The sequence below is a fragment of the Zosterops lateralis genome, assembly GCF_965231275.1.
Source record: "Zosterops lateralis genome assembly, chromosome: 13".
Classification (NCBI taxonomy): Eukaryota; Metazoa; Chordata; class Aves; order Passeriformes; family Zosteropidae; genus Zosterops; species Zosterops lateralis.
Window position 1 is genome coordinate 4671510 of NC_139773.1, and position 144179 is coordinate 4815688.

Below are 144179 nucleotides of genomic sequence, written 5' to 3' on the forward strand. Positions count from 1 at the left end.
GAAACTGAACGCCTAAGAGAGGAAGAAAGTTGATGAACGCCGCCTCTATGGGCACTCCGGCCCTCACACGGCTCCAGCCCCTCAGTGCCAGGCCTCCCCCACATCTGTACACCCGGAGCGGGAGGAGCCACCCGGCACACCCACCCTCTGCCCAAGGCCCCACCTCTGAAACACCCGGGGAGGGGCGGGACGTGCCGCCCGAGGCATCCACCTCCTGCCCAGGCTCCGCCTCGGCCCCGCCCGTGAAGGTGGAGCACATTTCCCGCACAATCCGGCCCCGCGCGTTCATCCGCCCCGCCCGCCACAAAATGGCGGCCGCACTCTGAGGCTCTGCTCGAGCCCGTGTCCCCATTGGCTGACTCAGAACACCTGACCCTTACGCCGGGCGCTGATTGGCCAGTTCCCTGAGGCGGGCTCGCGCGGCGGTGAGAAGGGGAAGCGCGAAGCTCCTGCCCCGAGGGCTGTGCCGAGATGGCGGCCCCGCTGACATGGTGAGCGCGTCTCCCTCTCCCTGAGCGCCCTGCCCTGAGCCGCGGGCGGGGACACGGCTCCGCGCTGCCCCGCCGGGAGCACAGCGCGCCGCGGCCCGGGGAGAGCGGGGCGGGCTCTGTTCCTACCCCGCCGGGCGCCGCCCCGGGGCGTGTGCGCCGTTCCCTGTGGCGGCGGGGCCGGGAGCGCCGGGCTGAGGGCCGGCCGGGAGCGAACCCCGGAGATAGACGGCGAGTGTGCTGGGCACGGACCTGCCTCCTGTTGCTGATACAAAAAGCCCTGCAAATACGTCATTCGGCTCTTTAATTCCAGCCCACCTCGCATCTCTGGGGTTAATCTGTGGTGTAAAGCGTAAATCTATGCTCGTACCTTTCACAATAGTTAGGAACGTTGGAATTGTATAAACCCCGTTCACTTGAACGGCTGTAAAAGAAAAAGGTAATAAAGAAGGTCAGGAGTTGAGGAGTTAAAATCGGTGTATTTTTCTCAAAAATCCCAGCGATTTCAACCCAAAAGTTTGTTTGTGATTCATGCACGTGTGAAAGTGTGAAACTGTCATCAGAATTTGTCTCACCATACCTAGAATTTATATCTTGTATTAATGAAATTCTTTTGTACTGGGAAGGATATATATTTTACTACCGAAGAACATAAGGCATTAGTACATACATAATTGCCATAAAGAGGAAATCTAGAGCCACTGTATAGGTAGCCTCTTTTTTCATATAAATTAAATTCTTGTTTATGTTTCTCAGGGGCAGTTATGGCCTTAAATTTTTGCAATATATTTATTATATTGCAATATATTTATATTTAATAAATATATTAATATATTTTTATTTTGTAATATATTTATTTTCAAAATTTCTTTTATTAGGGATATTGCACCAAAAAATGGCCAAGAAGTATTTTTCTCCCGTGAACTTTATGAAAAATATTCCTTGTCTCCGAGCCTCTCTGAACTCTGGCATTTATCAAACAGGTACATTGTTTTACCATTTTGTGCTCTTTGTTATCATCCTGTGGATACATCCCCAGCCTGTTTTGGGGAAAGCTGCCTGTCTGGCACACAGGGGTTTGTTACTGACTCCTGGGGCCAGCTGTTGGCTGTGCTTTATCTGTTGTGAAACCTCAGAGAGCAGGAGGAGTCCCAGTTGAGTCCTTTGGTCTGGGAAGTGATGCTGTGTGAACACAGGTGGTACAGGTAGTGTGGTTTTTGCAGTTTTGGTGTCATTTTTGTATTTTCTTAGGTTTAGGAAGTAGAATAACATGTATTTCACACAGAGAAAAGTGTGGCTTGTGCTGCTGGATCTCAGCATTTGGAGGACTGTATTTAGACTCTGGTTTAAGACATTACTAAGCTGATAAGGGAGGTGAACATGATGCCTGGTGGATGGGAACCCATGTAAAGGGGAAATGGTTCAGAAGGGGAATTACTGTGTTTTTATGAACTGACAATGAGATTGTGCATTTGAGGGGTGCCTGTTACATCACCTCATCCCACACCTTTAGCTGGGGAAGGCTCTTCTGGTTGATATCTATTGGAGCAACTTCCCTGGAATTGGCAAGATCCCAGCACAGCCTCACAGCTTGTTACTGCTACATCTGAGGCTACTGTGGGATTCTTCCTTAAAAGACTTTCTGCTGTGGGCTCTCCAGAGGGGGATTGTGGCCAGCTGTGTGTGGTTTGGGTTTACAGCCAGAAGAAGCCAGAGAGATTGCACCTGGTAAAAATCAGAAATTGGGGGAGCTGGGTTGTGTGGCCAGAATCAAGAGAAAAAGAAATTAAACCTGTTGTAGCAAGCATGAAAGTAAAAGCTGGAGGAAATTTGCTAATTTTGTGGGAGTTTCTCACAGATATTTACAAAAGTGTATTTTCTCTTGGTGTAGAGGCACTGAAAGCAGGTTGCTGATAAAGTGAAGGGGGAAAATTTAAGCCGTCAGCTCTAATAAAGTATAATGCTGTAAATATGGACAGAAAAGCTCTGTCAGATTATTTTGGTTTGCACCCCAATGAAGACTGTGACAGCAGTGCATACTGAAATGATCTTGATGTGCTGCCATTCCATTCAGTGCTGAATATAGCCAATTTAAGCTGCTAGAATTTCTTGATGTTCTTACACTGGCATATCTGAGTCAGCATCTTGTTGCTGCTACAGCTTAATTAAATTTGCCAGTTTGTGCCACAAGGATGGACACATTCTCATATTTAGAGAGACAGCTGTGAAGTGTTATTAAGAACTGAGGATGTGATACTGCTGGGTTTGAATGACACTTGAGATGTTTTCTGCTGCTGAAATAGTATCTTAAAAATATGCTTTTTCCAAGATCACCAGTTAATGTTCATTTTGTTAGCCTTAAATATTTTCTCTCTTAAGTACAAATATTTTAACTAGACCCGGGCTAGGCTGGTTGGCCTTTGTTTACTGGAGTTGTTTTAAGAAGGAGCTTTATGTTACTTCTTTATTGTTGTTAGAACAGCCATGCCCCTTGCCCTAGCCTACTCTTATTTTTGGTGACTGATTTCAGCATTGTTTAGAGTAGAAAATTAAATGCTTGATTTGTGTACTCTGTGAGAATTTCTTCATTGAAATCTGGAATTTCTATTGTTACAAGGAAATAATTTTAATTTCTTTCTTCTGCAGTGAAAGAAAGGCTATTTCTAATTAAATCTTTCTCCTTTCTATCAGAACTGAGTGACAAGTCTGGCCTTTCCGAGTGGATACAGTTTCTGAACAGTGGCCATCACTGACTGATGAAATTTGGAGATTCTCTATCTTTTCATTAATAATGTCTGTTTCCAGAACAAAGAATGTGTATCATATTTAGCTTGTTGACACCAGTTTGTGGGGGTTTTTTAAAGGAAACCCTTTGTTTGTTTGATTTTATATCATTTGCAGACCTCTGCTGGCACTGAGGCTTAATCTGATTGTACGGGTGGAGTTTGAGAATAGGAACAGTCCACAGATAGGAATTGGAATAGCAGTGTCTGTCAGAGCATTTCAGGCTTGCACAGCCGCCTTTGTTGTTTCTGACCAATATTATTATTTGTGTGAAGACTGAAAATTCTTTCATTTGTTACTTTTCTTTCAGAGAAGCAAAGAAAAAAGCAGAGGCATTGGCAAATTCTTCAGAAAACAGACAGACCTGCAGCCTGCAGGCTACAGAGTCACTTGAGGTGGAGGCTGAAAGCCCAGCTGATGACCATCCTTTTCCAGAACCCAGACTCCCCTATCCATTTACCTCTTGTTTGACTGAGAAGGAGCAGAAAACATACTTGTACCTGATGACTAAGTTCTCAAAAAAAAGAAACCGTTTCCAAGTTGATGCAGAAAGTCAAAGGGAATTTTTCACATACATGGTAAGATATGAACATATGACGCTCACAAAGGGAGTCATACAATTTTTTTTCTTACTAAGAATAAAAGAAAAGGGAAAAATTGATTTTCAGTTCAATTTGTCATAATTAATTTGTCACAGAATTCATGGTGTTATGAAAGGTAATAAAGGTTTGAAGTATTCAGGATAAGCTTTTTAATAAAAATTGAAAGTGTATTTGGTTATTTCATTGAAATTGGGGTTTTGTGGCTTTTTGTTTTGTTGGGGTTTTTTTTTTAAGTGACCTGAACAACTGAGGGTAAGTGTAGATCTTTGACAACTGACCAAACAGCCACCCAACCTCCCCAAAAAAGCCCTTTTTTTTTTTTTTTTTTTTCCTGAGGAAGAGGAAGTTAAAAGTTGTCCTTACTGTAATTTTAGTATTTCCTAGTGGCATTTGAAGGTGTTAAGCCATGGATACATGTTGATGTGATCTGTGGCAGCTGTAGCAGCTTTGTTCATTAGCAGGGAGGGCCCTGCTGTGCTCACAGGGGAGGGAGGCTGAGTCCACCCCTGCAGCAGCAGGCTCAGCAATGTGTTTGAATGGGCCACCTTCATCTTGGGTGGGAGGAGCGTTATAGTTGAGTCCTGTAAAATGTATTTAATCAGCAAATTGTTTTGAGCCATTGCATTTGGTTTCCCATGCTTCCTTATTAATGCTAATTTCTTTATTTTATGCTGTAACAAAGGAAATATCGTTTCCAGGCACATCAGTAACTACTGTGTTCTTGTTACTTGTAATTTCTCATGAAATCAGAACTCAGATATCTTTGTGACTTTGTAGTGTAAACTTCATCAACCGTATTTTGTAACCTCTCTATTTGTAAGTCATGGTATCAAAAGACTTGCTGTTTATTGGGGATGGTGTGTTGTTGGTTTGGAATTTTTTTTTAAGGAAATGGGCCTTGCAAAATTTCTTTTTACTCAAGTGAAACTGAATACTTGCCAAAGTGAGTAGCAAGTGGAATGTATTCTTTCCCTCATATCACTACCTGTACTGTCTCTCTGGAAATTTTGTTGGTTGCATATCTAGCATAGAGAATTCTGTTTTGTATTAAAAATAGATTTTTCCTTCTCCCAGCAAATGAAAGAAGTAGTAAACAATGAAGTTGCAGAATTCATGAAATTTGCCCAAAACGCTGCAAAGAGCTGTGCTCAAGATTATGATGCCATCTCTGAAGATGCTCTGTGTTATACTGAGGTAATTACCAATGCCATGCTTAATTCCAGCCCTTCTTAAAAATTGTCTTGGGATCCTGGTTAGGATATAGAGCTGCTCCTGGGATGTGATGTTCCCTGACCTGCTGATTTCCTGTTGGGATGAGCTGGGGAAGTGCCATTTCCCTCATGCTGCACAGTGTGGCTTGGCCCGTGGTTCTTTGGAGCCAAAAAGGTATAATAGAAGGGAAATGACTTTTTTACAATACTGCAAAAATATTTATTCATCAAATAAATAAATATATATTTGGGCAAGGAGGAGCTGCACTTTAAGTGTGCATTTCTGTTAAGAAGTGGCTCCTAGATATACGCTGCTGGACAGAATGTTCAGCTTTCCTCCACAGGAAAACTTAGTAGCATGTTATAGTCACTTTAATTAGAAGTTACTCAGGCTTTAATCATAAAGTTCAGTCTGCAAGTTCATGCTGTGTTAAATATCCACTTTGATGATTCTGAGATCAAACATGAATGCAACTGCATGTATCATTCCTGGGTTTATAGCACATTTTTGAAAAAAAATAAAGAATGTAGGTTCATTAAACTTTCCCATTAGAGGGTTAACACAGTTTGGGCACATGTGAAGACAAACATCCTGCTTTCTTTTTTTTTTGCCCCCTAAATATTGATATTGGCTTTGCAATTTTGTGTCTTCTCATCTGGTCACAAAATGTGTCTCCAGAATTCAAGTCCTATTTATTGTTGATACCCTGACTTAAAAATTAAATAGAAGCCCATATTTTGTTTTAAGCAATACTTGCAGAAATAATTCATTCTAGTTACTAAATAAAATCTAAATATACTAAATACTCAATTCAAGTATTGTAAAAAATTATTTAGAGCTGACGTGCTAGCAAGTTTCAACACAAATGGAATCATCCTATGCCTTTACCTTTGTGACCTTTGCCTAGGCTTAGTGTAAGCTGGGTTGTTACACAAAAAAATTACTTCCTTTAAAAGGCAAGATAAATAAACTAAAGGAACTAAACTAAAGGAAAATCGCCTGGTCTAACACATTTCAGACTGTACTAAACTGCATGTTTTTAATGATTGGCCTGGGCTGTGTGCATACGTTGTCAGCCTCCCTTATGAAGGGCTGAGGAGAATCTGGAATATATTGCAGTTCCCATAGCAGTGACTGTAAGAGTATTAAAGATCTGTATTGGTTCCTGGAAGTGTTTAAATGCAACTTGAAATTGCAGAAAAAGCTTTTCAAATATTAAATTGTTAGGAAAGGTACAAATGCATAAATTGTTTTTCTTTTGTGTTAGGAATTGCTACGTGCATGTATTGGACATGTGCAGAAGTATCCAGAGTGTTACACCCTGCAGGAGATCATGAGTATCATGGGAGGAAAGTTTCATACAGAGCTGACCTTGAAGCTGGAAAAAAATCTTCTTGCAATGGTAATACCTTATGTACACATATTGGGTTTGTAGGTTTTTTTAAGTAAGTAGAATTACATCAGAATTATGTTATGCAAAGATTAGGGATTTTTTGCAACTATTATTAAGTTCTTGAGCTAGCAGTTATAATTTGTAATTTAAAATATTTCATTAAAACTTTAACAAAATTGTTTTTATACTAAGTCTATTAACCCTTTTCACCAGACATTTGCCATAAAAAGATTATGTTAATATTATGTTTTCTCGTATCACATAACTTTATAATGCACCTGTGTAAATTCCTGATATTTTTCTTCATAAGAAGTGCAGTGTTGGGTGAGCATGATTGCTGTGAAAGCTGTTTTTTGACTCTGCTTCATTTCCCCCAGGGTACAGCAAGACATGGTATAATATATTTCCCTCCCATGGCTGTTCAGCTGCCCACAGATTATAGCACTGTTACATCTATCATAACCCCAGAAAAAAAGGCTCGTGTTATGCATAATGTAAGTAACCTTTTTATTGTCATTTGTAAGGCATGTTTTGTACAGAAGTGCAATCTGATCCTTTTTATGTGCTGAACAGTTTTTAGACTGCATTGGACCATTAAATAGCTGGTATTTCTGTTTGTGTTCTTCTGCAAAAATCAGGGCATTTTCATTCTGTACAGCTGAGGTTTTTTTACTGTTTATTCCACATAATTTTTTATCAGCTAATTTAAGGAGTTTTCACATAGCAAAAACCAAACTTGGAACAGAAGCACTGTAATTTCAGAGACACTTGCTGAAGAAAGGAGCAGAGGTGATGCAGGGGAATGGTATAAGCCCCAGAAATGTTAGAGCTGTAAACAGAGCCCTTCTGATGATCTCAGATGGCAGAAAAAAGAACATACCTGGTTTTTCTTACTTTTCTCTTGGCTCTCAGTGCTCCTGTGCTCCCATTATCTTCTTAGTCCTTGATGAGGTTCTTCAACCTCATGAGCATTCCCAGCCTCCTTCCTTCATGGCAGTGTGTACTTGTAAAGTCTAACAATTTTATCATTTCAATTCTGAATTTGTGTTCTTGGTGGTTTTATATTTAAGATTCTTTATATCTAATCACTATTGAAACAACTGTGCAGTTTTCACCAGACTTAAATATTAGATGTTTTTATTGTCCTGTTGCTTACCTGTAAGAAGATCTGTAGTGTATATTTGTCAGTTAATCTGGTTTGGGTTTATTTTTTTTTGTTCAGCACACTCCCATATTTCATGATATTCTAAATTCCTATTCAAGCTGGTAGTTCAAATGTATAGAAATTAACTGAAAATACAAGTTAAAAAGATGTCTTTTCTTATGCTGCAATGTGAATGCATAAGATTCAGCTGAAAACCTTCAGGGAAGTTTTTTTCTTTCATTTCATTTTGAAGCCTGGCACTGTGGTAGTCTTTGGACTTTATTTGGGGTAGGGGTTGTATATATCCATTTTTGGTTGAGTTTGGAGTTTGTCTTGTAAATTTAAATTTACGTGTATTTCTTAAGAAGGTCTTTGAAAGAAATCACTTTTTTTTCTCTTTAGGATATTAGTTCAGATTCTAATGCAGAAAAACTTGCTTTGAAATACTGTCCTCAAGTTGTTTTAAGTGATCAGTCATTATTTACTTTACTGAATAACCATGGACTAAACTACAAGGAACAGTGGGAAATTCCAGTTCGTGTTAAAATGATCACTGTTGCAGGTATGGGATGTTTTTATTTTAAACCTATGGGGGAATTGTGCAAAAAGACTGGAAAGCTGATCCTGGGTCACTGGATATCATTTCCTATACCTTTTTCCACCTTGTTATTCTACAGTTACCGCCATAAACTTTGAATTTGGACATTCAACTATTTTCCACCTGGGGAAGAAAAAAGCCAAAACAAAACAAAAAAGTTAAAACCAGTTTTGCTTTTCAAAACTGTCAGTTGTGCTCCTTGGAAAGAAAACAATTGCATGAAGCTGTTAAAATTATCAAGTGAACTTATTTCAGTAAACTAAAAAAACAGAGAAATTCTGAAATTTTATGTAAGAGCAAATATTTGCTGGAATTAAAAGGATCTATTTACATCATAAAATAGTAAATAAGGAACAAATGTCCATGAAGATAGCATTTTCAATTGCAACAGAAAATGTGTTAATAAGCTGATAAACTCATCTGACTGCTTTACTTTAGTTGTCAAGCACTTTTTCAGTAATCTGAATAGAAATTTCCTCCCTAATACTTTTTTTAAACATAGTACAGTTTATTCAAGTATTTATAATGTTTGTGGTGTTGTCCTTCTGTGCTTTTTACTCAAGTTTCTAAAGGAGACTTACAGGTAGTAAATAAGCTATCAAATACCTGCAGCGTTTACAGATTTTCACTTTCCTATGTGAAATTAAATTACTTTATCAGTGAAGATAATGCCTGATTCCTTTTATAGCAGCATTATGGTTTTTAAACTTAATTTTTGGATCCAAAATTAACAGCTAAAGGGCATTCAGATTGTGCTAGAAGTACACAGAGGTTCTTAAATGGTTTCCCTGTGCCTCCCCTTTCCACTTTTCCCTGTAACCAACTCCTTGCTTTAATTTACTTTTTTTTTTTGTAAAACAGGGAGACTGTGTTCTCCATGTGCCTTGGCTTTCTCTGTTGTGATGGGCAGGGTATTGCTTTATTTTTGGGTGATTCATATGTAAGTGTGTTAAGGTGCAAACAGAGGAGTGGGGCATCAGAGCCTGGGCAGAGTTAACTGATCAGAAGAGAAATAAACTGCAGCTATCACCTGGGCAATGAGACTTTAAAAAAAAAAATAATTGACTTTCAAACAAGAAAGGAAAAAAAAATCTTTTTGGAAAACAGGATACATTTGATGATATGATGCTGTATAGGAAATGATGAATTCTCAGTTCTTACTTTACAAATTCTCTACTTAGAGCTACATTTGAAATATGTTCAGCTATTAATGGGGTGTGTATTGCTGCTGCAGGATCGTAATAATTCGCACCATATCTGGACATGCTTTTATTTTCTGTTGTTAATGAATGAAAGGATCATTTTTCATTTCTTCTGGTGTGCATGTGCATGGATATGACTGTAATTGGAAGTTGAAAGATTTATTATTTAGATTATCCAACAGTCTTTTTTCCTTCATTTAATATGTTCTCAATCTCCTTTCATTCTTGGAAAGGTAGCAAACCAGCTAAAATAGTTTACGTTGATCCACCTCTGCTGAGAAAAGAAATGACAGTAAGAGAGAGGAATCAAATCTTCCATGAAATTCCAATGGATTTCCTGGCAACTAAAACATCCTCTGTTCAGGTTTCTTGTGTGTCAATGGACGAACCAGCTGAGGACAACCTGTTACAGTGGGATGATGTAGGTTCATCTATTCTTAAAAACAAGCAAAACCAAAAACTTGTGTTAAAATTCCTAAGTTTTCTTAGGATAAAGGGAAATTTAAGTTTTCTGTTGGTGGTTTTTCTATTGCTGAGTTACAGACCCTGTGAGAAAATGTCTATCTAGTTCCTTCAGATGCTTCTACATGAGCACTTCAGCTTTAATGTTTACTTCATTAAAATGTCTTTTGATCAGTCCACTTCAGTAGAAAGAGTTCTGTGAACTTTTACTCTTTAGAAAGACCTTTCAACTTGTAGGACCCAAGATATTCCAAGTTAAACAAGAAAAATTGTTTTTCAATTACTGCTCCTCTTTCCTAACAGTCAGATATGAATGGTAGAACATTTTTTATATTTTCAGTTTGGCGATGTCTTGTTTCTTGATTTGTTTTATAGTTTTTGATTTATTTTTTTTTAATTTTAAAGAGTTTATTAATTATATTACTTTCTCATCCCTGTGTTAAGGTGTGTTCTGATACCTACCAGTGCAGGACAGTTCCTCTTACACGTGACACAGGGATGGACTTCGATGATGATGTTACAGAGCTTGAAACTTTTGGAGCAACTACCAAGCTCTCAAGAACTTGTAAAACAGAAGGTACTTTTCCTGCAGCTGGTAACACTGCTAAAAGTTTATCTCATGGCCTCAAAATGGGGAAGAAGAGTTCATCCACCATAAACAATGGAGATGAAGAGGAGAAAAACACCCTTTCTGAGCAAGAAGGTTCAGCGTGTGCCAGCGTGCAGCTTCCATCGTTAGATGGCATTCCATGCCCTCAAGAACATTCTCCTCCTAAAAGCTTTCAGTCAGTGGAGGTAGGACTGAACAGAGCACAGGATGTCGTGACCAAGGAAGGATTGGACAGTGAAACAAATCCTCTGTCTGCTACAGTGAGCTCTGAGAAAGAGCCTGATGCTGCACTGGATAGCATGACCAAGGAAGGATTGGACAATGAAACAAATCCTCTGTCTGCTACAGTGAGCTCTGAGAAAGAGCCTGGTGCAGCACAGGATACCACAACCAAGGAAGTATTGGACAATGAAACAAATCCTCCCTCTGTTGCAGTGAGCTCTGATAAAGAGCCTGATGTTGCACTGGATAGCATGACGAAGGAAGGATTGGACAATGAAACAAATCCTCTGTCTGCTGCAGTGAGCTCTGAGAAAGAGCCTGATGTTGCACTGGATAGCATGACGAAGGAAGGATTGGACAGTGAAACAAATCCTCTGTCTGCTGCAGTGAGCTCTGAGAAGGAGCCTGGTACAGCACAGGATACCAAGACCAAGGAAGTGTTGGATACTGAAACAAATGCTCCCTCTGTTGCAGTGAGTGCTGAGGAAGAGACTGGTGCACCACAGGATACCAAGACCAAGGAAGGATTGGATACTGAAACAAATCCTCCCTCTGTTGCAGTGAGTGCTGAGGAAGAGACTGGTGCAGCACAGGATACCAAGACCAAGGAAGGATTGGACAGTGAAACAAATCCTCTCTCTGTTGCAGTGAGTGCTGAGGAAGAGCCTGATGCTGCACAGGAAAAACAGACTTACATTTCTTTCTGCAGCAGTGACACGGATGACGAGCGTTTGGTGATTGATACAGAATGTGAAACCACTCCTTCTGGCAAACCAGCTGTACCAGCCACTGTTTCCTCTACCTCAGCAGAGACTGCCAGATCTCCTTCCCCTACCCAGAGTCCTTTAGCAAGCATCACTGACAGCTCAGATACCATGGATCAGAGGAAAAAGGCCTCCAAGAAACCTCCAAGAAAGTTATCCAAAGAATTGGATCCTGTCGGGCAAATTTTGAAAATGCAAACTGAACTTCTCAAGGCCCCTTCCCAAAAAGCTCCTGAGCCAGTGGTGAGCTGTGATAATCCTAATGCTGTGCCAGCCCAGCTGCCTCAGTCTCCAAAAGCACTGGGGCCCTCCAGCACAGAACCTGTGCCAGCCCCAGCCTCCAATCCCACCGGCTCCTCCAGAAACACCTGGACGTGGCATTTTGAGGGAGCACCCAAGAGTAAGTGTGGTCATTGCGCGAGGAGGAAAATTGAACAGAAAACACTTTACCTCCTTTATCTGAAGAATGTGTCAATAGTGCATCTGTTACATCTGTTTAGAGATGTGACTCAAGTTCACAGTACCTTCTCTGTGTGGGAATTACTGTCTTGCACACAGAAGGGAGCACTGGGAGCTGTTTGTTCCACAGAGGTTAATGTGAAATACTGTTTTACTGTAGAGAAACCAGTTGTTGTGTACAAGGTTTTTAAGCAAGGAAAAGAGGTCATTTGGTAGTGGAACAAGTTATTTTTGCATGGAAATTCAAATATTTGAGTATAAAATAGTATACAAAAGTAGTTTCTTGTCAATCAAAAGTAGAATTATTTTAAATTTTTGTAGAATAAAAATTAATCAAATTATACAATTAAAAATGGAAAGAAAAATTTAATTTATGTGCCTTAAGTTTTGAGCCTTCTGGTTCAGTTGCTGGTGCTTAACTCTCAGCACTCTGTCCCAGAAGGTAAATGAGGATTCACTTCAAGCCACCTCTCCAAGTTTTCAGGGAATTAGCTAGGTGTTGAATCTATGCTGCACTTGGACCTTAGCCCAGAATTACAACTTGTGAAGATTCTGGGGACCATGGCTCTGGAGGTCTTCCTCACATGCCCCAGTTGCTTCTGAGCTCTGTACAGCTGAAGTTAGAAACACTTTATTGTGTTAGATAAATATGCAGGAAACCAGACAGGTGGTGCCAGGACAGATACTTTTCTCAAAAATTTAATTCCAACAATCTATGCTTTTTGGTGGGAAAACGTATTTGGTATTTTCTGAGGAGGTGTGCGTTTGGTCATGTAGGAGTTATTACTTAATCTATAGGTTAACATAATTAGTTCCATTTTAGTTGAAATTATATTATCACTTCCTACATTTCATTGATTTAAATGAATAATCACTAAAGCCATGTTTCCTCCCTCAGTTTGAAAGGCTGAGAGGCATGATGCTTTATTTCTGTCTGTTAAAAAGATATACAATTCAGATGTTTTATAATAAAAATTTTTTAAATAGAGATTGTGAAACCAATATTGCCAACATGCTGAAAAGTGACTGTGTAGGAATAGAAAGCATAATTCTACAATTTGAGAGTTCTATAGCAAGCTGAGAAACATCTTAGCATGTCTATTTTGCAGAAAGCCAGATTGGAGTTATATATTTTACTAACAGAAAATTACTTCCAGTTCCTTGGATAATATCTCCCACAGAATGCATGTACATAAACTCTAAATTTAATGTTGAAAATGTATTTGTCCATAGCACTACAGCAATCCCTATTTGTAGGTGCAGTTTTGACACCTATTTCCACATATCTGCAGGACAAAAAAAGAAAGAATCGGATACATTTTCAGTACACCAATTTAGAATCTACTGTGTTTATTTGAAAAGTTTTGTTAAATTGTTTCTGAGGGTTGAAGGGATGTTTGTCAACGTACTCAGAGCTGCCCTGGGAGATCCAGTAGCACCTCTTGAATTTGCTGGTGTCCAGATTGGAGTTGAACTCTGTGTTCTGTGGAAACCTGTGCTGCCATCCAGTCCTGAGAGTCAGCATCTGATGGATGGATGGCAGCTCTCTGAAGGCATTCATTGTAAATAAATATTTCTCTCCTTTGTGCTGAGTGTCTGTGGCTTAAAAAACAGCTTTTGAACTACATTACAAGAATGGAGTCTCACATTTGGAGGTCTCTCGATTTGTGTGAGAAATCTAATGATGTGGGATTATTTAAAAATATACTCTTTAAGAGTGAATGTTTCCCAAATGTCATTACTTTTAATTTTTTTTAGTATGTAAGAGACTTTTTTGTGCCTAACAAAGTCATTTTCACCCCAAAATCTTAGGAAACAAAACAGATCCTAGAGTAAAAAAATCCCAAAACTGAACAAAAAAACTCTCCTGCAAGGAAACAAAGCTAATCAGCTTCATGGTAAAGAATGTCCAAGCTTGTAATTTTCTGGTTTATTCATTTTCTCTAGGAAAGCTGCCAAGTGAACTTCAGCTGCTTAAAGAAGACCCTTCAGAGTACCAAGCCCCCGAGGAAGGCAATGTTGTGTACAAGCTCTTCAGTCTCAATGAGCTGTTGTTACTCGTGCGTTGCAGTGTGCACAAAGTCAGGTCACTGCCACTGGCCCCGCAAAAGAGAAAAGCCCAAAAGGTAAAGATTTTGTTTTCAGCTTTTTTTGTTTTTTAAACACTTGTGCTCAACTGGCATTCTTGGGGTTCCCAGTCCTTGATAGTATTTGTGCTTTACTGAGACAGTTGTGACTCTGCAGTATGTCTCCTGTAAGTAAATATTTGCTATAGTGAGGCAGGGAAGAATAACTTGTGATTTCTTTAAAGCTATTTGATTAGAAGGTAAAGGAAGTGTGATTCTCCATTTTTTACTATAGTAATATGCCTGGGTAATGATACTCGTGTAAAAAAAATGTAATTTTGAACTATTCTTAAAAGTTAATGGAGTAATTAAGGGTTTAGCCCAAGGCGTTGAGAATGTTCATGATCATAAATACTTTCAAGCAGGATTCAGCTTTGCTATCATGCCTAGTTAAGCAGAGAAATAGGAGATAAAATGAACAACAGAGAACACAAAAAGAGATTCTATTTGTTCTGCTTGGAAATACAGTGGCATTTCTTAGCAAATCGTTTATCTCATGGAATTAAGTGGTTTGAATGCAACTGTAATGCAAATACTCCTTGCAATATGAGGAGAAGGAAACTTTATTCTGTAATTCTCAATAATTTGTAATTTTTTAAGGGTCCTCTGAATCATTCAGCAAATTTGTTGTGGTATGTCCCTCCTGAGAACTCCAGATTTACAGCAGGCAGATGTTTTGAGGTGTTTATGCTTCTTTGAAATGGAAATAACCATTATAACACTGATTACTGGCCAAGAGTCTCTGCTTAGAATCTTGTTTTGAAGAAATCCCATCTTTTGGCTATTGATCCACTGCTCATAAATGCTTGAGAATAACTGCTTCTTTATTCAGAAACCAATCACTTGTTTGGGTTTTTTAATTTCTGCTGAGATTTAAGCTGTGAATTTTCAGTGAGAACTGACAGTGCTCATTAGAGTTAACTCAGTCGTTAGGGTGGCCTCTGATTGCAAATGAGAGTCCAAGCATTAGGTTCTAATTTCAAGGGAGATTCTGACAGGAGTGATAAATGGCAGAATTCTGATAATAATAAGCTAATTAGAAATGTGTATTTTTTCTTAAATTGCTGCAGAGGGCAGTAGAGCACAGAAGTGTAAACTTGAAATTAATTTAGTCACATGGAAACATTACTAAGTGGCAGAATTTTATTATTTGTAATAAATGTCTTTTCAATTTTCTTTTTTTCATTTTTCTTTTTTCCCCCCCGTCCATTTCACTTTTCTCTATGTAAAGTCTCTGTACTCTACCAAAGTTTGTATTGTGGATTTCATAGAATGTGAACCTTCAAACAAAATCTTTGAACTATCTTTGTTGCTTCAGCTATGATTATTATAAACTACAAAATGTAGTTAAATTGTGGATGTTTTTGGACAATGAGTGCTAATTTTTCTTTTATGTTCTCTTTTTCAGGTGGTTCCCGTGTTCCTGTTGCCAAAACTAGAGTACCAAGTCTACTACGGTGTCGAAGCTCTTACAGAGAGTGAGGTGTGCCAGCTGTGGACACAGAGCATGCTGCATTCTGAATGCTCATTTTATGTTGGTAAGTTCATGTGTTGAGCTTCTGCTTAAGACACATGTATGTATATTCCATATATCCTTTCTTATTTTAACTTTCTAATTTTTTTTTTCATGTCTATCTTCAGTAAGTTCTTTGTCTAAAATTTCTGTTGGGTGCTGGATGAGGGTATTCCAACTTTAATTTTAGATAAATAGTATCCATGTCCTGTAGAAAATGCTGTATTCATGTTTGTACAGTGACATTTTTAAAAGTCAGGAAAGTTTTTATGTCTGTTAAGATATATGTTGTGTAGAGAAATTAAAAATGATACATATAAAGAACGTGACCAGATTATTTTTACAACCATTTTAATATATGGAGGGCTTTCTGATACCAATTATCTTGTAATTAATATGATTTTAAAATGGAAAATTTGCAACAAAGTGGTCAGTTGATACTTAGAAGATGCTTGGCACATGCTACTAGTTGAGGGCAATCCTCTTTGTACAGTGAGTGAATGTTCTGCAGTGGGGACTGCCTCACTTTTTGTAGAAACAAATCTGGGTTGTTATGGCAGCAGTTGTGGCCTTTGGTTGCCTAATCTTTCCACTTGTGTACTGAATTACACTTTTGCTGTTGTTGGCTCACACCAGAATGTTATTTTAGAAATGCTAACTTCTCTGTTTTCCAGTTTTTACTTACAAACTATGCAGGCTACCTCAGAATTATTAGAATTATGTGAAATCCAATGTATTTGCTGTATCTTAGTCTGCTCTCTTTATTCAATGGAAATAATGTTCTAATTTTAAACTTTGAGGTGGTATTTGAAGTGGTTTTTCTATTCCATTAAAAATAAATCCTTATGAAGAGCTAATTATGTACAGAGTTCTCTATTTGTATCTTAATGTCCAATACAGAGGCATTGCTTCTCTCTAACAAGCAGAGCCCTGTACTCAGTGCATTCTGAGTATTTATACTGGGGATATATCCAGCATATTGAGCTGCACTGCAGTTGGACTTCCTGTAGGAAACGTTAGTAACATTTTTATTAACATTTCCAGAGTGGCAGGCGGTGTGAGGAGACAGTGAGCTGTGGGGAGAGGGCTGATGTTTGCTGAGTACACAGAGTGGAGGAGTGAGTGTCTATCTAATCTCAGTTACAGGATGCTGAGGGTATGGCTTGCACAGGAATTTGCAGACAGCTCATCCAGCCACCACCCCATTTTTATGGAGGCTCTTGGGAATGTAGGAGGAAGCAGGCTGGGTGTGCAGGTGCTGGTGCAGATGGAAGCCACAGAGCCCTCCCCTTCCAGCCCAGCTTTCCTCTGGGTGTCTCCTGTAGGTACCTGCTGGCTGTGGCACGGGCAGTGCCCTGGGCTGGCAGGCTGCACTGGCCTGGCCTCCAGCACGTCTGTTTCTGTGCTTGGGATAAAGTGTCACGTTTGTTTGGCAGCTCCTGGGTACACTCTTTCCAGAAGCAAGCCCTGGGGTGCATAGGAATTCTCCTTATGAGGGCTCTGATGAGGCACACGATTCTGTGGGTTGTCCCTGTCCTGCACAGTAAATGGGTACTCCCAGCCTGTGGGGAAGATTCTTGGTACTGCCATGGAGTTTATTATAGAGGTAGGTAAAAGAAATATGTGGAAGTAAATGTCCATTCTGTGAAAGAGCATCTACCACAGCTTTAATTAGGAAACTGTTATCATATTCTGCTTGGGGAGTCTTCTGCTCTTGGTATATTGCAAGGTAGCTGTGAAATTCTGCCTTTCAGTTGATATTCCTAAAGGAGCTGTGAAAAATGCTGTGTTGCAAGTGTCCAGATTTACTCAGAGGGCTCTTTGGAGCAGAGAGCTTTGTCCTAAAACTCCAGGGACACTTCTCTGAGGGTGATGATATCCTTATGTTAAGGGCAACTTAAAATGGGGTGAATCTTTCATTCTCTGTCACTAATTTGATGTCTGATAGTAAGACTACTTGAGTGATCTGTTCATTGTAAGGAGAAAGGCAGAGAGCTTCTGAAATCATGCTGTAATTTGAATTATTTCAAGTGAAATGCTGTGCTCTATAATGAAATAATTCTCAAATCAAACATTTTGTAAAGTCATAAACTTATTGTTCTTTTTAAATGTACCTCACAGTATGAGTGTGAAAGTATGGAACAACGTGGTTTGAAAAATATGATCTTACTAACATAGTAGTTACAACTTGCATTCTTGATCAGACAGTTAAGCCTTTAACTTCTAAAACTTAAAAGCAGCAGACTTGAGTGGTAAACTGCATAGATGTTTTTGGCTCTTGAAAAAGCTTAATTCACTGTCTCAACCATGCCTTGTATTTCCAAGTAAGTGTGGATGAGAAGTTCTTTGGACCTTGGTCTGTGCCTCATAATTGTGCAGCATTGCTGTGTGTGATGGAGGGAGGATCTCAGCTCTGCTGTGACTCAGCGGCCAGCTCAGGGGGTCAGACAGAAATGTAACCATGTAACCATGGCCTCCTGCAGGAACTGCAGGCAGGGAGGTGAAGTTCAATTGTTTTTGTAGGATGTTCTAGAAAAGCAGAGATACTATCATCAAACAAAGAGCTCCTTCTTGCTCTGCCGGCAAAGCACCAGGCTTGGTTGTTAAGTGCCCTTCCTACTCAGAGAGGAAATCCTGCATCTGCAAAGGCAGTAATCTCTGTGACAGGCTTCTCAAATAAGGCACTTGTACTTGAACTAAGCAGTAAATAAAGTTGTGATAAGCTTTGCTGATTAATGGGAACATTTTACCCTGACCATTATTCACTTATTTGCATTAAATGCCTAAGCAAAACTTTCTGCAAGAACAGTTTACCTTCATGTGAATGGAATATAATTGGCCTTTAAATTAAGATTATTTGAAGAATGGGTTGGAAAAAAGTACTTAGTGTATGGGTAATTTACTACATGGCAAGTATTTTCAATCAGTCACTTCTCAAATACAAGATACAGTTATACAAACTAGATGGAAGTAGTTCATAGACATTTTGTAATTATTTTTTCCCGTTTACATTGTCAGTGTGTTTAGCAGTAGAGAAGTCTGATTTGAGGAGAGCGTAGTGAGGGATGCAGAACTCTCTGTTATGGTGCAACATTGATAAATACTTTTCACTGTTCTATGCCAAAAGAGCAAAGTTTTTTATCCTTTTAAAAAGGCATTAGGTCTGCAAATTATGCTCTTATATTTGTCTGGTTTTATTTTTAGTGTATTCATTGAATTTCTTTTTTCAGGCCATATTGATGCTTTTACATCAAAGCTTATTATGCTAGAAATGATTCCTCGAGCAGCTTTAAGAGAAAAACTTGGATTGATTAAGTGAGTATTTTTAGTAAGTTTTTTAGCAATGAATTTCATACCCTAACAAGCCTTGCAGTTTACTACTTTTGCTATTTCTTTTCTTTCACAGACCTGCAAATTCATTAAATATACTTCATCATGTTTTGAAGAAGGTGTCTGAGTAAGTTCTCAATTTTTGTTCATTGTATTTGTTTGCCACATTGCCCAGCTCATCCTGTTTCTCCTGTAGAATACTTGTCTACTCTGATTTTTATTTCTTCATATACATGGAGAAATTCATATTCTGCTGGTTCTCTTAGGGCTATCATAGCATAATGCAGTACTGTGTAAAATGTGCTCGGTGTTACAAGGTTTGCATAAATGATGCAAAAGAATAAGAACTTGAGGTTTTCAAATCAGTTTTTCAAGAGAGGAAACTGGACTCTTCGGAATTGAGTAAACAGAGTAAACAGTTCACAGGAGTGAGGTGTAATATTATGTATACAGGCTCACACACAGTTTGGGTGTTTGGGTTTTGTTAGTCTTACTGTTTGATTTGTAGAAATAACACTGTTCACTTCCGCTTACCTTGACTTACAGCAACCTGTCTTTCTCTGTACAACATTGCAGCCTTTCTCCTGCCTCTTCATGTAGCTACTTCAAGGCTTTCTGGCTGCAAGTGTCTTTTTTTCTTTTTTTTGTAAAGCAGACTTCTTGCACTGAGTGTGAAGCCTTTTAATTCAAATTACAGAGGGGTTTTTGTGCTCTTTATAATTTCCTTAGGTTCCTGATTTTTGACTAGGATTTCTGATATGGGCAGTTGGTTGTCCTTCATCTTCCTGAAAACCTGTTTAATCCTGTGTGTGTTGAAAGCTTGTCTGTTCTTTGTGTCTGTGTCCACATGGGCATTGTTCTTTGTAAGATGCTGGTTAAGGAATTACAGTTTGCCCAGCATGGATGGTTTTCAGTGTGTGCTTACATGTTTAGTAGAATATGGTGACAGTCTGTACATTGTTGATAAATTAGTACATTATGAATACATTATAAACACATTAATTAGTAGTTATTTATCAATATAATTTAATTAGTCCTTTCTTGTGCAGTCTTTTTATAAGACATCTAAATGGACTAAACTTCTAAAGATGTTCTGCTTTTGCATTAAGGACACATTAACTATCCTGATCAAATAAAAAACTCCAAAAAACCAATTTAAATAATATATTTCATTTTGAACTTTTCTCATTTTAGTTTAGAGGAAGGCTCTTATTTACTGACTCATGCTGCCGGAGATTCATCAGTTGCAATTTACAAGAGTTGTCTTGACAAGAGCACGAGATCATCCTATAACTTGCACAAAGCTCACAGTGATCTGCCTGCTGTACCTGCCACTCTCTCAGTCCCATGGGTTCCACTTAATCCCAGCCTGCCTTTGCCCTACCACATAAATCATGGAAGAGTTCCATGCACCTTTCCACCTGCACCCTGGGGAGGGTGGAAACAGAAGGTCAGTATCTCTTGATCAAGGTCACTTGAAGGAAAAGCAGATTAGCAGTTTAGAAATTACCTATTTCAGTCCTGTGGGGTACAGCTGATATAGTTTCTGTCATCTTTGAGGGTCAGAAATATTTTGGGAATCCATCCTGCTTTGTAATATGTTGATGAATAAGTGACACCTCTCATGCTTTGGAAATTTCCCAGAGATCCTGCTCTCATCTCTATTATTTATGAGGTAATATGGCCCTTTAAAAGTAAGAAAATTTTCAAGTATTATTTTTCTTGAGCAGAGACTTACTCATTTGTGTAAAAGCCATGTACTAACTGTGCCCAGCTTTGTGCACTGTGAGATGGTTTGGAGGTTGAGTTACATGTCTTAGCCACAGCCTGACTTCTTATGAGGGCAGAATTGTCGTGCATCCGTTCCTAATTACCCTGTGCACTTTGGTTCCTGCCAGAAGGAAATCTGGGCATGGAGGCAGGGAAGAGGCAGGATTGGTCATTTCTCACTGGTGACTGAAGATCAGATGTGCCCTGTGTGTGTTTGAAACCACATGTATTAGAAGGCAGTTGTCTGAATCTAGCTGTATAAGTTTGTGCTCAATACAGATTGAAGGTTATTAATTCTGGTAATTCTAGTTCAGTTTTCTGAGTTGTTTTTTTGCTTGTTTTTTGTCTTTTTTTTTTTAATTCTCTCCCCATATGTATGTAGATGGCTGGGGCAAAAGGACAGTCGGACACACCCCATGAGGGAAAGCCAGTAGCTATGGAAACAACAGGCAAGCCAGCTGAGCCTGTTAGAAATGAAGGTGTGGCTCCAAAGAAGCTGAGGAAGAATTTCTTCAACCAAAAGAAAGTGAAGAAAAAGTGGAAAACTAAATTCAACAAAATGCAAGTGAAGTAGGAACAAGCCTGGAGGAAGAACAAGAGGACACAAAAAATCTGAGGTTTCTTGCAGCTTCAGAGGAGCCAGAACAAGCTGGCAGGGGAAATGGCTCCAATAGCTGGAACATTTTCTAAACCTTTAACCCTTTGGTACCTCAGGGACATGTTTCAATTGAAAATCTCAAAATCAGCCAGAGAAAAAAAGGATGTGGCTGCAGCCACTTGGCTGGTTATGGGGAACAGAACATCTTCTGTTGGTCCGGTGATTTTTATAGAACAAACTACATCCTGAAGAGTGAAGCAGTGGCTGACAACAATCTCTAAAACCATGTAACGAGAAAAACAGCTTTTCAGCTTTCCCAGTTCTTCCAGATTCACTACAGATTTTTGTTCTCACATATTTTAAAGATACATTTTGCATTGGGTATAGGGGGAACAACTTGGATTTAATTATTTACCTTTTTTGACACATAGTGTCTACTGGCTTTTAAATAACTTACAAAAATACATTTTTCTTTTTAGAATGGTGTAACAAAGGACAAAAGCTGTGTTTGGTTGAATAATAAGAGCCATAAATTTGCATTGGGAAACTTACAAGTACAGCTAAACAAGTAAAATAATAACAGGAGAGCTGCATTTTTGCATGTTTAAACTGTTGTCACAAAACCCAGAGGCCTTAAAGGTGTTCTTCCAAGTATTTTGTTTGGACTGAGGAAGTTACCAAGTACACACATGTGATCAAGCATTCTTCTGCTCACTGGGGCTCGATAAGACATGTTTTAATGTCATGAGGGTAAAAATATTTTAAAAGTTGTTTACTGGAGTATACCTGCTAAAAAGTCCTGAAGGTAGGGATTTTTTTGAAATCAGGCTTCAGTAATAAATGTATATTAAAAACTTCTTTGTGAAATACAAAGCATTTTCTAATGTGGCTTTTTTCCAACTGTTAGATATATTTATTTACTTATTCAGTTTATTCTTTTTTTGGACCACTGCTTGTTTTATCTGCAGTATTAAGCTATTGACAAGCTGAACTTGTGTTTGCAATTTACAAATAGTTCTGATTCAAAATCCTAAATGCCCTTAGCAACTTCTCATAAGAGAAATACTTTAGCTGTGAGTAATTTTTCCCAGATAACTGACTCTGTCTGGGGGATTCAAGGCAGTTTTCAGTTTGTGTATATGAAACTTTTTTGCCAGACTTGTATGGAATTTGGTTTCCCAATGCAGTTTCATGAAGTAGAAATGTATGGTCTGTTTATGGTCTCTGTGCCTGTTAGATTACACCAGTATATCACTAATTATAGTGCACTAATTGTAGAACTGCAGTGGAGCAGCCTGAGCTGCTGCTGCCTGGCGTTGTTGCATAGTGGGTGCAGGACTTCATCTCTGCTGAGGCTCCTGCAATTCCTGTTGGCCTGGTCATGCAGGCTGCCCAAGTCTCTCTCTGAATAGTGATTCATCTGTCCCCTCTACCTCCCTCTTCTGCTTGTTTGGTGTCATCTGCAAACTCAGGGAAAATTGATGTGGTCACATTATCAGCTGACATGAAAATGCCGAGTAGTGCCAGACCCCAAGAAGCTCTGCCCATGACCAGCTCACCTGGTTCAGCTCTGAGCTACAAACCACCAGAAATGGAGGGAAGCCCTTGAGGAGAGGTGTCCCATGCTGTGTGAGATCACTGATGGAGGTCTGGTTCTCCCCATGCACTGGGGTTTGTTTAGCAGGTGAAATTGATGGCTTTGTATTGTGTTCAGACAGTGTGAAGTTTTGGGGGACTGGAGGAGATGGTCTGACCTAGTATTTGAGGTGACTGGTTGGCCTGTGTGCAAAACCATGCAACTTTACCAGTTCTCTATGTTAATGTGAATGAGTTATTGATTGTGAAACTTGACTTTTCTTTATTTCTGTAGTAATGAGAGGTTTTAAACATCATTTGCACTATGCACTGATAAACTGCTTCCATTTGCACATGTGACTGGCTAAATCTCTTCACCTTTTCTGTCTGACTGCAAGCACTTCTAGGAATACAACAGAAGCTGTCTGTGTTGTATATATTGGGAAAGATTTGCTGCATTTTTTCTCTTCTTCTAATGTAGCCTAGCAGCTGGAAGCACAGAAAACTGGGACCAAGTGACCAGTCATCCATCCTGGTGCTGGAAGGTGGGAGATGCCAACAGCCAGGGACTCTGCCCACCTCCATGCTGTGAAGTTCAGTGGCAGTTATTGAGCCATTTGAAGAGGTATTTCTTTTGTTTCTGAATTGTTTGCCCTGTGTTTTAAATAGCAGCCTGTTTCCAAAAGAAAATAAAAGTCAGGTCAGGTGAAGTCTTTCAGAATTCTTAGTGCTGACTTGCATTTAAGCTTGCTTCTAGTTCTACTGGTAGAAGCTGCACCATTTTCAGTCTCTCTTCCTGCACGTGTAACTTTCTCAGATGCTTCTCTGAGAAGTTCTATAACTAAGCTCTTTCTTAATAAAATATGTCCTTTCCTATAGTGTGGGTACAGTCCTTCCCAGAAACACTCATTGCTTGGTATGTTAGATTTCTCTTGATAAAAATAAATTAACTTTTTTTTTTAGTTGCTCTTAAAGTGTATATTTCTACAGAGGTTCTTAAACTTTGTTTGCAAGTTCAAATTCTGTTCCTATATGTCCAAATCATTGCACTAAAATGTTTTCAAAGATATATTGCTGTATTATATATTTCAAATTAAATTTCCTTCTCAATGCCAGAAAATACCTTTGATGACCAGGTGACAAGTCTGTTTAAGCATGAAGCATTTGAATTATGCCCTGCTTAGTGTAGATGGAAGATTGTCAGTGGCAAAAAGCTGTTTCAAGCCATTCTGAGCCTTAGGAAGGTCTGTAGATAATCTGAGGCTGCTCTTACTCATGGCTGTGTCTGTAAGGTGAACTAGTCCCCTCTTGCTGTAGGACTGAGGAGACATTGTAGTACACCTTGCTGAGGGATTTTTTTTTTGTTGTTTTTATGGAACTAAAATATACTGCCACTTCTTAAACTGTAGAATAATTGAGTGTAATGATTATTAAATAGTAGCAGTCCTAGTGCAGCCTCCAGGGCATTTCTCAGTATTGATACTTCTCACTTCTGCTTAATAGTGAGTGAAAAAAAAAAGGCCTGAAAGCCCCATTCTTCCCCAGGACTGCATGGCAGCTTTGTCTGACATGTAACAGTAGAGGTAGTAGAGAAAACAGTCTTATTATTGTTTGTGATTAAAATATTTCAATAAATATTAGAAGAACTGTGTCACTTTAAACTCAGTATTAAAAAAACATAAGGTAGCAGTAACTATGTGGGGAAGGGAGGGGCTGCTACAGACCTCAGTGACATCTTCTCTGATTCTTGAAATGAAATACAGCAGCTGCATTCTTCTGAGTATTCACAGCATATTTTTACAAGTGTGCATTTCCTATTTTTGATAGCCTTAATAGAGGAAAAGTATTTCTTTGTTTTTATTTTTCTGTATTTTCAAATATGTCCTTGTTGAGAGGAGCCAGAAGGCAAAGGATAACTGGTATTGGTGACCAAAGCTAAAATCTAACCAACCTCTTTGTTCCTTCAGCCTGACAGGGTAGCTCTCGCTGCAGTGCACAGAGCCAGCTGTTCCAAAACATGCATGAATACATTTTAGTTTCACTGAAACTTACTCAGACAGTTTTTCACCTGTGCATGAGGTTCCTCCATTGTATGGCAGCATTGAGTGGCCAGGAATGTCACCTTACCTGCCTGTGCCTTGAGAACCACCACATACCACAAGCCTCTCATTTCTCACTGCCAAGTGAATACAGTTTGGGAAGAAAGAAAAGAGCAGGTTCTGCTGTGGCAGGTATCATCAGGATCCTTTGAGCAAAGGTAATCTAGAGTTTTAAAAGAGTTGTAGGTTTTAAACAACCTTGAAATACTTTTGAGTGTTTCAAGCCTTTTGGTACTCAAGGATGTGTAACTGAAATCATATTTTTGAAATTTTACTTTGAAGTGACACAAGTAGATTGTCTGTCCATTCCCCACTGCTGCATTGTCCACACAGTCCTGAATTCTTGCATAATTTCAGGCTTTTAGGAACTAATGCCTCCAGAGGAACAGCAAACATGAGACTCTGATACTCTAATGGTGCTGATAACCTTATCTAAATGCAGTCAGCCCTTTGCTAGCAGTGCACTGTGTGAGTACTGTGAGAACAGTTAGATTTGAATGTTAGGGTAGAAAAGGAGCTCATGAATTCCTCCACAAAACAGCATCAGAGATGATAAAGTAGTGCCAAATGATTCTTGCCCATCTATTCCACATGTACTGAAGGCGTTCTGGGCAGGTCACGGTTTAAATACCCATCCTCTGTACAAACACAGTCAGAAAGTGTGGGCATTTCCTTGCAAAGGAAATCTCAAAATAGACTTCCAGATTTTATATGTAGGTTCATGGGCAAGTACCTTCTGGTGACCAGCTGTGAAAAAAAGGTATTGACCTTAGTGCTAAAACTGAAGGGAAAGTGTCAAATTCTGTGCACCTGGGCACAGAATCGGTTGCTGGCAGCACATATTCTTGGTTGGAATTTATGTTTCTAGACTAATTCCCTGATGTGTAATTCCCTGGTGTGAGGGTGCATCTGTGTACCTGAGAGTTCACCTGTTTTCCCAGACAGATGTGACAGAAAGTCCTGCTGTGACTGTTACTCTCCCATCCCTAAAGTTTGCAGCTGCCACAGCTGCTGCTGCAGTGCATTCTGCTATGGTTTGAAAGGGATGATGCAGCATTGCCTTCCTTACTGAAGTTCTCCTGCTTCTTCCTGTGTCAGTTCTGATATACTTTAGCTTAGAGAGAAAAATATAAGGATTTCCTGAAAATAAATTCAGAAATACCCATGTTAAGAATCAGTGTAGTCAAATTCACGCTGAGATCAATGCTTCTGGTGCATTTTTCAGAAACTATTTTAAAGCATTATAAATAAAATGAGAATACTTGTTTAGAGTTTAATTTCATCACAGAAAACAGATTTTGGAATAATGATGCAACTTTGAAAAGATTGAAAACTCATGTTTGTTCATGGTTTTTATCTTTAACATTTGTTTATCCCATATTTGAGTGAACAGCATGAGTGCCACCCTGTGCCAAGTCTGCTGCAATTGATTCAAAAGCTCCACCTACCAAATCTTGGCACAAACAATTCAAAATATAAAAAACCCCACCAACCAGGAGTAATGCAAAAAAAATTCCTGCTGAAATAAGTCAGCCATCACTCTGTCTGTCGTGTGGGCTATGCTGCCAAGCAGACAGAGCACTTCAACAAATATTTTAATGATTGGATTAAATTTGAGCTTAAAAAAAGAGGGAAGGAAAAAGCTGTCAGAAGCCCATGGCTGAGCAGGTCTTGTAGTTAAAAGCTACCTCAGCAGTCAAAACCTATTTATTTCAGAACCTTGCAGTTAACTGTAGTTCTGTTCCCTTGACTGACAGGAGGACAGTAACCTTGTGCAGCTCTCTGGATATTCTTTGTTTATGGCAGAAGTAATGAAATAAAAAGGAGATATAGTTACTGTAAAGCTGCACGTGCTACTTTCAACAGCTTTTGTGGCCATGTGTAAATTAACAAGTGCTCACATCACAGCTGAAATTCTTTGGCTTGTTTGCAAGTAACCTAAGCAGAATGCACAGTGAGATTGATTAGAGTGACTTGTTTTAGTGCAAAAGCAGCACATGGAGGTTGAGAAACCTGGAATTTTGTACTGACACTTGTTATCTCTGGAGAAAAAGCATCTTGTGGGTCAGTAGACCTGTCACCAGCCTCTTTGGTTGTTTAAATGACAAGCAGAAAATTTGCATGTGGGTACATGAATAAATAAGTTTGTTTCCTGACCTCTTCAGGGAACATAGTTCACACGACATCCTAGTTATCAAAAAGATACATTGTCTTCTATTTATAGATTTTCTACCAGCCCAGACAGAAAAATTGAGAAGATAAAATGTTGTACACATTTCTTTGGCCTAAAGAACGTCTCTGCTCCTGTCCACGCTCCTGTGTGTGTCTGTGTGGTGTTTCAGACTGTGGCTTAAATTTGGGCTCCTAACTTTCTGTACTGACAAAACCTTCCCAAAGGGTTTCTTTGGTCCAGCCTCTCTTCTCACAGGGAAGGATGGTGGCTGGCTGGCTCTCCCTGTCTGTCCTTGTTGGTCAGCCAGCTGGGCTCTTTCCGCTGCTGTTCTGAGCTCAGTTACTCTATACACACTGATGGCTGTTCATTCTTGTATTAATAACCTCCTGGAGGGTAGTAGCAGCATTAGAAAAATAAACCTTACTGTTGAGAAGTTGTTTGAAAATTCTCTCCAGTTGTGTTGGCACTGCAGCCTTCTCTTCTGTCTCCTCACCTGTCCCTGATGTGAGCACTGGCTACTGATGTGCAGGACACAGCACTGAAGGTTATCCAGCTCCAGCAGAAGTGTTTATTGAAGGTTTATCTGCAATCCCATGTGAAAATATGAAGTATTATGTGTACCCCATGCTAAAACAATAGCCTTTTAATATACTTTTTCTTACTCATTAGAGGAAGATATCTCTGGTTTTAGAATTCAGGCCTGTGCTTCTGACCTGAAAAAACAAGTCTTAGCTTGCCTGGCAGAAATTAATCTCTTGGTAGCAGCCACTCAATCAACAGCTTTTGAAGTCAACTTTCCTTGACTTAATTTTTCTGTAAAGCTGTAAGATGCCACTTGAAAGAGCAACAAAAACACCAGTGTAGACAGTACTGTGTAATTAGGAATCTGTGACATTCCTTTGTCTTGCAAGGCATCATTCATTCCCAGCTAGTACCTCAGCTGATCCTAATTTAGATAATGAACTTCAGATCATGCAAGAACTTTCTCAAAATCCTGTGGCTTATGTTATTTTGTTCTAAAACAAAGTTGATAGGTTTTGAATCACGCCACAAAAAAACAAACAACCTTTTCTTACTATTTCATAGAATCATTGATTTTAATTGAAAATTTCCAGCTGTGTTCCAGAATGCTGTAGAAATTGTATGTTGACTTCTCTCAATCAGCTTCTCCCTGTAAGTGATTTTAAAATTCATTTTCCTGGGTCATTTCAGAGGTGGCATGATGTTAAACAACAGGGACATAATTTTTACAGTATGTAGTTAGCAGCCTGCGGATTTGCCATAGGAACCTGATGTGTAAGCATTTTTAGAGTAAGTTCAGGTGGTGCTTAATTAGATTCCTTGAACCTTTCAGAATTATTCCCCAGAATTCTTAAATACATATTTAAGGTGTGACAGCCTCCCCAGTACTTCGGCAGAGGCCAAGAGACTAATCCAAACCATGGGACTGTTTGTGTTATGAGTCACTAAAGTGGAAAGAGCTCATAATGATGGGAAACAATGAAGCAGAACAGACTTAAAGCTTTTAACAATATTCCTAGGAAAAAATTCCCTGAGGGCTTTTGGCAGCTTCCATCTTTTGTAGCTGTTTCTGTCCTTTGGCAAGACAGGCCAAAATCTCAGTGGTGATTATTCATGCTGCTCTGTTGTGGGTGATGTCAGGGGCTCCTACGTGCACTGGTAATATTTTCTACAGAGTTTTCCAGTGTGGCGGCTGCCTGGGGACGTTATTTTAGAGCTGGCAGCTGGGATAGTTTTAAGCACTGTGATATCTAAATGGGTTCAAAATCTCTTCTTAATGTTGTAATATAGCCTGGTAGCCTGTTTATAGCAGCAGCACTGTGCTGATATTAGCGAGAAAGCTAAATTTGGCATAGTGGGTTTGATTTTGAGATTTGAGCTTTTTTAGCCAGTTAAAGGATTAGTTCTAGGACCAAAGACAACATGATACCTGGATTTGGATGGAACTGCAGCTCTCCAACCCAGAGTACATTAAACTGTGGTTGAGGGTATTCATGATAACCTGAGAACAGAAAGGAAACTTTAATATCTGATAAGGCTTTACAGTCCTGGTTTTGTCTCAGACTGTTTGATCTTAGCGTGAAAAGGCAGCTGGCCCTCGAGCAGGGCATCAGGAAATCCCCAGAGACTGAGGAAATGCACTGAAACATGGTTACACACATAGAGACACTGTTTGTTTCTATATCCTGCCACTCTTTCATTCAGTGTAAGGACGCTGGAGTTTATTCAAGCCTCCAATACCAGTACAAGGGGTTTGGCAAGTATTTCATTTCTGTGTTTGTGTGTATCTAGGAGACCTCTCCTAGTCACTAGATGATTACTCCCATGAGGCACTCTGAAAAACCAAACTGCTGGTGATTCACAGCTGAGGTTAGAAATGGACTTGAGCTCCAAATACAAGTAATACTCAGGAGAAACATATGCCAGAGGAATTCCTTTTCTAGGTTTTGCTCCACTTGTTATCTGAGTTGCTGGTTTACATTTGTTCCTGATGCACATTCCTGGCTGTATCTCTGTGTCCCTTAATGTGCAAACCTCTCTGGCTTACTCTAGTTCTCATGCCAGAAGGAGAGAAGGTGCAGTAGCCTGGACTGAGTCAGGAGGAAAAGCACATTTGAAGGTGTTAGCTGTGTCAGCTAGGTGAGAGTAATACAGGGATTTGCTTCCTTCTGAGCATCTTGACAGAGCACAGATGATTCCATGTTGTTTGCCTTGAACAATGGACAGTGCAATGGAATGCACCACAGTGACCTGAACTTCATGAGCTTTGCCAGGTGAGAGACTTTTTTTAGGCTGTAGGTGTGTCCCAAGACAGCTTTGCTTGTTATTAGCTTTTGTGAGTATCTAAAGGAGTTTCTTTCTGACTGTAACTATAATCATAGCTAATATTTTGCTTCGTTACTCCCTTGTCTTGATTTGGGATCCAAAGTCACTCAAGCATCTGGTTCTTTGTGGAGCCAAACTCCTTGTGCCAATAGACTGGGGGTGGAAGGATCCAATAAGATTGAAAGATAAAAGAACGAGGATGATGATGTTGTTTACACTGGTGAGGAAGAAAATATTTGAAAGTAAGTTGTGGTTCAAACTAAGAAAACAGTTGACAATAAGTTAGACTTCAAGCTAAGGTTGTAGTCAGATATGCTTGAAGGTAGCAGAAAAGGGGTGCTGAACAGCACAATTATTTCGCATATACAGAGTTGAGAAGTAGCTGAAGGCAAATCCAGTGATGAAACAGTATCAGGGTATAAAAGGAAACTTTTTGACATCACCTTCAAGATGCAGCCAACTGGTGGAGAGGTAGATGTTTTACTAGCTCTGAAGAGCATTTGCTGTCAGGCTCTGATGTGTGAGGCACTTGGAGATTCTGCATGAGAAGTAACTTCAGGGCATGTCAAACATGTCGTGTCTTTGTCAGTCACAGTGATTGCTAAAATACACCCCTTAAACAGGGTTACATCACCTTTCTTGTAACATAGACCTTGTGTGAAACAGATGAAGACAAACTAGAAACAACTGGATGAGTCTTGATTTATTTTTGTATCTTGATGAAGTAATTAATGTTGTTTACCATTTTCTTTAGCAGATAAATGCTTAAACTTTGCTCTGAAGAGTTAACAGTAGGAAGATGGGGGCTGATCAGTCAGAAGACAGCAGTCCCAGATCACCCAGCAAAGCCCAGCACTGCAGGGCAGGCAGCCCAGGGGGGGCAGTGTTTATCCTGGATGATCTGTTCATCAGCACACTGATTGTGCCCACATTCACTCTCTGTTCCCAGACTGAACCAGCCAATGCCAGCCACCTTACCTGTTAAATTGCTTCATTTGTAGAACACACACACAACAAAATACTAGAGATCTGGCCAACACAGATCATTCCAGAGATTAAGTCTTGCTCTTTAAAAGGGATTATTTCAAGTAGATGAAATTCTGAGTGGAGAATAACATTTGTGCAGGAATGTGCATGTAGTGTAGGAATGAGAGTACACAGAATAGAATTGATCCGAGGGCTTAGGTTGTTAGGTGGAGCACCTAACAAGATGTCTGGTTCCCTGGTATTGTGTTAGATAAAAGTTGGCATTGGTATTTTGGTATTCAGTCTATTTTTCAAAAACATGGGAGTACAATTCTGTAATATTTAGAGTCAACTCCCTCCCCTCCCAAACCCCCTCCCCCCCACCAAAAAAAGCCAAACAACCCAGAACACAACTCCCCCTCTGTCAAGCAAAACAATCCTTTCAGTGTTTATAGAGCTTTACTAATACAGTGTAGGTGTGCTAAGCAGGAGTCCTTCCTTCTTTCACCTGTAGCCATAGACATCATAACTTCCCAAGCTGTTACCCTGGGAACCCAACTAGCACAACTTTCAAATTATACTTAACTGTCTTTGTAACCTGTAATTACCATGAGAGGTAATAACAAATCTGTGTGTATTTGTGTCATGGCAGTTCCCAAATTAGACACAAATAACCAAGATGCAAAAACAACACCCAGAGGTCTGCCTGATCCATATGCTTATCAGAATGGAATTTATATTATCCTCTTGCAACACAATCAGGGAGCAACACTAGATAGAGGCTCAGTCACACCTAGACCAGAAAGTTCTTTCTTCTGATCCCTCCCCCTCTCTTTTAATTAAAGCAACAGGTTTAAGTAGGCAATACATATTGACAGAATTGTGTCCTTCATACCTCCAGTGTTAATGCAGTTGATTGTTTGTAGACAGCATCCTGAAAGAAGTGAGCAAGATCTGTGTAGATGGAGGAGCAAAATAGAAGTGAGAGAAAAATCAGCTGGAGTGACCCCATATGTGAGGATGTTATTGCAAAGATACACTTGGGTCAGAGAGGAACTGGAAATATTCAAGTTAAGCACATCAAGCCTCTAGTAAGTAATATGGTAAGACAATGGCAGGAAGAAATTTTGGTGAGGTAGAAGAAAATAGTAAATTGAATTGACAGAGGGAGAAAAAAAGATAAAATGAGTATCAAACAGTATTAAGCAGTAACAAAAGAATGGTAGAATTGGCGATGGTAATGTCACAGAGAGGATGGGACAAATGGACCTACAGCCTGTCCAAGAACACAGGCTGAACCTCAATCACAGAGACCATTCAGAAGAGAAGAATGAGAGGTTGGCACCATTATATCTGGTTTTCCATCCACAGAACTCTGTGCAGCCCCAGCCAAGCAAAGTGTGCTCTCTTGGATTGCTGTGTTCAGCATGTAGGAAGCCAGGTCACCAATAGGGAATTGCAGCTGAACGAGGTGCTGGCAATTTAAAATTTCTCCTTCTATGCAGATATTTTAAGGGAGTGCAGAGGCCAAACAATGTGAAAACAAATTGAAAACCTTTCTTGGCACTGCCTTACTTACTAGTCGAAGCATGTTTCTTCCAGTAAATACCTGTGAGGCAGACAGACACTGGCTTGTGGTAAGTGCAGTCCTTGTCCCAGCCCTTTTTCCAGCCTGAAGCTGACAGTAGTGCTCAGGAGCAGTGGTAATGGACCAGAACCCCTTAGGATAGGTGCTATACAAACCCTCCAAGCTCTAGGTATATTCTCAGAAATATCCTGTATGACATACAGGCTTAGGTTTCATTTTAAAAAGTGATACAGGGACCTGGCTGCTGTTTTTTCATTAATTAATTCCCTTTCCCTGTTTGGCACCTAACAGAAGGCTTTCTTGTTTGCTCAGTCTGACTGCTGCCTTTCTTAAATCTCTGGTTTTGCAGACATTTTCCTTGAAGGTATGAAGCATATATTGTATTTCCATGGGCAGGATCAGTGGCTTTGGTATTAGGGGTTGGTTGTTCTGCCAAAAGCGTGACTGTGTTTTCTGCTGTTCATACTACTTAAATTCCCCAGCTGAGACAAGTGTCTTTGATGTCAGTTGACCTACATATACAGAGAGCAATTGAGGGAATTTGTAACAGGTTTGAATGTGTTTGTATCTTCATGACTCTGAATATACTGGGGTTTTTTCTGTTGTCAGTCTTTTTTCTTTTGAAATCACTTCAGCAGTCCCTGAAGTTTGTATAAGTTCAGAGAGGCTCCTGTCTGTCTCGAACTGAGGTCAGTGTGTGATTCTGAGTTTGAATAACTGATGATGGAGTTGGATATTAGAGACATTTCTGAAGCTGTTGGTTATAATAATGGCTTACTTGATATCAAACTTTTTGCAAACTGTTCATATGAAGATTCAGTTAGCCAAAATCAATGGTGGCATATGAGCTACTTCATATTTTAAGAAGTATTGAATTATTAAAAAGATACATTTCTAAGGAAGTGGAACTAGTAGTGCCATTGAAACAGGCTGCAGTAGAGGACTGAAAGATAAATGGTTAGAGAATGATGATGTTCCTCCTCAATTCTAATATGTGACTCAGCAGATGGTATACAAAATTGCAATGTATATGTTGAAAACCCTCTCTTTATTGAGGATATTGTGGTTATGCTTTTCTGCTTTTGTATGAAGAATGTTTGATGAGAGATGGGGGTTAAAAAACTGTCCCTGAGGGATTGTGCAGCCATTAGGAGGCAAATTGGTTCTCTGGCCACATATCCCTATTTAAAGCCTCTAATGAATTCTGCAGTACAGAGTGGTTGTTACTTCTAGGACTGTAAGTATTTTTGATCTGTGAATAACATTTCCAAGTTGCCAGTGATTTTTTTTTTCCTAAGAAACCTGAAAAGCAGGGGGAAATTATTTAACTGTTAGTGACAGACAGTGGTTGAAGTAGGATAACCAGGAATTAATTTTGAAAGACGGGTTCCTTAATACACGGAGAAATAACTACAGTGGCCTTGCCAAAAACAGGGCTAATGTGTCAAACTAATGCAATATTGGCACTGACATTTTCTGACAAAACATTTCTCCATGATATGCCTTTTCCTGTGGCTGTCCCCTTCGTGTCACTTCTGTTTAACCAGAAAAGGTGTATTAACATTATTTTCACCTTCTGGAATGACCAGTTCATGTGTCCACTCTGTTGCCTCCATGTTTGAAGTCATGTGTAATATTTCCCAATATTTCTCCCTTTTGGTACTGCTGATCTTGTTTCATCCCAGCAATTACAGTGTCTCTCAGCCTGTGTTCTTGTCCCTTTTGTGTTTGCCAGCTTTGGCCACTGCTGTTTTTATGTACCTGGAGAAGCCTAAAACTTTTTAACGCCGTGTCTGCCATCTCTGTCTGTGCCTACAAAAAATACTTCTGCTAGCAGAGACAAATATCTCTTTGCAGAATCGAATTGACTGAGTGACCACATATTCTTGAAAGAACTATGTACATCTGTTCATCTGCAGGGGATTAAGAAAACCACCCTGAAATTACAGGAATAACTGCTTGCGTTGGAAGTGGGGAGTGCTTGTTTTATTCTGCAGTATTTAATGTCAATGATGTATAATTGTCCATGTTGTTGAGGTGAAAGTCATCTCGAGTGATCCAACTGGAGATCTGCAAATACTTTTAAACTATATTTATCTTCTGTTACAAGTGTAACACCTTTGACTCTATAATTGAGTTTTCACTACTCGGGCTGGAAATCAGCTTTGATTTCCTGTCCCTGTGTTGGGTGTGGTAGGCCTGTTGGGGTTATCTGAGCATGATTCAGTCAGCCTCAGAGCAGAGCTTGTGTCTCATTCTTCTAGCATTTATTGCCCGTGCCAGACGTCATTGAGGCTTCTCCCAGCTCATACCCCCTGCCCTCTGAGCACGGCTTGTGGGGGGGCAGGCTGGGCCCCACTGCACACTGCAGGGGTCTTGGTTTGCTGTGTCTGAGCGCCGTTCTCGCTCTGGGTCAGGGAGTGCCCCCGTTCGGGGCCCTGTGCTGTACCCCGAGAGCCCCAGCCCTGTCACAGCTCCTCTGCTCGGAGGAGCCCAAAGCACGGGCTGCAAACAACCACCTGCTGCCCCGGGAAGGCTGAGGCGAGGGCTGGTTCAGGCGTACGGGGCCGCTTTCCCCGGAGGCACTGGGGGTCGCAGCTGTAAGGTGGGCGGGCAGCGGGCAAGTGGAGGAGCGGGGCTGGGGGTGCGGGCTGAGCCCCGAGCCCTGCAGCCCTCTGCAGCCCTCTGCTGCTCCCGGCATCTCCGCAGCCTCGGGAGCTCCCTGGGCGTCCGGCGAGGCACGGCTGCGGAGGGAGAGGCGGCTCCTGCCCCACCCTTGCCCACCCCGTCCCTGTCCCCGTCCAACGCCGGGGCCGGGCGCGGCCGGGTGAGTCAGCGCCGTGCCGGGGGGGCGCCGGGGCGGGAAGGGCCCGCCCGGCCCTACAAAACCCCGCCCGGGCCGCCGCGGGCCCCAGCCGCTGCCAGAGCCGCCCGAGCCGCCGCCAGAGTCGCCCTGCCAGCCCCAGCCAGGTGAGCCCCCGGCGGCACCAGCGGCCCCGGCAGCGCCGCAGGGGCGGGGGAGGCGGCGGGGCCGGGCCGGGCGGCGGGCGGGGGTCGCGCCGCGGAGCCGCCGCTGCTGCGGGAGAGGAGCGGGAACGGAGCCGGCAGGATGCGGGGCAGGCAGGATGCGGGGCAGGCAGGATGCGGAGCGGGGCGGTGGCTGCCGCGGCCGCCGCCCTCCCGTGCCCGGCTCCTCTCCCTCCGGCCCTGCCCGCCTGTTACTGTTCTGTGCTCGGTTCCCCGTTGGGACAGCGGGGCCGTGGGTGAGGCAGCCCTCGGGAAGCTCCGTGCGCCCCACAGCAATTCTGGGTGTGGCGGCAGCGCTCAGCAAAGAGGAACCGGCCCCAAACTTCGTTAAAGTTCCCCAGATAGTAATTTTTTCTCGTTGTTAAGGTACACAAAGGCTCAGCTGGGTTGACCGTGGTACTGTAAGTTCTCTTCTCGGCGGGGACTCTTGCAGAGGAGCTGTGCCGGCCAGCCGGGCTCGCTCCGGGCGGTTCATTCAGTCGGAGCGAGGCTGGAATTGCTCCCGCAGACACGGCGGAGCCCCGAGCCCGCCGGGGGCAGCGGCCCCTTCGCTTCCCTTCCGTTCCCTCCTGGCCCGGGGCGCGGCCGTGGCCGCCGGAGCCGCTGCAGATGCCGCCGCTGGCCCGGGCAGCGGGAAAGCCCAGCGGGGCCGGGCAGGGCAGGGCAGGGCGGGCAGAGCTCCCCGGGCGGTGCCTTTGCCGAGCCCCGGGCGCCTCCTGCCCGCAGTGCCGGGTCGGGCCGGGCTCGGGCGGGGCTCTGCCGCCCACCCACCCGGCATGGGCAGATTGCGGAGATCCTGCTGCTGCCTTTCGACTGTGAGTCAGCTCGGACACCACTTCCCCCTCCAGTGAGGAGAGAGGTTGGGTGGAGGAGTGTTGCCAGGTATTTTTACTGAAAGAGAAGTGAAATGATTTCAGGACAGTCATGCAGAAGTGAGTTGCGTGTTTATACGTGGCAGTTTACTAATGTTTAACATTAGTTCTTATGTTCATATTCGAGTGCTGTATCTGCACAGAGGTGCAGACCCCGATGCACATGTCGAGTGAAAGACTCCTGGAACCAGTGTGCCTTTGAGTGTTTCATCCCTGTGTGTGCCTTCTGTTGCTAGAGCTGGTTTTGATAAGCAGCCCTGGTGTGAGCAGTTTCCATTGGCCGATATTTGGTGGTTTGCATTGACGGACAAAACAAACAAAAACAAAAACAAAACAAAACAAAACAAAAAAAAAAAAAAAAAAAAATCCCACCACCAACAAAAAAAGCAACTGAACCCAAACAGGTTTTCTTCTAAAGTCTCAAAAGTGAGAATAACTTGAATTTAAAGAAAAAAAAGTCCTTAATTTTGTATGTGCATGCTAGCTTCCTGGAGTGGAACTTCCTGGGTTATTAGCAATGTCTGTGGAAGAAAATGGTTCAAGTATGTTTGTGGTAGTGCAGTTTAATGGGTTTTGAAATGTTTTTCTTTAAAGATGATTTTTTTTTTTTCTCAGAACAGTGACTTTAAATGATGTGCTAAATCTTAATGGATGATCTGGGGAGATGCAGCCTGGCCTATTTGTACTCCTGCTTAGCTGTATATAAATGAATGATTTTGAGCCCTTGTTTCATTTACAGCAGAAGCTGCAGGTCTCCCTCATCTCCTGTGATAGCAGGCTTGCCCTAGTTTTTGGACACAGATGTGCTCCAAGTGGAAGAGTTTCCATTCTCTCATTCCGGGGATGCCGTTTCCTTGGCTCAGCTCTCTGGGAACACCCTTTGCTCCATCTCTGCCTCATATAATAACTGCTTCTTAAAATGCTAACACTGCTTATTGAGCAATGCAGTTGTTTGTGCATACCTGGAACTTTTCCATGGAACACAAGGGGTTTTTTCCATAATGTGTGTGAGCTGGCCCTGGAAATCAAGATATGGGGCTGCTTTGAAACATTTGTTCTTCTGTTACCAAAAGGTTTCAGGGATAAGTTGGTGAATAGAGCCTGGGCCAGTGTAATAACAGACCTGTAAACTAGTGCTTTCTGGAAGGGCTGAGGACAAAACATGCCATCTGTTTTAGCAGAATCCTATGATTCAGGATTGTGTAATATGCATTTAGAAATTGGTTGTAGCAACTTGCCTTAAGGTATTGAAGTATTAGTTTACAGCTGGAAGGTAAAACCTGATTCCTTTCCATGTAAGAAGAACAGGCTAGTGCAAGTATTTTCTATTTACATGTTCAGACCCATCCAGGACTTGTCAAAACTGCATCAGATAAAGCCAGTCCATCAGAGAACAGTGAAAGTCTGTTCCCAGAGTGCTTTACAGAGCAGGGTGTGACAAGAGCTGTGTTTGTTCTCTGGGTAAAAAATCTTTCTCTGCAAAGCCTTCTGCAAGAACTCCCCCTTTTATTTTCCTTTTGCCAACTTGCTGTTGATGGGCAGTCAGTTACTACGGCATTGTTGTGTTTTGGTGATATGAACCTGGAGTTCCAGCTCTATGTGAGGGTGTGTTAGTTCTGTTCCTGGACTCTGATCAAGTGTTTTGTTCCAACAAACCTGATTCCGTGTGGTTTTTTAATTGATTTAGAAACAGTAGTCTTGCAAAAAGCTATTCAGTGATTTATTTTTTTTTCATGTGAAAGGTTATGCTGCAGTTGCTTTGCTTCAGCTCTCACTGGTGTTTTCTTTGTGACAGGAAAGACTAAAAGACTTGAGTTGCTCATCTTTGGTCATTCTTGAAATACTGTCAGAGTACAAAGGTCTCACAGATAGGCTCTTCATTTTATGGAGTGTAAACATTAGGAATTTCATAATTCAGGAATATATCAATCAAGCCTAACCAGCATGATTAATAATGCCAACAGCAGGTAACAGCTTATTACAACTTCTGCAGGCTGTCTTTAAAGGCCTGGGCTGGATTTTAACTCTGAAAAAACATTTAATCTCAAATATATCAGGGCCTGACTGTCATTTTTGTTCTTTGTCTTCTTTTTCTTCCCCTGGAATCTTACTTCTTGTGGTAAAGAAATACAGTTGCTTTTGTTACTTCAACCTAGATTGTTTTAGAAGATGGAAGATTCTCTTTCTGTGTTCTAAGTGAGGAAATGTGACATAACAGCAGTTACACTACAAAAATACTGTGATTTTACTGCTGTGTTTTATTCTTGTAGCACTAGCTCTTTTTGCCAAAAGTAAGGATTTCTTTGCTTTTCTCTTTACAGGAGTTAAAATTAGGAAGAAAAAAAAAAAAAAAAAAAAAAAACCCACAAAAGAAAACCACAAAAAAAAACCAACAAAGAAACACAACACTTTTTCTAGAGTTTTAACCAGATCACCATTATTAAAAAAAATATTTCAAACTTTTCTGGTTCTTCTAGGAAATTGGCCTGGGTGGCTGGTACTGAGGAAACCCCCATCCTATCAGGAGAGTGACTCATGGAGGATTAAAAACCATCTGAAAAGCAGCAGAAAGGCCATAGCTAGGACTGGCTGCACAATAGCTGGGAGTTGTCTGGGGAGGCATGGAGCCAAGGAACTGGGCTGGGGAACCCTGGCAGTGTGGAAGTGAAGGGTGTGGCACCCAGCAGAAATCAGGGCAATTTTGCTCTCAGGCTCATTTATCAGTTAGTGGAATGTCACTGGTTTGGAGGTGCTGCTGCCCTTTCTCCTCTCGTCTCCTAAACCAGCTCTTTTCCCTGTGTGATAATGCTCTCTGCAGCTGGATTGTACAGGTCCTGGGAAAAAAAGCTTTCATTTCAACAGCAAATAATGTTTGCTGCAGGTGCCATCCTGAGTGACTGGATAGCAATGTGAGTAGCAATGTCTGTGCTCTCTGTAGAGAAATTTGAGAGCAGGGTTTGGGGAGTGCATCAAGCCTTTTATATTGCCTGTGGCTTACAGCCTTTGGGAAAGCTTTTCTTAGCTGAGAGACCCTTTCACTAAAACAGTAATGCACCTCTGGCAAACTCCCTGACCAGAAACCAGAGTTTAAAAAAGGTGAGGTATTGTAATGTAAGTTTATCACATCAATGTTTAATTTCTGCAATGTATGTAATCCATCTCAGGGTTGGGGTTTTCCCTGGTTTTTTACATATACAAGGAAGATGTTATTCAGATCCTGGCAATGGAGCATTGATACTGATTAACTTGCCACAATGGCTCTTCTTTTTGGAACTACCATTTTAAGATAGTCCCTGTTACCTCATCTCTAATAATTGTGTTACTAAGTGGTGTTTGTTTTGGAGAGCTACAACAAAACCGCAAGACCCAGGGTGAAAGATTAAACAGGGTTATGGTTTTGTAAAATGCCTGCAAAAAAAGAAATAATTCCACTGCATTTCTGGAGTATTTGAGGAATTGGGAATGTGATTTAGCTGCTACTACTTGTTGCTGTTCTTTGACTTGGAAGTGGACCAAGCTATAATGTTTCTGAATCATTTTCCTGGTACTGAGTTTTCCTGGTACTACTACCACCTTGGCAACTCTGATTCTCAAATTCCTATTTAAGTACTTAAAATGCAGAAGAAATGCTTGTTGAAGGAATTTTTATTGAACAATGTAATGAAGACCTCTTGTTGCATTATAAATGGTGGCGTGGCTTGGGAACTCTTAAATCTTCTTTTCTGCTTGGTATTAGCAAATCCTTTGGACTGTGTCACTTGAAGTGCTGCAGTGCTTCAAGACTGGTGTGACACACTGATGTAACTGTAAATATATTTAATTCTACTTTGTCTTTCTTTTCTCTTCCTCCAGCATTCTTTCAAGATGTCCACTGTTCATGAAATTTTAAGCAAGCTCACCCTTGAAGGAGATGTAAGTATTATTATCTAAACAAGAAAAGTTTGTTTTAGTTAAATGTCTCATCTCATTCCTTTTACAGGACTCTGCACCAACAATTTTACTGAGCTGTGCAGTTTACAAGATTCCACACATCTCTTAAACTTTTATTGGCTAAAAAACTAATCAGCAGGGATCAGTTTTCATCCACAAACCAGCTGTAAACCATAGAACAGTTATATGATTTAATGAGAGTTCCTCTAACTGGCCAGCAGCACGAGCAGCATCCTCCTGCTGGGCCTTATCAAAGAGATCACAGGGCAAACAATGTCTGGTTTGCATCTGTGTCCCTCTTCCTCCCAAAGGAATGAGTGAGTTAAGGATGAGAACAGAAGATGGAAATATGTTCAGTTTTGCTCATACCCTCTGAATTTTCCCCCCCCTCAGTTAAAAATGGAGAACAATATGAGAACAAAAATATTTGGGATCTAATTCCTGTAATGGTTATCACCAAAACCAAGCTAGCTCTTGAAAACATTTATTTTCTCAAACTTATTTTCTCATTTTCTGTTTTAGTTTTGATTGCCTATTTTTCATCACATCTGCACTTGGTTTATAGTTTTATTGAAATACCAGAAAGCCACAGTCTTTGTTTGATTTCTTAAGTTGCAGTTAGATGGTCATCTACCATCTGTGTGGTATCAGCATATTATGCCATGAATTTGTGGTTCTGTGATTGTCACTGAAGAGGAAGTGAATCCTATCCATGCATGATTTCATCACATTTCTAATGAATTTGTTACACTTAAAACTGGTAGCTCCGGATCTGAGCTTGGTACAAGCAAATGTTTTGCCAATTTTTGTTACTTGTTGCAAAATGAATTATACCAGACTTTGTTTGTGGAAGAGCTGTTGCAAAGAACTGGCCAGTTCACTGTAGGTGAGTAGTAAAACTGGTTTGTAGTGCAAAAGCAATGAAGTCTGCAGCTTTCATGGTTGTGTTTTTCAATGGAAAATTACTTTTGGAACAATAATTAAGCAATCTATTCTCAAGGACAGAAATATTTCTTCCTTGATGCTTGCAAGTAGTTGCAAAAGTCAGATTTGAGTACTGTTCCATGGCAGCATTTCCATCAGAAATCCTGCTGCAGGGGGTAAGAAGGCTCAGACACTGGTTTGTGCTGGAAGCTGGAAGCCAGAATTACTGAGAGCTGGCCTATGTGGGTCTGCAGCATCAGCCCAGTTCCTCTAAGCAATGATTTAGCAATTTAACTCATGTTAAACATGGTAGTTGGGCCACCAGTTTTTTCTCTTAAAAAAGTTTTTAACCTTGAGGGTGTAGAATGGTTGTGGCTGGACCCCTGTGCTCTGCATCAGTGGTACAGCAGCTGATCTGAGTGAAGGTAAAGGCTTGATTGCCTCAGCCCTCCTTCCTGTCAGGAGAGGATGGACTTGGGCTGGGCTTGATCTGTGCTCCCAGTTTCTGTACCCACAAGAGTACAGACAGATTCTCAGAATACTCAGATGTAGAGATTGTGAAAGGGTCCTGGTGTTCTTAGGTTAAATTAAGCCTCTGCAGCTCTTGGTGATATTTCCTTCTCCCCCATGTTTCCCAATAGGATAAAATTTGTCAAGCTCAGAGGAAGTAAAGCAGTTGGAGGACCTCTAAAGCACACTAAAATGCATAGGGAGAAAACCAATTTCTGTGCTTTAGTTTGGCCCATGGAGGTGGTGCAGTTGTACATTATCTGGATTTTTACGTCCACATTGTAAAGAATTTTGTACTGAACTAAATGGAAAGTCAGTTTAAAAGCTGTCTTGTCTGCAAACATACAGTACTAGTACTCTAGTGCAGTAGTGTACCAGAGTAATTGAATAAATGGAATTTAAATGGCTGTTTACCAGAAGGCAGTCACCCTGGTCAGACCTGCCAGGTGTCAGGGAGCCTCAGTCTGTCTTGGTACATGCCTTGGGTGGAGGGACAGAGGAAAAATGGCCACCAAATTGCAAATTATGCTGTTTATTTTGACAGTGTTTGCTGTCATCTTTAGAGTAAACTACTCCATCCAAATTACTGAGAAAATACTTAGAGCTGTGTGGAAGGAGAGGTACCCAGCCCTGCTGGGTTCACCAGGTGTCTTGCTTCAGATAACCCAGAGTGCTGGTTGATGAGCAGTGCCCAGGATGGGGATGCCTGGCTTGGGAATCTTTCAGGCACACAGATTTCTCTGAGGCTGCACTGCCTGTCTTCATTTACTGTTCCAATTGCCAACTTGATCTGCTAAAAGCAAAGGCTGTGTTTTGTGGTGTGGCTCCGGGCCAAACTGGGGCCACTTTGCTGGGCTGCACTGATGGTAAGAGACAAAAGAAAATGATTCAGTTTATTGGTGCTGTTTTGACTTCCCATCATAAAACAGACTGTCCCCAGAAGGCACAGGGGTTGCTGCCAGAGGAATCTGGACAGAGCAGCATGACCTCTGCAGGGATAGAGTCAAAATTAGTCAGAAACCATGGAAATTTTTACTTAAAAGTTGTCCTCTTAAAAATTTGCACGTAAAAATATTTTCCAGGGATATTAGGATAGCTTAGTTCTGTTCATGAACCCGGCCTCCTTTTGGAGTTAGAGATGGAAACAAAAGTTTCTTGGGATCTTTCCCAAGCTTAGTTCTTCATTCACTTAGGAAATGGCTGTGGCAATTTCAGGTGCTAGTAGCTCTACCTCTGCCAGAGGTTTAGGTTTCTAAATCAAACTCAGCAGAGGGGGATTTGTGAATATTACCCAGCTACTTGTATGAAAATCTGTGGTTTAATTTATCCTTCCCCTGGGAGGAGATAACAAGCTGTTTGCTTCCACTGAAGCAGCTGAGAAGAGTTAAATCTCTGTTCTGGTCACCCTCTGCTTGCAGCTATAATCCTCAGGAGAATAACATAATCAACAGCTGATAAAATCTAGTAACTTGGAAAATATTGCATCTGTTTACTAAGTGAGCTTACCTGAGAGTCCTCTTACTCTTAGCAGAGGTAATTTGAAATGTCATTTGGTTTTGCAAGCCTCGTGCTGCTTAAAGTGAGGATCTGGAGGCCAAGAGTTTCAAAAAATTATGCATAACTTCTGCTTTCTAGAACTATGGCCCTAAATAGATCTTTTTGTGTGTGTTATGTTTAAAGTTCATGAGATAGGAAATTGAAGATTAACAATGATAAAGTCAGAAAAAAAGTGCACTTTTTAAATTATTATTATTTGTAGCCTGTAATCAAATCTGAAACACTGTAGAGTTTAACTTCCTTGGAATTAGTTTCCTCTAGTCATTTTCCTTCAGATCTAGCCAGAAAACTTCAGATTTTAGAATATTCAAGTTTAATGAGTAAACGTGGAAGGTATTGTGGTTTTGCTGCAATCTGTGTAATATCTATTTGTATATGTTCTGTGTTACAATAAGCACAGCTGTGAGTGCATTTCTGGGCAATACATGTCAGAGAAGAGAGTTCAGTGGCTCTGAGCAGAATTCCATTTTCACAGATAACCTGATGATAGTTCTTGCAATTAAACATTGGGCTAAATACCAGGTAACTGAGAGACATGTGTTTTACTAATTGCAGCAATTGCACAGTTTAACTCTGAAGGTTTTTTTGTTCTTTTCCTTGCAGCATTCTCTCCCTCCAAGTGCCTATGCCACAGTAAAGGCTTACTCCAACTTTGATGCTGACCGTGATGCTGCAGCCCTGGAAACAGCCATCAAGACCAAAGGTGAGCAGCAGGTGCTGGGCCTCCCTTTCTGTTGGAAGGTAGAAGCCTGGCTGGGAAAAAACAAAACAAAACTGTGTCTCAACACCAACGTTTTGATATCCTTCTTCAAGGATATCTACTTTAGGAGGTGTTGGATTCCTCAGGCTGCACTGGGGAAATCTTGACCAAGTTAGTTTTTGAGCCCTGTAAGTGCTTACTTTGAGTGTACTTTTAAGTTTGTAGCCATGAGTTGTTGATATTATCACTGAAAGTGTCCCCTTTTTCTCTCTTGACTCATCAGTACTTCAAATTCTTCTTTTTTTCTGCCACTTGAGAATGAAGTGTCAGCTCCTTTGGCAGTGATTTGGGAGTGGGCTCTGAATCATGGATTTCTACTGGATTGTTGGATTAGGCATTCAGCTCTTCCTTTCAGCTCTCCAGACAGCTGCATAGGGGTGGTTTGAACATTTTTCTCCTGGGTTTTGAACTAAATACTCATCTTGTATTAATTTGGGGTCAAAGAAGGTTCTAAAAACTTGTTTCTGAAGTGAGTTTGCAGTATTTCAGGGGCAGGGCAATGTGAGAGCTGCTCTGAGCTGGGTTATTAGACAGGCTTCCCTCTGGTGTATTGAAACCATCAGGAGAGCAGGGAGTGTGAACTACAGCTCTGAAGTGATGCCTTGGTGGCATCCCTGGGGCTGGAATCCTGTCCTAGTCCTGGGACAGGGAGTGCCACACTTTCCACACTTGCTCCAGGCCAGAGCAGCAACAGCTGGGTGTAGCTGGGGCTGGCAAGTCTTTTGCCTTCATGTCAGAGAGAAATTTAAAAGCCAAACAATTTCTCATCAGGAAGAAATGCTAAGTCTTCCATCAATGCCAGCAAAGCATGTGTTTGACTTGCTACAAAACATAAAATATATCCCCTCCATAACAAACACAAGGCTTTATTTCACAAGATTTCTTGATTTAACTGGAGAAATTCCTTATTAAAGTGGGTTCAGTTCTGAATTTGATCATTTATGGTTTGGGTTTGTTTTTTTTTTAATTCTCAGGTGAGAGAGTTTATATATAGACATCATCAGGTTTGGCAGCAGATGCTTTGAGTTTTGTCTAGACTTCATAATTTTTTGCAGCTCTGATTATAAGGCAAATCCAGACATGTCTAATACACCATCACACTCTCAGGATAGGTAAAAACTCAAGCTGCTAATTATTGCAAAAGGAAATTGCAATATCCTAGGCAGTTCAAAAGCTTTTCCAGTCAGGAAAGTCAGGCTCATGTTGTCTTTCCATTTTCTCCCAGCAAAGATAAGCAGTGCAGTTAAGTTACATTGAAATATTTCACTAGAGAGATGATTTTCAACTCTCCGAGTGAATAATAGGGAACTTACTCATGGACCTCCATGTTTGTAGGATTGAGCTTCTCTCTGCTTATTGGTTTGTTACCCAGAACTTATTTTAGGAAAGTGGCTTTAAAGAGAAATTCTCTTTATGGTTTTGATACCAGATCTTCCACCCTAAAGAACCTCACAAAGGAAGTATTCTTGTGGAAAATTAAGAACTAGAATGTTATGACCCTTCTTCCAGGTACTTTGAATGCTTTAGAACAGGATATTTTCATCTGCTAATTCAGAAGATTTGATAAAATGTGAACTCTCTAAAATATATGTAGGGTTGTTCCTCAAATTAAAATTTCAGTTCATCCAGACAAGAACTGCATGTTCTGGAACATGTTCAAGAACTGGAACATGTTTTTTATGAAGAGCAATGTAAAGAGTTACCTGCAAGAACAAGTTTTAAAATAATTCTAGCAAATATCTAAGTAGTTTTTGAACTAAAATATAACACCCATAATGAACATCTACATGAAACTGTCTACATCCACAGCAGGTACCATTTCCCTGGGAAGTATCACCATTTCTCTAGCAATTAGTTTGCATTGCATGTGGGAAGTAGAAATAAGCAATGTAAGTTATCACAGAATGATGAAGAGGAATGTGTATTAAATTGTTCAATCTAAAACAATGAGAGAGATAAGTTATAAATATATATGCAAGCTGGTTTGTGGTTGAAAATTTAAAAAAAAAACCAAACAAACAAGAACCCAAGTACGTAAAAAACATTTTGGGGGCTTTACTCTTTCCAGGATAAAGAACTCCTGGTATCTGAGCCCTTGGGATTTCCTTGTGTTGAAAATCAAGGTCTGTACATGCTATAATGGGCCTGTATTTCACACTCACCAAAGCAGTCTTTCCAATATATTGGAAATTCTAGCAGTTCCATGGAAATGAGATCTTGTAGAGTCTTATCTCTGGCTGTACCTTATATAAACAGTGCCTGAAGTCTGGTGTTTGCCATCAGGGCAGGCCTGTTTGGGAGAGTTAGCATATAAACTATTATCCAGCTGTGTCTTAGTAAAGGAGACTCCCAGAATCAGAGTCATGAATCTCTATTTCAGTGATTCTTGTGTAAAATGGCTAACACTTACTTTACTGTCTAAACAGCTCTCTATGTGGTTTGGGGAAGAGATTAGTACAGAGTGTGTGACTGTGCTGCTCTGTGTAATATCTAAATATTTCAGCATTCATTCACACTCTTCAGATTAATTCCTCAGAGGTTGTTAAGCCATCTGTTCATCTGTGGAGACCTCTGGAAAATACTGTGATGTGTTTATTTGAGTTTAGATCTACCTGCAAAAACTAGACTGCTCAAATACTTTGTGCAGCCCTTTTCAGGGCTTTGAGTGGAGCTGAATTAAATGCAGGGAGTTTACACATATCCACCAGCCTAGGAAGGGAAACGTGCAAAAATGACTTCAGGTCATATAAAACCTTGTAGTTAGGAATTGTACAACCTAGAGGTTGCATAATACAAATAACTTGTTACAGTTCTGGCTTGTTCCTATTGGTATAAATGCCATGGCTGTGTTTCATTTTTATGCTCTTTAGTGTTTCTGCAGCAAATTCATTTAGTGCCTTGGCATGTCCTTTGTAAATGTTGCTTTTTGCTGCATAGGACAAGAAGCTGTTTAATTTCTGTATAATGCTCTACTGTGCTCTGTGTGTAGATTAGCTGATGTACATGAACCTAAACAGAAGAAACATTCTTGAAAAGCACTAACAGAGCTTATGTCAGATTTCCTTTTCTTTTTTTCTTGTAGCAAAGACAACAGCTGAGGTGTCTCTTCTGTTTCAGTTATTTCTTAGCATTGACACTTTGTGTGTCTCATGTACCTGTTAAATAATTTTTTTCAAACCAGGTTGTGAATATTTGTTACTTGCAGCCTTCTATTGAGGTCTCATGGGATACTTTTTTATTCCATGGCTGGCAGAATTCAGGCCCAGGTTTGTTGTAGGAATGGGCTTAGAACATAGATCTGTAATAAATTCATTATGTCCAGAATCTGGTAAAACAATGATGATATGTAAACCAGTCAATTCAATCTTACAGAAAGCTCTTTTGTTTATGTAATATATCGAGCATGCCCATAGCTTTTGACAGAGTTTTTAAGACTATGAAGGAAAAGCTTTTAGAGGATAATCTGCTGGCTTGCTGGTGAGAGAGGGCAGTGCCTGAAATCCACCAAACTGCATCAGTCACATATTCCAAATATTAAAACTGTCACTGAAGAAATATCTCATTGCGACATGGTTTGGGTTTGGTGAACTGTTGCTAAGCAAAATAGCAGAGCTGAAATTATGGTCTTGTTTTATCTAAATTTTTCCCTTTGACCCCATTCACGTTCATTTCCTCATTTTTGCTGATTGAGCTCCAACACTGTGATCTTACCAATGCCACACGTTGCCTCTTTCACAAGAAAAGCTGTCGTTTAACAGAATTTTTCTTTCCATTCCCCACTGACAGAAATGCAGGGATAAAATCTGCCTAGGCAGAATAAATTTGGAAATAAACTCTGTTTCATTGCCTTGAAACTTTGAGAGACTTTAGCAAACAGCAAAGGAAAGTGTTTGAGCTGCTGCTGTCCTGCTCTGCCCCACCTCAGGAGCTGTGAGTCAGCATCCTGTGCGTGCAGCATGATTCCCCAGTGTGAATGAAGTACAAGCACTTTCTTTCCACCGAATGCCAGAGCCATGAGTTAACTTCATATTTCCATAGTATGTGTATAAGGAACTTGGATGCAGTCAAGTCATTCATTTGTGGGCTTCTAAACTGTAGCAATTGTGGTACAACTTGAAAATGTCCTTTGCTTTTTTGAATGCCAAGAATGGTTTAAATTCAGAATTTATTAAAAAGCTGAAGACATTGGCTTGTGCTGTGGGCCTGCAACAGCTGAAAGGCTCAATGTCTGTGTGTGGCCCTTTCTGGACAGGGAGAATTTGTTTCCTTTTCTGATATGGGAACACTTTAAAATGTGCGGGAGTAGATTATGACTGAAATGTGCAGTCAGCCTGTTTTCAGCTCAGAGTTTGTAACTTAGACACATGATGCTTTCCAGAGCTTTATGGTGTCATTTGCAGGCCAAGCTTGTGTGAATCAGAGCTCTGATGTAGGTCTGCCTCAGCACAAGCTAAGGACCCGAGGCTACCAAATGTATTTCATCATAAAAGATGTGGTGAAGAGAGAGAGAGAATTTTTAGATTTGACTTATAATTTTAGACTCTGCAGCTAGGGACTAAAAGGTTTTTTTGAAGATTCCTACTTTATATGATTCATTTTTGTAGTATCTGTTGTAGTTCTTTGTTTCAGGTTACTTTGGGTAATAGGGGAAAGAAATGTAGCTGGATTCTGGCAGAGATCTGAGTTCTGCTTGTGGCTGCTGATCCAGTCCTTACTTTGTGGAGTTTTTTATTAAGAAATCATATTTTACACTGATGTGTGTGCAAGTGGGGAAAAAAGCTATTCATAATACCTTTATTAAACAGAGAGAACTGAGGTGAAGCTCTGGGCTTGTTCTGACCTCTAGATTATAGAGCCACCTGTTTGCTTCAAAAGCTGACAGTTGCACTGAAGTGCATGAATTTGGAATGATTCCCTTAAAACTAAACCTTTGCTGATATGTAGTTCACTTACTAGAAAGGTAAGTTGGGAGTTTGAGCATCCACATCCTCTAGGTGTGCCAGTTACAGCTCAGCATGGATCTTGCAGTGATTGGAAAAAGAAGTAGCACATACTTAATTCTTTCAGTGTCAAAAATCTCTTCTGTCTTTTGAGCCTCTGAAACATACTAAATTAAATATACTGGTTTCTTTTCCCATTTCCATGTTTGGAGTGATGGATTAAATGGCTTAAATAGAAAACATAACTGCTTTATTAAGAAGTCTTGATTGAAAAAAAAAAAAAGAACTCCACTAAAATGACAGGACAGGCTTTAGTAAATACAAGTTTTAAAGTCTGTGTTCTTAAGCAACTTTTTGTAGAATTCTGAGTGCTTGAAAACTAGTGCACAGACACATAAGTGAAGCACAAGACAGAGTAGCAAAGGTGGTAACAAACTGGACTTTGAGGTGTCCACAGATCTGCATCTAATTGTGGCTTTTACCCCAGGGCCAGGACAGGATAAACACTAACTAGTGAGTGCTGCTGAGCTCTGCTCCAGACAGCACATGTGCTGTGTTGGGGAACATTCTGCTACAAGAACAGTGACAAGAAAGCTTCTCTAATTCTCTGTCTTGTGTCTTTGTAGGTGTGGATGAGGTCACCATCATCAACATCCTGACAAACCGCAGCAATGAACAGAGGCAGGACATTGCTTTTGCCTATCAGAGGAGAACCAAAAAGGTAGTAAAATATGAAGAAGTAGTAATGATTAAATATTTTTCTTGTGGACAGTTAGATTTTTCAGGGTTTGTCTTTTCACTGAAATTCAAGATGCATCTACTTTGTCCATACTGTCACAGTTTAGGGCTGGTAGAACTTTGAAATGTGTTGAGTATGAACCACTGGGACTGCAATCTGTGGGAGATTGTGGTTTCCTAGCACTTTCAGAAATCACAATGGGATCCACAGGGTTCCCTGGCAAAATGTGCTAAAAGTGCAGAGAAGTCACTGGCATGAAGTGCCTCCATTTGAAGGAAAAAACGAGAAAGAGATGCTTTATGGGATTGTTTGGGTTTTTTTTCTTTTAGTTGGTTTATATTTTTGGCAGGTGTTGGATTTTTGTTTATTTTGTTAAGACAACTCAGCATAAGGGAAGTGTTCTGTTTCTCTTCTCACAGCTAGCTTAGCTGAGAAAGGACTGCAGTCAGTTGTGCTACGAGCACTGCAGCTGTGGAATAGTGATGTAATGAGTTGAACTCATTAAAAATTATCCTGGCAGAAATACCTTTGGTACTGATGGGGAGAAATCTGAGAGATGTGTGCAGAATTCTGCAAAATCAGTCTTGCTGTCTGGGAGGCAAGAGCTCTTCTCTTTAGAAGTTTTGAGAATCTTACCATATCTGAAGCTTCATGCCAGTGAAAAAGAGGAAAATTTATATAGAGTTCAGATTATGATGAATGTATCTCTTCCAGGTTTGCCAGACCCCAAATGGTAGTCCTCCAGTAGCATCCCAGAATACTCATCTGAAACAAGATGTAAATTTGGAGTTAAATGTTGGCAGCTCACCAGCTTTTCTGCATGAATGATAGAGGTGTATGCAGAGGCACGGCCAGGTTGTGCATGTGTGCACACGTCTGCACATCCTGCCCTGGGGACACTGGGACAACCTGCACATTAATGGACCCCAGTCATGAAATGTGTCACTTTAAAGCTTTGTTAAATGTTCTGCATGACCATAAAAAATGCACAGTCAAGAAAATCTGCAACTTTTTTCATGTTTCTCTCTCACTTTTTTCCCTTGCTGCGACCCAAGAACAAACTGAATTTATCAGAAGTTTAACAAGTGCCAAAGAATAAAACAGTCGTATAAACAATGGAAATGTGCAGTAGAAACCACTCAGAGAGATAAACATGTGAGGAGGCAAGAGAGGAGGAAGTGGGATATGAAAAGACACGTAGGTATATCTTCTAGGGACAGTGTCTGATGGTTTTCTTTGCCAGCAGCTGTGCAGATTTTGTTGGCAGTGTGTTGTGCTGTATTAGGCTGGTTGCTTTGTGTGTTGCAGGATCTATCAGTAGATCATAATTTTTAAATGTCACATAGTCTACCTCTCTTTTAATTCCTTTGGGATGAGCAGTGTCTGATGGAAACTCTTGGTTTAGGTTGGAAGGGAACTTAGATGCCCAAGATGGGCACCTTCCACTAGATCAGGTTGCTCATAGCCCCATCCTGCCTGGCCTTTTAAACACTTCCAGGGATGAGTCAGTCACAACTTCTCTGGGCAGCTTGTTCCTTAAAATTTTATTACACATGTGTGCTATTTTTCCTGTGGCAGTTCTGAAGAATGCACCCCAATAAAGGCTGGGGCATTGTATCCCAAGTGGAGTGGTTGTAGTGAAATGTTTCTCAGTCTAAAGCAGCCAGATGCCCCAAACCCCATTGCCTCCCTTGGCAGATCCATGCAGTAAGTGCATACAGTATTAGCATCAATTAGTGCCCTGGATTAAGTGGGTGACTCTGGAAATTAACTAAATGTCTTGGCTCATTATCTCTCTGGCACAAACTTCTCTGCAATTCAGCTGAGGTCATTTTCTCTACCCCCTTTTCCCCTGCCTCTCCAGCTCAGTGATTGTTAGTCAGAAACCAGCAACTGAAATGCAGCAATTCCCTTCTGAAAGCTGCAGATTTAACTTCAGCTTAGGGACTACTGGATCTGTGTGAACCCCAGACTTGATCCCAGGGATTCCAACTTTGTAACATAAACTACAGGGAAGCTGATAACCAGCATAATTCAAGTTGCATCTGAAACCCATAAGAGGACATGGGCTCTGACTATTATGATGCAGATTTGCATCCTCTGCAGTAAACATCCCTGGCTGTTTCTATTTCCAGGGCTAAGTGGCAATTAACAATAGGGATTTAGGCTACAATCTTCTGATAGTTTCCTTCAGACAGGCTTAAATTTTCAGTGCTCAGGGATGATTTTTTATCTCCTCAGATAACTTGTTGGGAACTGGGCCTTACGATGGAATAAGTGTGCAGTCAATTTTCCAATATCTTAGCTAGTAAAGGGCTGGGATAAGAGGAAAACCACAAATAATAAAGTGCTGCTGGGAGAACTGTGGGAGTATGATGGAGAAGCACTGACCACAGCGAGTCAAACTCAGATCCATCTGTGCTTATTAACTCCAACAAAGCATCAGTGCTTTTTCACTCAGGACCGGAGTGAAGCTGTTCAGATGTGTCTGCACGGTGCTTCCCAGCACTATGTCAGACACTGGTGCATTTCTTATTTTCAGAGGATTAGAAAAAAATTCCTTTGCCCTAATTTTTGGTAGTCTTTCACAGCCAGAAAGCTCTTTATGTTTCTGTTTTCTTGTCAGTTTGTAAGAAACACTGCTACAGGCTTGGAGACTTAAAGCCCTACAGGTGAAATTCTCTGGAGATCAGAAGTGAGCTTTAATTTCTTTTCTTCCATCATCCCATCTATTTTGCAGGAACTTTCTGCAGCACTCAAGTCTGCTCTCTCAGGTCATTTGGAGGCAGTGATCTTGGGCTTGCTGAAGACACCAGCACAGTATGATGCCTCTGAATTGAAAGCTGCCATGAAGGTAAATAAACTTTAAAATTTAACATTATTCATCTGATGTCGCTGTCTCTGGAAAGAATATGGACTTCATATCCAGGGCCATAGTTTTCAAGCTGATTTTTTTTTTTAGTGCTACAGTTTAAATATCCAGCTGCAAGGCATCCAAAATGAGAGAAATCATGGAACTATGTGGTTTTTAAATTCCTCTCTTTAAGGAAAAACTCATTCTTGTCAGCTCAGGAGTAACAGGCAGGCTGCTCTGCATGGCTGCTTTGCTGACTGCTCTTACAAATAATGCACAGGTTCACAGTATGAGAAACCTTTAAGTGAGCAGCTGTTAGCACAAGCCATCAGATCCTCTGCTGGCATTTTTAGGCTTAAACAGTAGTTTTCAGTTACTGGGTCATGTCACTGATCTGGAAGGAACATCCTGTACCAGACCTGCCCCTGTGTAGAAGATGAGGAAGATGGAGCATCAGAAGCAGTCCTTGCAGAAAGAAATATCTGCTCTGCAGGCCACTGAAACAAGACTTGAGAGGTGCTCATGCCAGTACAATCACCTTTTTAAGCAAACTAAGGTGTGGGAAATTTTAGTTATAATCATCTAATCATCACTTGCATTCTGGATGTTCTTCTTCAAGTTAATTTTTTTTTTTTAAGAATTAAAGACAAGTACTAAGTTATGTCTGAAATTTAGAACATGTCAATAAAACAAATTAATTAACTTCTCCAGATGATTAAAAAGGAGGTAATAAATAAAAAAACAAAACCATCCCCTCCAGCACACTACTCCTACCCCCCCCAAAAAAAACCCTTAAATCCCCAAATCCGAAAAACCAACCCACTATGGAGATGGTAACTCTTCAACTGTGGGCCAAATGCCCTGTTTGAGTAATCAGATGCTGCCCTCTCCTGGTCTGAATACAGTCTATCCATAATTCATTGTGACTCAAACTAGTTTGGGATTTGGGATTAAAGACCAAGAAATTGCTTCAGAGTAGTCCCAAATGTAGAATATTCTATGTTCTCCACGGGTTGCTCCTCCCAGCTCCCAGGCACCTGGTCTGAATTAGCAAAGCACTTCTCAATGCTCTGAATTTTCCTGAACTTAAGTTTGACTTGATACATAAAGCTTTACAAGCTATGACTTTGGCATCAGAATTGAGGAAAGCAAAGTTATCACTGAGGAGTTAATTATTTTTCTGTTACACATCCTTAAAAATATTTCAAAAATATTTAGAAAATTATGTATTATCTTCATGTATTGCTAATCTTCCATTTTTTCCCCAGGTACTTATTAGAGCCATTGTGTGAAAAGCTCTCCTAGTTCTCTTCGCTTTAAACCATTTTAATAAAATTACTTGGGTTTACTCCTCTGTTTGTTTGTTTGTCCCACTTTCTTGCCCCTTCAAGGGAGAGATTTTACCCAATGGGTACTTTGCTACATTATTGCCTCCAATTTTCTACATGACTGCACCATGAGACAGTTTCCCAGGATGTTACTTCTCTTGAAATCCTGTGGAAACTATGCCTGTTTGTGCCACCTGCAAAATGACATTCTGTTATAGGTGGGCTTAACAAACAGCATCCTAACAGGAGGATGAGGCTGGATTTTCTTCCTATGCTCCCACTGGACAGAAAAAAATCACACAGGCCATGATATGCTGACCTTCTGCAGTTATGCTGCTGAGGAGGCCACTGTTAGACACTCACAGCAGGTGCACATTGCCCAGAGAGAACATATACAGGATGTCCAAGCCACTGGAAATACTCCATCTGTTTTTTTTCTCAGAAGCAGTTGGCAAAAAAACATCCCTGAAGTGTTAGAGTGGGGGAGAGGAGATTTCTGTAAAATGTTTTTAAGCCATTTAAGCATTCCTGTTCATTGCTAGCTCCTAACTGAGTCCTGTGTGTGTTGCAGGGGCTGGGAACTGATGAAGACACACTCATTGAAATCATCTGCTCCCGAACAAATCAGGAGCTCAGTGAAATCAACAGAGTCTACAGGGAAAGTGAGTTTACTTTGCAAGCTTCCATGTACTATGTCTTTTGCACTGAATTACTTGGATAAATTCCCCTCAGTGTGAATTTCATTATTAGAAAGCTCACTCAAATCTGCTTTGGTTCTCTGCTCTGTTGTACTGATGTTTTGGATATTTGTGTGGTTTATATACTTTTGTCGTGTTGCTTGGTAGCAGATTGAAGGCTACTTGCTACTAATACACGTTGTGTCTAAATGAAAATTTTTATTAGCTTTCCATGAGAGACTGATTGCATGGAACTCATGACTAGCTGGTAGCAATGCTGGGTTTGATGTAGGCAAGCGTGGGCTTGTTTTCATTGCCCTCCACCCCTGACTTAGATTGTAACTGTTTGCTTATGTTCATAAAACACAGTAATTAGCATCCCTTTTTCTTGCAAAGGAGTATTTGTAAGACACCTTTTGCCTGAAAAGAGCTCTTTGTTTCCTAGTGTACAAGACAGAACTGGAAAAGGACATCGTATCAGACACGTCTGGTGACTTCCGCAAGCTAATGGTGGCCCTGGCCAAGGTAGGGCTCTTCCCAGTTTTCCCCTTTTTCTAATGTGTCTGAGTGGTGGCTGCCAGTGAAACAATTGGTCTGATACACTCTGAAATTTCCCTGTATTTTCACTGACCTTTGGGGGAAAAAATATATTCAAATGTTGAAGGGCAAAGTATTTGAACAGAAATGCAGCATTCACAGCATTAGCTTCATTGTGGAGGTGGAGTATGAAGTTACTCATTTAGCAAATTCAGGTTAATAAAAGAAAAAATAATGGAATATGCACATAGCAAGCTGCTTACTTTCTATGAAACCTTCCTAAAATACTGTTATCTTGTTTGAAGGGCAAAAGGTGTGAAGATACCTCTGTGATTGATTATGAGCTGATTGACCAAGATGCCAGGGTAAGTGCTGCTGATGACCATGAAGTATCTCCAGTTGGTCAGGCTTTGGGGGATATTGAACATAAAAATACCGTGGAATTGGAGAGCATTTGTGAAGTAGGTGTGTATATCTCAGATTGTCCAGCACCGTAATGTTTGCATGGTGTCAGTGAATCTGCCACTTGCAGTCCTCATACCTTCAGGTTATCAATTTTCACAGACCACTTACCCCCTATACAGAAGCTCTCTGGTATTTCTTTTAGACACATGAAGAGAGAGAGCCTTTAGCAAAAAGAAACACATCCATTACACTGAACTTAGTAGCTGTTAATGCTTGTTTGTTACATCTGCATCTGTCAAGAGCAGTTCTGCTGAGGTAAACAGAGCTACAGAGTAAAGCTGTAGGCAGAGGTGAATCTAAAGTAATTAGTCTTAGTGTCAGATTTAGATTCTTGAATGTTGTCCTGGTGACCTGCCCAACCACGTATCCTTGTGTGTTTCTCCCACAGACATAGTTCCAGTAGTGCTTGTCTTTCCAATAAGGAAAATGTATACATCTGTAATGGCTTCTTGTGCAACTCCTGGGTTTTTGGTGATTGTCTTTCTCTTTCTAACTCCAGGACCTCTATGATGCTGGTGTGAAGAGAAAGGGAACTGATGTTCCCAAGTGGATCAACATTATGACTGAAAGAAGTGTTCCCCACCTGCAGAAAGGTACTATTCAAGAGACAGTTGTTTTTTTTTTCCTGTAAGAGAAAGCTGTAACAAAATGGTAACTATTTTGTCTCAGATATCATTAAAACAATTTTGAAAACCACTAAAAAATGTAGGAGATCTCATAAGCCTTAATTCATGTCCAAGGTTTAATTTTTTTATAATATCTATTTTTTTTTCTGTGGATATGTTGATCTCACATTTTAAGTGTGTACAGCTCTTTTTTACACAAGTGTAACAATGCTCAATTTTATGTCACATACACTGAAAACAAAGCTGTTGCAAACCTAGAAAGCGTGGATGCAGGAGACCTTGGGAAATCCTTTAGCTTTTACCTCTGTGCCAAGGTAGCTTAGCTATATCATGTGTTTAAATCTGCCAGTGAAGACTCAAAAGCAGCCCTGATACTGCTCTAAAGCAGCACAGGGAAAAAGCATTTGAAGACTTCTCAGAGCTTAAATCACTGTTGTTTCAAAAAATACCAGTACAGGATTAAGATGGTATTTTCCCAGATTATGGAGTTGTTTAAGGAAAACACAAAGGCCACGGCATGGGACCTTTAGCTGACACACTTATGCTTGTATTTAAGATGAGATTCTCAGAAGGATCTGCATAGATATTTATTAATCATTTGTCTCCACATTCCTGTGTCTGTGTTCATGCTTTGGCTGGTTATTTCTGCCAGTTCTTGGTCTGGTTTTGATTTCACCTGCTTTCTTTTCTGTGCTAGTGTTTGACAGGTACAAGAGCTACAGCCCATATGATATGTTGGAGAGCATCAAGAAGGAGGTTAAGGGAGATTTGGAGAATGCCTTCCTTAATCTTGGTAAGTTACCCTGAAGTAAAGACTGTCTTTCTATGGGATCTTTTCAGGACTCTTGCAATGTATCATGATAAAGGTAGGGCCTAGATTCACCCTGCTGGATGAGAAATTAGCTGGACGTGCTGGTGTTGTTGGATCCACTGGTGTATTTTAGGATATTGCAGATATTGAGAAGCAGCTTATTTTTGCCCTCTGCAAAATACATACTTTGCAGTTAAAATGAAAATGCATGTGTGTTATGATCAGCTGTTAGTTCCATTTTTATTTGATATAGAGGCTTAATGTTTGTTTCCCCAAGCAAACAAAAAGGTTGAAATTGTTCAGTGCCCACAAAGGCTGGAGAGAAAACAGAGTGTGTCTGAGAGGAGAAGACAGGCAGGCAATGAGGGGTGGTAGGGGCCAATTGAAGAGCTGATCTGACACTGTATTCTCTGAAATAGGGAGGCAGGATGTAAGTCTGATACTGTGCCACGAGGTGAGGGTGACAAGGATGTCACTGTGTTTAAGAGGGAGTTCTCTAAGGGGAAAATCCATTTCAGACTAAGGGTGAGCTGAGAGCTGTGTAATGCAAATGGAGTAAAAACAGAGCTCAGCCTTGAAAAGGAGGCTTCTCATGGATTAGTACACAAGGAGTGTTTCCAGAGGAGAGCTTGCTTCCAGAAGTGGAACAATGAATTGGGAGCTGTTGAGGAGGGCTGCATTCTCAAATTTTACAATTCTGAAATGATGCCATTTACATGGAAGGAAACACTTCCTAAGAGTGTGAGCATCTGCTGTTCAGTCACAAACTAAACCAAATGACTTCTAAGTAGCAAGTCAGGTAAAAATATTTTCTCTATGTCCCCTTTTTGGAGGAACTTTTGCTGAAAACCTTATTTTGACTGCTTATCATATCTTTAAATATGGCTGCAATATTCTGTGTCCTGTGTATGGGCAGGATATTTAATTATTCTTGTCTCTCTCTTCAGTCCAGTGCATTCAGAACAAGCAGCTGTATTTTGCAGACAGACTGTATGATTCCATGAAGGTAGGAAACATTGTTTTTTCTTTCTGCTATTTTTGTTGTTGTCATTGTTAGGCACTTCTGTTCATATGAAATGTGACTGGCATGTGAATAAATTAACAATTACCTAATATTGTTCAAAAGCATTCTTTAACAGTTATGAGTCTGAATTATATATTCAGATTCATCTGGTATAGGGAAATGTAGGAAAGGGTCTCATAATAAAGATCTTTATTAGATCAGTTGATTATAATTAGCAAAGTTAGACACATCTTTTGCATGTAACCAAGAGCTAATAGCAGAAAAAGCCATTTATTAAACACCAAAATAAAATATTAAATTTGCCTCAAAACATTTTCTGATAAAAAAGGATGAAAGAGCAACACTTGGTGACAGGGATTAGGGGATTCCAGGAAGACCTGGTGAAACAAAAGTGCTGCTTACAGTCTAAGTTAAATTTGGGACTTCAAGTTGGTTAAACACTGCTGATGAGAAAGGTACATTCGTGCTCAAATGTTTGGACCATAATAATGACCTTTGTTAGAAGATTTACTTCATTGTATCTTTTATTGCTCATCTTGGTTGCCTGTAGTTAGCTGTCCTGTCATTAACTGATGGTAAAGGCTTGTTATGCATTTCAGCTGTTGCAGCTCTAAATGTGTGTCTACTTGTAGGGCAAGGGAACCCGGGACAAGGTCCTGATCAGGATTATGGTATCCCGCTGCGAGGTTGACATGCTGAAAATCAAGAGTGAATTCAAGAGGAAATATGGGAAATCTCTCTATTACTTCATCCAGGCAAGTTTTGCATCTTTGATTTTATATCATGGGCCTTTGCAGCAGTCTTCACTGGATTTGTGGTACCACTAGAATTCATGGGAGGTGTGTTAGAGGCTGCAGTGAGAGTATTGTATTATCTCTGTACTATGGAAAAGCCCACCTTTATCTTCAAAGCCCACAGCTGGTACAGTTCTTGGCAACCACTTAACAGTTATATGCAGGCTTTGTGCAATCAGCTGATGTGTTCTGAAGGAAAATTCTGTTCACCTGTCCCTATCCTCAGATCAAAAGAAAAGACAGTTGTTCTGTGATTGCTGAATGAAAATAGAGCATCTAAATTGCAACTCCCTTTCATTTCAGTGCTCAAGGAGAAGGCTCTTTAGCTAGAGTGACTTTTGTCCATTTCTGTGATTAGATAGGAGCTACAGGTGCTAGCTTTTGTCTAACTTGGGGCATAGGTAAAGAGCTTGTGCCTCTGTTTCAAAGCTAATCTTCACCCTCACAACAGCATGTGCTACATTATTCCTTGTGTAGATTAAGCAGAGTCAAAATCTTAACCCAGAATCATTTCCTGCAGGTGTCAATTGTAGATTATTAGCAATTTTCTTTAATAGTGACCTTGGTGTATGATTTTTGCAGTGATCAGTGAGACGAAGCAGAATCAGATCCTGCAGCTTTCCTTGGTTGTGTTACTCTTTTTCATACCCAAATTTCTCTCTTCTTGGCCTTGCATTTGTATCACAATAATGATTAAATAATTTCAGCTCACACATAAATAAAACTCAATCAAGATAGTCTCTTCCAGGCTGAGAAGGCTTCAATGTGAATCATAGACTGTCCCACAGGTTTAGAATATAATTCATATGCTTTCATATTTTGTGATTGTTTCCTAATATGTATTTTGTATTTTTCTTCCCTTGCTTTACAGCAAGACACAAAAGGGGATTATCAGAGGGCACTGCTGAACCTGTGTGGTGGAGAGGACTGAAAACTGTGATGGAAGAAACCCAAGTCCAGAAACGTGCATTTTTTGCTCTTCATTTTACTGTAATCCTAGAAAACGTGAATTTCCTAGCTAACCTTGACTTGCCCTTTCCCTGCCAGAGCCCTGCGGCAGTTTGCTCCCCTGCGCTGTGCGTGCCCCTCTCAGCAGCTCTGCTTGGCTCTGCCAAAGGTCCTAACAGTCTATAGCCAGAGAAACTAACCCTCCTCGGGAGAAATGGGCTCACACGTGCTTGTGAAAGGCTCTGCCTCTCTGTGCGATGTTTCTAATAAAACAAATAAAAAGGATGTTTTACTTTAAGAATATGGGTCTTTCAGACTTTAATTTGAAAACTGTCTGAATGGCTGATGTGTATTTAGCTTTTGCTGTCCATTTTCTGTGTTGTTTTTACACTACTTGTGGCTGAAAACTTATCTTCTTCCCTCAAGCCGTTTGTCTGTTTAATGATTCACTTTGTCAGCAGATCCAAAACATTCTCTTCACTGGTCAAGGAGATGATCCTCCCCTGTGCTTGGCCCTACTGCAGCCACATCTGATGTGCTGTGTCCAGTGCTGTGCTCCCCAGTACAGAGAGACATGGAGCTCCTGGAGTGGGTCCAGTGGAGGGCACAAAGATGTTTAAGGGAATGGTGCATCTCTGATGAGGAGATACTGGGCAAGCTGGGCCCGTTAAGTCTGGATAAGAGAAGACTGAGAGGGGATATAATTAACACTTATAAATATCTCCAAAGTGGGTGCCAGTTGGTGGTGCCAGACTCCTCAGTGGTGCCCAGCAACAGGCTGAGAAGCAATGGCCGTAAGATAAAACACAAGAAGTTTCACCTCAGCATGAGGAAGAACTTCATGTTGAGGGTGGCAGAGCCCTGGGACAGGTGCCCGGGGTGCTCATGGAGTCTCCCTCCCTCTCTGGAGACATTCCAAACCCACCCGGACATGTTCCATGTCACCTGCTCCAGGTGACCCTGCCTGGACAGGGGGGTGGACTGGGTGATCTCCAGCGGAGCCTTCCAACCCTGACTGTTCTGTGGTCATCTTTCCCCTAATTAAATGCCACTGCAACCTGAGCCACAGCCATCTCTGCCTCTCTGTGAAGGGCCAACACTTGAATCCCTCCTCAACGTTTAAACATTGTGTGCCTGTATGCAAGGGGGAATAGTTTGAGAACAGGGAGAGCAGCCTGTCTGTAACAGGAGTGTTTTCTGCACCACGTCTGGGGCTGGGGATCACTGCCCAGGTGGGCCGGGCCCGGGCCGGATGGAGGGGAGCGAGGCAGGCGTTGTTCTTTCTGTGAGGGGCGAGTTCCCGCCTTCCTCCCGGGGCCGGCCGGGCTGAGGGCACCGCGGGCGGGCCCATGGAGGGGCAGGGGCGGGCTGAGGGCACAGGGAGGGTCCGATGGAGAGGACGGGGGGCTGAGGGCACGGGGAGGGTCCGATGGAGGGGCCGGGCGGGCTGAGGGCACCGCGGGCGGGTCCGATGGCGAGCACAGGCGGGGTGAGGGCACCGGACGGGCCCCATGGAGAGGACGGGCGGGCTGAGGGCACAGGGAGGGTGCGATGGCGAGCACAGGCGGGCTGAAGGCACCGGACGGGCCCCATGGAGGGGCCGGGCGGGCTGAGGGCACCGCGGCTCATCCCCACCAACCACAGTCGAGAGCCTGCAGGATGCGCTGCTCTTGTCTAATTGAGACCCTTTCTCCTACTACAGTATGAATGTGACACCCGAGTGCTCGGGCAAAGGTGTGAAGAAGAAAACTCTCCCCCCAGGCGGGAGCGGGGCGCGGTGCCCTCACGGGAGGAGGCCGAGGGGAGCGGCCATGCAGGAGCCCTCCGGGGGCCCGTGGTCACATCCCCAGCACAACCCAGTACAACTGTCACAGGGCTGTCAGGAGGTAAAATGGTTTCCTCTTTTCACAGCTGTTGCTCCTTTAGAAAGGCAAAAACTGCCTGTAGGTATCAGGTGTTTTCCCTCTGTCATTACCTGGTTTGTAGCCCTGTTTCAAAGGCTACGGGTACTCCTCAGGGGTAATTTTCATCTCCTCAGAGATAGGAGAAGCACACAGGAGGCTGTTTCATGCCACCATTAAAAGGGTGAGAGATTTTGCTTAAATATCATTGACTGTACACCACAAAAAATATTTGGTGTGAAAACACTGCAGTTGGTAAAACATTGGTAACATAAATGCATAAACGATACAATTTTTCAGGAGCAGCTCCAATTTAATGCCTGATGGAGCAGTGTCATTCACACCTGTTTACAAAATGCCTCTCTGTCTAGATTTGTACATTTAAAAACTATTGCTGAGATAGCAAATCACTCTTTGAATCTAATTAGGTAAGTCATCTCTATAAATGTTGCTTGCTCAAATGTGGCCCTATAAAAGAAATCAAACTGCAAGCATTTTTCCAGTCAGTGGAATGAACAACTAGAATTTGATGGCTGGCATGCTCTGCCTCACTGCCACAGGATGTTCAGAATTGCAGGCTGTCTTTCTTCAGGAGCAAAACCATCTTAAATAAACCAGCAGGATTTCAAAGGCCAGGACTATTTTTACTGATTTTAGACCTGGAAGTAAATTAGTCTCCTATGAGATCTAGAAGATTTGTTGGCATTGTCGATTATTTTTTTCTTAAATTCCTGGCTCATTGATGTCTCAGATAGGAATAAATTTCCAAGGCCTGATGTTGATAGTGTCATTTGGTTGCAGCCTTGCTAATAAGCAAGGTGTCCATGGTGTATTGCAAAAATCAGGTCTCTGAGACTCTGGAAGATAGGAATACCTTGAAGAATGATGTTTGACAGTGTTGCAGCATTTTATTAGTAAATCCTCCACGTGGCAAATTAAATATATGATTAAAAAACAAACAAAATTTCAGTTGTTGATAATGTAGTTTAGACCATTATCTAAAACTATTGACACTCAGAAGTAAAAAAAAAAAAAAAAAAGAAAATAAAAAAGAAAACCCCACCAAACCAAAAACAAAACAAAAAAACCCAAACAAACCTTAAAATTTGCTATTCCCAGTCTTTGTTGTCCCAAGAACCTGTGGAAAAAAAAATCAGATCAGATCTTGATTCAGTTTCTTGTGTTTGCTCTTTGGTGTTCCCATTCCAATAGCACAGGCAAGAACCAGAAGTTTTACACTTCATTGGCACTGTTTCTTTAATTACCCCAAATTGCACAGCAAACAGCAGCAATAGGGTTTAATTGGATCTGTTTCTTACCAGACCTATTGTTTAACACAGACATTGGAATATGGAGCTCAAGAACTGTACCTTTGGGCCAATATAACCTAAACTTACTAAGAAAGCAGTGATGTTTCTAACATGGAGAGGTGGTTCCTTGTCCAATGCATAAGGGAGACTTTACTGTTCCTTTCAGAATTCCCTTACTCATTTTTCAGAAATTTTTTTTGTAGGTCCTGGTCAAAACAGTCCAATTCAGGGTAGGAGAACATCACTAAAGAATAGTTGTCATGCTTGTACTAAGCCATGTTCCTTATTTCTGCAGTTCCTGCCTTAATTTGCACAGCATCTAAATATCTTATATACAGTTTATTAGTGCTGTGCATTGATGAGGAGTCATATGAGATGTTTTACAAATGAGAATCAGTTGTAGAATGGTTTAATTAAATTTAAATGTAGTTCAGCCAAAACTGAAGCCAACATTTACATCCTGGTAAAAGAAAAGGTAAAAGGTAAAAGTAAGAGGGAAGCTTTGACTCCTTGCTGTTAAAGCCCCTTTTTAATTAATATGTAAATATTGTCTATAATTTCACTTCTCCAGTGGGCAATGTTTGCTCTCTGAACACTGTTTATAGGGCTTGTTCCTCAAGTGTAGCTTTTTCTCGCTGCAGTGAGGACAGATGAGCTCTTCAAAGCACCGCCCAGAGCAGCAGAGTTGGGTTTTGGCTCGGGGTGGGATGTCCGGCGTGTCTTTGTGTTTATCTCCTGTCTCTTCTCGAGAAGGAGCGGCATTGGGTGACCCGTTTGGCAGCAGACATTTCCGTTTGCGGGGCTCTCTGGGCCCATCTCTCTGCTGGCCGCGGCTCCCGGGCGCTGCGGGGCCGCTCTGGGTGCAGTGGCAGCGGCCGCTCAGCAGAGGGAGCTCGGAGAAAGCGCCAAGTGCCTCCGCCGCCAAACAAAACAACACCGAGAGCTGCAATCGCTCTCCCTGCCTATGAACTCTGCTCTCTCCAAACATTTACATTCCCTGACTCTTAGCCTTCGTGTCAAAAATTCAGTTTCATCTTCCCGTATTTTTTCGTGCTCTCCTCTCTGAAATACTTCACCAATTTTAATAATTGCTCTCTTTAGGCGCAGGCGAGTGAAATGATTTCTTAACTTCTAATCATGTTGTGAATTTCCAAAACTGAGAGGTTTTCTACTGAGAACCTTTTTAAAGAGTGGGTTAATAATAACAATAAGTGTAAAGGAATTTTCTTCCTTTTCTTTAAAGGAAGGGGTTTTGATCTTGAAATTATCTACTGCTTCCTGACTTAAATCAGGCACATTGTTATTTTCTGTAGAAAATTAAAGACAACCCCATATCTTTTGCTTTGTTCATAATATAAAAATTGTGAGCATTGCACACTCTTTGCATTTTTACAATCTTTTCTAATAACAAAATATATGTGTTATTAAAGCAGCTTTTCTAAAGGAAATATTTCAGTTTGTTCATGTGTATTAACCCTCCTTTCCTCTCCCTTTGACTGATCTGTTCACAATGGGCAATATTTTTAAAATTTTAATACAAAAAGAATTTGTCCAGTTATGTGAGGTGACTGTTTAAGTTCATCTTATGCCTTTTTAGGATCAAGAAAAGAAGATATTCATTAAACTTCTTTTGAGTATGGCTTATTTAAGGTCATGTTTAGTGCTGAACACAAAAAAAAAACCCCAAACCAACCAACACCGTATGCGGCTATTTAAGAAGGTTGATGGGAACACAGACTATTGCTGTGATTCCTGATTGAATTTCTACTATTGAATGTGGCCAATACTCTCCTCTGCTAAGTGTCCTTAGCTGGCTGGTTTATACTGACTTATTTTCAGGTAATGGTTTACTTGTAAGGTAAAAATAAAATGTAAGGCTTGTGAAGGCTATTTCTAAGCATACACAAAACTTACCTGAAAATCTGCTTTTAATGTTATTATTGAATAATCATTGAATCTATTTTATCCCTTCTGTACAAAAATCAGGATGAATTACCTGATTCAAAATAGGCATCTTATTAAATGTTGAATTTATCAAATATTTTGCAATTACATTCTATGAAAAAGAAAGTTTTATTTAAAGTAGCTTTAATACCATTTGATTTTAAAACAAATGCTTCAGTATTTTAAATCTATGAAGCACTAAAGATGGGTAAGTATTCTGGGGAAATATTTTTGTTAACATTTTGTAAAAAATATTAAATTACTATTAATTTATAGGCCTTCTGTGAATATATATAGTTAATTGTATTTTGTTTGTGAGAAGGTATGGCAATTACCTTATTACCAATATATGAACAATGATGTGCTTAAATACAACAGTAAAGCAACAGTTGGCATTGTGCAACAAATACATTAATAACAGGGAATTTATATTCTTTCCCACTCCAATTTTTTCCTCCACACTCAAAAAAAAAAAAAAAAAAAAAAAAAAAAAAAAAAAAAAAAGGTGTAAGGAGCTCTTCAAGTGTGTTTTAGGCTTCACTGTGAACTCTTGGTTCTGAATTTTCTTCCTCATTATAGGAAGGTTTTCCTTGCAAGCAGGAAGCAGACTGTACACTGCAGTGCTTCTGGACTGTGACTACATTGTGCTGTTATTGGAAATGGTGAATTACATCCTGGTCTTTTGGAACTTTGTATATTGCAAATGCTCTCAGCATATCAAGGTTTTAGTAGCTTGGTTTTAAACATTTTCTATTAAAAGCTCTTATTTAGTAGATCTTCAGGGGGAATCAAGGCTCATGTGAGCTATATATACACCTGGAATACTGGCAGAGTTTTGTTTGCCCTGGTTTGGGTTTTGGGTGGGTTTTAGATTTTTTTACTAGAGAAATTCTTACTAAAGAAACTGCTTTTTATTTTCTGGTTTCAGCTTTCACATGCTCCATGTTTGATGTAGGTAGATGGGACAGTTTTCTTTGTTTTTCTGTACCTCTTCTGTCTTGGTCTATTTTATTTTACTTTGAGAAAACAGGGCTAGTTGTCCTGCTGGTTCAAAACCTGCCTGGACATGAGCTGCATTAGTCTGAGGGTGCCATGGAGAAGAAAATAAAAAGAAACAAGTAAGATGGGATGGGACTTTTTCAGTTATTTCTCCCTCCACCATTTCTTGCTATAGACATGGAAACAGAAGAGGAATCAGAAGTGCAGTTATTTCAGAAGTAAACTGCTGTATCTGTACTTGGTGATAATGCTAATGCAGTGTTTTAAAACAAGGAATTGGAACAGAGTAGGAGCCACAAGGCTGAAAATAATGAACTCCAGTAAGGTAAGTGATGAACTGACAAAAAAAATCAGATTGTGTGTTGTGAGTGGAGTTAGTAGAACAGAACACAGGAAATAAATTTGCAATCTCTCTCTTGTTTTAAGCAGTTGTGTGGCAGATATTTTGGATTAGTGGAGGACACAGCTCAGAAAACACCCTGATGTTGGATGAATAAGCTGCAGAGCTCCCTCACTAGGCTCTGTGTGTAAGAACTGTGTTTTAGGAGGACAGGAAGTTGAGTAAGTAGCAGATAATTTACAAACTCAGATTGATCTCCTCTGATTAAATATTAGAAAGAAAAGAAAGGAATATGGCGTACAGTTTATGGAAGGAAACCTCTGACATGAGAAAGGAAGGCTGGGGTCTGGGTGTCATATGTCTTGTAAGGGCCTCCCTGAGCTGTCTGAGTGGGTAAATGCTGAGCTGGAGCCTTGAGTCAGCTGTAAATTCAGCTCTGTGCCTGCAGTATAAAGCATTAGGCACTCCAGTGTCCTGCAAGGTCCAGACCTGTCATTTTCAGCAATAGGCATTAGGTGTCTGAACACTTTTCAGTGTCTGAGTCTCCTGTTGTGTGACTGCCTCCTAACATCCGGCATTTATCAGGGTCTGGAGTGCTGCAGGCCCTTCAGCCAGGACAGTGCCCCAGTGACATTGTTCAGAATTTCTCCTAAGAGGGCAGATACTGGGCTTGCAGACATCCTGGCTTTTTGATCCCAGTCTTCTTTGTCTCTTAGCTTAATCTTTGTCATCACATATTCTTATGTCATCAGAAAATCTCATCCTTTTAGTAAAAATCATAACTGGAAGAACTTGCCACCAATTATAAATAGGCACGAATTGATTGCGAAAATGCTCTTGATTCAGGATTCATTTGTGTGTTTTTTAAGTATAGCTGTCCTCTTCTCCTCCCAATGGGGTGCTAGTTATCATTTGCTACGTTTTTCAGGTGTAGGCATGAGTGCATGTTTTGAAGCAGTATTACCAAGGTATATTGTTCCCTGTTTAATTACTCTGGCAGCAGTTTGGACTCACTGATAGAAGAAATAAAATAAACACTCTGTGGGACAGAATTATCTGATTGCAGTTCCCTTTTTTCTCCTCATCTATTATATGACATTATCCAGCTCATTTAGTTTATCTCAGTTTCTCAGTTTTCCTTTTAAATTAGAGATTATTTTTTTCTTTTTAAACTAAAAAAACATAAACAAATCTATATTTTTAAGTAATTCCTGATACAGCAAACCTATTACAGCAGTTGATGAGCTGTTTTCATTAAGTGTTCTCAGTTCCCAAGTTCAGTTCTCCAGGACTGATTAACATTAATGATTATGTTTCAGCTCGACTGCTGCCTGGGAAATGTGTTTTGAAGCTTTGATCCAATTTTCATAGCCTGTGTATGTGAGTTATTTCCCCAGGTGGACAAGTGCTGTCACAGTTGGCCAAGCTGCAGGTCTTGGTCCTACCTTGCACTAGGGCAAGAGTGAATCTGAAAACTTGGGACGGGGCAGCCAAGATGAGAATGCACAGTTCAATACACAATGTTTTGTGGAATAAATGGAGCAGCTGTTGTGTGAGTGAACCTGTTAGGCTGAAATATTTGGGGAAGTCTTGTGTTTTGATAGGACAACTGTCCTGTCTGTTGTTCCAATGCTCTTTGGCCAATCTTCAGGGAGTCTCTGTTGTTGGTGGTTCCAGATGGGGTTTTTCTCTATCTGTTTTGAATTGACTGCATGCTCTGCTGTTCTCTCCCAAATCAATGGACCATAAAATGTGTACTGTTTTTCACATTTGTTTTCCAATCTACCTGGCTTTCATACAAATATAGTCCAGGTAAATGGAGTGCTTTGCTTTGAGAGCAGATTAAAGGTGTAGTTTGCTCCCTTCCAGATCCTTTTGAACTATCTTCATCTCTCTTCTTTTTTCCTTTTTCTTTTTTTTAATCTACAATTCTTTTAATTTTCTCCTCTTAACTCACTGAGTAAAAAATGTGAACAAGCCTAAAGCCTTGATCTAAAGCTCAAGGAGATCAGTTAAGAAGGCTGATACTGATTTTGGTATTTGGGGATGTTCAAAAAGGGAAGGTTGGGGAAGGAGTTTCCCTTTCTGTGGTAAATATTACACCAGATCACTGGAAAAGAGCTCAGCTTTGTATCAGTGTATAGATTTGCCATTAAATCATTAAGAGGGTCATTGCACTGATTCAAATTCAGTGTCAGATTTTCCAGATGGGCTTTCTCTGTGTTAGTGGCTCCATCGTATTCAGAGGGAATTGCAGGAAGAGTGTCCAGCAAAATCGGGATAGCTGCTGCTGAAACCTCTGCTTGGCTCAACTAGGAATTTATTGTCATTTAGTGAAAATATTGGTGAGAACATAACCTTTTGTAATGCTTAATGTTTTATTGGCTATAAAAGATAAAATATAGAGTAAAGGGAAGTAAAATAGTATTTTGTTAGGTCGGGAGTTAGATTTATGCTGCTACTTACTGATGGAATAATCAGTGGGTCATAAAGATCAGACTGCCTGCCTCCTATCTCTTTTTGTGTGTGTGTGTGTGTGTATTCAACAATGTCTTCTTTGTGATAGTTAGGCCCATGGGAGCTTACCAAAACACTAAGTCCCTTTTGTCCAAGGGTATTAAATTATCTGTTCAGATCAAGCAGAATGTAGTGGATGCTTCTGTTTCAGACATTAAGCAGTTGGGATAGGACTAAATAGACCAGGATGCTTGACATGTGCAAATGGAGCACATGCTCACAAGGGACACTCAGCAGCGTTATGAACTAATTCAGCACACACAGAGTAGGCATTAAATAAATTGTGCATTACCATTTGGTGGGGAGTAATAAGCAAAGAGATCTCAAAGTCTTCAGCTTAAAAGGAGTGATAGTGTATGTTTCACACTGTTTCACGATATGTCTGGTGTGCTCTTACTCAAATAGATTAATAGAAGAAATAACATCTGAAGGCTTCTCTGAAAAATGGCAACACATTGAGATTTTTCATTAGATTGAAAATCCCTATGCTGTGATAAAATTGATAAGATCTCGTGATCAGTGTTAGAGGAAGCAAAGACTGAGTGGCACCATGGGGGAATTCTCTTTGGTAGAGCAAGGTGCTGTGGCAGAGGAGGAAAACCTCTTTGTCAGAGTGAAATTGTCCAGTAGTGATACAGAGAATGTCATAGTCTGTCAAAATTACAAAGGGCTTTTTTCCCCTTTTTCCCCATAGGTAGCAGACTGAGGTTGGCTTGCAGATGTGAATTCCTGTAAAAACTTTGGCAATTCCATTAGTCTGTCTCTTGGAACAGGCTGCTCTGGACACATGATATTTTGCTGGATTAAGACTTCATTCCCAATTGTCCTGTTAAACCAGGACACCTGTTACCCTTTCTCAAAGTGTAGAATTAATCCCAAAGATTTATTCTAAATAACTTTATTTGGTACAGCCTGTGAGAGAATGCAGGTCTCAGTAATGCCTGGTGTGGACAGTGCTTGATGTCTCGGCTATGCATTTTGTTAATTACATGAAGCTTGTAAGAACCATGTACTTGCTTTTCCTCTTGGAACAAGGGGTTTGGTTTTGCTTCTGATCACTTTTCCTCTCTTCCTTTTTTCTACTTAGCCCCTTTTTCTATCCCTCAGTGAGAAAAACAATAACCCCATCTCTTTTTACTCCTGCAAAATGACTGGTGTTGTGCAATTCAAAATATGAAGAGAAAAAACCTGGAACATACATGTCATTCTTTGCATATGCATAAGGCAGCACATTCTTACATTTCTAGATAGGCAGAAAAATATTTTTTATATTCAAATCTCATACTCCTGCTTACCTGCACTGCAATAATCGCTTCAAGGAAAAACAGCTGAAATCCTTGCAGTAGAAGGACAATTGTGGTTATGCACCTTTGACTAAATCCTTTGTGCTCTGGAGGAAAATCAGGCTGAGTTCTCAGCTGCTGGTGTGGACAGTGGCACAGAGTGGGGATCACACCTGACCTGGGCACTGAAATGTGACTTCTTCAGGGCTTTCCTTTAAATCAAGGAATGCCCTGTGTGCACAGCTCACAAGACTGGCAGTATGGCGAAAAGACGTGAAGAACAATACTTTACACATTTTTTTTATTCTGGCTTTTATCCCAAGAGATCCCACAGAGCTTCAGTAACTACCATGGAACCTGCCTTTAATGAAGAGGAGTGACAGGCCTCAATTGTTTCAGCACATTTCCATGAGGGTTTTTTTCCTCTCACAGTGTGGTTCATTTTCTGTCTCTGATGGTGAGGGGAGGGGGAGGAGAGCTGCGTTTGGGGAGGTTTATATCTTTGCAACTCTGCAGTATCCCCGTGAGACAGAAGTAAAGGATTTTTTTGTCTGTAGCTTCAGGATAGTAGCACACAAGAAGGATGCTCACTGTGGCCGTGCTGTTCTGAAAGGACTTTATCTCTGCAAAACTTCCTTACTTTTGCAGGGGTGATGTGACCTGCTGCTGCTCTTAGAGTGAAGTTCATTTGCTCCTGGTGTAGTGAATTGTCTTTGATAGTTCATGCAGACACACACTCTGCTGAAATTCAGTTGTCAGCACAGTAGAATAAAGTACTCTGTGCATCATAGTGGAAGGGGGGAAAGTAAGTTCTCTTTATACATGTGCTTTGATGGGGCAGGTGACCTAAATGGCCATCTCTCCCTGTCATTGTCACCTGTTTGTTTTGAAATAAAATATAAGGAGTCTTCCTAGGCAAGGTCAATTATGGGTTTCTCTGTAGCATCAACTCTTTGACTTGTGGAGCATTTTGGCTCTAATCTACTTAGAAACTGAACTAGTTAAATGAGAATTTGGATCCCAGGATAAAAAAAGAGATCTTAGAATTGGATGAGCCAAGTGCTGCTCTGTTTGGTTCTCAACACTTTCTGTTGCTGCTAAGGAGCACAAGATCCTTTTTAGAGCCCAGTTCTACTAATTAAATATGACACTTTTATTAAATATGTAAAACCACCCAATTGTCAAGTACACACAATGTACAGCAAAGACAGCTGAGCAGGAGTGCCTGGCTGCAGGCAGGGATTTGCAAAGTCTGCAAAAAAACCCCGCAAGGGCTGGGGACAGTGAGCACTGCACTGCACCGACTCCTGCAGAAGTGTGCTGTACTTTTTATCTTCCTTCATCCTACCTACATGAAAGGATCTTCTGGAGGGGCAGATGTTGGCCTCCCACCAATTCTAAATAATGGATGGTTCCAGCATTTGTATTCTTTTTTAGTGGAGCCAGTTTATGCCCTGTTTTACCGGCTCCTAGAGCCCAAGGAAATACAGTTTGGAGCCAGCTCTGCTTCCATGTCTCTGGCTGGCCTTGCTCAGAATGAAGCAGAGGCTGTTTCAGATAGGCCATCTGGCTCTCTTGAATGAGCTTATTAGTAATAGTGGAGGTGGGTCTATTAGCCTGGGACAGGAACTCAGAAACAGATGCTTTGTTTATGTGTAAAATATGGCTTCAAGCCAAAGCGCTAATCATGATTGCCTCTGAAGTGGTTCTAATCATCTGTATGAGACTGCAGCCGCTCTCATGTTGTTTGTACAAGCTGGTAGTTTAGAGGTGTTGTGTACAAGATATTTGTAGTCATAATTTCTCCAAACAGGTTAAGGCAAACATTATGAGAATCAGCATATTAATGTGCTGTGTTTCAAATTAGAATTATAAACACACTTTCCTCATTGGAGGCTTAATCTGCTAGGAAGAAGCCAGATGTTTACTGATGACACCATTATTTAGAAAGACCTATCAAACTAAAACAAATTATTGTTGTTTAACTGGAGGAAAGCCTAGTTTTATGTATCAACTTAGTAAAAGAGCTCTGTGCTGAGACTGACCGAAGGAGGTTTTTTCTTCAGGTAATAGGCCAAACGTGAATCCCAGCAGATGTGCAGGTTCCCCTTCTGGCCTTAGGACAGCAAAATAAGGTGTGCCTATGTTTCTATAGCCTGCGTGGAGTAAGTGATAACAGGAAATTAATAGTTCTGTCTTATTTTTACCAGAAATCATCCTTGAGGCTTTTTAAGATTTTAGTTAGCATTTAAAAAAAGAGTAAAATAAAGGTAGAAAATCTTGTGGAAAATGGAAATTTTAGACATGTCCTGTTTAATTGTACTTTTTTTCTGTTTCTTATTTGAATGCCTTCCTGAGAAGTAAAAATTATGACTGGGAAAATTGCATCGATGGTTAAACTCAAGGTTTTAATAATAAATTCTTTCATTTGTTTTGAAATGGTATTTTGGGATTTGAAAAATGTGACTGTTCCAGGCAGGGTGGCTTTATCCATTCTTTCTTTTTACTTTGAAATTTCTGTTTCCACACATTCTTTCATCACAGGCATTTGAAATCAAGGCAATCTGTCCCAGGATCGTCAGTAAATTTTTGCTTCCATTGGTCTCTCAATAGCCTATATTCCATCTTGTGTAGGTTTTGCATCAAAGCAGCTTTGCTTTTTTCTTTCATTAGTCTTTCCCATTTTGGCACTGTGTGCCAGTCTTGCCTGCAGCACCAGATTCTGTGCTTTTACAGCAGCATGAAGTTTACCTTTCTTCTAAAGCATCTGATCTTCAAAATATGCTTAAACCCTAAGCCAGAATGTTACCTGTGCCAAAACCAGGTCTTTGTTCTGCACAAGGGAAAAGAAGGTATAGTACAGGGACTGCCTTATGATTGTAGTCCTGTAAAGAGAGGATGAAATATTCAAGGTATGTGCCACACTTGTATGATATACATCACACTGTCTGTAGATACATACATTTTGCTGTGGTCTAGTGGACTTATAGAACTATCAGAGGAAAAACTGCCTTTATTGAATCCTCTGTATGTGTGTAACTTCAAATTGTCACTCTACAAAGTAGGATATTCGTAGTACTGAGACACACTCAAAATTTGTTCATTTCATTGTTTTTTGAATTGTTGTTTCCTAAAATATATGACAGAAATACCTAAAATAGTGCAGTTATTTCCATGTGGAACAGATATAAACTGTGTCTTTCATTTAAAAAAATAAGGTGGTAATGTGAAAGCTCTGGTTTAGCTGCAAACAGACTGTGAGTTATAATTTCTTGGGATGCTGGGTGGCATATAGGAGAAAACAGTAAATATTCAGTGGAACAAAACCTGGCATCATCTAGCTGTATCTGTTGTTAATTAAACCTTGTAATCTTTTCTTTTTCCCTCTTGATTGCAGGAATGTAGAGGTTGGGTAAGTAAAAGCACATCTATAAACCTTTTGATAGTATTAGAGAACTAAGCATTCTCAGTTCTCTCACTGAAATCTTCTTAGAGGTCTGGACTTGCAGGAACACACGACAGCTCTGAGCAAAGCCTGTAACACTGCCCCTAATGTAGCCCTTTTGTGGCTATCCACTGCAGCCCATGAAATGTGCAAAAATAACTCTTGGCTCACAAAACACCTCAACCCACCCAGAGTGTAAAAGCTTAATTGGTAGAAATCCCTGCTGGACCTATCACTGTCCTATCTGTAATCTTACTGGGCATGGTTCTCAAAGCACAAAATGAATCGTTGTTTAATTTGTCTTCTGTGCGTCAGAACTTCCCAAGAGCACAGAAGACCATACAATAAATAGTCCTTTCTGTTTTAATTAGCCACTTCTTCATTTTTGCAGCTACTTTCTTTAGCAAGTGCATCATCGGTATCCCTTGACTTTCAAACTGAGGACAATGGCACAAGGGCATCAAAGAGGGGATCTTTTGCATGCACCAAGAGGCATTTTCATGTTCCTGGCATTGTCTAGACTGAGGGCTGTGGCTTGTGTGAGGAGTTTTATTAATAGCTGTGTGGAATTCTCTATGTATCGGGTGTAGTAATGACTGCAGTGACTTTTCTGTGTGTTCAGTTCATAAGAAGTTCAATGGCATTTGTGTCTTCATAACGAAAGGCAGATGTAAAATACTCCTCTGCTTAGCAAGAGCCTCAAACAGAAGATAGTTGAAAAATTAAAAATATAATTGAACCCTTTTTTAAGACTACTTCAAACCTGTGCAGGTGCTATTTAGTTAGATATTTGGTTAGGTGGTAAATCTTTTGTCAGGAGTGAAGAGAGTATCAGGAAGTGACTGTGAGGCAGATTCAATGGTCCTTCCCAGAGAAAAGCTCCCACTGACTCATATTCAATCAACACCACAGAATTTGACCGAGGAGGAATGAATTTTACCTTCGTAGGCTGAAAATGTCTAATAAAGGGCCCAAGTGGGTTTTCTTTGAAGTCAGTTGGGGCTATTCATTGAGGGAGCAACTGTTCAGCATAAGTGAAGGTGTCTGGCCCAAAAAACTTTAACTAATGTTGCGCTGTGTTAAAATAATCTGAGAATCAAACACAGAACAAATCTAACATTTCATTTAATGAGTCTATTATACCATGTTTCCCTAGGAAGCTTGTAATTATAATTAATTACCTCAAATCTGCTGCTAATCCATTTGAGCTTAGAAAAGACATGAATTTTAAGGAAGTTAATTTTCTGGTGCTATGTTGCTGTCTTTGAACATCTGAATATTTGAAGTAACATTACAACTGAAAGACTTTAATTTTACATATATCTTCAAATTCTCCTCAAGCTCTCCCAGTTCTACATTTAGCTGCTGTTGAGCAAATGCTTATAAAAATTATTTGAGATGGGCAGAAATAGAGAGACTTAGTATTTGCATTGGCTCAAAAATAATACTTTTCACTGTATTTTCAAAGTGAATTAAAAAATAAATTGAGTTCCTGCATTTCTATAAGCTAAAGAGGCATATGGACATGAAAATGCTATCACTTCACTATTCTCAAAGTATTTTGGACTCAATTTTAGAACCTCCAGCTGTTTGTCAGTTTTCTATCCAACTTGTTGCTCACAGATCTATGTGAGATAATGTTTTTAAGAACACCAGCTAAAAAGGGAATATTATAGCAAATAAATTATTATACCAAATGCAGGAGAGATTTAAATCTGTGTGAGCATCTGTATACTGAGCCTATTGATTTACATTAGCAGAAAAAAATGTCCATTACTGTGCAACAGCCAATTACTTAACTTGTTTCCATTGAGAAGGGTGGCATTTAGTGTATTTCATTTAGGAACTGAAATGTAAAAGGTATAAGAGAGTTGACTAACTCTGGCAAGAGAAATCTCTGCAGTATTGAAAACATAGGGTAAAGAACTGACTACTGAGATCAGCCTTAAAGGGTTTTATCATAAGACTTAACCTTGTCTGTTTTCTATGATCTTTTTAGGGTACCTTTCTAGCAACTTTTTCAACAGGACCTTAAATGATTAAGAAACTATGATTCTATTTCCATAAAGGCTCTGAATTAGTATTTCTGAATGTCTACCTTATAATTGCTGACTGCAATGGACTCAGCAGCCCCATTTTCAAAGAAGAGTTGAAGTTTATATTTGATGTTGTTATATATTTTCATATAGGTGCTAAGCAATTTATTGCTTTAATCATTGCAGGTTGCCTCTGTCCAGAAAGGGTGAAACAATCATTTTATTCCTTGAAAAGAACTGGCTGGAAAAGCCCCAACGGTGACACCCAAGTAAACCAAGGCAGGTGTTGCCATACAGAGTCTTTCAGGACCCACATTTTCCTGCAGCTTCTTCTCTAGCTCAGATTTTCTGGAAAGAAAGCAGTACATTTATAAAATGTGGGCTAAAGAATCAACTGTTCTGAAAGTTGACTCTTGTAAATGGAAGAAAAAACAGTGAGATCTCATTATTATACCTATAAAATGGTTTGTTTTAGAGAAAGTGCTGAGTTACTTGAAACTGACCCACATTGTCCTTAAATATTGTCTGGTTTGTGACATTGTACTTCCAAGGGCTGGTGCCTGTGGCACTTGCACAATTTTACCACCTGGCACTATGATAGGTTCTTTATCCTGAAAGAATGCTAACAATTAATGGAGTGTTTTATATATCTGTGCTCTTTGCTTATCCTCTTCCTGCAGAATTCCCTGATGTGTGACTTGCATATTCTTGTTCGAGATTCCCTGCTGAATATTTTTTCTCTGCCATTTAAAATAAGTCTTTTAATACCTAGGAAGTCATAATGCTTATGAAACAGATGGAGTAAGAATAGAACTTAGACCTTTCCTCACTTTGAAGTAATTTCATAGGTTTAAAAACCAGTTATGATAATTATATGAATTTTAGTTTTGCTTCTCTTGATGGATTGTAGGATTGCCAAGTAGTGCCATCAGATTTTCATTTCTGCCTTGCCCTCCAATTAGTTATAGGAGCTACAGGCCATATTCTTCACTTGCAGCAACTGCTATCCTGAAGACAGGAAATTTGATTAGAAGAATCCAGTCTGAGCACCAAGGGAGGAATCTCACTTCAGTCACACCAATTCTGGGAAGCTTCTAAGAGAGAACAGGTTCATTTTTGTACTACATTAATAGTTAATGTGCTATGTGAGAAAGGCCATTATGAGAAGAAATGTGCTGGTGAATAAATAGGTGAGGAAAAGCTTGAGATGATCCAAATTTCTACTCTGTTCTGCTTCAGTTTCTCATCCTTTTGCATCTACCAGTGTTTAACTCTTTAACTTTTTCCCTCAGACAGGGAATTGTGATGCTTTACTTGCTCCCAGCCAGTGTCTCACACAGCAAAACTCTCCTTTTTATGTTGGCATTGACATTTTTACTAATATTCCTCAGCATGTAAGAAAGCATGGAAATCACATGCCAGGATATGAATACCTGTGACCTGTATTTAAGTGTATCTCTGAGTATTTGCTGGTGTCTTTCTTCCTTTTTTTCAACTTCAGCACCATGTGGATCAGTGATTTTGGGAGGCTTTGTGGGGGGCTACTCGATTTTGTGTGGAGGATAGTTTTAATACACTCCTTCAGAAATCCTCTTATAGAGAAACCCTTGAAAAATATGTCCTACTACTCTATAAAACCCCATAAATCAAAATACACATGAAGAGAGACAAAAATATTTGGTTTATGACAACCACGCACGTAAAAGCTCCAAAACAAAAAAAGTGAGCTGGTTTGGAGATTGACTCAGACGACTCTACTGGTCTGACTTTTGCCTGTTTTGCCTTGTTTCTCAACCACTTATTGTTTTGCACTACAATAACCTCTATTTTTGTATTTGATAAATTAATAGAAATTAAATTCAGATTCTACTTCATCAAACTTACATTCCTCACTTTCTTTGGAAAATATGCATAAATAAATTAATAAATAATTAATGTAGTAAGAATTCTCTAATGTGCAATATGGATATGACTAGGTCTAATGGTTTCTAGGAAGTGTTTAATTTCTCATGCTACTGATAAATGCTTATGAAAATGTTACATCCACAACCATTCTTTTTAAACCAAACAAATCACAGGTTAAAAGCTTTAGACTCAGACTATTGATTTTAAATTGCTGAAACAAATGTTGTTTTTGTGTACTACTTTTTGCTAAGAACTGTTCTGTAGCATGGTATAGATATATATAAATATATCTATAGCTTGGGTTTGGGCAGTTGGGTAGTGTTTCAGGTCTAGCTAAGACAGTTGTTTATAATATTCATTATATCAAGAACAATTACACATCTTCTGTGGAAGTCAAGATGATTTTTTTAAAAGCAGTTCAGTGTGGGCAGTAGACAAGAATGGGGATTTTAGGGTCTTTGGGCTGTCTGTTGAGGAATTGAATTCAGCTGTCTTTACTCAGGTTCATAGCACCTTGATCTGCCAGAGTACTCCTATACCATTATAGGTGGCAGCCTTTTTGCACTAAAAATGGATTTGTTGTGTAAGTGCAGGAAAATGAAGTGCACAAGTAGCTCAGTCTTGGACTAAAGGAAGTGTGTGTGTGACAGTGGGTAAGGGGGCAGAGCAGAGCTTAGCAGCCAATTAGCCAATTATTTAATAGAAGTACTGAATGTACAGTCCCTAGAGCATCCTGTAGATTACATGCACATTCCTGACATGTATGTGATATACAGAAAGGTAACTTAAATGTATTTGTATTAATTGTGATTTTCCTGAGAACACTTCTAAAAGTAATTTTGGCAGGCACTGTATTGCTATCATGAGATCTGTTAATTCAGTGTTATACCTGTAAGAACACAAGCACTGTGGTTAGGGATGGGTTGTACTGCAGCCTCACCCCTTACCAGTGACATTTCTGCCATAGTACCAGAGTAGGTATTAACCATAGAGCTGATGCACCATGTACCCACCACAGGGGCTTTATGTCTGTGTTCAGGGAAAGTGACTGACCTGTCTGCAGACTGGCTGCTCCATCCTCCTTGATTCCTGAATCCAGAGAAGTTGTGTTAAAATATATTAAAATATAGACAGAAGCAGCATGGATGCCAATCTGCAGTTCTTGTGCCAAGTTCTGTCAGTGAAGGCTCATTAAAAATGGTATTTGCAGATTATGTATAAAATGTCCCTTTTTCAAGCAATGAATTCTTGAACAGAAGGTTTTTTCCCTCCACAAAGTTTTGTGGTGGTTTGGTTGGGATTTTTTTTTCAGTAGTTACTTGTATTTTTTCGGAGTTTCTTTATTTTTCTTAGCTCCCTGATGTGTTCTCGTGGAAAAAAAAAAATCCAACTCCAAATGCCTTCTCTGCCTCGGGTGGCCTTGGATATGCAAATCTATCTTGAATAGCAGAGGAGTTGATAACTCTGGCCTACAGCTCTCACACAAAGGAGACAGATTTGTCTTCTTTACCCCCTGTTTGTCTCCTCAGGAACTCTGTTCTTGGTTGACAATATAAAGCAAAATGAAGAAAAAATGAAAAGCCTGCTCTAAGCAAAGTAAGAGAAAGGGGAGTAAGGAAAGAAAAAGCACTGCTTGTGCTTCAACCAAATAAATTGCTTACTGCAATTTTTTTGATAGGTGTCTCTCATTGTTTTTATTCTCATTAGTGGAAATGAGGAGTAAAATATTTCTGCCAGACTTCCAAATTTCCCCATTATTATTGTATTTGTCACAATATGTCACTTTGCAGAACAAATGCTTCAGAGGGGCCCTGAACCATTATTGCTGGAAAAAGGTATGAATTGTGTTGTCTACAATAAACTCAATATGTTAAAGAAAAGGGAAATACCTCTGTGGACATGACTGGAAAGAAAGGTGGCTATTGTGAACATAGAAGAAGAAAAACAAATCTGTCTTGTTTATCAGACATGTTTTAACAGGGACAGCCTTTTTATTAGTCATTTAGAGTTAGTTTGCTATTTAAAGCCTTAAATGTTCAATTAGTGGGTTAATCCTTCTTGTAGGTTTTTACCCTTCATTTGTTGGTAATTGAGGTATTTGTTTATACTAATTTTCTTAAAGTATGCAGTTAAAAGAAATTAGTATTGAAGCTTTGAATAGCAATTGAAGATCAAAGCTTTTACACGGTGGTTTGTCACAGAAGGTGCTGTAATACACATTTCACAGCAATATTCTTAGACACGATTTGCTAAGCTGGTTACTGACCAGCTATTGCTCACCTTTTATGTGTCACTGGGTAAATGCAGCAGCTGGGAAAAACAGTGCTACCAACACTTGTAAATTACTTTTTATTTTTTAAAATCTGATCAGGTTTACAGTATAAATGAGAACTGCAATACCATAATTAGGAAACTGTGAAACTGGAAAGGACTGGTTCTTGTCTAACAAAAAAAAAAACCCTCTACAAAAGTTCAGCAGAGGGAATTTTTGATGTAGCAGGAGTGTTAACAGCTGCACTAAATTAGAAGCTGCCTATGGAATCCATAATAAAACAGACAGTGAAGCTTCAAACAGAATTTCCATGACTGAGTATGCCTATGTTCCAGACCCATCTCTGGGTGTTTTTTGCTTTATAACCTTCATTCTTTCCAATTTCCTTTTTCTGAGTTTGTGTTTTAATAAACAATAATGCAATAAAAGAGTTCTCTGGTGTTAATGATGTATATGCATTGCTCAATAGCAAGGGGTTTTTTTTAATTAATTAATAAGTTAGTAGGAAAAGTGAGTTAATTGCTGCAGCAGGAGGCCAGTGAGTCTGTAGGAGTTTTGGACTTATCCAGAAAATTGATGAATTGTGAGCAGCAGAAATAAAGTTTCATTATGCTGCCCTACATAGGTGCTTCAGATCTGATTCCAGGGAGTGCCCACTGGACAGAATGTACCTCATTTTGTTCCAGTAGCTTTTTTCTCTCTAAAAGGCAATTCTCTGGGCTTAAAGGAGCTGTTCAGAATGCAGCTCCCATTTTGTAAGTGTTTGTTCAGTGCCTCATGTTTGTGTAGAGCCCTTGTCACTAAGACCCACACTCTCCATTTTCACAGCCTCTTCCTTTCGGTGCTTGTTTTGGCATCTTTCACCAGACTCCTGCCAACTCTTTGTCAGAAGTCTTTGATCCAGGTCACATATGACTGAGTGTTATTTTTAGTTCTGTGCAATGTATCCCATGGGACTGCAATGCTCTTTACTTCATTGAATGTCACCTCCCTTGCTTATCTCATTGTGTGTACCTTCCTCACTGATACAGAAATAAGGATACAATACACTAATTCCTTTTCCATCTGAAGCTGCCAGTCTGAGACCCCATGGAAATGAGTTTCCTGGGAAGCTGTCTGCACTGAAGGACGGCGTGTGGCAGAAAGAACCCTCCTCTGTATCCCTGAGTCAGAGTTCTGAAGGGTGATGTTCTCTCACCAAGTAAATGAAGCTCTAAGGAGGATTTCTTGATAGGCTGAAGGTTTCTTCTTGAAAATTTCTTGAATCTTTTCAAGAAGAAGATTGCTATTCAAAGGTTTGGTGCTGCAGCTTAAGACATTGGGAGAACAGCATTTCTCAGAAGAATTGAGGCAACTAGACAGGGACTTTAATTGTCCTCAATGTGTATTTCTCTTGGATTTAATAGGATGTGTATTTTATGTTAGCTGAATGCTAATTCTTTAGATAAACATTTATTGCTGTTTAACAGCTTTGTAATAGATATGTGAGTATCTAAGAGATGCGTTACATAGCTGTTATTTCTTAATAAATGTATTTTAGGTAATCAATGAGTACTTAATGTGCAATTACTGTCTTATTAAATCTAAATTGAATGTGTGGTTTAGGAAATGGAGAGCTGGCTTCTCCAGTCACATATGTCTGCATGTTTGGCTGCAGATGCTATAAAGCTAAGTTTACTGACTGGGAAATTAATGTTTTTAAAAATTTACTTCATTTCCCTGCTGAAGTTTGCCATGAGTTTCTGGACCTGTACGTGACTCCTAGTGGGAGTTTGAATAAATGTTCTAGATAGTCAGATGCAGGTGTAACTTTGCTGGGGGAATGGGAGTTTCCAATGTGATGGTTAATGGGCAGCCTTGCAAAGATGCCACTGCCTTGCTGGAATGTTGAAGGCAGGGAGTAACTCCTGCCAGCTGGGACGGGGAGGGGTATAGTTAAGGGTTTTTTCAGGTGGTAGTGGTGTGAGAGAGTTTGCTTATGTGATTCTTCCTTCCCTCCCCACTCTGTTTCCCTAAGCCATGGTGTTTTTACAGAGAAGGCCAACCAAGAACAGAGATTGAGCAAGATTTGTCTTGTTTATGAGAGTGTTACTTTAAATTTGTTTTCTACTAGATGTGTGTGCCTTTAGTGAGCTGCAAACTCTTCTTTAGCATATAGGCATTCTCCTTTCTGTCTTCAAGTCAGAGTGGAGACCGAGCAGCTGGTCTCCACTCCGAGTGTGTGTAACACTGAAAAAGCTTTCAGTAGGAATGGCAATCTATTCAAACACAAAACACCTGGAAAAGCAGCTGGCCCCTGTTCACCAAAGGCAGCTCCTGCTTTCTCTGGGTGGTGCCTTATTAAAGACACTCCCTTTAAAGAGTGGTGGAAAGGTGTTAAAGGGCAAGAGATTTGTAATTTGTTTTATAAATTGAAGGTTTATTTCTTGTTTAAAAACTGGAGCAAGCATGAAGTGTTTATTCTATCACAATTCTCCTAAAAAGCTCATTTGCAAACCAAAAGCTGCAGGCAGAGGTTTTGTCAAGCACTGTTGTGAGCTGTGGAGGGAGCCTAAAGACTCAAGTCAGGAGAGCTGGGCTATGAGCTCATACTGCCCTAAAGCAGGGTGCCTCACAATGTCAGAAGAGGGGGATTTAGCTTCCTTATCTCTACTTAGGTTGTAGAGGCTTAAAATAGTGAATAGCTCCAGGTATCAGTGCAGTGAATGGGTAGTGAGGTACACTATAAAACTGATGAGCAGTACTCTACAATGACTAGCAAGGTAGGGCTGCCTTGTTCCAAGATATATGATTGTTTTGGTTAATGACTCCTCTCTGACTGTATTGTGCTTATCTTCTTGTTCTGAAGCATCTCCCTGTTAATTCTGGTTTCATAATTAGGTGCTGCCAATTTTTATATGTTCAGATTAAAGCTCTCATGTAGTGTAGTAGCACTCTTGACCTTTTGAATGACCTCTTTTAACAATTTGGCAGTGAATGAATACACAGTAATGAGTTTACTGTGCCACTTTCTTAGCGCTCAACTTCATTTGATGCACTGTGGCATAGTCAAGAAGGCCAATTATTTTTGAAATCATGCTAATTAGTAAAAAGGCCATGGCCTTATGGCTACTGAGCTGAGTCAGGTACTGTCCCTCATCACTCCCTGCACTGCCCTCTTGCTAGACATGTGAGATGTGTATCATGAATACTGGGCTGAGCATGTTACTCCTAGAATCACACTGGGGTCATCAGGGTGGCAGCAGAGGTGATTGTGTTCTGTTCTGTTTCCAGATGACAAAGGTTCATGAACAGAATTCAGCAGAGGAGGACAGTGACATTGTAAGCACCTGTGGGTCACTGGGACACAGCTGTTTGTCTAGCTAGACTAAGGTCTGTAACTCCTGCAGCAGCTAAGTATGGAAGACTCTTGTGATTCAAGAAAAACTTCTGGAGTGATAGAGCTGAGATTTTTTAAATGGACAATTTTGATCCTTAAGCAGAAATAGTTTCATTTGGATTGTACATAATTGAGACTCTTCACCAGTTTCTAAACTTTATGGACTTTTCAATGCCTAAATTGTTCTTGGAGCCATCTCTTATTTAGATCAGGTTAGCATGGTTATGACAGAAGAAGTATCTCATAGAAAATTAAATGCTTTTTTTAGCTTCCATTATATGTAGGGGAGTCAATAGACAGAATTTGAAAGTCTGAGACTGACTAGCTATTACATTTCAAAGGCACAAAACTTCCCAATCTGTTAAAATGAAAGCCAGTTTTTCTTAACCTATTTGCAAACAATGATTTAAGTGAACCTCATTTCTGAGTAAGGTTCTGTTTGACCTTTTGCAATGCTGCCTTGCATATCTCAATAGAGAATGTGCCCTCTGTGGGTAAGCCATCCACATTATCATCCTTCTCCTTGTGGGATCTACAGTAAACCAGAGCAGGACAATGCTGGTGAAAAGGCAAAAATGCTGAGTCCCAGAGAGTACTATGACTTTCCTGTCATCTGAGGTGGCATAACTTAAGCTGTAAGGGTAAGAGAAAACCTAGTCCAGGCTGTGGTAGTCTGAAACGTTACCCATTTTTAATCCTTCCCAGCATCCTCTTCAGACTCTCTATTGGATGATTCTGTACTTTTGTTATTCCCCCCCTCAAAATGCCCCTGTAGCTTTCTTGAGAAACGGTGTTTTTGTTATTGCCTTCTGCCTTAGGCAACTTGGAGTGGAGTCCAACAGCCTCACCCTTCTCACAGGAGGTGGCAGCCTCCCTGGTTCCTGTGTCTCTTTTGACCAGGCACGCCTCTCAGAATGTGAGGCAATGCTGTGGTGTCAGTCAGCCTCCAGAAGGGAGCAGTGAAGAGGCTTCTCTTCCTGCTGCTTGGCATAGCATGGACTCCTTGCCCTGATTTTCCTTCTTGCCCACTTGCCTGTGCTGGGCAGGAGGCCCCTGCCCTTTCCAGCAGTCAGTCATAATGTGAGCAAGGCAGAGCAGCGGAACAAAGATGGCCTTGTTTTCTTGTAGTCCAATGTGTGAATAAGAAAAAAAATCTCTGACAGTCTAGCCCCGAGCTACTGTTGTTAGACAAGTGCTCAGAAATGCATTGAAGCTCTTCAGCAGACAAGTCCAACTCATGGCACTGCAGCAAGGATACTGTTTCCTCTTTGAAGGCATTTCCCATATTTATGTGTGTTTTACATACAATAAAGGTCCAAAGTGAAACAGCAACCCAGAGTGGTTTGCTGGGTCAGTCTTATCCCTTGTTCTAGATTCCTCCTGGGTTGGAGTTCCATGACCTGGAAGTTACATTGCTCACAACATTTCATCGTTCCAACTCCAAACTGTGACTTAAGTTTTGTGGTGTATGTTATACCTTGATGCAGCAGTCAGGAGATAAAACAGATGCTTCTTAGGACATGCTGAAATGTAAATGAACAGGAGTATGGGGGGGTAGAGGGGTATCTAAGTTCTCGCCTCTTTAAATTTTTATTATTTCCCATCCAAGCTTACTGTTTTTGTTTAATCTTGCCATTCCTTTTCTTCTTCATTGTGTGCTCTTGTTCTTAGGGATATGCAAACTTTATTAGTCAGCTCAGCTTTCAAGCTCGGTGCGCTTTTGTGTTTGAGAATTGGGAATCAGGTACTTTTACAGTTAGCCTAAGGGGAGAGCTGGGCAGGAGGAGCCTTTATGAATAATCAGGGTTGACATCTCCAACGTTGTTCCTTCATTATAAATATTGTTAAAGGAGCTGTGACCACCATGGGCTCAAACAGAACAGAGCATGGAGGGGAAGAAAAAGACAGCCTTTGATATCTGCTCTTTACTAGTTATCACTCCACTGATGACACCGACATTGACAGGTCTCTTAGATTTGGCTGCCTTTTTTTTGGAAAGTTTTTCTTCTATTAGCATAATTATTCTGTCTGTTGAAGACTGAGTTCATTGTACAAATTGTAAAGGCTGGGAACAGTAGCTAATGTTGCTGCTTGTAAATTTTCTTAAATGTTGTATGCCTAATAGATGGGGAAAGCATTCTGATTGCATCAACTGGTTTTGGCTGCCTTCCTTAACTGGATTTACTGAATACCCCTACCATTAATGAATCACATGCTCTCCATGAAGTATATAATCTAAATGATTGGTTTGTTCCCCTCTTCCAAGTACACATTTTTTCACTAATATGAGAGTATGCGATGTTATTTAAATAGAACTTTGCTCTAAGCTTTATTCTCTGTCTTTTTAACTTGATTGTGTAGGAAAACAGTTGCTCAAGCCTGGACTTTTTGAGGGTTTTTCCTTTTAGGAAACTAGAACATATTTTTGCTATCACAATCAGCCTCTCTACTGTATTAAATATTACTGAGAGGGAAAATTCTATTTAGTGGGATGATTAGTTCTCCAAAGGGTTAGCACAGCTTCATGGGACATGTAGCATAAATTTTCTATTCATAAAATACTTTGAAGTTTTAATGGGTATAAAAGTTAAAAATACAATCAGGTTATATATTCGGAATGATCTTGCTCCTGGAGTATAATACAAAATGTTTGCTAGTATGAGCACAGTACTTGCCTTATCAGACTCCTTTACTCTGGCACATGTATTTTCCTTTCCCAAGTCACAGACAGATGGAATGCCTGTTGTAGTATTTGATGTGCCCTGGGCACTTGTGCAGAAGGAATTTTCTGCTCCACTCACATACCCTCATCTGGTCTGGGTGTCTTCCTGGAAAAATGTCTGGAAAATTACTTCCATGGATGAACTTGGAATCTTCCTCCATGCTCAGAACTGGTGCCAGAGCATGAGCAGAAGAGGTAGAGAATGCTGAGGAGAGACTCTCTTTTTGAACTGAGCTGGGGAGAAGGCAAGGGGAGATAGAGGTGCTGAGAACTTTTTAATCCAGAATACCCTTTGAGATAACAATATCTCTACCTTGAGTGATGGGAGATTTTGGGAAGGGAGTACACCACTTCTGAGACAAATATTTCATCTGTCAGTATGACAATCACAGGGAAAGTGGTGCTGAACTGAAGTTCATATTTTGCAGTATGTGGTTTATAGACTGGTTGGAGTCTGTGGTTTTATCTCTAAATAGGCTCCATCAAGAGAATCAAGTCTATGATGACACAGCTGCATAAATGCTCTTTACAAAGACCTGTTCTTACTCTGAAAAAATGTTTTGAGGTCTATGTACTGGAATGAAATGTGTCTTTTGATTGTACACAAATGACTGTTTTGCATTCTGATTGGGCATTTTTTACATACGGGGAAAATCCTTAGGTCTGTTCACAGGGATGATGGGGCACAATTCTATGCTGGCTCCATATTGATGAGGATGGAAAAACAAGAGAAAATATAATAGAGACCAAAAGTGTAAGTCAAGCAAATTTACTGAATAATTCTGGAGAATCAGGATAGCACTGTGAACCTGTGAAATATGTACATACACAGCTTTCTTCCAGATTGTGTGCATGAACTTTCAGCAGTATTACTGACCTTGTCCCAAGTCTGTGTCACACCTTCAAGTTTTCATTTCCTTTTTTTTTAGCATTTGCCCTGCCACAAGCCATGTGGTGTTCAATAACTGTTTGCAGCTCCTTCATTTATTTGCATAAATGTTGGATTCTGTCCTGTAGATCCATGCAAGAAAGCACTTTATTTCACTAATTTGAAGACATCTAGTAGATTGTTAATACAGTATACATGGTAGAAGATATTATGCATGTTTTCTTTTTTTTTAATTAACTTTTTATTAAAAAATGCTTTTGAATTGATCAGAAGTCCTGCTTTCATGATACTCTGTAGGAAAGCTGAGTATGGATTTACTTTTAATAAAAATTATTCCACTGGGTAAATAAAATTATTTTATCAGATTATAAGCAATTTTAATACATAATCTATGTTCCTTTCAAATGAGCAAAAGTCAAAATTGTGGTGATGTGTACAGAGGAGTAATGAGAGTCTTACAGAAAAACAGGTATTTGCTTTTCTTCTAGTAAATCGCTGAAGGCAGCAGGACCCAGTTCAGATGTGTTTAAAGCTTGTTTACACAGTGTTCACTGTCTGTAGGTCCTGAGTTTTGCTTGAAAAATAATCTGAACGTGGATAAGAAGCTGGAAGTGGAATTCTATTTGGTTTTGGCTTTAATCTTTATCAAACTGTTTATTTATCTGCTGCATGATTCTGAATGTAACTGCTGGGTTTTTTTCTCTTGGGGGGTTGGAGGAGATACATAAAATGCACTGATGGTGTCACAATTCTTTTTGTATGAGAAAACAATTACAGATGTGGGATCTTAAAGAGAATTTTGTAGCTCATACATCTTTATATCTTCTAAATTCTCACTTTTCAACTTATACACAACTTTCCACCCCCTAAATTCTATAATTTTTTAGTTGTGTAAGAATGAGTGTTTGTGATATTTTCATTATTTCTGTCCTTTTTTCTGAATATAAATGGATGAAAATGTAGGATTCACTTAAAAAGTAGCGAGTTCTATGTTTTGTTTTGAGCAAGGTAAAGTTCCTTGAGATTTTAATTTTTGAAGTGGTGGATTGACTCTTTACAGGGAAAGTCTCTAGTGTGACTTATGGGTTGGATGTTCACCTAATTCCCTCCTATTCACCAACAGATTTTTGCCTGTTCATTAGTTTGTATATTTGCACCCAGGAATCTTAAGAGATCAGTACCATGTTAAATGAAAAAACACTTCATCCTGTTTCAGAATTTAAAAAACACTTCCATTGCTTTATGAACCAGGATTTCTGGCTTGCCTGTTCCAGTGTCCAGATATTATTTGCTGTGCTAAGGGCTATAAAACCAGTGGCAAGCATAGGTGTTTTGCCTTACTGCCTGCTTTTTTCTCCTGGCCTGAAGAATTTGCCTTATTGTCATTTATAAAACAGGGAGCTGTGACTAAGGGACTGGTTATATCCCAACTTGATAAACCTTTGTAAAGCAATGTGCTGTTGCGAGTAATGGCCTCCATTCATTATTAGCCCAGTTGATTTTCATTTACACTTGGCTCTAACAATTAGCTTGAGCAGGTGTGAAGGTGATGGAGGGCCAGGGACGCACAGAGGTCAGCCACTGCTCTGTGTGATAAATTAACCATTATTATCTGCAGTGAAAGTGGCTCTTTACGCTTGTCAGCAGCAAACAAAGGGACAATATATCTCACATAAAGTGGAATCAGGGCTACTACTGCAAATGTGATGTGTCTGTAATTTTTGTCTGGTAAATAAAGGCAAATCCTTTTCAAGTGTCACACCTGTGTGTTTCACTTTAAGGAGGTAAACCTATCCTGTCTTACAGATGTATATAAATTTATGGACATTATGTAATTAGTGGCATTTTATGGTAATACATTATAATCTGTATTAGAAACTAACCAGAAAACTATTAGTAAAGGATTTAAAACATGGATATTTTCAGCAGACTGTAATAAGGAATTTATCTGAGACTTCTGATTTTTAAATTCCTATGTTGCCACTTCAAAAGCACTTACCATTTTTTTTTTCTGCCACACATTGGCTTTCCTCTAACATGTACCTATGTTTATCCTTCAAATGAGCTGTCATCTTCTCCAAATCTAAAATATGTCGTCTTCTAAAAGGTGTGGAATTTGGAATGGATCATATGTAAACCTCTCCCAAGCTCACTATGGGATACTGATGGAATGCAGAAGCAGCAGAACTTGAGTTCTGCTTCGGCTTGGGTGTAGTACTGCTGTTTTACTCTTATGAATTTCTTGGTCAACCGGACTGCCAATATTTTACATGGCATGAGTAAGTTATAAACAATCTGCAGGCCTTGGCCATATGTGAAAATGAGAGAAAGTATAGAAAGAAGGAGGACCCCTTCCCTTCCCAATAAAATAGGGAATGCAGGGACTTTGAACATTTAAATTGTCTGTTCTATCCAGCTCCCCACACCCCCCTCATTTATTCTGTTCTTGGAAGGAAAGGTCTTACATGATGAGTGCCTGAAGCTAAGTTTTCATTCTCTGGCTAGCAAAATAGTCTGCTTATTTGCAATGTTTAAAGTGTGTGAGCACCCTCCACACAGCCTGTCTCACCAATTAACAGGAAGAATATACAGATTTTTGGATACTTTGTTCTAACTACTGTTGCTTTAATGAAGAATTTTCAAAGAAACTCAAGGCTTTTTTTAACATTAGCGTTGGTTGTCTGTGATGGGGGCAAATATTTCCTTAGTTTTTTTTGGTGGACAAGAGTTGCACCATCACACTCCTGCTGGCACCTTTTCTGGTTGCTCAGAGTCCTCATTGTTAGCTCAAGTACCAGCCCATACTCTTGATCCCATGGGCCATGTTTTACTCTGAAGTGGCATTTCATTTGCTATTGAGACTCTTTTGTTTCTCTCTAGAATCATGGTGAATTTTCTTTAGGATGTCATTTCCAAACATGACATACTTGCATAATCCATTTGCAGAGCTTACAGAAGCATCACAGATTAGGAGTCCAAGTGCTCTAGGTGATCGCGCAGTCAAATGGCTGCTTGACCCAAGCAACTTCTTTTCCAAAAAGTTAAGGAATTAGTAACCAATGTCATGGAAACTGAAATCAACAAAATATACTGAGTCCTGAGCAGGAAATTCTGTTATTAACCTTCCACTGTGCTTTGGCAGGAACCTCTGAGGCTGCCTGTGCTGTCGGTGGCAGGGGGTCTGCAGAGCTGCTTCCTCTGGTAAGGTAAGGCCTTTCAATGGCAACAGTTTCTTTTGTGCTCTGATTGTACTGCTGATGAGATCCCCACTTCTTGGTCTCCTCTGGATGCAGTTAGGGGTGTCTGCATCACCCTGAAAACGCTGGTGTGAGTACCTTAGAGGCAGCCAGTGCTCCATGGGCTGACACACAGCAGTTGCATTGCAGAAGGAAGGGTAATGCCCTCCCCAGAGGAAGCAAAATACTGTCAGTTTAGGGCTGCTGCTTATCAAAGCACGAGTGAAAGGGGGCGGGGAATAGACACATTTGGTTGTTTATTATAAAAAGCAAAGCTCTTGCAACTAAGTGGCAGCAGTTTAGCGTTGCATACAGTCTTGTTAGAAGTAAAGTATATGTTTAATCATTTGATTTGTCAAAAGGGAGGGCTGAACTCAGGGGAATAAATATAATACACATGGGTTTAATTACCATGGATGGGTAGGCAAAAACAAAGTATGCAAAACAGTACATTTACTCTTCACATATGTGTGTATATACATATATAATTAGAGTTGGGAAGAAAATGCATTTTTTTCTGCCACCCACACTTTCCTTGTTTTTTTATCAAAATAAATATTTTGATAGGAAAACATGCACCAACTCTACCATATATAGTAATTACTTGTCACAGACAAAGATTAAAAAAAAGAAAACTTTGAAGTTAAACTCAAAGCAAAGAAAGCTAATTTTACTCATTAGAAATACATAAAACTCTAATTGGGAAGGGCACAGAAAGGAACAAACATTTGCTGCATGGTAGAGGAATAAGCATACTGTAGACAAACACAACTCTTGAGTTTCACTTGGTGGCTTTATAGCATATCTTGGACACACAGGGATCAGGGACATACAAAGATACTTTTCAGTAATTTGTCCAAGGCTGTGTTGTAAATCCTTGTTGAGGGGGTTAATACTTGGAGGTTTCTACTCTTAGGAAGGCCAGAAAGCAGCTGCCCCATATGTGTTCCATAAAAGGTAGTGAGGTGCGGGTGTTTTTTGTTTATTTGTTTGTTTGTGGTTTTTTGTTTTTAATTTGAGAAACTTGTGAAGATTGAACAAAAATGTAATTTTTGTCTGAGGTATAAATGAGATGGAATGTTGCTGCACGAATTACGGAAGTTAATAAATATGTGATGTGGTGTGAAGTTAAATGTGTTTGCTCTTTTGAGAGATTGTTCAAATAGGGAAAGGTCAATAAAAAACTGTTAAAATGTACATTTTTCTTTGATCTATATTTATAAGGACCATTTTTTCCAGTTAACCTATGCAAATTCAATGAATCTCAACAGCCTGCTATGGCTGAAGATTTATCCTCTTCCCAATATCTTTGCACAGGGAAGCATTAGTTTAGGAAGTTTATGATTTGGAGAAGATATATAAGTTAGACTGGGCATGATGCCAAATTTGGTCTGCTGCAGATTCATCACAAGCTGACAATGTAAAGAGGGTGCAGATTGCTAATGCTCAGTGATGTATAAACATTTAAAAGTTCAGCTCAGGTACCACTCCTGGAGCTTGAAGCCATTTCTAAATCTCTGTACTCTGGCCTCAAGTCAGAAGGAATTGTGTGGGTGTCTTGTATCTCCTACTGAAGAAAAGTCAGGAATAAAACTATGTGGTAAGAAAAAGGACTGGGTCTGGTGCACTGTGTAGGTTTGCTTTGTTGGTTCTAACTTGTCCTGCTGAAGTGAATTTTACTGAGTGAGTTTTATTCAGTCTGAAATTTCAGAAGTTAGTTAGGTCTGGTTAATGTCACATAGCAAGGATTTCCTTCTCAAACAGTTTGTGACATGAGCTGGAATACCTTTTCATGGAAAAGCCTTACCTGTACTTCAAGTTGATTGAGTGAAGCAGGCAGCTGTGAGTAAACACGGTGTACATTTCTAGGGGAGGCAGACAATGATGGTGATATCATTTATCTTAATATTCAGAGTCTGTATTCAAATCTGGGAGATTTTAGTATCTTACCTCTAATGAATCCAAACAACATATTTTTAAGTTCAACAAATATTGAAACCTTGCCTAGAGGAAGGGTTGCACATACCTAGTGGCAGGCAGGGAAGTACCCCAGAACTTTGGCAGATGGCTCTCAGAGTTGACTGGGTATGTGCATTTTGTGCTTCTGGTTTTATTTTAATGGATGTGATTTAAAAGAAAAAAAGTTTGAATTAATTTAATTCAGTTTATTTGTGCATTGCAAATGTTGAAAACTACTATATATTATTGAGAAGCAAATTGTATTTGTTCAATGCAGAAATAAATCTCCCCTTTCCATCTCTCAACCTTGAACAAGCTGATTATGTCATACTCCTATGACATAATACTTTTTACTGTTGGCATTTTTAAAGCTGACACAAAAGGTGTTCTGTGTTCTTTCCTCTGCACTAGAGAAGGAAAGTGCAAAAGCACAAATGCTGTAGGCAAAAACTAACTTTCCCTGGAGCTGGAGCTAGTTCTGCCCTAGAAAGTATAAAGAATAATTTTTACCTTGTTTTGAAACATGAACTAGAAAAGAAAATGCATAAGGACATTGATAGTTATTCTGAAACCATCTGTTAATGATGCAGCATTTAAAATACTCAGAGGCTTTATTGCACTGAGATGAGAGAATTTCTTTTTTCCCTGAAATTATCGGATTTGATAATTATCAGATGTGCTGAATTCATAATTAGGTTTTTTCCCCTTCTTTTCCCCCCTATTTATGTAAGTTTTGAGGGAATTAATCGTGTCTCCCTTTCAGGAATTTATTAAGGCAAATTTATATCTTTAAGTACATGAACAGCATCAGCTGGTGATTACCTGAGTCTTTCAAGTCTGCCACATGCTGAAATTCCACAGTGGATTGCGTCATTGCAGTGATGTAAAGGAAATCCCTTGGTTTCCTTCTCTTTGGGTATCTAAATATTCTAGTTCAAGGCCTAGTGCTTTAAAGTTTTTAGCAATCATTCTTAAAGATGCAAACTGCTTTTAAATTGCTTTGCTGGTATAGGCACTCTCTGATTACATATAGCTCATAATACATTTATATTTATACACTGCAAATTGTTTTATATGCTCTTGTATGAACTAGGCATATTTTTCCTGATGCTTTTAGGCCAGATTGAGGTTTGCTGCATCTCTGGAAGTTTATTTTTAAATTGAGGTGTTTTTTTTCATTTTTCCCCACTTAAGCAAAATTCTATTGCTGCAAAGTTAAAATTCTATTGCTGTAAAGTAATTGTATGAGTGAGTGCCCCTGTTTAAGTGAACAGTTTATGGTTACTGTATTAAAGCGAACATTTCAACTTGGCTAACACAACCACTGAATAAACACATATTGATATTATAGAACAAAATAATATATTAGTGCATTGCTCATTTGTGCTCTGATAGTCACCCTGATACTATTAGTCATGCGGGGAGTGACAAACACAATTACACTCGAGTGCTAATAGAGTGGAAGGGCAAAACTGCCTGACCTCGGCATCCTGGGTCGATTTAAATGTTTGATGTCTCATTGAATTAGTATCACAGTGTGAAAGACAAAGCTCAAACTAATGGAAATGAGCCTGGACATGCAATACTGCTGATTGGGCTGACATAATTAGAATAATATTCTTCACACAGCTAATAACAAGCAGAAGAAATAAATAACCAAGAGATAACTTAATGACTGCATGCTAAAATGCTCCTTTGAATATGCTAAGGTTAGCATTTTCTATTTACTTACGGAGCACTGAGGGAATTTTTTCTCCATGTAATCATTAGCTGTGGTGATCAGCTCCACACTGGTCACTAAGGCCATATGAAACTATGCAGGTTGACCCAACTTTTCCCCCTCAACATCATTATTTAACCCTCAGGGCATTGTTACAAATATCTGTCTCCCCAGAAAACCTGCTCAATCCCTCACAAAAAGAGAGAAGAAAAAGGAGAAAAAAAAAAAAAAAAGCTGACACATGATGGATTCATAAATATATAGCTTTGTATCCTCTTATGCCCTTGATCTCTTGACGTACAGGGTCATAAAACATGGGGAAGTGTACAAGGCTTTTGAAGACTGTATATTTCTGTGGGCATGAAGTGGGATTTTGATATGTTTGATACAAAACACTGGGCAGTTTTTAGAATGCTTTTTACAGTAGTTTTTCTTAAACTTTATCTTTGTCAATCTCTTACGTACTTTCTCAGCTTGAGGTGAGGTAGAAACAGCCCAAGAAAAGACGTAGGTGAGACAGATGTCTAGAAAACCACTTGACATTGCTCATCAGTTCAACCTAAACCTCCTTCATAATTTGTTCCTGATCACAATATGTGCACCAGAAATCCAATCTAACACATATAAATAAACAATAAAACACATTAGCTTCCTTTCAGGTGGACAAGTCTTTGCAATGGATGGAACTAGTAACCTGTTCAACCATAAACATGTACTTGCAGGATGTTGTAGGAGGACTTTTGATTCTTAACCAGGATCTACTGGGAGTAAAGTGATTTGCTGCCTATTGCAGTAGCAGTTTGCTGCCAAGGTATCAAGGAGGGTGATTGTGAGACTCAAGTTAAAAAAATCATTCAATGGATTAACTAGATAAAATCCTTTTTTCTCTCCCTGCTTACAGAAGTTCATAACATAAATGTAAAGATTTTTGTTATGTGAGTAAATCATTAGACTAAAAAATGAGAAAGCAACAACAGTTTCCTGAAGAGGCTGAGAAATATTTTCAGCTAAAATTAATGTTGTGTCTTTGGTAGGTATCAGCAAACAAAATGCTTTTAACTTTAGGCTTGATATGGTAACTTTGTCTTAGAATTTGCTAAGAGATGTCTTTTGGGTCAAGTCTTCAAAACAGCAGATCACCAGGTTTCAATCAAGTCAGGAAGCTCTGGAGTGTCTTTGGAAACTGATGCAGGAAAATTCCATTTCTTAATGCAGGATCTGGCAGTGAACTTGTCTGTACCTGTATTTCTGGAGCTATGGCCTCATTCGGGGGGGATATCACCACAGCACGAAATTGCTAATGACATCTGATTCAGTTAAATTGGGCTTGTTAGTGAGAACTGAAACTTTCAAATCCTGATACACCTAAGACAATGTACATGGGTTTTTCATGCCCAGTTGGCCCATAAATTTATATAATGACAAGCCTTCTATCATGAATGTACTGAAGTGGAAACCATAGTTTGAAATGAGTAAGATGTTGCACGATGCAAACTTGCAAGTAGCAGAGTCCCAGCAGAGCATTTTAGCTTTGACCAGCACGAGGCAGTGAAATGCTGTTCATCTGTTATGTTCATAAGCTGACCTACATCTGTTACTTCCTTTCAAATAATACCAATAAAAAGAAGGCCCAGCATTTTCAGCAAATCACATTATTTCACTTCATTAAGGGTTAAGGGTTTTATGTCAGTCTATTACCAATTCAGGCTGAGATAGCAGTGCTGAGCCAGCACATGCCAGAGTATTGAGGGCTGGCACAGAGGTGGATGTCCTCTGCTTCCAGCACAGTCACCCTCAGTATACTGGAGGGGTCTGTCTGGGAAAGGACTTGGGGTTTGTGTTATAAACCAGTGACTTCAGTATGTACAGTTATCATGCAGGCAGTAACAAATATATAACTGATTCCATTCCACAGATTTTTAATTCTCAGAATAAGTGACCCAAAATTGTCTCTTCCTAATCCAAACCCCTCAGCTTTCTGATTGTTGTTGGTTCACTTGCCTTTGTCAGCTCTTCCAGTCCTGAGGAGCTGTCAGCGTTGACTATATGCTTACCTGCTCTGGGTTGCTTCCACACCCTTACGGAACAAGTCCTGGCTCCTCTTAGTAAGAAAATCAGCATCACATAAGAGGAGCAGGAATAACCCTTTTCCTCCATAATGTGGAGAAAGCAGAATATACAGTAATGAGTATTCCCTGTGATTATGTAGAGACATTACCTGTGAGCAATTTTTTTTTCCCCCCAACCCTCATGTTTTACCAAGAATACTACACCAGTGAGATTAACTATGGGATAAGAGGTTGAGTCTTGAGGTAGTTTGAATTTAATGGTGAGGGATTATTTTCCCTCTCTGTTAAACCCATCTGAATTAATGCTGCTGAGCCACCAAACCTGCTCCACTGAGCCCCTTTAGATAACCTTCCAGAGTTTCTGTGCAAAATGGCTGTTTGGAAACAGGAAAGAGATGACAGTGACCACTAAAAACAAAAGATGAATATGCAAGCAGACCAAAGAAGCTCTTACTTTTGCAGAGAGCTTTCTTTAAGCAAATCACCTGGCTTTTGCTCAGCCCAGATACTCATTTTTTGGTAATACACTGAACATTTTGAGGCTGGAGTCGGAGGCCTCCAAGTGCTTAGTGCACCAGAGCTGACAATAGCAATAGCTTGACTGATTCTGGTAGTTGAGCCTAGCATAAGTTCCATCCCTCCATGAATGATTTCAAAGCTGAACACACTGAGCACCTTGCAGTGGTTTCTTGATGTTAACCAGCTGGGAAAATGTGTTTTGTCATTCACATGGTTTTATGTTTTTTCTGTGTTCGTTGTGTTGCGTGCTTTATTTGGTGGCAGCTCTATTTTCTTGCTCCATGTAAATGGTTCTGGTAGTACACCCATATTCTCACTAAAAAGGACGTCAGCAGTCTGTTGTCCCTTACTTAGCTCTAGTTTCCAATTACAAATCTGTTGATGTTACAGCTCAGCATAATTTGCACATCATTTGGCTTATTAAAACAGCCGTTTTTTTAAAAACTGGATTCTGTTTTCAATAGCATTGGGGGAAGAAAAGCTGTTAAATAAGCAGTGGTTCTTCTGCCTTTTCTGTGGCTCCTAAGATAGTTAACATCTTAGTGAGGTGTGAGTTCTGAATTTTTTGTCACAGTGAATTGGGAAAACCTTTTTCCTTTAAAACAAACTTCCTCAAACAATGGTAAGACACCATAAGCTGTTGTGAAAAGTATCATACTGGTGAATATTAACACTTTTAGGCTGAACATGGGATTTCATTAGAATCAGTCAAATCAGAATAATGGGTCTCAATTCTTTATGTCCTTCTTCAATTTGTGCCTGTTGACACAGCATCCCCTGGTCTGTAGGTTAGGTCTGTTTCACATAGCTGAAGAAGCTTTTCACAGATTTCTCATTTATATCTTCCATGTCTCTTTTGTTCTGTGATTGCATGAAAAATACTATTTTTAAAATTTTATCGTAAGCAGGAATTTAATTTCAAGAGTAACTATGGAATAAGTTATACCTTTCTTCTGAAGAACTCTCTTATCAAGACAAGCTTAAGTAAATGTAAAACTGCTCTTTGGCACCCACTAGTGTAACATTATCCAGTGCCTTGTGTGTGAAGGGTCATTTTTATACGGTGCAGAAAGGATAGAAAATGTCACTGGGATAATTTCTATCCTCAAATTCTCTATTCTCACAAGCAGTCCTCTTTTTCTGTGTTTTAATTTTCAACAGCAGTCCTCTCCTGTAGTCATTAAAAAATTCTGAATCAAGGGCATTGACATAAATTGAAATCTTTCAATTAAAAGTATTTTGGATTCCCAGTCAGCAAATATGTGTTTCAGTTTGTATGTTATTAAGGAACAACAACAACAGCAGTCAGGGTGTTTTTCAGTAATTCCTGGTGCTCACACATGAGTTAATGCCCTGAACTGGAAGGTCTGGTTCCTTCTGAAATCTGTTAGTTAGATAATGTCATATTCTTTTATTTTTCCCCTCCAGTGGCCTTAGTCTTGATGATACCTTGTGCACAGACTGGTACTGCATATTTTCACAGCAATAGTTCTCTAATGGAAGGAGATTGCTTCATCTGCAATACTCTGCATCCATTTTGAACAGCAAATCCAAGTTCTGCCTGCACAGATACCACTGACAGGGGTTACTGAGTAATGTACAAGCTGCCATTTGAAGGAGCAATGGAGGTCTTCTTATGCAAAACATTGACAACCTTTCTGGACCACAGAACTGCAGCCTTTCCACATCATTCAGAAAAGACAGAAACTTGAATAATAATTCAAAATAAAGTCCTTTATGTATTCAACTCTCCTGGTACAAACTCTCCACTGGCAAGGAATGTACTGAAAGTGGTGGTATTCCAGTACCAGTTGAACAAAAACAGCCTTTGGCCATCTGGACTAATAAGAATGAAGAACACTTGCAGATAGAAAAAAACAAGATTGTTTTGTTTTGAGCAAATGTAGAAATATCACACATAGCTGCAGATTTGATTTACTTTCATGCCATTCTGATAATTTTTATGAAGATATACTTAAAATGCTGTTTCATGCAAAGTTCACTTTTTTCCTTGTTTAAAAAACGCTACATCTTTAATTTGCAAGGCTGTGTATTAATTTTGCTGAGTACCATTTATTTCCCTTCCCTTCCACTTTATTTAAAGTCAGTTGTTGACAACTCTCAGGCGTGTCAAAGTCTCACCACTAATAATTGCTTAAGGATCCGTAACTTCTATAAATGTTGGTTCCAGCTAAAAACCCCATGCAATGGCCCTATTTGAAGGAACGGGGGAGGGGGAGAGGGAAGGAAAAAAGGGGTGGGGAAAAAAAAAAAGAAAAAAAAAAACCTGAGAACTTCTTCTGATGAATTTTTGATTTTCCTTCCTAACAAAGAAATGTCTGTGATTCAAAGAAATAGCTTAAAGTGATATTATAAAATAGAATATGGAGTGCACTGTTCTGAATGACTCTTTGCTTTTAATGTGAGGCTGAAAAATTGTCAGTGCCTTTTTTGATTAGACGAGAAATTTTTTTTTTTTTGTTCTTGATCTAAGAATTGAGGAGAAAAACATGCTACTTGCATTTGAATATGGTATGAGCTGGCTGTAATGTGTTGAAGATAAAGCAATACCAGTACTGCCTCAAGGCGGCACCTGTATCTGTGGGTCAATGCCATTCCTCCTTAGATCGCTGCGGAGCCCCTCTCTCGGCTGCTGCTTTATTAGGCCTAATTAGGCAGGCTGTCACTTTTATTGGTGATGGAAAAGGAAGATAAGTAGATTACTTGTGTCATCTATCTCTATCCGGACGTGTCTAAAAAGTCTAAAGTGATTGCTGTGGGCCACAAATATATTTCACAAGAGGGAGGAAAAAAATCAGAAATGTATTAAACCTCTAGAAATGACTTACCTTTGGCACTACTGTGTGTAATTTCAAACCCACAGAGAAAAGAGTTACAGTACATATGTAAAGTCCTTTTGTTCAGAGGGAGAAGGTTGTCTGTAATGGTTTTTGTGATATCAAAATAATAAAAAAGGCTGTTTTCTACTTAAAATTCTAGCAGCAGTTATATATATTTTAAAGTTAATCCAAGTTATAATAGGAGTGCAGCATCTGTGGCTGGTGGAAGGGGCTATTTTGATGACAGGCTTGTTGACGTGTTCCTCTGATAGGTTTGCTCTTTGGATCATTGCTCAGGGCATCTCTAGTTTATGCAGCATGTGTATATTTTTAATGATTGTTTATAGGAATAATTTATAGGAATAATTATTATCTGATAATAAAGTATCAGATATCTTCTTAAACAAATGAATTATTGAGAGCTAATATTATCAACAGCAATCAGCACTTGCAATATTTTAATTGTCTGAGATATCTTCTGCTTTGGAAGATGATAATCTCCAGAGTGTTCCTCAACAGAAGGAACTTATTAGGTATAATAAGGTGGTAGGAAAATGAAACTACCTTTTATGGACTCTTATGAAAAGGGAATGTGTTCTTGATTTAAGATTGTTGGTACAGTCAGATACCAATCATTACAGAACTTAAAGCTCAAGGTTAAAACAAAGTGGGGTTGGTGTTTTTAAAGGTTCTTAAAGCCACCAGATCACAACCAGACAGGTGATAAAATGATTTAGAAGTTTGGATTTATTTATTTTTTAGACATGGGCTCTAACTTCAACTCTTGGTGCATCCAGTCATGTGGAATACAAATACTGACCTGTCAATATTTGATTGCAGCCACAGCACAGGCAGTAGAGTGTTAACATAGGCATCTTTAAGAAATATGTCAAAGATGTCTGTGTGAAAATTCCTAAAATCTTATGGGCCAGTATCTTTGACTATTAGCTAGAATAAATGTATAGGTATCAATAGAACTATTTATAGACTTAAAATCAAACTCAATCACAATGCAAGGGCAAGAGTGAGTCCTATCCAGCATTCCTTACTCAGAACTCCTGTGGGCTTGAACAATATAATCTCAAGAAATGTTCTTGTGTGTCATGAGTGCTGTGGAAGGTATATTTAAAGACAGGTTCTGAATACTGCACCAATGGCTTTTTTGTTCAAGATTCTGTGTTCCACAGGCAGTCAGTCATTCTATTTGTTTGGAAGTTTCAAATCTTCTCATTCATTATTTAATTCAGACTGTTTAGACTTTATTTTCTTTGCCTTAAAGACTCCCCTTCACAGATGTTGCTTAACTGCCTCTATGAATATGGAGATAGCTGAAGGTGCAGTGTCATGGAAATCCACCATTAGGACACACAGTTTCACAGCTGCCTTTTTGTGTAAGTGGAGGATTTTTGAGCCATGTTAAGAATTTCTAAATGTTGTACAGAGAGGTACCTAGTACCAGGAAATTTTAAATGAGTGTCTTGAAGAATTTGCAGATCATTATTAAGTTGAAGAAATTCAGAAATTTGATGCTTCAGGGTTTTCTATTCTGCCTACCAATGTAAGCTATAACTTTTACTTAATACCCATTTCTTGATTATTTATCTTAATTACAGTGTCTACTCAGAATGGGAATCTTTCAATCTCAAGGTGTCAAGGTCTCTGAATTACAAAGGAAATGTTTTAATATGTGGTATTTGTTTTCTGAAGTTCAAGGCTGGAACTACTTTTCTCCATAATATGCAACAGTCAACGGTAGTGTATAAAGGCTAGTGTATATATATATATATAAATGTAAATATAGTACATAAATATAAATATATAAATGTATATGAATATAGTGTATATTTAGTTCTCCATGTGGTAGAAATTCCCTTTGGGAACTGCAAGCTGCTGGCAGTCAGGCTCAACAGCAGCCTCATGGGAGGCAATCTCTCATCAGGAACTCGTTGCAACTTTTGAGGAGCCCCAAATGAGATTTTGAATTGTGAGTTGGTGAATTGTCTGAGAAACAAAACCTGTTTACTCTATAGCAGTGCTGTGGTCTGCCTTCAGGTCATTTCTAGGGGGTGAGTAACTGCTTATCTGGGTTCCCCTGATCAATCTGTAGTAAACACTGAAAGTGTCACTTTCCATGGGCTGCCAAGAGCAGCAGGGTCTTCCCTTCCTCCTTGGCTGGGGAGTGCCCAGAGCCCATGGCACACCTTCCCACATCTCAGGCTTGGCTTCTAACTCTTGTTTCTAATTGTGGAGATATCTTCTGCTTTTAGACCTCAGTTTTAAGCATGGGGACGTACTATCCATGCCTATTTGTTTTTAAGGAGACTTACCCAAGGATTGTAACAGGATAGAGCCACTGATTCCAGCGGCTGATCACATGGAGAGCCACACCTCAGCTCACCAAACCTGCCTGGTTGGGCATTCACATCCAGCAATTGCTACAAGGTTGGGGAAAACTGAGGCCTGAACTCAAGGCAAGTGTGAGAGTTATTGGTTGTTTACTGTCTCTGTGTCCCTTAGCATGAAGATCCATGGTCTTATCTATTTTGAGCTGTCTAAATCTATGTTGTCTTTCAGTTAAGGAAGAGCTCTGTATAAATATTTTTGCCATTACATTGTTTTCTTGATGTGTCCATGTTTTTTTGCTGACATTCAATGCCACCACAGCAACATAGTGTATCTAAGTGAAAAAACTGAATTCCTAAAAAAGTTCTTTGTCTTTAATGTGCTTGAAAGGTTTTGAGAAAAATTACAAATACCAAAATCACATCACAATTTTGTGCTTTCAGTACAACATGCCTTATTCCATTATTTCCTCACAGTATCTGATGTTCACTGACTTTTGGCTCATCCAACTCAAGTGGCTCTGTAAGATCCCAAACAAGAGTTCTCACTTGAAAGATATGGAACTACTGTCCCTGCTTATGGGGAAAAAAAATTAATTCATTCTCTTTTTCCTTCTTCCCCACAAACATGCAAACTCTCTCCATGTCCTTTCTCATGCCATGTAGTGCCTATGAACAAATCAAATTTCTGTATTTCTAATTCACCTGATCAGAAGACCAGGAGCAAAGATGGCATCCTGATTTCAAAACTGTCTCTGAGAATATCCTGGGGAAACTACTGTTGTGCACCTTTTTAAAACTTTGAAAGCTGTACAGGGTGAATACAGCTGGTTAGAGTAGGAGTGACTTTAAAATGTACATTTGTAGTTGGTTATACAAACAGATGTGTCAAAATCTTAATGAGAAATAAGGGATGGTGGCACTTGAGTAAGAAATATAAAATATAATATTTTATTATTATTTTGAATTCTTTTAGCAGAGGCTCTTTCTTTGCAAGGCATGATGCTTGCCTGTTTCATGGCTATATAGAAACAAAAGCCTTTTAGGACATTTTTATTTCCAATTTGCTTCCTGCTCAGTTAGGGGTAGATATGAACCCAGATTGATATCATCACAGGCTGCTGCAGCCGAGGACCAATTTATATTGACCAGTGGAAGAATAAATCAGTGACATCTAGTACTAAGCTTTTCCCTTTTTGTGTTTGCATTCTTGCAGGAAACACATGAGAGTTTTTGTATTCCATGTGCATTTATCTAGAGAAGATTTGCCTTATAATTTCTACAGCCTTTTAAGTTATGAACTGTAGCCCAGTTAGGGTTTAGTAGCTCAAAAGCACTGAAGTAGCCAATTGAAGCCAATTCATTTTTAAGAGATATTCAAGACTCTAAGATGTTCTTGATTTCAAAAAACAGGTTGTGTTTCTCTAATCATGTTTGTTCCTTCTCTTCAACCATTTAACCAATTAGACACCAAGAAATATAGTCTAAAATTACAAAGTTCATTGCACAAAATTCTTACAGAGTTATTTGGGATCGGTTTTAAAGACTCTCTATATTTTAAAGCAGTGTATTATCCTCCTCCTATTTCTATATTTCCTATAAAGCCAGAGCCAAACTCCCTGTCAGATGCATGGGGCTTTGGTGAAACAGTTAGTTCTCATATTTATTCCTGTTTGTGTCATTTTTTTGTCTTCTGATATTAACATACATCTTTTATTTCAAACTGATGCTGTCTGTGTTGGCAATGTAGGATATTTGTGAGGAGAGTTAGGTGGCAAAGGCGGTACCACCAGATAACTGCAGATACAGAATTTGGATGTGTAGAGTTCTTTGCACACCTGTGTCGATTAGGCAGGAAATAGGAATTTCCTTCATTTTTCTGTGGCTCTTTCTTTCACAGCACTTCGACACATCTTTAGGCCACATGGTCATCAGTCCAGCCAGAGTCCACTGCACAGATGGACTTTGAATTTGGCAGCACCATAAAGGGCTGGTTGCAGCTGCATTTCTGGTTTTCCTTGTTTCTTTCACATCCCATTAGTATTAGTTTTTGCTCTGAAAACATAAAAAGCCAGAACTAAAGTGTACAAATATTATTATTCTGTATTAATGACTTCTGTATCCAATTAGTGAAGATCATTATTGCAATATGTTCTGACTTGCATTGCACACAAGAGATAATAAACAAGATTCCCGAGAAGCAGCTTTATAATAGCTTCTCTGCAGCATTCCTTGACTGTCCCAGTTCCTTTGGTCTGTCACTTTGCCACACAGCAGAGTACAATGGCAGCAGTAACAAGCACTTGTCACAGGGTAAGTGTTCCATCAGAGCCACAACAGAGTGCAGGAAGTACCAGCTTTCCCTGCTCCCATCTATTTCTTGTAGGATAAGACTATTTCAGTCTGCTGAAGCAATTAACATTTCATTGCAGGTGATAAAACCTGTTTGTTAAGTACATTTTAAGGAGAGATACTGTATTTTTAATGGACATTTAGTAGCTGGCTATCAACAGTGTGTACTCCCTGCCTGGGGACAGCAGGCAAGGTTTATTAAATATTAAGAAGCTGTTCATTACTTTATGAAACTATGACAACAGAACATCTGAATATTTAGAAAACAGTTAACGTTCTTTAGAATAGCTGCTTCAGTTAGGGAAAAGGACTAATGTTTGTCTGGCTAAAGATGCATAAAAATGTAGTGTCTACTTTGAAGTTTGCTCTTTGCTCCTGCTACTTGAGAATGGTGAAATTAACCTGCACCGTATAATTTAGAACACAAGTGAAAGCATAATTTCCCATTAGAGAATGTAGGAAATCAGATATCTCAGATAAATGTTGCTTTTGCAGTGTCTTTAAAAATCCCCAAATCCATAGGGGTATATTGTTTAAAGGTTTGGCTGTCATTAGTAACTTTTATATTTGTATGCAGCATACAGAGGATATTAAATTTAATTGCAGATCTCAAGGAAAAAATTAGATCTTTGCAAAGAGATGACACCTTACTGAGAAAATATCCACAGATTTTTTGGAAGACCTTCCTTCACTTCAACCAGAGCTTGAGCCAAAGTGAAACCTCTTTGTCTGTTGGCTGTTTGAATATCAAGGAGGATCTTCAACACTGATGAAGCCAATTACATATTGTATTTGTATACACTCTTGCTTGTATGGGATGAATCAAAAAATGAAAAAACAAAACAAAACAAAAACAAAAACCAAACTGACAACCCAGAGCTCTCTTTGGTCCTGATCTTGCCAGTCATGCTGACTGAGCAGAATCTTGTTTCCACGTGGAGTTGTTTGTAGCAAAATTCCCTCAATGGTTTCCATGGGACACAAGACATTTAAGTGCATCTGCTGGGAAGGACAGGTGGCAGAGTTATTTTGCATGAGACATGATTTTATCTCAAATGTATAGAACTACAAGAGTCACAAATGTATTACCACTCAGGATGTGCAGCTAATGTTTTAAGAGTCTGGGGACTGGGGGGCAAACAACAAAAATTTTAGTCTTGTATGGGCAGTAAAGGTGTTTCCCAGGCTTTAGAATATGGAACTACGGAACCTTTTTGTATATTTTAGTTCAGCACTAAAAATACTGACAAAGAGAAACAACATTAGCTGGCAATAAATACTCATGATATCTGAAAATGATCATGCATTGGTCCCGAGGACTTGGTCAGGTAATTGTCCTGAATGCAAGAACAATAGAGGGTGAGGAGAGACTAAGTAGCCTTAAGTCATCTTTCTGTCTTGCACCTTAAGCTGGATCCTGAATCTGGCTGGGTTGTGCTGTTGTGGCAGCAGAGAGACTGAACAGGGAATAGGAACTGGAGTGGGATGTGTAGTGTAGCTCACTGCTTAAATTGGTGGAAAAGACCAGAATGCACATGTGGAGACTGAAGACATTATAGGAGGCTATAGGATTGTTTTGTCATAGAAGACACTACAGCCTACACTTGCTTTCAGTAAATGGCAGCAGCAGGGGTGTTGAAACTGATTTTGGTGCAGATCTGTTTCATGGGAAGTTATAACATCCTGACTGCAAACTAATGCTGTCAAAGCAAGGTGGCCTTTCTCTGGAGTGGTTTAAATGTGCCTTAGGCATGAGTGAATTTCAACTGCCCATTCTATCCCAGCACTGTAACACAAAGTATTCATTTCAATACTTCTGGGTAATTACTTTGCTCTCTTGCTAGTTTTTCTGTTCTTTGGGTTTACCTGACTTGAGATAATGTGCTCATGTCTCTTGGTCATAAGGATGTCTCCTTCCACTGGGTTTAAACCTGTGTTTTCTTTGCCCTCTTTCAGATCTCTGTTCCTCAGATCTTAATTTTTTTGCTCTTTTCCCCTATGAACACTTTGCTCCCTCTGCCAGGAACTTTAATTGTTCTTGGCCTGTATGTCTTCCTTTTAAGCTCCTTGCAGCTTTTAACTGTCCTCTACATTCACACCTCACCTGCCTTCCAAATCCTTAGTGTTTCTGAGCTCCCTGGCTCTTCCTGCCTCTTTCCCTTTTGGCCATGTATCTTTGCACCCCTGGTCTAGGACTACAGCACTCAGCTTCTGCCATTGAGCCGGAGAAAGGTGAGGAGCAAGTCCAGGGCACAAAATATCTGAGCCTGGGAAGAGTCAGAGTGGGTGTGGGTTCACTCCTGTCTCACTCCTCCACAGCCAGTCCATGAAGACTGGGCACACATTAATTTGCTTGGGTACTGGCTGTGATAATAGATTTGCATGGTTTGATAATAGGAAGATTTTCATAAGAGCTTCTCTGGTTAGGTTTCTGGCAACTCTGGGTTCTTTTGGATTCTTCCATCAATATGTTGCAAAGCTTTTCATTTAGGGAAGGGTAGAAAATAGTCTACCCAATAGGCCAGAAAAAGCAAGGGAAGGCTATTTCATTTCTTTCAATTGCTGCATTTAATGAACAAACTGGTATATGAGTTTTGTAGGGGAATGCATAGAAAAGGAGAAGAAAAATATCTATGGGGAACCAGATTTCTCATGCAACGCTTTAACTGAGGGGAGAGGAACAACCCTAGAAACTTTTCAAAAAGGAAGACCTATGATGGTGCAAACTGAGACAAATTTCTGCTTTTTCAAGTCTCCTTGAACTCGGATTTTTCTCATCTGTGTATGAAGTAAAGTTTAGAGACTTCTCTGTTTTTCTGATCCTGCTTTCTAGTAAGTTTGCAAGTCTCCAACTTCTCTCAGAGCCTTTGCAGTGTTCTTCTCTAGTGGGAGCCATCCCTTGGGTTCTTCCCCCACAAACAGTTCTTTGGTTTATAAAGGAAGCGCTTTTATTTTGTTTTTGTTGCTGGCGTCCAAGACTGACAAATGGGTTTAGTCCCAGGCTCTTCTTTCAATTATTAATGAAAAATATTGTATTACCTGAGGCTAACCCAACATTTCATTCCATTTCCAAGCCTTTGGCAACTGGCAATCTCATCGCTGTCTAAAATGCAGAGAAGAAAATCTTTTGCCTGTTCCTTTTTCCTCCTCTGCTTCTGCCTTGCCTCCCTCCCTTAAGAAATTCACGGCGTAATTGCAGGATGACTCCAATAAGTGTGCTAAGAAAGCATTGTTATAAATAAAAGAGAACATCATGCAGTCTGATTGTCACTTGTTTAGGATTTAGAGTATCAATTCCTGAACATTACAGAGATTTAGACATGGGTTAATTAAACATTTACATACATGTGTAGAACAATATATTGTATGGTGCAATAATATGCACTTTAATCAGAATCTGTGGGTGTTGTGTGTTTGCTTGTTCCATGTTAATTGGTATCGTGCTGGCTCCTAGCTTAGGTCTTTGGCTGGATGGAACAGAATAGACATGGTGTTTTAAATATTTTAATTAGGACCAGCAGTTCCCGGCTCACTCATTTCTCATTGGATTGTTTTTCATGCATGAATAAATTAGCTAGCATGGAAGTACTTTGCAGAAAGTAGTTGCCCTCTAGCCATAAAATGAGTCCTGTTCATTAATACTTTAATGAAATTAGCTGTGAGCAAAATATCATTCCTTTTAACTGTGTTCTAATTTCTTAATTTTAATTAGGCACATAATTGTAGTATACTGAAATTATCTTAATGTACAGCAAGAAAAGTTCTATCACCATGGGCCTGTGGCTGAAACTTGAGCATACTTGCAGCATATTTCAGCTTGCAGTTTCTCTCTTCACCATTTACTAGCTAATCAAAATCTTTTCCTTGCTTTGTGTTATTGCACCATGAAGTCAGGAACTGACTAATGCTTTCAGATACCAGAAAAATTAAAAGAACCGCTGATGCTATGTTTTGTTGTTGGCAACATTCATTTGACAGCCCCAGTTTTAGAGTCAAATATAATCCAGGAGCACTTCTAGGGAATCATGGAATACAGAAAACCTGTTTGTTGTTTTGGCTTTTTCTCCTGAGATGTTTCCTGCTTTGCTAACCTGGAGTTGCTGCATCTAATTTATAATTATACAAGCTGAGGTAGGAAGCAGTAAGAATATATGAAAGCTGAGAAATTTAGATTTTAGCAGCACTAGCATGTCATCTTTAACATAAAGTTTAATTAATATAAATTAGTAAATGGTGTTTTATAGATGCTTCTTGTTTCGACTTTGGCAGATACTGTTCTGGTGGATGCAATTTCCTTACTGCAAAGACAAACATGTTCTGACAAAGGCATTGGTTGCTCTACCTAATAGTAAGTTTGACATGAGTATTTTGAGTGAATGTCCTCACCCTGATAGAGAACTGTGTGTTGAAACACTAAACTAGATACATTCTTTTTTAATAGGAGAGCTAAGGAGCTTCAATCCAAATTTATGTCAGGGGGATTTAAACTTCAGCATTTACTACTTTGCTCAAAACTGCAGAGAACTGGAATAAGAAGCCAGGAAGGAATCTTGAAAGTTTTAAAATACTGAAAAAGGAACACATATTCAGCCCTAGAGTTTTTGCATCCAAATCCTTTGGAAACTAGGTTTTGTATTTATCACTGAATTAAGCAAAGAGACTTTCAAGCAGTTGTCACTATATAGATATGAAATGTGACTTTGGCCAAAAGAATTTTAAGGTCGGATACTGGTACCTTAATGTTGAATGTGGTGGATTTGTGCAGTGATTTCTCTCTCCTGTACAGTGCTGTACTGAGCTGTTCTGCAGAGCTCTGCAGGTGTGCCTGTAACCACCTTTCCAGAACTCCCCTGAAATCCACTGTGCACCGAGCAGGGGAGCTCCATGTTCCTGCCTTCCTTTCCCATGGAAGTCATGCAAATCAGGGCTCTTGGCTCTTTTACAGGGTGACTGGGACCTTTGTCTTTGCTGAAATTGAATTTCTAATTGAAATCCTTTTTGGCAACATATTTCACTGCCTGCTGTAATTGGCACCTGCTCTAAATAATATTGATATTTCTTATTTAAATAATGAATTATGGCTAATTGTAATACTTCATTATGCCCACAATTAAGTGAACTGAGGTTAGTTTACAATTAATACTAATACTAGTTGATGTGCAATTTGAATGTAATTTGCTGCTGTTAGCAGATTGCCAGTGGAAAGAAGAAAGCTAAGGGATTTCTTGTTTCCAGTGGCAATCTTGTTTTTCTAGACAAACAACCTTAAATAAAATGTGAGTTATATTCAAATAACCAAGAAATCAATTAGACTAAATATTCTGGTTTTATTTCTGATCAATCATTTTCACTCTTCTACTGGTAAACACACATTCAAGCCCTCCCTTTGGGGAGCCTGATTCCAATTATATCTATTAAAGATTAGTAAAATTAATGCAGTGCATCTTTAATTGTTTCCTGTTATGGGAGACAAGATAAGTCTTCAGAAAACTCAGGTTTCACTCAGGCAATCTCCAATATGATGGATTTGTATCAGGATGCTTAGCCTATATTTGATCACAGATTGCTCTGAGTGCTAACAGAAGCTCAAAAAAGAAAATGGGAATGGGCTGGAAATTTTGTGTGGAACTTCAGCCAATGACAACAAATGCTACAGACACTGATTGTTCTGAAGAAAGAAATACCATGGAATTTTCTTTCTTGTAATAAAATATGTTTGAGTGCATGCAGTGTCTTCCAAGTTACCTCTACCTCAAGGATTATTTGCTGTAGAGGCAAATGATGTAGGCAGATGGATGTTAGTTGGTTTGCTCTGCTCCACCAGTGAAAATTCTTCAGGTCCTTCCAGCATCAGAAAGCATTTATAAAGTGGGCTTGAATAGCAAATTCCAGTGCATCATCTCTGTATTCAGTTTTCTGACTTGACAAATTCATCTTAGAAAAATGACCTGTACTTCTTATACACCCATCTGTAATAAGGCTTAAAGAAAAAGTTACATTTAAAATTGCTTCCATCTTTTGTATGATCAGATAAGAAACTGTTGAATCAGAGCTGAAGTGATAGTATAGAAACTTAGGAATCTCCATCTCAAACCCTCATGGAAGCCTAAGTAAAAATCAAACAAAAAAAATAGGCTAAGCTCTTAGGGAATTTGAGTAATGAGCAACATGAAGGGATGGATCAAAAGCCTGTTGCAACATTCAAGTGCTCACACGGTTGTAACTGGAGTCCCTTTCTTATTTCTGTGACAGCACAGTGACTTAGTCTGCACTTTGGAGTAAGGTAGTGGACACTAATGATATTCAGCTACTAGAAAAGGAATTTAGGCAGTGGGAATTAAATAACTTGTATAGGAAATTTTTGAGGGAAGAAACACAGAAATGAGGAGAGGAGTTCAGTCTATAACATTATGATACTCTGCCTGCACTACAAACATTTTTCTGGCACAATGAAAATTAATGTATCTGAACAAATGTAGAATGAGATTCATTTCCTCTGCCCAGGCTCTGGGGTGATCAAACACCTTGGGATGTAAGAATGGGGAGTGACATGACTTGAAAGCAGGACATGAGATGGAACTTTACACAACAGTGGTGATAGGTTTAGTGATCTTATTGCCACATAATTCTTGGTTTCTTTAGTTTGGTTGGGTTTTTTTAAAATAATGTTATGACTTCTTAAACAGCCATCTGAGTATGTCACTGCTCATTTAAAATTATTTTGGGGAAGAATTGATTAGATGCCTGGAATGAGGAGAAAAGTTGGAGTTGTGAAAATCCAACTTAAATCAGAACCACCTAAAAACTAAAAAACTGTATCTGCCATTTTTAACTTAGTCTTATGATTTCCAGGTCAGTCAGAAGCTACCCAAGATGTATGGAATAGCAAAGGAAAATGAAATAGAATGTTTCTTTTTCTAGAGGACCAAGAGCTAATTTGGGAGAAACTAGAGTTCCCTTACCAGATCAGCAAATAAACCAGAAATTTCAAATGATCTTGACAGAACGTGTAGCTGGAGTGATTTAGAAGGAGAGGTAGTTGAAACAGTTTAATAATGAACATTCTTTACTGAATTATTTTTCCTCCACTGATGACACTTCTTAGACAAAGAATTAGGAAATTCTGTGACAAAAAATCTCCACCCTAATCTTGTTTCCTTCTATCTTTCTAAATAGCTCTGTGTCATAGGATTTGCTTATCAACTGTAACATTAGCATTAAAAATCCTTTTAGGTTCCATGCTGTTATCCCAAGATGCCATTTTTAGGGCACCAATCACTCTTCAAATTGCATCCGCCTTCAATCAGTGGTGCATCTGATTTCTCTATAATTATGTTATCATTTAGATTAAGCAGTATTTTGCTTTTTCAGTTGATTAGAAAATTAGCAGTTGAACACAGTATTCATAATCAAAATACAAACTAGATGGTAAGAAAAGAATGCTGGAGAGCAGCGGGTGTTTAACAGCCTGTCTCTGGTTTTGAAGTAAGAAAATATTTTCTTACTGTTGCCACAACTTTGGTAAGTCCTTGATAAAAATAAAGCATCAGTGCCTCAGAAAGCAACAGCATACTGCCCTGCAGAGGGTGGCTGTTCATTTATACAGTCACATAAAATTTCCTTTTTATACAGTGTGTATAACTCCTACCTCTACCAATGAAACAGCTCCTCTGAAATTCTGTACCTCTTCTCACCACAGTGTTTTTCTTAGAAATTCAGAAAAACAATAAGCTACTGTTTTCTGTTGTGGCTCACGATTCTGACTAATTCTTATTTGTGGTCAGCTCTGTACATTTTGTGATGACATTGAGTCTGCAAATTATGGAGTTGTTTAATAGATTCAGAGATGAGTGTTATGGAGTTAGGCCTGGTGAAGCATATGGCAGAGGATCAAAAGTTTTTATTTCAACTGCTCTTTGCCATTTCTTCTTTGATAGTGGTGTTAATCCTTCTTTTATAAAAGGAAATAGTAAACATTCATATTTCTAATAGTATTAGCTGGACTTGTTGGAATGTCTCTGCTATAAGTTGTTCTTACAAATAAGTGGGCAATGTATCTTTGCTACAGATCAGACTGATTTATTGTATGCCATGAGTACAATTGTATAACCATAATGATCTGGGGCAAAACAGATTGAACTGCCAGCTCTGCTACCCCATGTGCACCTTTATCATCTGATCTGACTGGCTACCTCGAGTTCCAAAAAAGCTCATGGGAAATTTTTCTTCCTGCTTGGGCATTCTCTATCAAATCCTTTTTGTACTCTTTCATGCAGATTTACTGTATTTTCAGAAAGAAGAAAGCATCAGTCACATCCTCTGCAAGCTCCAAATTCTCTACAACCTTCTCCTTTATTTCTGCCCGAGAATACAATCAATCATGTGCTGTTATATATCTGTTATGGAATCAACTCCTAATGCCAAGGGGCTGACTGTGACACACAGCATCTAATGCTTGGAAAAAAGGTCTAGCTCCTTCAGAGCTTTCTAGTAAATTAACCCAGTTCAAGCAGATAGAACAAGGTTCCAGTACTGAGAAATTCAACAAAACCAAAGAGAATATATTTCCAGGTCATGCTTTTGCAAAAGTTCAAAAGATGGCACTGGACAGCAGGGAAAGATACTTAACAAATATTCATCCATTTAAATACATTGAATTTTAGAAGGTATTGCCTTTTCAACATTGGCTCCTTTATTAGCTTCTCTACATGTTGATATTCCATTGCAGAGTATAAATTAAACCAAAAAAAAAAAAAAAAAAAAAAAAAAAAAAAAAAAAAATCAGCCCAATTCATGGTGAGCTTCCATTGGCCTTAGATGTCCAGCCTTATAAAACATAAAAATGCTGTGTCTGTTCACCACTCTCTGAGGGTCAGGTCTGTTTCTCCCCTGGAATCATGAACATATTTTGTGAACATATCTGCTTGTTTTGGGAAGCCTGTGAAAACAACCTAGGAAACCACAATGTCATCAACATTTTTCTAGCACATATTTTCAGACTTCACCAGAGAGATAGTGGCATGAGTTTGCTACCACAATAGCACTGTAATGAAGTAGGCATTAAATTTATGCAGATGGTAGTTTCTTTCCAAGGAAGATGTATTGATGTTTACCATTATGAATATGAAATTGTTAATTGTGGATTTTGAAACTTCAGGAGGCATTTTGAGCATGCAATTTATCTTATGACAAAATTTATCCTAATAGAGTTGTGTTGAGCTCTCAGAATGACAAAACCAGCAGGGCAGTCAGGCAGACTGTCCCTGGGGAAAAAGAACTGTTTTGACATCTGTCTGAATACAGTATTTCTCGTGGTTTTTCCTGGACTAATATTACAGATGCTGTGTTTGAAGCCACTAAGGGCCTGATGCTGCAAACTGGTGTCTGGTTCTGAAGGAGGCTCCATGTCTGTGAAGAACACAAACTGTGTGTGTTAAAAATCAGTTGTAATTCAGAAACGTAGTGATTCCCGATGTCTGGAATCTATCCCTTCAAATCAGGCCTCCTTGGGTTAATATGCTGCAGCTTTCCCAGGTAAAACGGGGATGTGCTGGGATGTGGGTGTGGGGTTCGTGTCCCAGGCAGCAGAAGGGCAGTGTGAGGAGGCACCAGCCGCCTCTGCTGCAGGGAGGGCACCGTTCCCTCCCTGCTGTGAAACGCTGGGCTTGTGGATAAGGATAAATCGGTGTCGGTGGTGGCTGATTGCAGTTCTGTTTGAGCCGCTTCTTGCCGAGCTCAGTCTCCCGATCTGCCTTCGCCACGTGTCTTGTTCTTGCCATGCAATAATAAACTGGTTTTAAACAAACAAACAAAAGAAAACAATTTTAAAAACGCCAAAACCAAAAATAACTTTTGGGGCTTTGAGATTTAGAATTAACACTAACGTTTTACATTTTACAGACACTGAAAAAATTTAATTACAACTTTCTGTGATTGGGAATGTTTTATATATATATATATATATATTTTTTTTTTTTTTTTCCTTTACTTTTTAGCTTACCGTCTTGTAAACGAAAAATGTAGCTTTAAGTCCCCCTGTGAGAGGGGACAGGGATCACCAGGTGGCGTTGGATCACACGGACTTCCAGTGTGTTCTGTGCCGGGCAGTGGAGGGAAGATGCGCCGCGGGGCTGGGCTTACAGCAACACCCAAAGTTTGCACGCAGCCTTCCCCTTTCACTTCGGCAGATGTTTGAGGCGCGGCTGCTCTGTGTGATTCAGAGCGTGCACGGCTAATGAAAAGGTTCATAGAAAAAGTGCTGCTCGCACTTCATAGAGAAAACTGTATAAAAAAAATCGTGGAGTTGAAGCACCTCTATTGTTTTGTAATAAAGCTTCTTTTCTCCCTAGAATAGCAATCTTGAAAAATTATTTTAATCAAGAGCTGGTTGACTTACTACTGAGTAAAAGGAAGCATTATTTTGGACTGAAGTGCCTTGAGCATTTGTAATTTTTTTTTAAAAAAGTCCCTAAGAAGTCCACATAGGTTCTACACTTACGGAAGTAAGACAAGACATTTACTGAGAGTTTTCTGCTTTAATTAACTGGGGTTTTTTGCATTATTAAACAATACAGTGAGACAGGAATTAAGCCAGAATAAATAACACACATGTTTAACAGTGTAGTTAACTATGGAACTAAAGTCTGTAACTCAGTTTTTCCAAGAAATGTATAAAAATTCAGCAATGGACATGGTCAAATACAATATCTGTAGCTTATCCATGACTCATGAGCTCTCCTATCTTCTCCACACAATTGACCGAGAAAGGTAGAGAAGTTATCTTTTCTCATTGAAATTGTTTAGAGATTTCTATTTCACTGTCACACCATGCTCCCTTTCCCAGCTGCTGGCTGTTGGCACATGAAGAAAACCCACTGTGCTCAGCTGGTCCGAGTAGGTGCAAAAGCAAAGGTGGCATTGAGGATCCCTCTCTTCCTCGGAATGCCAGTGAGAGAAGAGGTTCGCACTGACTCTGGGAGCATTGAAAATTAACTTTTTTTTTTTTCACATGGCAAGCATTTTGTGGCTGATCATTCTCTTAATAAGAATCAATTACCTGTTCTTTTTTTTTTCCTTCCTCCCCCCACCCCCCTTTTTTTTTTCTTTTTTTGAGAATCCAGTTGTATGGAACAAGTCTCACGGGAAGTGTAAGATTATGTTTTTAAACCATTAATTTCTTCTTATTATCATACTGCTTTCCTCATGCTAATTGCTAAACCCGGTGGGATCTCACTAACATGAGATACAGCCAGGAACAGACAACAAAATCGAAAGATAGCAGAGGTGGTGATTTTAAACCCCACTGCCAGGCTTGTGGCACAGGACTGAGAAATGGAAAAGGAATCTCTCTTCCTGCTCAGTATTGTCCCCACAGCACGTTGTGAATGTGTTTTGTCTCCTGTGTTTTATGGCTTTCAGATGATGTAGGGAGTTTCCACACTTCCCTGAAGAGATTGTTCCATAAACTTGTGCAATTTATTGTGAGATGCTTTGCTGGTGTTCTACTGTAATTTCCTCATTACTGAGATATAATTATCAGTAATGTAATTATATATACTGTAAGGGATTTCTTTTCTCTCTGTGGTATTTACACCGTCTTTTAGAATCATAACCATTTTTCTTTGCAAGCCTTTTAGCTAATACATGCATTTATAGCTTATTCTTTAAATGGTTCAGCATTCTCTATTCAACCTTTTTCCTTTTATAAAGAAATTTAATATATCATGGTAAAAAGTGTCTTGTTTTAAATGGAAAAGTTTCAGTTGATCAAAACCTTGCCATCAAAAAGGGGTTTTTAAAGAAGGAAGAATAATGGAAGTTCTCTGAAAATGCTTCCTTCCCTCCAAACCATCAGGTTTGTGTTGTTCAAGAATCAGTAATCCCCTGATTACCCAAAGATCAGTAGTAAGTGTATATGTATACTTATTTTATATATATGTATGTATAATATACACTCATATAAATTGCTTTCTTGGCATTGTTTACACACAGGTGCTGATAGCCAGGTGTTACAGATGCTGTTATACATGTATCAGATGTATTATGCAAGTAAAAATACCTTTCAGAGTGACTGTCACTCACTTGCTGTTTTTAGGGTAGTCATGCTCTGCTTTTTCCATGTGCTGCTCCGAGTCGCCTTGTAGGATATGGTTGGCATTATTTCCCTAACTTGGATGCTGTGAATCTCTCTTTTGTCCCTGCTCTCCCAGCCCTGTCTACAACAGTATAATATGTGCTTGTTTATAGTACTGGCTTTAAAAGCTCTTTTTACATTACTAATGAGAAACTTGCTCTTTTCTTTGGTGGCGGTCATCATGGGATTACCCAGCAAAAAAACAATTGACAAAACAAAAGTTTCCCTATGACTTGGGGTGTTCCAAGTGGAGGATATTAGTGTAAAGAACTGCAGGCTTGATGTAATGAAAGAGAGTATTCCTGCAGGATTTGTTTGTCAGGGAAGGGAACTCAGTGTCTGTTGCCAAGAAACTGTCACACTTGCCTTAATTATGATTAACAACATACACGTGTATCTGAGAAGATTTTTTTCCTCATTGAGTTTTGTAGGATGTCCATGTCATTGCTAAATATTATTTCACTGACATCTGCTATTGTAGTTTTTTATGATAACAGCTGGTCTCTGGTGCATCATCCATCTATGCAGAAAAATTATTTGCATTGCCTGCATCTATTGCCAGTTTCAAATGTCTTTCTCAGCAGATTTCTGTTCTAGGTAGCACCAAACTGCATTTATTTGTGTAGCTCTTGGCAGTTGTATAGTCTAATCCTGGTCAAGAGGGGGAAATTGCTTTGAACCATGAGAAATAATGCCGGGGCTGTCTGTGAGCAAGGTATTTATCAACATATTGAGCAACTGGCTCTAAACCATCCAGAGTAGTTCATAATCTCTATTGATTAACTGCTCAGACTTGCAATGGATGCACTAAGTTTGCATTGTAGAGTTTCTTATTCTGCCTTTTCTCTGTCTCATTTGTTGTAAGAGGAATATTAATAATGCATGATTCATTTTTAAAGGAAAAGTACAGTCTGGTCCATAGATTATTTGCTTACAAGGATGCTTTCAAACACTTAAGTTCCAGGATCATAATTATTATTACAGCCAAATTAACTGTGCTATAGGTTCTTATTTTACCGTTGCTTTATATTCAAAAATGATTGCATTTTCTAGGAGAATTCAAAGGAAATCAAGCAGAAATCAATAGAAACCAATGATGGTTTATTCTAAAAGAAACTACATATTGATAAATAAGCTAAGAAAATTCATACCCACATTATTTCATAGAATCACAGAATAGTCAGGGCTGGAAGGAACCTCTGGAGTTTATCCAGCCCAACCCCCTTCCCCAGGCAGGGTCACCTGGAGCAGGTGACACAGGAATGAGTTCAGGTGGGTTTACAATGTCTCCAGGGATAGATAGAGATATAGGTATAGATAAAGATATACACACACTTCTATATACATGTTTGTATGTATACACACGCACACACACACACACATTAAGACTGTCCAGACATTACTAAACTTATTTAATTTTCACATTCTCTTCATCTCATTGTGCTGTGCAGGTAGAGTTATTGGTCATACTCCTCCTAAGTCAGCAGTGGAGAACTGTCTATTTCTTGTTAATTAGACATTTAAGCTCTAATTGGCAGCACTTAAGACATTGTTAGGGAGTGTACAAAACACTCACTCACCGGGAATCGAATTGGCAATTGATCTAATCAATGGCTGGTGCTCCAGAAGCATTTACTTACTCACAGCTGAGTGGCTACAAAGGACAACTGGTTTAGGTGCTCACAGATATCCAGTAAGGTGCAGAAGAGCATGGCTGCAATTTGGACATCAGTTGGAAATATATATGTGGGCACATTTTGAGTTATAGTGTACATCTAAATTTTCAATGAAAATGTTTTTTTAAATGAATCTCAGTGCATGAGGAAAATGGAAGAGGTGTTTCACTGGGAGTGCCAAGCCAGGTCACAAAAAACCTGTTAACAAATACTTCTGTTTTCTGGGGAGTGAGTGAGGAGAGGGAGTTTCATTCAGACTCGAGGATATAAAATCAAATGCAATTTGGAAAAATAAGGGAATTTTTAAAAATCTCTTCCCTTTAGAATTACTGGGATACTGTTTTTTCTTCAGTAGTATTTACCATCTTTCTTTGTTTAGCTCCAAGTGATTTGGAAGCCAGTCTTGCCTGCTGTTTATCTGTCACTTCATCTCCCTGGGAGCTAGTGCAGTGTCTATGAGGAATATTCTGCAGTGTTATACATTGCTCTCACATATCCATTCTGGAGCAGTAGCAATGGTATCTTGGCAGTGAGGTAAAAGTCTGACCTGAACCTCTGGTGCTTGTATTGCTGAACCTCTGAGCTTGTTTGACCTAGATATCAACTGCCCTGTTAGTGTTATACAGGGTTTTCACATCCAAGAGAGAATTCTAAGATGTTTTGCCCACTGGAAGTAGATCTGACCTCAGTTGCTCAGGTTCCAGGGTTGGATTCATATCCCTAAAAATGCTGATTCCACTCAAGGCACCTGAAGCTGTTACTGCAGCAAGGCAGGCTCACCTGGCTGGGCTTCACTCCACAAACCAGAGGTTACACCTGGCCTGCAGCTACAGCAGGGGCCTTGGCTGGGACCCTCTGCACCAGAATGTGGGACAGCCCTACTCAGCCTCTTTTCCCTGAGCCACGGACCAACTCTCCTTCTCCTTAGCACCCAGGAAAGAAATGTAACCTTTAGTTGCTGGGGCTCATATTTCAACCAGCATACTTGGCAAGCATTTTTCAATTCCATTCTTGTAATCAGGATTGTGTGCTACTTCTGTATACAGAAGGAGAAGGTCCTTGGCAATGAGATGAATGTTGAATGTTAATTTCTTTCTGCAGTGTTGCTGTTCAAGGCTCTGTCACAGGTACCAACTGAAAATTAACTTCCCAACCTCACAAAATTTCTGAGGGTATTTAGCCTCTGTGTTGGGAGCTGACAGTGCCTGATCTTTAAAAACTTTTCTTCTCATGGTTCCTGCTGGGCCTCATAGCACTTTTCTAGATACTCCAGAGAGTTGAGTTTGAGGGGAATTAGTAGGTTAGAGGTAAGGTGCTTCTTGTGTCATAATCATCACCCTACCCTAGAGTAGGCTGCCTAACTCAGCTTAGAGAGTAGAGAATCTGTGCCAGGAAACTCAAGCAAGCTCTGTTCTATCTGAATGGGCTCATACTGGGTTGTATCCTGCCTTTGGCTATAGGTTATATTTGCACCTTTTACCAGGAGCACTTCAAGAAGCTGTGGACAAGCACATGGGCAGAGATCAGGTTCCCCAGACAAATTCATAGAGGATTGTTTGTGAAAGCTGTTTGGACACTTACCTTGGTGGGCTTTGCAAACTGAATGAAAACACTGAGCAAGGGCTAAAAATTTCCATTGCAGATATAAGTGATTCACTGGGTTCAGCGTGTTTATATGTGTAGACTATTTGGGGTTTATTTTTTTTTAAGTACCCACTCAAAGCAGTGTAAATTTATTTTTTTCCTAGAGTTTACTTTACCCATGTTACTATTGTAGTTGTTCTGAAGCTTTCAGTTCTGAGCTTGCAAGAGTTCAAGAAGTTACACAGTGTAGGGAAGGTATCCTATAGCTCTGCAAAAATCTGCATATTTTTCACTATGTGAGTGCATACACTATTTTAAATATAATAATCACTGAAGTAGGTGACTGAGCTCCAAGAAATTCAATTGCAAATAATTTCAACCATGCTCCTTAAGTAGCAGCTCAAGTAACCTGATGTGGTGATTTTTCAGTAAGAAAGTAACTTGTAGGCACCATTTTTATTCTAGCTGACTTTCTTGAAAGAAGGCTGCTTGTGGCCATATCATTGGCATTAGTCCCCCTGTCCCTGACCCAAAGCCTTTTCTAAAGCTAATCTTCAGAGAAACCCATGCTACATTTAACTTTGGTATCTCTCCTGTGGGTCTCAAATTTAACCAGACACGGCCGATCTGAATATTTCCTGCATGTTAAACAGACCATTGTAAGCCTTTTCCTCCAGGCTAGATTGTTATAAATGCTGTTTATGATCCTGCTATGACAACTGTGAAGGACATGGCAAAGAATTTATCACAGGATTATTCATCCACCATCAGAATACCTAATAAGATTCTAAATGACCCAAGATGATAATAAGATCTAGCTTGTAGCAATAAGGTATTAATAAACTGGTTTTTTTTCAATAAGGAATTGTCCTGGCATCATTACCCTGACATATTTGTTTTCCTTCTATTTTGCTGGTAACGTAGCTCTAGTGCTTTATACAGCAAATTTATAAAACTCCATGATGTATGAAAAATACACCGCATATGAAGTGGAACCCATAGGTTAAAGGCAAGAGCATTCTGTTTGCCTATGCCATAAAAGGACTAGATTTTTTAAGTCATAGATCCTAATTTTTCCATGCTCTTTCACTTCGTATTTAAAAATTGTATATAGGAGAATATATGCCCTACATACAAGGCCATAATTCAGATGAAGAGATTTTGTCAAATTCATAAACCCAGAAAGTGCAGGTCAGTTGATTAATGACTGGCACTGGAACCCTGAAGTCATCCTGAGCTGGAATCACACCTGCAATCTTTATTTGCAATGTCTCAGACTTTAAAACCATTAGCTTTCTGGGGAAAAAAAAAAAAAAAAAAAGCTTATACAATGGCGTAAAAAGCTGGCAATTTCTGTTGCTGTGAAAATGACAGATGAAAAATACATGAATGTGCAGCTGGTCTGATTAGGCAAATAGTCTGGGATCTTCAGGAAGACCTGATGTCAGAACAACCTGTTCCTGTGCACAGCTGACTCTCTGCTCCCTGCTCCCCTCCCAGTGCTGGGCTAGAAACCTTCCAGCTCCACTGGCCCCATAGGAAAGACTCCTCATGGGAAGAAAAAACTATCTCAACATGAAGTTTCTGGGGAGGTGAGGATGCCAAGTATAGGAAAGAGCAGATTTGGAAAACTGCTACTTATCCACTAAGCCTATTGACCTGGTGATAAAAAGCTACATTCCTTGAAAATGCAGAGCTATTATAGCTTGTATAAATACAAGTTTGCAGTGGCTGATCTCAGACTCTTACAGGTTGGTTCCTCTCCTGCATTTATAGTAAGGGGAAGCATGAAGCAGGTGGATTGCTTTGCTTAGAGCTCTGACCTGAGGCAGTGACAGAATAGTAATTCCTGCTCTCAGTCAGTTACTCTACCCATCAATCTACATCATGACCAAGGTCATTTTCTTAAAAAGCCAAAGATGGATGTATATCTCATTATCACTTAAACTTTTATCAAAAGTTTATTCAAGCTGGAGAAAAGTGAGATTTGGTGCAAAACACCATAAACTCTAAGGTGTAAAAGGGATTTGAATTATTTGAGCTCTTTGCTTTTAGTCACGTTCTTGGGTGGAGAATTGAATGGTTGCATGTACAGTCAAGTGACCTGGTGACCTTGCAGGGCTGGGTCATAAAAAAGTAAGTTAGCATGGGACATAAAACACTTGTGCCCTTTTTCCTTTCCAAACTTCCTTTGGGAACACTGGGAGATTTCTCTGCCTCGTTTCTTCATCTGAAGAAAGAAAATAAAAATATTTCCTAACTTAAGGGAAGGTTGTGAAGACAACTACCGAAAATTACAGTAATGGAAGTGCTCAGATATTAGTAGAATGGAAGCCTTGTGAAAGTCTAACAAGGTCTCATTTCTGAAGGAGTAGCTGGTGCTGTGCATATTTGACTTTTCTTTCTGATGCAGCAAAAGTAACCATTTGCACACCTATTTCCCAAATGTAAAATAAAGATTGTGTGTTTCTATGGGTGCTGTGAGTACAAAGGGAATATGTGCTGAAGTGTGCAAGTGTGAAATTAAAGGATAAATCTGAACAGATAGTTCTAATTGAAAAAGGGGTGGGATCAAGGCTTTGATCCCATTTAATTGTCTTTTCCTCACTGACCTCTGATAATTTTTAAGCCGCTATTCACTGAAAGTTTCTGTTTTCTAACAATCCTCTTTTATAGGGAATAAGCAGGTCATTAAAATAGTTGGGAAATAAGTTATATTTTAAAATATAACTTATGTTATATGTTTCTATGTTTTATCTTCATCCTATCTGATGGAATTCAACTTGGGTCCATCTGGGATGTGTCAATGGTGCTAAAATAAACATGCTAGAAAGTGGTAGTCACATTTGTTGCTGGTGACAATTCCTTTACTTGACCAAACCAATACATTTAAAGCCACATATCTTCAGAATTTGCTCATGATTTATAGACATTTTGTTAACATTATAATCTGTGGAGACGGGTAGAATTTTATGGAGAAAGGGCTTGTGTCAGCTCTGATGAGCTCTGGAAACAGGAAATCTAGCATTCCCTTTGCTTTGACAACTCTTACATGTCCCCTTCTAGCCTGACCAGTCCCTTTGCAACCACTGCTGTTCTCTGTGTAAAAGGTGAGAACACAATGGGGAGAGAAGATAAAGTGAAGAACAGGAGAAGCTGTATAAAGGATGGCTGAGGGGAGAGGGTTAAAACAAAATATTATTGTCTGTTAAGGTGAGAAGATTACTTGTTGCTCTGGGGATCAGAATTACAGTGAATTACTCGAGAAAGCTGTTAATTTCTAGTGTTTTTCTCTTCTGCTATGGATGATTTCCTGGAAAAATTGAATATTTACAATAGTACAGTCTAGTAATATTCCTTCCTGGTTTTGGCACCTGCTTGTTGCGCTGTCCTTCAGATATGTTTGGAAATGGAGATATTTTGTGAAAGCAGATTGCGAGAGTTCAGGGTGATCCTCAGTTTTCTAGGAAGCAGAACAAATTTTCCCTGTCAGCGAAAGCTGTAGAGAGAGATAAAAGCAAACTCTATCTAAGCAAGTTGTGAAGTTGGCTGGGACCAGCACCTCACAGGAACCAACAGCATTCCATCAGTAACACTGGGAACAACCCAGGAAACAAGAATCACAGCTTCCCTCGGCCTTTCCTTTCAGGAGATGTATATGGCCTTAGTCTTTGTCCACCTACAGTTCCCATCTCCCAGTCTCTGAGGAACCTGCTGCTCCCCCCAGCCCTGGAGAGCAGGAACGTCTTTCCCTGTGCTGCAGGCACGGGGCTCAGGAGCTCCTTGCACAGCCAGGCCCTGCAGGCAGCAGCATGAGGCTGTGCCAGGGAGGGGCTGAGAGGCAAGAACCCAACCACAGTGTGTGAAATGGACATAAAGAGCTGTAAATGTGGGAGAGGCAGGTCAAAAACCAGATTCAGCTGCCCCTCCTTGTGCATCAATGTCATTGATAGCCTGAAGATTCTGTAGGATTGTGGTAAACCACAATTGATGTTCTGGAACAGAAATTTGTTCTGGTCCCCAGTGCCTTGTATTTCAGACTGTTTAAGCTGGTTCTCTGCTACTGTATCTCCAAGGAGTATTCAAATGTCATTCTTATTTTTGTCTAATTCTGCGTGTCTTGCTGTCAGCCATGCCAACACAATAGAGAAAGTAGGCTAAAAAAGGAGAGAAGGCATGTTGATATTTTTTTCCTTTAAGTTCTCAAAATAAATTAAGGAGAAATATTTATCTCTGTAGTATTTCAAATCCACTGTACTGCTTCATCTGCGTGAGTCTGCCTTCTCTGTTGTGTCCTATTTAGCTCTGGTAAGTCACAAGCATATTGAGGGCACATAGTGGGTACGAATCTGACAGAAAGCTAATGAGCTCTCCTGTGATTATCAGTAAGGACTATGACTCATTAAATCTCATTTCCTGAGAAAGTCCACATGAGTAGAGGAAATTATCTGGAATAAAGGTCTAAAAATCTAATTCAATCAGATTTATAGGTGTTCTTGTTGCAACAAAATATTCAATGAAAACAGAGGAACCTTCTAATGAGAGCTTTTGCTTACTGTTCAGAGAGAGGGGTCTGCTTCTCTTTTATTCAAGATTCAGACAAAATAGCTGCCCTTCTCCCAAAGTAACAGGTTGATTCATGTTGTGAGTATTTTCACTTTGCATTTTAGATCTGTGATGCAACTGTTATACTAAAGACATGTTTTATGCAATGCGACTTCCTTTCAGAACCATGCTTAAAAATGAACCTGGCTTGTCCAGTTTTTGGTAGGTTGTGATTGCCTTGATGCAGGGTTTTCTTCTTGAGATGCACATCTTTGTGTGGTACATTTTTTGTACATTATTTAAAGAGGAAAAGCCTCTTCTTGTTGCAGTGAAGAGGAAAAATATTGATTTTAATAAGCTTTGGCTCACCCTCTGATAGAGCAGCATTTAAAGTTTTTGTTTTGACAGCTTTTGTCTTTGTGTAGAGATGTGTGGACACAATCTCCCGTTATGTTCCATGGATGTGACAAGGAAAGAGTTGGTGTGGTCACATGGAGTGAACAGTAGAGACCCATCACTGCCTGACAGGTGAGGAACATGGGCAGCTCTTTGCAATTGTAATTCAGTGTGATCTGAAGTAGCTGAACCCACTTGCCTTCATTACTAAGTTCTTGCTGCTGGGAAGGACCTCAAAATGATTGCAGCAAGATTTGGGTCTGTTTAAATAATCAGCTTTCTGGGATACTGTGGTATGATGATACAGTTGATCCTGCTGGCACTAAATTATCTTGGAACAGGGAGATTAAAATAATATAACTATTTACCAAACAGAAATGTATAGTTTAGTTTGATCTCAGAAGCTTGGATCAGAAATGAGCCCAAGTTGAACATCTGGGGAATAAGAACACTGATGACTTTCTGAAAAGCTCTGAGGTTTTTTTCAGGGTTTTCATCTGAGCTTTTAGGTATAGAAAAGTGTTATTTGCTTAATTCAAATCGGCTTCTTCTGGCATGAAAATGAAGAATATTGATGTTTTATCCAGACACAATTTGGAGAACATGACAGAAAAATGAATATCGGAGACATGCTTTTCGTGTGGACATATTAGCCCCTCTATGTTAGGAATTCTATTTTTGTATGCATTTCCAGAGAGTTGAGTTTTTGTTGAAGGATTGTTTCCCTCCACTTTAGCTGTTCCCAGTTCCATCTTGCACATTACATGTCATCTGTGGGATGTGTCATTCAGGAATTAAACAAAAACCCTAGGAAAATATGCTGCTGTTTATAACTTGAAAAAGCATTTATTAATGTGAAGATATAAGGCAGGAGTTAGAGAAAAGCAGTTGTTTATGTGCTATGAATCTCATTTTTCTGTTTGGGAAATGAAAGTTATTTAGATGTTCTGTGTGTTTGTCAATGGAATTTGCTTCGGGACTGTTTTATAATGACAAAAGAAATCCTGTGCTATGTGTAATACAAAGATGAGAAAAATTATGAATTCTTACTCTACTGGGGAACACAGCCAAAGAAACAAAGGAGTTAGAAAAGTGTAAATGTTCCTCTGGTAATATAATCTGAAATGATGCTTCAAAAATGCCATTTTTAACCCTATGGTGGGAAAGACTTTGGAACACCATCAGCAAGTAAGTTTCCTTATCTAGCATGTGTGAAATTCTGAGGCTTTTTTATGATATTTTCAACTAAAAATCTGTAAAGCATGGGAAAGTCAGAAGATTATCTTGAGGGTTTGCTGGTGGGGTTGGTTTGGGGTTCTTTTTGGTTTCTTTTTTTTCAGATTGGAAATTGAAGCTTAATATCTGAAAGACTAGAATGATAAAGCATTACAAAGAAATGTTTGGAAGGGCCTCAGAGTTATAATACTGCAGCCTGAAGGAGGCTCTTTAAAACTCTGGTGTCCTCTTAACTATCATGATTACATTCTGCACCTAAACAGGCATCCAGGATTGGGAGCACAGCTTTGCATAAGGATGTATAGGACATTTTATATGGACCACACTGGGGTTATGGCAAGGAGTGATGTTAAATCAGTAAACAACCATTCCATGTATTTTCTTGAAAATATATCCATATTTTAGCCGGATCTCTTTTGGGCTGTGTAGGGGATCTTGGTTGTTCTGTTTATTGGTATCTGACAACAGTGGTCAAAGATCTTGCTGGTACTTGGGGGGTAATATATAAGATCATATTAATGAACAAAAGGTTCTTGTGCTAATTCTCTGATGGCTTCTGTTTTGGAAAAACACTGTTGAGAGCTATTTTAAAGTCTAGAGAGGTTGATTGGTTGTGTGATGTGAATAATCCCATTTAATGCCAGCATCACATTGGAACCAGACCCCTCCAGGCTGATTCACTGCCTCATTAGAAGCCCGTGAAATTCCTTCAGCATCAAGTAGTGTGTTTAGGTGTGTTTTGTTTTGCAGACACTCTATTTCTGTGTAAAGTGTAGAGTTTTCGGAAAAGTCTGGAAAACAGTGGACTACAAGAGAACAATCCAAAGGTGGCAGAAACATAGACCAGTGTCAGCCATGTGCCAGCAGAATTTTGGTCAAAGGTTGAAGAACGTGTGATGAAGGGAAAGGGGCTTTGATATATTAATAACATTGAAGCATAGTCAATTTATACACTATCTACAGTTTACATAGACTTAGATAAGCCTGAAATCCATCAGATTGCCCTGTCAAAAGCACACAGTGAGTATTTGCTCCATCTAATCCTCACTGGTAATCCAGACTCTCCAGGAGGGATAAATCAGGAGCAGAGTAACTGTATAAGGTTACTAAATTACAATCTCAAAACTTTTCTTAAGCTAAACATGGACATCTTACCTGTCAGTCAATCTGCCTGTCATTTTTTCCACTTCTCATTGTGCAAGAGACTGGCTTTTTGGCAAAATGGTAATAAAATTGTAACAAAGTCCAATTTTTCAAATCAAAAGCTAGAACTCTGCTTTGGGGCTCCATTTTCTTTCTAAGAGTCTAATGAGGAGGGACAGGCAATTATTATTATTTATTTCACTAATTAGCTGGATAATCATTCACTGTAAAACTCTTCAGTGTTAGAAATATGTTCCTTGTACACTTTGTTTAACAGTTTCCTTTTTATCAGACTGAGCCACTGTATGACATCTATTATTAGTGGGGCAATGGGGGCCACTTGAAAAAAAAAAAAAGAAAAAAAATAGAGGGATAATTTTTGATCTACGAAGATAATGCAACAAGAAGCAACAGTCCATAAAAACATCTCCTTTCAGTCTCTGAAGACATAATGCTTTATGATAACCATAAAACATTTTAGTGCAAAATAAATTGCTGTCCTATTCAAATCCTTAAATGTACTACAGTGGATGTCACTGAAGACATACAGCTATTTTTTCCAATACTGAGATATATTTTATCATAATTTGTAGTGTAGGTGACAACCTTGCACACATGATTGCCTTTTCTTGGTTAGTTAGCTTGCCAAGGTCAGAGTCCTTTGGCCTTTTATGGATGTAGAACTATTAGGAAATAAACAGGATAACCAAGTAGCGTAAAGACAAAACTTGTTTCCTTGACTGGTTAGTCATAGACCCCTAAAGATTTCATAGTGTTCTGAGTATGTACTTACAGGAAATTGTTTCTTTTAAAATGCTGTAACAAACTCGTCTCGCTTGTAAAACACATAGGCAATTTTTCTAATTTTCATTTAGTTATGTGTTCTCTTTTCTCTTCCAGCTAATGAATGGCATATTGGTTTTGGAGCTGCTGTCAGGAGAACAAGGAGTGGCAATTAATGGAGAATAGTGCAGCTACAGTTCAGCCCAGAAGCCTTGAGCCAGGTAAGCACCTCAGTTTCCTCACAGCTGAATTCTTCTGGTGTCATTTCACATTGTGCCACTGGTGAGGTTCTTGGAACGTGCATCCCAAGGAGCTTCTAGAATTTCATATTCATTTTTTGCATCAAAGCAGTGGAGAAGAGAGTTTATTCTAAAGTACTTTTGTGTTACTTCTGCTGATGATTATGCTAATGTAGGACTGCATGGAAAGGGCAGAGGGAAAATGTGACCTATTTAGTAAAATCATTTAGGAGATATGTCCCCACCCCATAAAAGTATTTGCCTTAGCTGGTTTGTTTAGATCTGATATGAAGTGTCATAGGGAATGGAATGGAACGGAATGGAAAAAAAAAGAAGTTGGTGAAGTCTCTATGGAACCATAGAAATGTGTAAGACCTGGTTGGTGACATTTCTGTAAGTTCTATACTAGTGTGAAGGAATAAATTTTAAAATGCCTTTTATATGTTTCCCTTTAAAATACACTTTTGAAGTTTTTAAAATAGAAAATAGGCTACCACAAAACTTTACGTTCTCTCTTGAGTTGGGATGAAATTGTGCCTCAAAGGGAACCAGTAAGGTCTTTAATGTCAGTAAAGCTTCAGCCATGAATGTGGCTTTATTTGTGTGTTGATTTGTGTAGTGATGATGTATTAGAAGTTGTGGGTTTTCTCCACTGTGTTGTGGATGACCCTTTCTTCCGTGATTAGTGAACACAGGCTGCTAGCATTCAATGTCTTAACAATATCCTGAAAGGATGGGTGAAAAATTGTCTGGTAGCTTGCTTCAAATGACTGTTCCCCCAGATGAAGAATCCAACTTGAAAAGTTCAGAAATCCATAGAGATCTCATGATTTGGAAGAATGATATTTGAGTTTGTAGACCTCTTCAATTGTGTGAACCAGCTCCTGTGAGACTCTTGGCAAGACAAGAATTTCCATTCTTTCTTTCATTGTTGCTTCCAATCAGTCATATTCATTTTAAATGGCTTATTAAAGGTTTTTAATTATTTTCTGTGTTACTAATATGGTGAAGGTGGTGCTTAAATACAGAGTGTTAGCCAGTAACTGGATAAGAGAGGGTTATGAGCAACCTTTTGGAGTCAACCATATATTACAGCATCTGTAAGGTATATAAATATATCCCTTATTAGACTATTTAGAAATGTGCAATTAATATAACATGATTTTCTTGATGTCTACATAATGTGATTGACAATCCATACCACCAGAGAAAACAGTTACTCAGGGAGATGGGGATACTGAGGCTTTTATTCTTTTTAAATGTTTTCCCATTTGTTGTTCATTGCTTGTTGGCAGTTTATTTTAGATTTTCAAATATAAAAGCAGCTGCAGTAGTAATGTTTAGCTTTTGGATTCAACAGACATATATTTTAATCTAAATGACAATATTTAGCAACAAAATTGCTTCATTTAAACTTCACTGCGTTTCTTAATCTGTGGGAACTATAATTTAAAAATAATGAATGCAACAGGGTGAATATATGGCTTTCATTAATTCCAAATACTGCTTATTTCCAGCACTTTTTAATTATTTGAATATACTTCTCAATATATTTAACTGAAGTGGAAAAATCATTCAAACCTCAGACCATTTACGATTGCTGGTGTATGTGTATCTGTAACTTTCCTTCCAAATTACTGAACTTCAGGGTAACATTTCATTTTGAGCATCTATTTTTCCTGTGTGTTAGAAAGTGCTACAACAGTTGAAAAAGAAGTTGTGAAAGATGCAGGTTTCATAAACAATGAACATCAGAGGATGTGAATTAATAAATTGCAGGTTCTGCAGGGAAATTGTGTTAAAGGCTAACTTAAACCCAAGGACAGTAAGATAACTGAGTAACATAACAGGCTGTGAGGGTTCCTTGATTGCCCAGAACCATCAACTTTATTGTCTTCTGTGCACATCCTGTATGCAGGCACAGGGAGAGGTAAGGCCAGGTCTCACATTCTGAGTGGTTTTGTTACCTTCATTGTGGATCTGGCATGAAATTTCGTCTTCTTCTCCTAGAAATGACTGAGACTACACATTGAGTTCCTTCCTTGTTGTTAATATAACCACTTACAAGATGTCATACTAGCATGGGCTGGAGACAGAAATCATAACCTTGTTTATGTCATGAGGCTTGTGGTGCTGGACACTGAAAAAATGCATAGCGAAAACTGTGTAGTCTTTCCCATGTTTTCATGACTGTACCCAAAACCCCTTATTAAAGAGCTGCATGTGGCTCAAAGCTACATTGTGTGCAGATGGCAGGACTCTGGTATGATGTGCATTTTGGGGCAGTGTCTGCACTTTACCTGTCTTCTGGCTTGAAACTGAGCATGAGGTCTGTGACAGCAAGAAAAACAGGCTCATATGTTAATGTTTCTCTTTTATTTTATTTTTATGTGTTCTTGTGCACTTGTGTTCACATAGACCTAGGCCCTCATGAAGAACTAGCTTAGGCATTACAATGTGTTGGTTAATACGCATTTGAGCAAATAAACCCTACATTCCTTGCTGCTTAAACAGAAAAAAACTGAAACAAAAATATCTACTTGATTGATATTGATTCTGCTCAGCACCTGGGTTTGCAGCATGAATACAAGCTGTCTAGTCTTAAGTGATGATTCCTCAGCAGAAATCAAAATACCAAGTAGAGTAAACTCTTATGGCATCTATTGGTTTTTCATAAGACCAAAATGAATGATCTTTTTAAGAGTCTCAGGGCAGCCTGACACTGACTGCAACAGGCACTTAGTATCTGTTTAGCCATCCATTTAGTCAGCTTGCTCACATTTTTGCTGCCACAGCTGCAGCTGGTGAGAGAAACAAGCCTTGGGCCAAAGTCTTCTTGTTTAGGGAGATGTGTGGTAGGGTTTTTTTGCTGCTCTGCCATCTGAGCAAATTTTGTCAGCAAGGGAAGGGTAATGAGAGCTGGGAAAAGAGACGTTACCTGGTGAATTTGTTTCAAGAGCTTTACCCTATAACTGACAGGTCTTTACTGTTGAATTCCTGCATCGACTTCAAGGTTAGTTTTTCCTTTTTTTTTCAAGGTGCTGTGCACTCTGCATTCTTTTACATTGGCACACACACTCTGGCTTTTCTCTCTTCATGTCTCAAGCTGACACACCAGCTCTTCTTATCTTTGTGCTGACTTCTCCATACCTGTGATAGTTTGGGGTTCTTTTCCTCCTGTGTGCCAGATCATTAGTTTCCCTCTATTGAAGTTCTTCTGATATCAAATCCTGTTTTGCAAGGGCACTCAGAGTTAATCTCTCACAGGAACTCTACTCCAAGAGAAGAATTTGCTTGTGATTAAGCTTTTCAATTCCCTGTTAGTTGGTATTTTATGTCTCCCTGTGGTTGCAAGTCCATGATTTATCTCTAAACAAGTGCCAGCTGCTGCTGACAGTCAGTAAAGGGGCCAAGCGACCACAGTGGATCAAGCACCAAAGTCTTTGCTCAGTTTCCATTCCAGGTACTATGAAAATGTCCCAATTTGGAGTTCAAACAGGCAAATAAACCATGTGAAGAATCTGTCTTGTGTACATAATGAAACACTTCATGGTGAGCACTGGTCCATGCAGAGGATATCTGACCAAAATTACTTTTCATAGGGAAAGAGTAAACACTAATTATTTGTCTCTAGTAGGCCACAGCTTTTCCTTTTGTGTTCTGCTGGCTGCACTACAGGCAGCTGATACATAGGGTACACGGCGTGGTGGTCTTTTCTGAGAGGTGGCAAGACTTCTAAGATGATAAGAAAAATGCAGTAGTACAAATAAATCAATCACTGTCATCACAGAATTACAGACAGGCCTGGGTTGGAAGGGACATAACAGATCATCCAGATCCATCCCCTGCCATGGGCAGGGGCACCTTCCCTGGGTACTCCAACCTGGCCTTGAACACTGCCAGGGATGGGGCAGCCACAGCTTCTCTGGGCAACCTCTGCCAGGGCCTCACCACCCTCACAGGGAACAATTTCTTCCCTATATCTAATCTAAACCTGTGTCAGTTTGAAGCCATTCTCTCTTATCCAGTCACTCCATGCTCTGGTAAATAGTCTCTCTTCATCTCTCCTGTAGGTTCTCTGCAGGTACTGGAAGGCTGCAGTTGGGTCACCCCAAATATGAAGCTGTGTTCAAAAGCTCCAGCCTGTGTTCAATTGAAAACAGTCAGAAGCTCCCGGGATTTACTCAGATTGTCTTAATTGGATACCCAGTAATCACTCCAGCTGGAGATCATATATGTGAAATTGGAGGCACTGGCATTGTCAGAGCTTGTGTAGGTGTAAGAATTGTTCATTCTAGAAATCCCCTTACTTCATAGAAGTTAGAGTTGCTAAAAACTGCAGGCCAGCTACTGAGATTTTTACCTTCAATGTCTTCAGAGCATCCCAGCCAATTTACAGGCACCTGCATGGTTACTTGCAGGCTCAGGGCCTCAAAGCTGAGGGACCCAATAAATAAGAAATGTATATAACTAAATATAGCACCTCTACTTAATCATTTCATTCCCTTCCACCTGCTTCCAAAGAAAAAAGTTTCAGGCAAAAATCCCTCATGTCAAGTTTCATCTCTCTTACCATATTTCTGAGTGAATTGCTGCTCCCCACTGCCCCTCCCAACAGGAGTTCACAGAAGTGCAGCAAGACCTTATTATTCTGTTTATGATAGGATGGTCTATTCCAGTCCAATGCAGTCCATAGTAAATCCATCTACAGAATTAATTCTGGGCTTGTGAGGAAGAGATGCAAGTAAAAGCTGTAATGATTTACAGTTTGAAGATGCAGCTGATATGAAAATAAACATTGAATCAGTTTCTTCTATATGTCTTAGTTCCATTAGAATAATGACAGTAGGTGGCATTTTTCACATTTTAATTGGTGTTTTGCTGATTTTATCAGAATTTCTGCTGATCAAAGCAAATTGGCTATTTATTTATTTTGCAGTGATGCTAACTAATCAGTGGAAGTTTAATGTACTGTAATGAATTTTAAATATCCTCCTAGTCATTACAAGTGTGTGAATCTAGACTCTTTCTCATAACAGTTTGAATAATTAATTACTTGAATAGCAAAAAAAGGTAACATTTAATATAATAACATTTTCTTTGAAATATTTCACTGCATGTTTTATAGTAGCATCACAAATTAGCAAAAGATAATTCTGACCAATGTATCACCCCTGCATGCACACAGATCACTTAACCTTATTCTGACTGCATTGGATTAGGCTGATAGTAAATACCTTAACTACTAGTTTATTTCAGTAGCTTGTTAAATGATGGTTTTTATATTATTTATACTTCAATGTCTTTGTTTTAGTTGGTTCCTTTTATCTATATAGGTTCTTAAAAAAGCAGTGGCATGCTTCATGTCACTGTATTCTTTCCAACCAATCATGGCATGCTATAAACTGTCCTCATGAATATAAAAGAAAAAGAGAATTTTTTTTTTTTAAAGAGTAATAGAAAAATTCATGTTGTTGGCTAACTTCTGGATACAATTCTTCACATATTCTCTACACATAGTCCAAGAAAGAACTTCAGCATTCATTCAAATGTTTAGGGCTAGAGCATGTTCCCTGAATTAGAGTGTTAGTCTTTGAGGACTTAATGCCAAGCTGGAAAGAATTTGGTTTCAGTTTATCTTCTTGTCCTGCACATCTCTAATCAGGCCTTGGCACACTCTCTGACACTACGTTGTGTGTTTCCATGTTTTGTAACTACACTGCATTCCAATATCTTGGAAACTGCGCGTGAAGTGTGAAGGAGTGCCTGGGATTTCATGTGTTTGTATTTCTGGATTTTAGCTGAGGCAAGGCAAACAAACAACCTTCTTTATTCTTCCCATTGTGCTGAGTCCAGTTCTGCACTCAGAAGAGGCATATTCAGCTCTCAGTGTGCTGGGGGTTTGCAAGGGACTTGTGTCATTTTAGCTTTAGTGCGTATGTTCTTCTGATATGCCCGTGTTCAGTGGGATGTATGGAATGACCTGGATGAGTTCCTCAGCAGATGATATGGAGTTCATCCTTTGGGCTTGAGAGAGGTGACTTTTTGTGCCTGTGCAAGCAAAACAAAGTGCAAACAATCATTCCAAGAAAAGCTGTTTTACACTGCCACTGCAAGGCATTAGCCCTGTGAGGGGTCTTTAGAGAGAGAACAAAATTTGGGTTATTGTAAAATGAGAGAATCAATAGATTTGTGCTGCTCAAAAGAAATATTTTACTATTTATTAGACACTCTTCAAAGCCATGGGAATCTTGCATCTAAATCACTAGACGAGATCCTGCCTATAGGGAATAGGGGAGGTTTCTTGCACGTCTGTTTGGATCATTTTGAGTGTCCAAATAAGAGATTTTAACTTTCTTTGAGAACATCTAAATGTGAAAACGTAGACTGATTTCAAAGTGCAAAGTGTAAATACTTAAATTTCAGCTAAAGTAAAAATTCTCTTAAGGTTTATTTTATTTATTTTTTAAATTTTGGCCTCTTAGAAGTATGTGGAAGCAATTCATTAATTTTGAGGGGGTTTTTGCAATGATGTTTTAATAAACAGTAATGTTTTAATAAAACAAATTATAAAGTAATGAGTTGGCTACTATGTCAGGGATTAGATTCTGAACTTGCTTGTTAAAATTCATCTTGCACTGTCTCTAACTGTAAAATAAAGACAATTTAAAATGAGGAGTGAAAAAGTGTTAGTGCAACAGAAAGTATCCAGGCTCATACAGAATTCATATCTTCCACTAAGACACTGTCAAGAGAGTCCACCTAATTCCAGCAAGATTTAGGCCTAGTTTGAGAAATAAATTTAGTAGTTCTACAACTAATCTGGATTTGAATGAAATGACACAAATGGGAATTATAACATAAATATCAAATTAACTTACAGGCTGATAGTTCTCTGTCTCTGCCCATTTGGGATCTTTAGACAGTCATGGCTGGCCTTTCCAGCAGCCTGGGAAGGGTTCTCCATGCCCATGGAGAGTCTCCAGCCTCTGGCTGAAGCTGTGCAGGGGCTGAGCCTGGGGAATGCTGTCACTGGTGCCTGTGTCTGCTCTCTGAGGGGACAGGGACAAGCTCCCCACAGCCTGGGATTGTTCTGGGCCACTTTGGGGCTGAGGGACAAGGGGCTGCCCCACACTTGCTGTAACAATGACAGAAAACCAGCAGAGCTTCTGCCTTCAGAAAAAATAATGGACAGATGAGTACGTGTACGATGTTTTGATTATTATTTACTTCCAGAATACGCTGAGTTTTACCTTTGCTACTGCAGAAAAATCAATATCATACTCCCTAAAAATACTAATAAAAAGGTTACTTGAGGGCATTATATAAAAAGCCTTTACAAATTAAAGGAAGAACACTGATATATTGTGTTTTTATTTGTTGTCTGTTGCTTCTTGTGGTGCCTTTAACATGTAAAAAAGACAGAGCTGCAATTTGTGGAATGAGACTGATTTTGTACCAAAATTTTTCCTTACTTATCAGTAGTTATGCTGGAATCATCTGGTCTGTTGGGGTTTGGTAGCTTGAGGAATTAATGAATATTCATTCCTTTTCCCTGGGTACAAAGTAAAATAACTAGTAATTAGTATAATATTTAATACTCCTATTCAAAATAAATAAATCTTTTGTGAAAAAAAATCTAATTATTATAATGTAGCAACTTCTGCGTGTGTAACTGGAATTGGATGTGCTGTTTTGAAAATGCTTTTAAGCCCTCATTTACATGTTTCCAGATCAGTTAATTATTCCCCTTGTATGCATAAAACAGAACTCTGGATTGTACTTGCATATATTATTCATTTTGCTATCTATCTTCTAAGTTTAGCTGATTCTAATATTTTAATTTTACATTATTATTATACCAGTGATATTTGTCTTCTGATACAGAAATTATTCTTGTCTGCACTTAGTTTTATGCTCATTTTTAAATGCATGGTAGTAAGTGTGACTATTACAACTTGGAGTTTGTGTTTTCTTACCATTCCACATTAGTCACGTTGTGTGTTTCTGTGGAAGGGGACGGTCTCACATGGGGACCTTGGCTTCTGTCCATGAGGTCATGAGCCAGGGGAAATGGAACTGATAAAATGAAGGGTAGGAGCCTTGAATCTGGTCACCAGAGTCAGAGCTTGGGAGCTGCTCTAATAAGGCCTGGTTCAAAGCTTGCTGGAATTTGCAAAAGGATTTGTGGTAGTTTTTAATAAGGTCTTTCATGTTTATCTCAACATTAGTTGCTGAATTTAGTATTTCCCTGGTATCCATTTAGGTTGTCATTGTCACAGTCTCTAGATCAAGGTCACTCCTGGCTATGGAAGTGTAAATGGGGACATGTTTGACCCCAGAGAGCCCCAGTGGAGCTGTACAATTCCCCTGTGGGAATGTACAAACCAGCACAGCCTCGTGTACACCAGACCATTGGGGCTGCTCTTTGTCCTTCAGCAAGACATGAAGTGGGCAATCTCTGTGGCAGCATGTGCAAGTCCATGTGTGGTGGTCATACAGGTTCATAGCTTGGAAATCATTGTTGCCTTCTGACCTAACTAATTAGTACCTTTCTATTCCATTTAGTATTAATTTCCTTCCCCCCAAGAGGGAAATCTCAAAGGGGCAGGACAGGCTGTTGCTGTGTGCCAAGGGATGAGCCCTGTGTGCTCTGACTGCTGCTGTGGTGCCTCTTGGTGTGACAGATGGAAGCTGAGGCTTCTGCCATCTGCATCCCAATCTTGATGAGATAATAAACAGAAATAGCTTCTTACTAATGTAATTTTTTCCCTGATTTATGTGTCTCTTATATCTCAGAAAGAAACTTGAGCAAAACTTGTAGACATGAAGGGTTTTACTATGTCACATATTTTTCTTTCTTTTTGGGGTGCATGCAAATTTTCAGTGAGCTTTGGGTAGGTGGCAGAGCTTCAGGTAGAGCTAACAGCCATGGAGCAGGGGAAACTGAGGTACTGAGTGCTGCTTTTGAGTAAAACTTTAAGGTTAAGGATGTCTGAACGGATGACATAAAATATGTGCAGGATTCAGGAAGAACTGTGTAATGCAGAGTGGTAAATGCCAGGGAGGAGTCCAGAAGCAGAGACAAGTACCTGGTTTATATGAGATTAAGATATCACAGCATTTTATGGACACTCACAGAGAAAAGGTTTAAAGGATGCTGCTGACCAAACAGGAAATTGTATTACATAGACGTGGAAAAAAGAGGTTTGTCACCCAGATGATTTTTGCTGGCTCACAAGGCATTACTCTCTTTCCTAAGCTTCTTCTGAGAATACAGAAGGAAAACTGGTAGAGCCATGATTAGCAAAATGGAGGTTTTGCTCTGGATCTTACACTCAGGAAGCCTCATTAAAAGCCCGTGACATTAAAAGCTTACCAAGTCAAACCCTGCATGCTGACTTCACTTACCTGTATGACAGGTGGTGCCAGCTTTATATCAGCATGAATATTACAACAGTATTTCTTTTTCTACAAGATCCTGACCATTTTCAGGGCCCAGAACATATATTTGCCTTTTAGTAGGTTTTTTCCCCTTATTCAAAAATGATGCATTTATTTAATACATGCTTTTCAAACTTCGCTTTGAAGAGCAAATGACTAATTTACCCGGGGGTCTATTCAGTTTTTCAGACATTAATGAAATTGTTTTCACCTTTATGAAGGGAATTAATAGGCTTATTCCCATTATAGAGATTACTAGTTGAGGTACAGTATTAAAAAGTGATCTCTAAATTTGTTTGAAACATTTTTTCAAGATGAAACATTTTTTATCTTCTTAGCGTTAAATACCATGTTTTAATTCAGACACAATTGCCTATTGATTTGTGGCATGAATTAAGATTTCATCGAATATGATTTTGAGATATCAAATTATGAATCTAGAAATGAAAGGTGTGCTATGAATAAGTTTCAAAGTTTGGTTCAACCTTACTTTGATAAGGAACTTGGTGGTGGTTTGGGATAGATTCCCAATGCTAAACAACCTCTGAAGGTTTGTAAGCCTGAAAGATTTCCCCAGCAGCATATTTCTATGTCTTCTCTGCTTTTACTTGTTTTTCTCTTGTGGCATCCTGGTAACAGAAGTACTTTCAGCCTCATCTACCCTGGTCCTACTGTCATCTGCTTGTGATGTTTGTGCCATGACCCAGGACTCTGCTGACTGTGACACCACTGCAGCTGGTGCGGGAGCAAATTGTCTCCCTGTGCCGGGTGTGTGGGAGGCACTGCTGCCAGAGCAGAGCAGTGATAATGTTTGAGGAACCTTGGATTCCATGACAGGGCTGTTTATTTTGCCCACATCTTGTGGATTGCTGCCTGCTTTCTGGCCTCTCTGGCCTGTCCCTGTCCCATCCCACTGCCTCCTTAGCTCCTTTTGCCCTAGTTTAATTCTCTGTCTGTCCTATCCCAAGGCTTCCTCCTCATCTTCTCCCACAAGATGAACTCCACTCATGTACATTCCAGTCAAGAGGGGTGAGAGCAGTTTCACAGAGTTATTGCATTTGCTCAGGCTCCCCTGTGGAATTGTCTGTCATGTGGTTCTTCCTCTTTGTCTTCCATGTTCAGTTTTTCCACCCTTAGAGAAAGTCTGTGCAGGCCTCTGCTCTCAGAGCCATGTGTCAGGCTTTGCCAGAGGCTGGCAGATCTTACCGACTTTTGCTCTTGGCTCATGTTTTTGAGGCTTTCACATCAACTGCCATGACTTTGTTTTTAAGTGAAACAGTAAATTGAAAAGAAGGAGCATGAAGGATGTGCCAGCCTGCTGTTTTTCATGTGCTGGCCCAGAGTCTTGTCTGCATACAAGGAGCTAAAGAATTGCAGGGGGGTAAGACAGGCTTATTCATAACAGTGAAATTGAGAAACCCTTTCACTTTCTTTTCAGTGCTGAAACGACTGAAGGCCAATTCTCATGTGAATAGTTTGAGACTCTTTGTTTTAGTTGTATTGCACTGTACATTTTGCTTCAGGTGCTGTGAAGTTTGATATCAATAAGTTGTAACTGAACTGAAGGCAATAATATTTTAATATTCCTAGAAAATTAAGAATTTTTAGACAGTATTGTCAAAACACTGTTATTCTTCTTTAGGAACTGTAAGTAGGTGATTCTTGGTAATTTGTTTTTCATTGTTTCACTTTCTCTTTCTTAATAATGCCTTTTAAAATTTGCATTGAAGTATATTAATGTAAAAAGTATAAAGACTTTAAAAACTCACACAGGCTCTTGGGGCAGGAATATGCCTTATCAATTTTGTAAACCTTTATGCATATTTACAGTGCTGCAGGAAGAATTACTGATGGAAATACTATAAATTGTTTCCTAATAAATTTATATAGAAAGGTTGTACTGGAAAAACTGAAAAGACAGGAGCAACAAAAACGAACAGGCTTAGAAGGTGATCTTATAAAACCCTTCTACAGAGCATTTTATTGAGTTGAAGGTAAGAGAATTTACTGTGCTGCTTCCAGGTAGGATAGAGCTATAGTTAGGGACAAATAAATTTTGATTTCTAACATTTAAGTTCCTCCAGTTGTCCTTCAGCTCATCTCTGTCCCTGTCTCTGTTGCGTCAGCAGTATCATGGTAAATTAAAATGATGTGATTCAGCTGTGTTTGTGTTCATCATCTCTAAGAAGTTATTAACACTATATCACTGAAGTTAGAAGTCGGTGGACTCTGTTTATCCCTCTTGTCCCACAACCTTGACTACAACACCAGGTCCTTGTTCCTCTCATGAATTAGCAGTTCCAGTTCCCCAAAAATCATAAAATGGTTTGCATTGGAAGGAACCTTAAAGATCATGTCTTAACAACCCCCTGCCATGGTCAGGGACAGCTTCTACTAGAGCAGGTTGCTCCAACCCCTGTCCAACCTGGCCTTGGACACTTCTGGGGATGGGGCAGCCACAGCTGCTCTGGGTCCCACTTTTGAAGCCCTTTTAGACACTGGAAGGTGCTCTAAGGTCTCCTCAGAGCCTTTTCTTCTGCAGGCTGAGCAACCCCAGCTCTCTCACCCTGTCTTCATAGCAGAGCTGCTCCAGCTCTCAGCTCATCTTCATGGGCTCCTCCAGAGTGGCTGCACATGTCCTTGCAGTGCTGAGTGTCCCAGGGCTGGGTGCAGTGCTGCAGGTGGGGTGTGACAAGGGCAGTCACCAGGGCATGGACCAGATGGGGACAATGCCCTCCCTTGTCCTGCTGGCCACTCTCCTTTGGACACAGCCCAGGACATGGCTGATATCTTGATGCTGCGGGGTCAGGTCAAGGTTCTCATCCACCAACACCCCTGAGTCCTTCTTGAGGCTGCTCTCACTCCATTCCCTGTCCAGTCTCTGTCTGTGCTCAGAGCTGCCCTGAGCAGGCCCCTGCACTTGGCATTTTTGAACCTGATGAGCTTTGCAGAGGTCACCTCTCACATGTATTCAAACCTTGTTCACCAGCTGACCAAATCCACCAGTTTTTTTCTTCTTGTGAGATGAAATTGCAGTAAATAATTAGGTAAGAAAGAAATATTTTATTCTGCTGGTATTTTGGCATGTATACCATTTCTCATTTTAACAACATAATTAGACTGGGTTTCACAAAATGTATTGTTGAGATGAATATATTTATTTTAAATGCTTCCATTTTATTAAACTTATATTTTGAAAGGGAATATTTCTGTTAAAATCACACTAGATGCAATATTTTTTATAACTGCCTTGCATTTGTCATGTACATCTGTTTTTCACAGAGGCATGCCAAGATTTATCAGTAAATTTCTGTGTTTAAAAAATGTTAGCAGAGACAATTGCATAGCAATTTACATAGGAAGCCCATTGCAAACTTCATAGAGTTGTACCTCCTTCCCTTTGGAGAGGAAAACTATTTTAAAAATACAATACAAAACAATTGAGATTAAGAATTTTTTTAAAGTTTGTACATTCTCTTTGGCCTTTTAGGGGAAGATGCACCTAAGAAACAAGAAACTGTGCAATGCAAAATATAAGCATTCTTTCAGCTTCCAATACTCCAGAAAGCTTCTCTGGAATAGCAATAGGAGCTATTCCTAATTTGCTATTTGCACATGTGTCAAAGGACTGGTGTATCTTACTGCACTTGCATGTGGTGTATTTTTTCAGCACTTCATTTCCTGATAAGCCCCAGGGGCCTTGAGGTACCTATTCCTTTGTATTAAAGTAGCCAGTTCTTTGAAAAATCAGTTTGAGGTGAACACCTTCACATCTCCAGTGAATTCTGATGGAACTTTCCTGATATAGTTTGGGTTGCATATTAAATTAAATTGAAATTCATGTCCCATTGGAATATGTCAACTATTAGGTCATCTGTGAATGTTTTAACATCAGTGAAGCCACATATTTCTGACTTCTGCTTCTATGAATCCAAACCTTTCACACCAGGGAATTAGCAATGCTGTCTGAGTTTGTTCCATAAAAACAGCTCAGGTGTTCAGTTATGTAGAGAGCAAAAGCCTCTGGGAATCATTTTGCTGCTGGGCATGATTGCAAACCTTTCCCTTTTCCTTCCAAACACCCACTAGTCAGGTAACTGAGATGTGCTATTATTGATCTGCAGAGGTACCACTGGGCTAGTCACTTGTCATACAAAATGTGTCAAAATTTGCACATCAATTGCAGTAGTTACTTCAAAAATCACACTTCTCTATGAAAATAAAACAGAAAATCACACGCCACTTAAACACCTCAGCAATAATTCTCTTGCTTCAGGCACCTGAGCTGTAATAAATGTTGGCATTTTCACTCCAAACCTATCTTTTTTGGAGAAATTTTAAAAAGCACTGTCAATTCATGCCATCTTGAAACAACCATAGCAGGCATGAATGGGACAGAGAGCTGGCAATTAGGCCTGACAGCTGCCCAGTGTTTGCTTTCTTCTTGCACTTGCCATCCTGCTTCTCCTCCCTGCTCTGTTACTGTCATTTTGCAGGATACAGTGAGGTGTTTTCTCAGTTGCATACATTAAATTCTTCTAGAATACTGCTTTGGCATGGATGTGTTGTGTCCCACTACATGCCCAAATCCAAATCAATATATGAATTTTTCTTCTTGTTTGGAGATAAATAAAATAAATCAGTAATATAAGTGGTCCTATTGAAATTCACTGTTCAGCAATATGAATCTCGGGGTGAAGTCACCCCACTTTCCTTCCTGAAAAGTTCTAGCTGAAACATCTTGCTGTAAAGATGTCTGTATTTTTTTCACCGTCTAAAATTGAGTTGGTGGAACATGGAAAATTTCACTTGAAAGAGAACTTCATTTAAATTCTTAAATAGAAGAAGTTTTATATTATTTCTTCTTCTTCTAAGATATTGGATGACCTTAAAAGTATTCCAGTATTTTGTATTTATTTTAGATCAATGTTTCATCAATGGCATAAAAATACTTCTTTTTTTTTTTTTTTTTTCATTTATAATTACCAGCTTTTCAAGGTTCCAGATATTTCTCAGAGGAACTATTTTGGCTACTAGATAGCTGGAATACTAGATAAAGCACAAAATGTAAGTGAAATATTTGCACAGAAAAGCATTGTTGATGTGCACCTTACAAATCAAAAGGAAGGCTCTTGAGTCTTATTGTAATTAGAGATCAGTGAAGTGGTTGTTTTATTAGCAATGCAGATTCTCTTGGAATGACTAATTTTGTTCTACATTTATTGAACCTAAATCAAGCTAATCCTACTGAGAAATGTTTTGAATGCAGTGATGGCCCAAGCTGTCACCTGGTAGAGAAGCCTTGCTTATTGCAGTGGGTGGGGTGTTGCATTTGTGACAGGGAAAAGATTTCCGCTGAGATGGTAACAGTGAGTTACATGAATAAGACTGCAGAGTGAGGATGGAGGATGCAGATGAGGATGGAGAAGAGAGCTTTTCCGGGACTTACTGACTCTGGTTTTCCCACCTTCTGAGCTCAGCCAGGGACTTTGCATTACTGAGCAGCTGCAGGAGAGAATTCTGTCACTTTCTTACATTTCAGGGGGTTTTTTGTTTATTTTTTCCTGCATAGAAGAAGCCAATAAAGTCTGCCCAGGTGTGGTCCCCTCTTTTGCTTGTTATGCTCCTGAACTTTGGCAGAGGTGCTTTGTCGATGCTTGGAGGAAGTGAAAAGGAAACAGGAAGCCCAATGCTCCAAGCTGTGTGCACAGACATGACTGTGAGACTAAATTACCCATGTGGAATTGGGGTAATTTCATGGGAAATTGTCTGCTAAACAATTTTCCAAATTTGGGTCTGTACCAAGCAATTCATATGGTAAATCCCTTTGGGCCTTCACTTTAATATATTTAGCCAGCTTAATGTTTAAACAATTCTTTTATTAAGTGAAAAAATTCTTGTCTGTTCATGGGATTGTACAGCCTGTACTTTCTGAATGCAGAGCTCTAGATGTCAGCAGGAATTCCCTCAAGAGGACTTGATTCATGGCATCAGGGACTGGCCTTGGAAGAGCATCTGAAAGTACCAATTATTGCCACAATTTTTCTCACAAAATATACAGTACTACATGGTAGTTTTCTATCCCAGCTCTTAATATAATCCTTTACTTGCCCAGTTCACTTGGGTGAGCTTTTCTCCTACCATGGAAATTCATTTTCTATTTAATATCTTAGTATGTGTGGCTGTCCTGCTGTCTTGGGACAAAGAAATTCCCATTTTAGTTTGTCCATACTAAAATAAAATCTGAATGCAACTGAATTCTGAATGAATACAGAGAGTAAAACTACTGAGTTTTACTCCCTTACTGAGTACATGGAGATAAGGCCTCCATTACCATTGGCTCTGTTTACCTCAACACACACCACGCAGATCCTCCCAAAAAGTGTCTGTTAAACCTTCTTTTTCTGAGTGACAGCTTTCACTGAGTGATGCAGCCTGCCTCCCCACAGAACTCAGAATGGAGTAGTCCCAGTCCTTTGCCTCTCAAATAACAGCACAATCCTATGCAAGTGTCTCTCATGGCTCACTGTAGAGGAGCCCGTGCATGGAGCTGGCTCTGAGAACTGGCTGTGTATGGAGAGAGAGCTCGAACACCCAGATCTCGTGCTGGTGGAGGATGAGTTTGGTGTGGAAATGGTGCCATTGCAGAACTTACTGGGAAGGAATGATTGCTACTTTGTGGCTGATTGAACCACAAATGAAATGCCCCACAGACAGGCCCACACTGCATTCCAGTTGTGCCCTTTTCTGGTTTGGTTATTATCTGCTCTCTAAAACTGAATTATCAGGCCTGGTGTGCTTGTAAGAATCTGATCTTCTCAACATTCTTTTTCAGTCTTTTGGTTGCTTGCCTGACCTTGTTTTTATGTTAGTGGGGTTATTGATGGGAGTAGCCAATGAAATGGGTAGTGAACATGGGAAGCATTTTCAGAATGAGTTATTAAATTCCTGCCAGAGATTGCATTTATTATAATTATCACAAAACTGTTATGTGGCCCCATAAACTTGCATGGTGATTTATAAACTTAGGTTTAAATTTTGCTAATGCATATATATGATTTTTTTTACTCCCATGAAGGAAGTTATACCTATGCTTCCTATAGATAAGGTTGGTTTCTATATTCAGAAGTTATTTATTTAAACTGAAATGTGGGTCTGGAAATAAAACCCAAA

General features: G+C 39.6%; 1 protein-coding gene across 5 annotated transcripts; it reads left to right on the forward strand.

Moving 5' to 3' along the window:
• Positions 1–410: 410 nt before the first annotated feature.
• LOC310914868 (annexin A2) lies at positions 411–60143 on the forward strand. 5 transcript variants are annotated; one of them, XM_083871338.1, is made up of 26 exons: positions 411–491; positions 1367–1471; positions 3583–3850; positions 4949–5068; positions 6354–6488; positions 6857–6973; positions 8026–8185; positions 9657–9844; positions 10330–11881; positions 13888–14066; positions 15475–15604; positions 18810–18894; positions 18986–19036; positions 20104–20359; positions 40277–40336; positions 43949–44048; positions 49672–49766; positions 52525–52638; positions 54538–54628; positions 55089–55168; positions 55486–55545; positions 56145–56238; positions 56969–57064; positions 58030–58088; positions 58739–58865; positions 59776–60143. In XM_083871338.1, exons 1-26 carry the CDS (start codon positions 472–474, stop codon positions 59829–59831), a joined length of 4398 nt encoding a protein of 1465 aa, XP_083727464.1. In that variant the 5' UTR covers positions 411–471; the 3' UTR covers positions 59832–60143. The 5 variants fall into 5 exon arrangements, with proteins under 5 accessions (XP_083727464.1, XP_083727460.1, XP_083727461.1 ...); XM_083871334.1 differs by lacking the exons at positions 40277–40336; positions 43949–44048; positions 49672–49766; ... (7 more) ...; positions 58739–58865; positions 59776–60143 and adding an exon at positions 21062–22150; XM_083871335.1 differs by lacking the exons at positions 411–491; positions 1367–1471; positions 3583–3850; ... (9 more) ...; positions 18986–19036; positions 20104–20359 and adding an exon at positions 35434–35495.
• Positions 60144–144179: the final 84036 nt, after the last annotated feature.

Excerpts from the sequence above, each read along its gene's own strand:
- LOC310914868 (XM_083871338.1), top strand. The coding sequence starts at position 472 with ATGGCGGCCCCGCTGACATG. Across the intron at positions 5,069-6,353 it reads ATGCTCTGTGTTATACTGAG|GAATTGCTACGTGCATGTAT; the intron begins GTAATTACCAAT and ends CTTTTGTGTTAG. Across the intron at positions 18,895-18,985 it reads GAAAAACTTGGATTGATTAA|ACCTGCAAATTCATTAAATA; the intron begins GTGAGTATTTTT and ends TTTCTTTCACAG.